At 38.7% G+C, this 144179-nt stretch overlaps 2 protein-coding genes, 1 long non-coding RNA gene and 1 other non-coding gene across 4 annotated transcripts in view; 2 read left to right on the forward strand and 2 right to left on the reverse strand.

Annotated features, from left to right (window-relative positions):
- The first annotated feature begins 10915 nt into the window (after nt 1-10915).
- LOC141624956 (small nucleolar RNA R71) lies at nt 10916-11022 on the forward strand. The gene has a single exon (XR_012534759.1). It is a non-coding gene; the product is annotated as a small nucleolar RNA R71 (small nucleolar RNA).
- Nucleotides 11023-27510: 16488 nt separating this feature from the next.
- On the reverse strand, nt 27511-54395 carry LOC141623739 (putative clathrin assembly protein At2g01600). The gene is made up of 15 exons (XM_074439885.1): nt 54029-54395; nt 53849-53918; nt 53657-53754; nt 46309-46447; nt 46070-46197; nt 43328-43420; nt 43125-43175; nt 42572-42637; nt 42407-42472; nt 40276-40356; nt 40110-40190; nt 39829-40002; nt 29906-29978; nt 29674-29792; nt 27511-28121 (listed from the first exon to the last, which is right to left on the reverse strand). Exons 1-15 carry the CDS (start codon nt 54113-54115, stop codon nt 27777-27779), a joined length of 1671 nt encoding a protein of 556 aa, XP_074295986.1. The 5' UTR covers nt 54116-54395; the 3' UTR covers nt 27511-27776.
- A 69609-nt stretch (nt 54396-124004) lies between these two features.
- On the reverse strand, nt 124005-137572 carry LOC141623740 (uncharacterized). The gene is made up of 3 exons (XR_012533572.1): nt 137277-137572; nt 136753-136819; nt 124005-124650 (listed from the first exon to the last, which is right to left on the reverse strand). It is a non-coding gene; the product is annotated as an uncharacterized LOC141623740 (long non-coding RNA).
- A 6556-nt stretch (nt 137573-144128) lies between these two features.
- The window catches only part of LOC141618881 (uncharacterized), an 837-nt gene continuing 786 nt past the window's right edge, over nt 144129-144179 (forward strand). Inside the window, exon 1 of the mRNA XM_074435944.1 lies at nt 144129-144179. This exon is cut by the window's right edge and continues 786 nt beyond it. Within this exon, the coding sequence (XP_074292045.1) occupies nt 144129-144179 (51 nt within the window).

Raw genomic sequence — 144179 nt, forward strand, 5'->3', positions numbered from 1 at the left:
ACATTCTGATAATCTGAATTGCAATGCATCTTTTCTCCATCTTGTAGAAACGTAATCATCTGAAATTGTCTTCTTGCCGTTAGCCGACAAAATCCATACTATATGTCGGCACAGAATTCCCATCCTTTCAAGCATCATACAGCTGCACCGTGTAGCCAGTGTCCCTGTAATCAAATTAAATTATGAAGTTGTTATCATCAAAATAACGTCTCCATCCATATAGTAGTCTTATACATATAATAATAAGAGTTAAACATTATCAAGGTAGAGTTATACATATGGCAACAAGAGTTATACATTCTGCAAGTAGAGATATACATATAATAACAAGAGTTATACATTCTGAAAGCTAAAGTTATTCAAAATGTAATCAGATTTATACTACAAATAACTGCAGTTCAGTGAACAAGTGTATAACTTCTAAAGTTATTCTGAAAGTAGAGTTATACATATGGAAACAAGAGTTATACATTCTGCAAGTAGAGTTATACCTATGGCAACAAGAGTTATACATTCTGCAAGTAGAGTTATTGATAGGCTTATCGCGTACCTATGCAAAAATAATTTCCCTAGACACAAGTTAATGTAGTAATAGGGGTCGAACACAAGGAAACGGGAATTACGTCGTGAATTGCTATGGGTGGATTTTTATTAAGGTCGATTACGTTTTGGGTTTGATTTGTTTGGTTTGATGATTAATGAAAATTGAAATGTAAATAATATGATAAAAGATAGTCTAAAGGGGTTGGGTCACTCATGCAAAGGTAAACATATGAACATGATAAACTTGGTACTAATAATCTTGTCAACTACTTAGGCTTAAAGATACCCACCTTACGGTATTAGTATCAACCATAGACCGGGTCCTAGAAAAACTCTCGTCCATGACTAGGTCGTCCTACCACACATGCTTAGTCTAATTCAATTCCGTGCCTCTCGACTTTAGGACGAATAAACAAGTTTTAATCTACGACTACGGTCGATAATCAAAGATTAAGCGTGACAAAGCAAACATGTGATGGAAGCAATTGATCAATATTATTATGAACTTTATTTAATCATATTATATGTTTGATTTTGCATGGCTCCCCTAGCCTTTAGACTAGAGAATTTAGCTACTCATACTAAGATGTAAAATGTAAACTAAATTGTAAGTAATGTTGAACATGGTTATATGAATTATGCTAATTAGGTGATATAACATACGAAAAGAATAAAGCTAAGTAAATATGAAATACTTGATTATAATAACTATGTGATAACTAAAGCAATGATGTAAATTGTAAACTTGTAATAGGAAATACCTTAATAAGGAAGACTTGTATGGAAGAACAAATAACTAAAACCAAAGGATTGAATAACAAATGCTTGAGAATCTCTTGAAATACAAATTGTTGAAAGATTAACTAAGGAATGCTTAAACAACTTAAACTTGAAATGAAAACTAATGAGAGAAAACTTATAATGCTTGAGGCTTAATGTAGTAAACTTGGACGTAAAAATGGGATGCCCAAAACCTAGGAATACCTCTCCTATTTATAGGAGAGGAGGAGAAAAACGTAAGCACCAATGGTCATGCAACCCCGATCGGGGTTAGGCGGCCCCGATCGGGGTCGTGTGATCCTCGGTCAATTGTCTTAATTCTCCTCTTAATTGCTAAGGGTATCCAATGTTGGTGATTAATTGTGCGATTAATCACCCGGTTAATGCTCTAAATTCCTAGCATCCTAAGCTCTCTTGGCATCCAATGCTTTCACCTTGATATGGACCTTTATTTTGGGCTTGACTTTGCATTTGGCTTCATTTGTAATTCCTTACTTCAATCCACTAATCTTCATGCAAAACCCAAGTAATCTTCACATACTTAGTCCAATATTTGGCCTTGTTTAGCTTAGTGGACTTGGTGTACAAAATCATAGGAAAAAGCCTCTAAATGCTTAGATTCCTACAAAACCGTAACAAACACAACAATACACCTAGAACACAAAATTAGCTCAAAAATATACTAATTAAAGTATGATAATCAATAGAAACCGAGCTAAAATGAGGGGTAAAAGTATATATAAAATGAACATATCAAACTCCCCCAAGCTAAACCCTTGCTTGTCCTCAAGCAAGAAACCAAATTCCATCAATTGCTATATCCTAAACAAGCTAAGCATAATGATTTAAAAACCTGAAACAACATGGGCAAGGGATAAAGCAAGACATGGATGAGATTTACACGACGGCGTAGCATAGAAAACTTTGAATGAACCTTTAAGCTCTTGCATGATCTTTCGACTTATGGACTCTCACGGGACACTCAAACTCTTTTATATGTGAAAGGACAATTTTTGTGGATGAACACTCAACTATCCTCAACTTATAACAATGTGCCCGCAATCTAATATGGTAAACATGTCAAAACTAGCAAGCAAAGACAATCAAATGTAAGCATGATAAAGAAGCCAAATGGGTAGGAAGAAGGTAAATAAACATGGGTAAAAAGGGGGAACAAAAGAGTTATGGTAATGTGGAGCTAAGTCAAGCTAGCAACTACCAAAATGCAAGGATGGTCAATCCCAATTCTAACCCAATTTTTTCAATTCAAACCATAAGAAATTCCTCCAAAATATAATGAATAATGCTTGAGAATTTCTCATATCTTTTCTTCTTCTCTTTTTTTCTTTTTTTTTTCTTTTTCAATGCATACTTCTTTTTTTTTCATGCTTTTTCTCATTCATTCATTTTTTTTCTTTCTTCATTTTCCAATTTTTCAATTTTTTTTCTCATTTCTCTTTTTTTTTTCTCTCTTTTTTTTTTGAGCATTAAGACCAAGCTCACATGACTTCAAACAACCAAATAAATCCCAATGAGCACCCTAACACTATCCAATAAAGCTACTAGCTCAACAAGGGTAGGCAATTTCAATGATGTAGCTAAGGATAAATTTTGTGAAGGGGTCAAAAAGGCTAAAATATCATGTGAATGGCTCCAAAATGCTAAAACAAATGAATGCATGCTTACCAAGAAATGACATGAAGACCATACTTGTGCGTTTTGATGTAACACACATTATAAGGAGACACCTACACTCACCTAAGTGAGACCAAATAAAGATGAAATGGCCTTAAAGGAGGTTCTACCTTACCATTTTGTAGCTTGCCACAAGTCAAGATCAAGCCTATTCGGTTCATTCTTCATCTCCTACCTACTATGTCAAGACATCCCCATGTAGCTAATATCCCATCATTAAAGAATAAATCATTAGCAACAAGCTATTAATAGGATAAGCAAAGAGGAAAGTAGGCAACAAGCAAGCACAAAGTAAAAATTTCTCTCAAAAATTTTCAAATTTTCTACACTACATGCAAACTACGCTATATGCAAATGCAATCCCCCCCCCCCCCCCCAAGCTAAACATCACATTATCCTCAATGTGCCAACTATCCAAATCACCCAATCAAACCATAAAAATGGCTCAAAGCACAAAGCAAGGACTAGAGGTTATGTCTAATGGGTTGCAAGATCTAAACTAATATGCAAAGCAATTAAAAACTTACTCAACTTGCTAGCCCCCCCCCCCCCCCAAGCTAGCATGAATTCGGGGGATTTCTTCAATGATCAACTAAGAAAAGGGCCAAAAATTGAACCCCTTCCTTCCTTTCTTCTTCTTCTTTCCACTACCACTAGATTCTCCTTGTTGGCCACTTCCACTTGAGTCATCCTCTTGAAGAGGAGTGACATACTCACCAATATCTTGGACACTACCAAGACCATCACCATAACTACTAATCCCACCATAGCCACCATATCCTCCATAGCCTCCATAGGCTCCTTGCAATGCCTCAACCTCATAATCCGAACCACAAAAGTCCGGGCCGGGCTCATAGTGAGCAAATGTACCTGCATCATGGTGAGGAGGGGAAGGGGGAATAGGAGATGGAGGAGGAAATCCACCCGGAGGATAAGTATAGAATGAAGGGTGTGGCCCCTCGGGTTGGATAACTCCTTGCCTAGCAAAATGATCATAAATAGGATGTAATGCAAGTCGTTGGTCATCACGAATTTGATTAACACCTAAGTTCATTTCTCGCATCATGTTCATCATTTCTATGCTAGATGGTGACTCAATGCTAGAGGTGGAATGACGTGCTTGGGAGGATTGACCTCCCACACGTCTCTCAACGGTGGTGGTGGACTCATCTCTAAGGGCTAAATGGTAGGTCGGTTTAACAAAGGGGTCACTTCCACGACGAGGCTTAGTATGAACCAAAGCCTTTATTTCTTTCTTTTCCTCGGGTAGACGAATGGAGTCTTGCCTACCTATCTTCCAAATCATGTTTGGATGGGCATCTTTAAACCAATTACAAGAAAGAAAGTACTCATAATCAAGACCAACTCCCCTAGACCTAGACTCAAGCAATGGTCTCAAACCGGTAGTTTCTTGATTAAACCTACACAAATGGTGAGAAATTTTAGTGACCAAACCACCTAGGACAATGCAACTATTCTTGGGATTAGTTTGCTTGGTCAAGTGGACCGCAAAGTGGTAGGGGATATTGATTCCCCACTTCTCATCACCATTAACATTCAAGAAAGCACCCAAGATTTCTAACTCAATCTTCCTCACCGAGTGAGGTTCATTTCTACCAAAAAAGGTCCATCCCATAAACCTTTGCCAAATCCTTATGTCGGGATAATGAATAAATTGATGTGGTGTATGATCAAAACCCGGAAAAGGCAAGTGAGAAATGGCATCCCAAGTCAAAATGGGGTTATAATCATTGGGTGATTCGGTCGGTAAGTCTTTGCTAGGCAAATCAAAGATAGCGGCGAAATCCGCTAAGTCCATCTTATGATCTTCATTAAATAAGCGAAAGGTAACAAAAAGAATGAAACCGGGTTTCCTAGACCTATGAAACTCGAAAGAGCTTAAGAACTCAAGTGTGAGTTCGGGGAAGGTCTTATAATTCATGATATAACAAGATTTCATGCCAAGATTTTTAAACAAAGCTTTAACATTTTTCTCTATTCCAATGTTGTTCAAAGATGCTTGGTTAATGAATTTTGTTGGTTCCATACCTTTGCTTTTCAGAATAAACCAATTGCTGTATTGAGCTAGTGAATTAAAGATCACATTTGGATATTCCGGGTCATGCCATTGTGGGACTTCCTCCATGTGGACATCATTTCTTTCGCATTTGAAGGCTCCGCCTCACCTCTCCTTCTCTTTGAAGCACCTTGTGAAGGAGCTTTTCTTGGTGCCATATTTCTGAAATTTTAAGACAAAATTCATCTTAAGGCAAACCAAAATTCATCCTAATAGGCATAATAGTATGAATTAGTGAATTAATTCACACTACAAACATGTAATAACCATTCTACAACCAATTGCTAGTACTAAAAAGCACAAAATCGAATTCCCCCAAATTGATTTAGGGTTTGCATAATCCAAGTAATTGATTGCAATAGATGAATTTAAAGAGAAAAGAGAAGAGATATTACCAATTTGATGTTAATGGTTGAACAAAGCTTGCAAATCAATGAAGAAAATGAAGTTTCCTTGTGATTTTAGGTAGGAAAATGAAGAAAAATGATGAAGATAGAGAAGAGGAGTGTCGTCGGGTTAGAAAAGAATGTTAGAAAAATTTATTTTTTTTTACTTACCCGTCAAATATCGCAAAAAGGCTACAGTACCACGACCCCGATCGGGGTTAGGCGGCCCCGATCGGGGTTGACCACGCATTCGCTTTTTGACTTCCTCGTATAAGGGGGTGTCTTGTTTTTCTTTTTTTTTTGAAAACCACGTCCCCGAACGGGGTTTTTGCATGGGGTTGCGTGTCGAGTGCACTCCATTTTCTCCTTTCTTCATTTTCACCTAAAAATCACAAAAGAAAAATCGTTAAGTTGAGTATTTTATTACTAATCTACGAAAAACAATTAAATTGCAGAAAATCAAAAACAAAAATAAATAAAAGCAATAAAAATCTTGGGTTGCCTCCCAAGAAGCGTTGGTTTAACGTCCCGCACGACGAAAAAGCTTGAGTCGGTTTAAGCTTTCTTTGGTAGAGGTTGAATGGTCATTTCCTCTATCACACCAACGATCACATTCTCATGGTAGAGCTTCAAACGATGACCGTTTGCTTTGAATTTTTCGCCCTTGGTGGTCACTACTTCAACGGAATCAAACTTGTTGACATTTGTGACGGTATATGGACCGGTCCACCGTGATCGTAACTTTCCCGGAAATAGCTTGTATCGGGAATTGAAAAGCAAGACCTTGTCACCAATTTGAAATTCCTTGTTCAAGATCTTCTTATCATGCCATCTCTTTGTTCTCTCCTTGTAGAGACGAGAGCTCTCATAAGCTTGTAAACGGAATTCATCGAGCTCATTGAGTTGCAACAACCGCTTCTCTCCACTCAATTTCGGGTCCATGTTAAGCTCCTTAATGGCCCAAAAAGCCTTTTGTTCCATCTCAACGGGGAGATGACACGCCTTTTCATAGACCAACCTATATGGTGAGGTACCAATAGGTGTCTTAAACGCGGTACGGTAGGCCCATAAGGTATCATCGAGCTTCATACTCCAATCCTTTCGTGATTTGGCAACAACTTTCTCAATTATGGACTTGATCTCACGGTTGGAAACCTCTACTTGGCCACTAGTTTGTGGATGATAAGCCAAGCCTCTTCTATGATAGACTCCATATTTTTCCAACAAAGCATCAAGTTGTTTCTCACCGAAGTGAGTACCACGATCACTAATGATTGCTCTTGGAACACCGAACCTCGGGAATATAATCTTCTTGAACAATTTAATCACGTTGCGAGCATCATTGGTAGGAGTAGCAATTGCCTCTACCCATTTAGAGACATAATCAACGGCAACCAAAATATACCGATTCCCTTTTGAGGAAGGAAACGGTCCTTGATAATCTATGCCCCAAACATCGAATACCTCCACTTCCAAAATTCCATTGAGAGGCATCTCGTGTCTTCTTGATATGGAACCCGTCCTTTGGCAAGCATCACAAGCCATCACGAAATTTTTGGCATCTTGGAACATGGTTGGCCAATAGAAGCCGGATTGAAACACCTTTGCAACGGTCTTGGATGGTCCATGATGACCACCATAAGGAGAAGAATGACATCCTTCTAGCACCCCCTTCACATCCCATTGTGGGACACATCTTCGGAATAGTCCATCGGAGCAATGTTTGAACAAATGTGGATCATCCCATAGGAAGAACTTGGCATCATGTAAGAACTTCTTCCTTTGTTGATATGAAAGGTTGGGTGGCAATTCTCTTCCAACTAGGTAGTTGTCTATGTCGGCATACCAAGGAGTATTGGCTTCCAACATCATTAGAACATCTTCGGCGAAGGAATCATCAATAGGTAATTCAATACCTCCATCTTTGAACTTCAAACGGGATAAGTGATCGGCAACAACATTTTCGGCCCCCTTCTTGTCTTTAATCTCAAGATCAAATTCTTGCAAAAGCAAGATACATCTTATCAACCTTGGCTTAGCTTCTTGTTTGGCTAGGAGATGCTTCAATGCGGCATGATCGGTATGAACAGTGACTTTGGAACCAATCAAGTAAGAGCGGAATTTGTCTAAGGCATAGACAATGGCAAGTAGCTCTTTCTCCGTCGTGGCATAATTGATTTGAGCCGCATCCAATGTTTTGCTAGCATAGTAGATAGCATGGAGAACCTTGTCCTTTCTTTGTCCTAGCACGGCACCTACCGCATAGTCACTTGCATCACACATGATCTCGAATGGCAAGTTCCAATCCGATGATTGGATGATAGGTGCGGAAATCAAAGCCTTCTTGATCCTATTAAAAGACTCAAGACAATCATTAGTAAACACAAAGGGAGCATCTTTTAAAAGAAGCTCCGTAAGGGGTTTGGCAATCTTAGAAAAATCTTTAATAAAACGGCGGTAGAAACCCGCATGGCCTAGGAAACTCCTTACACTCTTCACATTTACCGGTGGGGGTAGTTGCTCAATAACTTGGACCTTAGCACGGTCCACCTCAATTCCTCTTTCCGAAACAATATGACCAAGTACCACTCCTTCATTTACCATGAAGTGGCACTTTTCCCAATTCAACACCAAATCAACTTCTTCACAACGCTTCAAAACTTTGAACAAGTTAGTCAAACAAGCATCAAAAGAAGAACCATAGACACTAAAATCATCCATAAACACCTCCATGATAGACTCAATGTAGTCGGAAAAGATGCTTATCATGCAACGTTGGAAAGTGGCAGGGGCATTACAAAGACCAAAAGGCATTCTACGGTAGGCAAATGTACCATAGGGACATGTAAACGTGGTCTTCTCTTGGTCATCCGGGTGAATGGGTATTTGAAAGAACCCGGAATAGCCATCTAGGTAGCAAAAGTATTTGTGACATGCCAACCTTTCCAACATTTGGTCAATAAAAGGTAATGGGTAGTGGTCTTTCTTGGTGGCTAGATTTAGCTTCCTATAGTCAATGCACATTCTCCAACCCGTCACAATTCTAGTTGGAATTAACTCATTTTTATCATTTTTTACTACGGTGGTTCCTCCTTTCTTAGGAACCACTTGGACCGGACTCACCCATTTAGAATCGGAAATCGCATAGATAATTCCCGCATCTAACAATTTAAGCACTTCCTTTTTTACCACTTCTTGCATGTTAGGATTCAGTCGTCTTTGACCTTGGACACATGGTTTATGATCTTCCTCAAGATTGATTCGGTGCATGCAAAATTCGGGACTTATGCCTTTTAAATCGTCAAGTTTGTAACCAATGGCTTTCTTGTGAGACCTCAAGACATGAAGCAATTTAGCCAATTGACACTCATCTAATTTAGCACTAACGATTACCGGACACATCCCCTCATTATCAAGAAAAGCATACCTCAAATTGGAAGGAAGGGGCTTAAGCTCGGGTTTTTGTACCTCAACATCTTGCGGTGTAGCAACCAAGCCTATACAGTGTGAGCTCTCCTCCAATGATAGCTCCTCTCCATCCAATTCTTGCTCCAAAGCATCAATCTCCTCATTTCCAATCTCATCATCACCTGCAAATAATTCTAAAAGCAAGAGTGCCTCCAAGGGATCTTTAGACAAAGATCGAGGTGTAGAGTCTTCTATAACAATGTCAACAACATCCGAAATGTCAATAGAATAACAAGACTCTTCTATCATAGGACTCTTTATGGCACTATTCAAATTATATGTGACCTTATCGTCACCCACTTCCAATATAATTTTACCGTTCTTGACATCAATCAATGCACCCGCGGTGTATAAAAATGGTCTTCCCAAAATGATTGGGATTTTGGCATCTTCGGCCATGTCAAGAACAATAAAATCAACCGGAATGAAAAACTTACCAACCTTAACGGGAACATCCTCCAAAACTCCCAAAGGGCGTTTTACAGAATGGTCCGTCATTTGCAATGTGACACTAGTGCATTTTAAAACTCCCATATTAAGCTTAGCACAAATAGAGTAAGGTATGACACTCACACTAGCACCTAAATCGCATAAGGCTTTATCAATTTGGTAGGTACCAATTGTGCATGGAATAGAAAAGCTACCGGGATTTTTTAACTTAGGAGGGGACTTATTTTGCAAAAGAGCACTCACCTCGGCGGTGAGAGCTATTGTTTCAACCTCATCAAAAGTCCTCTTCTTAGTTAAAATGTCTTTCATGAACTTAGTGTAAGATGGAATTTGAGTGATTAATTCGGTAAAAGGAACGGTTACCTATAAATTCTTCACAACTTCCATGAATTTACCGAATTGGGAATTCTTTTGATGCTTTGCCAACCTATGAGGAAATGGCACCTTGACTTTTTCCGTAATCTTTGCTTCAACATCTTTCTTTGGAGGAGCATCCTCCACTTCCTTGTCTTTCTCAACAACAACAAGTGGGTCATCCACTTTCTTGGGAATTTCTTCAACTTCCTTATCATTTGGAGAGACCTCCAACTCAACAAGTACCTCCTCATCATCTTTGGGCATGGATGGCCCATCATATTTCGTACCACTTCTTAAGGAGATAGCATTAAGGGTAGCATGAGGTTGCTCACCTTGAGGGGGTAGTTGACCCGATTTCCTTGAAGAGCTAGATGAGGCCAATTGAGCCATTTGTTGCTCCAACATTTTGATTGCGGCATTTTGAGCTTGCTCATTCTTTTGGATTTGAGCCAACAATTCCTTTTGCATACGGATTATCAAACCCTCAAGCTTACCTCCCTCTTGGTTATTTTGTTGGGCATTTTGTTGTGGAGGTTGAGTTTGTTGGAAATTGTTTTGTGGGGGCCTTTGTTGATTTTGATACCCCGGTGGAGGGATATATTTTTGTTGTTGAGGGACATAGGCATTTTGTTGTGGTGGGGGTTGTGGTTGAGGATTTAGCACATTGTTGCTTCTATAAGACATATTCGGGTGAAACCTTGAATTTGGGTTATATGTGTTTGAGAATGTACCCGGTGGATAAGCATTTTGTGCATTTTGTCTTAAAGCTAAAAAGGCATTTACCTCTTCAATGGGAGCTTGGCAATGAGCGGCATAGTGGCCCGCACCTCCGCAACCTTCACACACAACGATTTGGCTCGTTGAAGACATGGCATTAACTTGTTGAATGGAATCTCTAGCATCCCTTTCCGCCAATTGTTGTTGGAGCAAAGCAATTTGAGCTAGCAAAACAGAGTTGTTAGAGGATTCTTCTTTACCTTTAGATGGCACAACTCGGGAATTGACATATTGGGCCTCATGGATCGCCATAGATTCGATCGTGGAATGAGCAAGATCGGTGTCAATTTGATCAAACCGCCCATTGTTGGCGGAATCAAGAATCCTTCGGGACTCGGCACAACATCCATTGTAGAATGTTATTGCTAGAAACCAATCATCTAGCCCATGGTGTGGGCATTTCCTTTGAAGCTCTTTGTACCTCTCCCAAGCCTCATATAAGCTCTCAAGAGCTTGTTGACGGAATCCGGTGATTTGGCTCCTCAAAGTTTGAGTTTTCTCCGGTGGAAAAAACTTTTGGTAAAAAGCAAGAGTCAATGTCTCCCAATTGGTAATTCCCATGGCGGTGCGGTCAAGGCTATTGATCCAAAGCTTGGCCTTGTCCTTCAAAGAGAAAGGGAAAAGTATTTCCCTTATTTGGACTTGGGTGACGCCCGTTTGACGGATCATGGAGCAATAGTCACAAAAGTTTTGCACATGCAAATTTGGATCTTCCAAAGGACTTCCTCCAAATTGCTTTCTCTCCACAAGGCTAATGAAAGCCGGTTTGATCTCGAAGTCCGGCGCGGTGATTTGAGTGGTTGTGATTCCGGCCGGAAGCATGGCCGCGGTGGGCTTTGAGTGATCGGAAAGTCTCACCATCTTTTTGGTAGTAGATGATGATGGTGGTGGAGTTGATGAACAAGAAACCTCCTCCTCTTCAAGAACCTCTAGATCGTCTAAATAAGACTTTCTAGCACTTTCAACTTGTACGGGAGAAGTGGCTTCTTTCACTTCCCTCCAAAAACGTCGTCTTCTCCTAAATGTTTTCTCGGGATCGGAATCCGGTGAAAGCAATTCTCCACTTCGAGAGGACCTGGGCATAAGACAACAATTTCTAGAGAAGTGATTAGTAACGGTCTCAAGGAACAAGTGTTCCCCAAGACAAAGGAAAATAAGATAAAAATCGACAATCCAAAAAGCAATAAAACCGTTTCCCCGGCAACGGCACCAAAATTTGATAAGCTTATCGCGTACCTATGCAAAAATAATTTCCCTAGACACAAGTTAATGTAGTAATAGGGGTCGAACACAAGGAAACGGGAATTACGTCGTGAATTGCTATGGGTGGATTTTTATCAAGGTCGATTACGTTTTGGGTTTGATTTGTTTGGTTTGATGATTAATGAAAATTGAAATGTAAATAATATGATAAAAGATAGTCTAAAGGGGTCGGGTCACTCATGCAAAGGTAAACATATGAACATGATAAACTTGGTACTAATAATCTTGTCAACTACTTAGGCTTAAAGATACCCACCTTACGGTATTAGTATCAACCATAGACCGGGTCCTAGAAAAACTCTCGTCCATGACTAGGTCGTCCTACCACACATGCTTAGTCTAATTCAATTCCGTGCCTCTCGACTTTAGAACGAATAAACAAGTTTTAATCTACGACTACGGCCGATAATCAAAGATTAAGCGTGACAAAGCAAACATGTGATGGAAGCAATTGATCAATATTATTATGAACTTTATTTAATCATATTATATGTTTGATTTTGCATGGCTCCCCTAGCCTTTAGACTAGAGAATTTAGCTACCCATACTAAGATGTAAAATGTAAACTAAATTGTAAGTAATGTTGAACATGGTTATATGAATTATGCTAATTAGGTGATATAACATACGAAAAGAATAAAGCTAAGTAAATATGAAATACTTGATTATAATAACTATGTGATAACTAAAGCAATGATGTAAATTATAAACTTGTAATAGGAAATACCTTAATAAGGAAGACTTGTACGGAAGAACAAATAACTAAAACCTAAGGATTGAATAACAAATGCTTGAGAATCTCTTGAAATACAAATTGTTGAAAGATTAACTAAGGAATGCTTAAGCAACTTAAACTTGAAATGAAAACTAATGAGAGAAAACTTATAATGCTTGAGGCTTAATGTAGTAAACTTGGACGTAAAAATGGGATGCCCAAAACCTAGGAATACCTCTCCTATTTATAGGAGAGGAGGAGAAAAACGTAAGCACCAATGGTCATGCAACCCCGATCGGAGTTAGGCGGCCCCGATCGGGGTCGTGTGATCCTCGGTCAATTGTCTTAATTCTCCTCTTAATTGCTAAGGGTATCCAATGTTGGTGATTAATTGTGCGATTAATCACTCGGTTAATGCTCTAAATTCCTAGCATCCTAAGCTTTCTTGGCATCCAATGCTTGCACCTTGATATGGACCTTTATTTTGGGCTTGACTTTGCATTTGGCTTCATTTGTAATTCCTTACTTCAATCCACTAATCTTCATGCAAAACCCAAGTAATCTTCACATACTTAATCCAATATTTGGCCTTGTTTAGCTTAGTGGACTTGGTGTACAAAATCATAGGATAAAGCCTCTAAATGCTTAGATTCCTACAAAACCGTAACAAACACAACAATACACCTAGAACACAAAATTAGCTCAAAAATATACTAATTAAAGTATGATAATCAATAGAAACCGAGCTAAAATGAGGGATAAAAGTATAGATAAAATGAACATATCAGTTATACATATAATAACAAGAGTTATACATTCTGAAAACTAAAGTTATTCAAAATGTAGTCATATTTATACAACAGATAACTGCAGTTCAGTGAACAATTGTATAACTTCTATGTTCAGACAATGTAACTTTGGCACGATATCTATCAACTTCAGTGAACTACCACATAGATAAAGATTATGCCAAAATGTTGTTACCTGGGTTGTACTCTACGTTGAAACTTTTCTCTCTGATTAAATCCTTAACGACAGTCACTTCAACTCCATCGACTTCAGCATAGCCCCCGGTCTTACATGTATCGATTGAGCAAATGACCTCTAGTTGGAATTACTTGAAAACCTCACGGGTATAAACATTTGACGCATATTCCTCTCACTACAAGAAAAACTAAAACAGGCGACCGAAATTTGGCGACTGATAATAGTAGTCGCCAATTTGGCGACTGATTAACAAATTATCGACTGAAATCAGTCGCTAATTTGGCGACTAACTTTTTTTAAAAAGGGTATCAAATTTGGCGACTGATTTTTCAGATTTGGCGACGGATTTCAGGTAGTCGCCAATTTGGCGACTGGATTTCAGTCGCCAAAATGAAATTCAGTCGCCAAATTTTTTTATAGAAACCAGATCCTCCTCTCTCCTACTTTACTCTTTCGAAACAAAAAAAAGGGAAGCAGCGACTTGCGACTTGCGACGAGCGACGACGACGACACAACCACACTTTCACCGCCACTTCCACCGCCATTTCCACCGCCACTTCCAATCTCTTTAATTAGGTTAGTTTTTTTTTGTTTAATTTCAGTTTAATTAGTTTAATTTGTTAGATTAATTTGTAGTTAGTTTGATTAATTTGTGGTTAGTTTGTTAGATTTATTTATAGTTAGTATGTTAGATTAATTTGTAGTTAGATTTAGTTTAATTTGTGTTTGAATTAAAAGGGAATGATTAAGGGGGTTTGTGTTTAGGTTTAGGGTTATGGATGGGGGGTTGGTCGGCCGTGGGTGGCGGTTGTCGGCCATGGGTGGGCAGTGGTGGGCCGTGGGTAGGATGGGTCGTGGGGTGGCCTTGGTTGGGTTGTGGGTGGTGTTTGGTGTTGGGTAGCTAAGTGAAACCGTCTCAATTAATATTAGTATTAAGCTAAGTGGAACCGTCTTAATTAATATTATTATTATTATTATTACTAAGTTAAGTGAAACCGTCTTATTATTATTAATATTAAGCTAAGTGAAACCGTCTTTTGCGTTAATGGAATTAGCTAAGTGGAACCGTCTTTTGGATTAAGCGAAATTAGCTATTAGCTAAGTGGAACCTTCTTTAGGACTTGATTTTGATAAATTTAGTTTGATAATTCATGTTATTGATGAATTGAGGTTAAATAACCCTGTTTTTTTTGTTTTTCTTTTCTCCTTTCAGGGTTTGTCATCTTCTTTGAGCACCACCGTCCGTCATGTAGTTGTTGCTTCTTGTTTTCTTTTCATTTTTGTTTTTACTTGATTAGGTAACCTCCTCTTACCAGTTACCTTTTAAATTTACTAATTTTAGTTCAAATTATGCTACGGACTCTAGGATAGAAACCTTTATTATGTTATTGAATTGTGCTATTGATTGACTTAATTAATTTAGTACCAAGTATTGTTGTTTATCTTAAACCTTAAATTAGTGTTAGTTTGATTTGATGTTGACTTAGTACCCGTTCAAGAATTACTCATTAGGAGTAATTCTTGAATAGTCCCCATTTTGGGACTGTCTTTGTACGTTTCAAGTCATTTAGGTAGTAAATACGTACTTGTGATTTATTAATGAGGAATGAGTTTGGTGGCAATCCCTTTAATGTTCTCCGAATACATGTATATGTGGAGTAATTAGTTATTCTACATTGATGTGTATTTGGAGAATCAAGGGAATTGTCTTTGCGAATTTTTTCCACATTAATAAATTACAAGTGTGTTTGCTAGTGACTTAAACGTACATTGACGGGTTTAGGTTGGAGTGATAAGGACCCCATTCGAAGATGGATTACTTATTGACAATATTTATATATTGTTCTCATATGTTTATTGTATAATGTGGAGTATAATGTTTAAATTTTGTATGTAATATTATTGTTATTTTTTAAAAATGTTTAAATTATTGAGGGGTCTTCTTTAGATTAAAATGAAGAGATTGGAACGTTCATGGATGTATGAAGGAAGATTAGACCATTCCAATAAGAAAAGACGTCCTACCGCTAGATTTATAAAGGGTGTTAGCGAGTTTATTGAACTTGCTAAACAACAAGATGAATATGACTTGATAGACAAAAAACTTAGGTGTCCTTGTGCCAAATGCAAAAACCTGAAATACCAGCTTGACATCGTAGTAGAAGAATATCTCATTATAAACAGGTTTAAGCCAAATTATTACAATTGGATTTCACATGGAGAAGCATATTCTCCAATTCATGAACAAGCTCACACCCAACAAATACAAATTGATGAGAACCCATATAGAGAGATAGTTGTTGATGCTATGGATTCCACTATTTTTAATAGTGATGACCATACAACCATTTCTAAAGAACAACCGCCACACCCACAAGCAAAAGCCTTTCTTGACATGTTAAAAACCTCAGAAAAACCCTTGTATGAAGGAAGCAGAATGACATTGTTACAAGCCGCTTCTAGACTAGTTACCTTGAAATGTGAGTTTAATATGTCATTTCTTGCTGTTGATGGCATTGCCTCGTTCCTTGAGGAATCTTTCCCCGATGATAATATCATGACCCGAAGTTTCTACAGTACCAAAAAAAGTAGTTAAAGGTCTTCAGTTACCGCATGAAAATATTGATGCATGTCCTGAAGGATGTATGCTATTTTGGAAAGATGATGCTTTGCTTGACAAATGCAAAGATTGTGGGGCGGATAGATATGAGACAAGTGAAAGAGATACAGTTTTGGTGTTGAAAAAAGGCAAGGGTAGTAAGAGGGCCAAAAAGAGTAAGAAACCAATAGCATGTAACCAATTATTATACTTTTTTCTCGCACCAATACTTCAAAGAATCTATGCCACCAAAAACATTGCCGAATAAATGAGATGGCACAAACAAAACCCACGTGCTCCGGGGAAGATGAGTCATCCTAGTGATGGGGAAGAATGGAATTGATTTGATCAGATGAATCCTGAATTTGCCAAGGAACCCCGCAATGTACGACTTGGCTTGTGTACAGATGGATTTGATCCTTTCGGTAATTTTGGGAGGAAGTATTCTTGTTGGCCCGTTATGGTCACACCATACAACTTACCACCTTGGTTATGTATGAAAATACCATTTATCTTCTTGTCACTTATTGTTCCCGGACCAAAAAGCCCGAAACGTAATTTGGATGTTTATTTACAACCATTGGTGGAGGAGTTGAAATATTTGTGGGAAGTTGGGGTGGAAACTTATGATGTGTCTAAAAAACAAAATTTTCAACTTAAAGCTTCCCTATTGTGGACAATAAATGATTTTCCCACATATGGTATGCTATCTGGGTGGTCTACACAAGGACAAAAAACATTTCCTTGTTGCATGGGGGAAAGTAAAGCATTTTGGCTTCCCAATAGCAAGAAAATAAGCTGGTTTGATTGCCATAGATGCTTCTTACGAGAGGGAAATCCACATAGGAGGAACAAGAAAGCTTTCAGAAAAGGTAAAGAGGTGCTTGATGCCCCTTCGAAACGAGTGCTTGGGGATGAGATATGGAATACGGTATGTGATTTACCATCCCTGTTGATGGTACCGAAGAAGAATTTAAAGAATTGAAAAAGCAGAAAAACGGTTGGTTTAAAAGAAGCATTCTTTGGGACCTTCCTTATTGGAAGACAATGTTGATAAGACATAATTTGGATGAAATGCACATAGAAAAGAATTTCTTTGAGCAACTAATTGACATGATCATGGATGTAGAAGGTGAAAAATGTGATAGCATTGCTTCTAGAAAAGATTTGCAGAAATTTTGTCATCGTCCCAAATTACACATTCGCGGCGACGGGTCTAAGCCAACATCCATTTTCACTCTCGACAAAGCTAAGATAAAGGTATTGTGTGAGTGGTTAAAAAATTTGAAGTTTCCTGATGGGTATGCATCAGATTTTAGTCGATGTATTGATCTTAAGAAGCTGAAGTTGTAAGGCTTGAAAAGTCATGATTGTCATGTATTCATGGAGCGATTATTACCCGTTGCTTTGAAACACCTCGTGCCGACAAACGTTTGGAATGCAGTTGTTGAGATTAGTCAATTCTTCCGAGATTTATGTGCCTCTTCAATATGTGTTGATGACATGATTAAATCTGGAAGAGCAAATACCACAGATATTGTGTAAGCTTGAAATGATCTTTCCTCCTGCATTTTTTAACTCCATGTAGCATCTACCGGTTCATTTGCCATATGAAGCCAAAGTTGGGGGACCCGTCCAATATAGGTGGATGTATCCATTTGAAAGGTAATTAAGATAATCTAGCTACTTTTAAATTAAAATTAATAATAATAACTAATCTATTTATTATATGTTAACTTTATTATTAATAAAACTTATCATTAACTTTTATAGGTTTCTTAATCATTTGAAGAAAAAAATTGGTAATAAAGCTAGGGTGGAAGGTTCTATATGCAATGCTTATTTAACGGAAGAGATTGCAAACTTTTGTTCTCTTTACTTTGAAAAACATATAGAAACCAAAGCAAAAAACTTGAATGTTGAGAAACCGGATGAAATAGACGGAAGTTTACCCGGATTTTTTCAAACTCAAGATGATGAAGGGTGTTCATCAAAGGGGCAAACAAGATATTTGGATGATAAGGAGTATAATCGTGCCCACCTTTACGTGCTATCTAATTGTGACCTCTTGGAGTCATACGAAACACAGTTTGTTAATGATTTCATTGAGAGGAATCCTAATATAAGTAAGGATGATATTTGGGACAAACATAAGGACCAATTTCCAATATGGTTTCAGAAACATGTAATTGAGTTGAATATTCAAGATGATTTGATAAGAAGTTTGGCTTTTGGTCCTTCAAAAATGGTAAGAACGTGGAATCGATACTCGGTTAATGGGTTTAATTTTCAAACATTCAATCACGGTAAAGGTAAGGCTAGGTGCAATTGGGGGTTACTATTTCTTCTCTTGATGACAACGAATATTATGGTATAATTGAAGATATCTTTGAAATTAGTTATAATGGACGTGACCGAGCTTATAAAACTGTCTGATTCAAGGTTGAGTGGAAGGATAATTCTGTGGCTGGAATGAGAGTACATGAACAATACAAGCTTGTAGAAGTGAATCGTACTAGAACATACTCTAAGTATGATCCATTTATACTTGCACATCAGGCTCATCAAGTGTATTTTGCTACTTATCCAAGCACAACAAATGATAGAAATCAAAATGCGTGGTGTGCAATCTTTAAGACAAAGGCACGGTCACAAGTTGGTACAACTTTTTTCCAAGAAGAAAACGTTTTAAATGAAACACTTTTGTCTCCACCCGATGAAATCAATTATGAGCATGAGAATAAAGATGGTGAAGACATGGAAGAGGAAGAATATTATGATGTGGAAGAAAGACTGCCGGGGGAGGAGGAGGAGGAGGAGGAGGAGGAGGAGGAGGAGGAGGAGGAGGAGGAGGAGGAGGAGGAGGAGGAGGAGGAGGAGGAGAGGAGGGAAGAAGAGGAGGAGAAGATGGGGGAAGAGGAGGTGAGGAGGATAAGGGAGGAGGAGAAAAGGAGGAGGAGGGACGAGGGGTTTGGAGATGAAGATGATTATGATGATGATGATGATGATGATGACGAGGATGAGGATGAGGATGAGGATGAGGATGAGGATGAGGACGAGGACGACGACGATGATGAGTATGATTAAATTAGTATAATTTTGTATTCCTCAAGAGTAAATAATTAAAAATTAGAAGTCCGTATAATTTTCATTTATCATTATTGTTAATTTTTATTTGTATTACTGCAGATGGCTGGAGCAGGTCGAGGTAGGAAGCGTGGAGGCGGCTCAGGTTCTGGACAGAGTACGCGTGAGGAGGAGGAGGAATTTGTGCGTGAGGATCTGATGCAGACAGACGGTGACGGTGACGGTGACGAGGATCAGGCTGACGCTACCGACGAGGCAGTACAGGTGCAGATACGGTACACTTCGGATCATCGGATGATACTTGAGCCGGCGGGATTATGGTAAGTCTTATTCTTTATTAGTCTACTATTATTATTATTATTATTATTATTATTATTGTAAAATAATAATTGTTTCTAATTTTACATGTTCAAAATAAATGCAGGTTTATGGACGATTGCGTCATACGAGGTGTAACGAAAAGCGGGAAGACTAATTTCGTGGGTCCAATTCCTACATCGTGGACATAAGCTTCTAATACACAAAAAGAGGCGTGGTTCAATAACTTTCGGGTATATATTTTTCGTAGTTATTTGTTTTAGAAACCAAATAATTAATTTTGATAAATTTTTTAAGAACCAAGTTAGACTTTTATTTTAAACTGATATGAAATTTTGTCGCCTTTTTTTTGTAGCAATCATTTGCTTGGGAACCGTCTCAAGAACATAATGTCCGTAACAGGTACAATGAAGTCGGTACTCGACGATATCGGGACGTGATCTAGAAGACGGTCAGGCGCCCGAAGGAGCCAGACAACATGAAAGGTATTTAATTAACTTGTTTTGTTATTTGTATTAATTAACATATACTCTCTTATATTATAAATAATATCAGTAACTTATTAGTTATGATTTCATATGTGTAATTGCAGGTGAGAAGTATGAAGGCTTAATAAAGCATACCAAAAGTGAAGCTTTTCAGAAGAAGTCTAAGCAAGCATCCCTCAACAAAAAAAGAGGAAAGGTAGATGCCGTGGTCGAGCCTACTCATTACGGAGGATCACGATCGTTCTAGGATCGTGTATTGGGTGTAAGTTTGTCTATTATTTTACACTTTTTTTGGTTTTCAACATGTTTATTTTATGTTAGATTTTTTGTTGATTTTCTAACATGTATGTTTTTTTTTCATTCAGAAAGGAAAGAAGAAGTCAAAGCCGGTTACGACGGTACCAGAACTGTTTCTGGACACACATTCCAGGGTTGACCACAAAGGGATTAGAAGTTGGACTAAGCCAAAAGATAAGGAATTATATGTAAGTTTTCCCTAACACTTAATGTTTGTTAATTTATTCTCTTTTAAAATGTCTTATATAAGCTGGTTACCATATTAACTTACTACCATTTGTTTAATATTGTAAGATGCATTTGAACATGAAAAAGCCTCCAATCCAGAAAAACCGGATAATGACATATGGTTTGAGTTGGTGAATGACTTCAAGAAAGGGCACGTGTATGGTACCGGAAGTTCAACACCGGCTTTCTATGAGAACACGCATAGGAGATCGACTTCAACAATTCCCAGCAACACGTATCAACCGGGAATTATTAGTCAACTTCAAGCTCAAGTAAGAGAGCGTGATGAACGTGAAAGAAAACGTGATGAAGAATTCCGCCAAATGAAGGGGAAAATGGCAATGTTTGAGACTTGGTGGCAAGGTTGTAACCCCGGACCTAGACCCGACTACGATCATTTTGATCCGCATGGTCCACAAGGGGGGAGTGGAGCCGGTGTTGGCTTCCAAGTAGTTAAGTAAGTTTATTTTAGCATGTAATAAGACTTGAACTTTAAAATATGTTAACTTGTAAAACTTTCATTTTCAATATATGAAATGAAGTTTGGGAAAATGTGTGGTGTTGGGTTGAAATTTGAAATGTATGGTGTTGTGTGTGTTGAAGTTTGGGATGTATGGCGTTGTGGAACTTCGGTTTGTATGCAGGTTGTAAATATTTGGCTAGCAATGAAAACGAAAAAAACCACCAAAACATTCAGTGGCTTTGGCGACTGAAAAGGGATTTGGCGACTGAAATTCAGTCGCCAAATTGGCAACTGATTAAAGGTAGTCGCCAATTTGGCGACTGAATCTCAGTCGCCAAATCCCTTTTCAGTCGCCAAATTTGACTCAGTGATATTGGCTTAGTCACCCAAATTTGGCGACTAAAAGTCAATTTAACGACTGAATTTCAGTCGCTAATTTGGCGACTACCTTGTTTCAGTCGCCAAATTAGCGACTACCATTTCAGTCGCTATTTTTATCATTTGGCGACTGATTTGTCAGTCACCAAATTTGGCGATCGACATTAGTCGCCAAAATTAGAAAAGGCGACTAATGTCTGCGACTGGCGTTTTTATGATCAAATCATCGCCAAATTGATTTTAGCGACTGATTGCAGTCGCCAAAATCGGTCGCCTGTTTTATTTCTTTTTGTAGTGTTTATGGGTAAATGCGTCCCCCTTGCTGGTGTTGAGTGTCGGTTTTCATGATCAAGTCTCTTCTGCGTATGCCGTTGATGGTCCATAGCGCTTTCAAAACGCATCCAAAACTCCACTAACGCACGACTTCTCGCTCAAACTTCTTAAAAAACTATTAATGCTCTCGATCTCCGGGTTGTCCTCATTACACCACCCATGTTCAAGTCCCTGCAATGCGCCATCACCCATTGGCTCCTTTTATCGTACGCTTCTGTAAACCACTCTTCGTTCACAAGACCATGCGCTTCCATTATTTCTGCCCACATAGCGTCAAAATCGTCTGCTTCAAGGTTGTCGTCCCATATAATGTTGTTCAATTTCTAAAGGAACTCCTTATAATCCTCCCTTGTCACCCCGAACTTCGATGGCACCTTGTTCATTATATGCCACATGCAAAATCGGTGGCATGCAGTCTTAAAGGCAAGGGGTACGGCCTTAATAATCCCCGCATCCTGATCTATGATAATGTACTTGGGCTCCTTTCCACCCATAGCATTCAAAACCCTGTTGAAAACCCACTGAAAGGATTCATGGTCTTCATGGGCAATCAATGCCCCACAGAATGTTACTGATCGCTTATGGTGATCTATGCCAGTGAATGGCGTGAAAATCATATCGTACTTGTTTGTTGAGTATGTTGGGTCGTACGACACCGCATCTCCAAAAAAGAGTAGTTCCTTCTAGCGGTTACGTCACCCCGATTGCCCTTCGAAGGCTATTATCCTTGTCAACTTCATAATCAAAATAAAACCCCTGCCTATTTTGTGCCATATTCTTGAACCGGTCTATGAACAATTGACCGTCCCGTTTATGGATGAAGCATTTCACATCTCGGTGGAAGTTCTTAAAATCAGTTAAGGATGCACCAATGTTCTCGAACCCGTTTACGAGTTCCTTACACATGTTGTACGTCCTAGTTGCTCCTATTCTCAACTGCAGTGGACAACAAATCATGATCAGTGCTGAGTAATAATCAAGAATTGCTCAACTATAACTCTTACACCCTTTCATATAACTTCATGAAACATATGCATAACTCAATTGATTGATTGTGCAACTTCTTATTATTTATAACTCTTACATCTGAAAGTATAACCTTCACTGCGATTATGTATAACTCTAACAACATTATGTATAACTCTAAGGCTGTTATAAATTATTCTAGAATTTTAAAAAATATTTAGAAGTTTCACAATCAATTACTCGAGGTTTACATAACTCTAAGACCTCGGTGTATAACTTTAGAAGTTTGTCATTCAATTAGTGGAGGTTTGATTAATAGTAAACTAACCCTTGAGTTGTACATTATCAAGTACTTGTGAAAATCTTCTATGTTCCGCGACATCTTTTGAAACTGATGATCCTCACTAGATACAAGCTCGTGATTATGCCCCATGTGGAATCGGTCAATTACTAATACTCCATTCTTCATAAATAGCCTGACATGTGCTTTACACCCTACCCTCTTGACTGTATATTTCCTCTGTTTCGCAGTTGTTAATCCCCATTGCATTTCTTCTTCCCTAATCCCGGTCTCATTTTTTTTAATTACTGTCTCGCCTTTTGGGACATATGTGAATCCCTTTCTATTGCAAACCAGCAACTTTGACTTGATTTCACCGTCGCACCATTTTTTCGTCGTATACTTTCGAACATCAAACCCGGACGCCAATGCATAAATTTTATATAATGTCATTGCCTCGTCGATTTCAAAAAATTGTTGTCCTATACAAGGTGTAAACTTCGCTACCAAATGCTTACAATACTCAGTTTCCGCTTCCTTACGACCATCTGAGTAGAATCAAACATCCATGAAATGATTAAGAAATATATAACTCCAAGCATAGAATGTATAACCCCTTAGCATTTACTTTGTAACTCTAAGCATAGAATGTATAACTCTAGGCAAAGACTGTATAACTCTAGGCATATACTGTATAACTCTAGACACAGACTGTATAACTCTATGCATATACTGTATAACTATATACATATAATGTATAACTTTAGACACAGACTGTATAACTCTATGCATATAATGTATAACTCTAAACATATAATGTGTAACTCTAGGCATATACTGTATAACTCTAAACACAGACTGTATAACTCTAGGCATATACGTATAACTCTAGACACAGACTGTATAACTCTAGGCATATACTGTATAACTCTAGGTATATAATGTATAACTCTAGACACAGTCTGTATAACTCTAGACACAGACTGTATAACTCTAGGCATATAATGTATAACTCTAGACACAGTCTGTATAACTCTGATACGCATCGTATAACTCTAGGCATATAATGTATAACTCTGTGTCTAGAGTTATACATTATATGTTTATATATTTTCATTATATGCTAAGAGTTATACATTATATGCCTAGAGTTATACATTGTAGACTGTATTACTTTAGTTTTCAGAATGTATAACTCTAGTCATACAATGTATAACTCTACAACATATAATGTACAACTCTAGACACAGACTGTATAACTCTAATCATATAATGTACAACTCTAAGCAGAGAATGTATAACCCTCCACATCCTATAACTTCACTTAATGAATGTATAACTTAAACTATAACATGAATAACTATATTAAAATTGGTTGTTTAGTAATATTTTTAATGCAAAATTTAGAGTTAGAATTACAGGAGTTATGTACTCTGTTACCTGAAGCTGCAGGAAATTATCAAAGAGTTATGCAAAAAACCACTGGAGTTATAACACGATGAATATAAGAACTGCATGAGTACACAAATTGTATTATTGAAGTTATACATATATATATATATATATATATATATATATATATATATATATATATATATATATATATATATATATATATATATAATTTTAAATTATAGAAAAAAATTCTATATATCATAACAATTTATTATTATAATCATTTATTTATAAAAATATTTTTATAATCCTATAATAACTTTCAATTATTATTTCATTCAACTATTTTTTACATTTATTATTATACTTATTATAATTTTTTATTTTATATTATTTATATTTTTATATTATTTAATATTTACTTTAAAAAAAAAATTCTTTTAATAAATTTTTAATCATCTATTATAATTTTATTATTATTTTTATTTTTATTTTTTTATTACTCATATATTCTTGTGAGTGGGGTCGGTGTGAGGCCGATGTGGCAGAGCGGCTCATCTTGAAGAATGATCTGCGTCGGGGGCATCCATCCCTTCGGCGACCCATCCTTCTCAGTCTCAAACAACTTCATTGCCCGCCGTTCGTCCGCATTAAGAGGGACCTTCAAGACATCCATTCACCAAGTCTATAAATACTCCACTTCTCTCATTGAGAAGGGGATCCACAATCTAACCTAAAACTCACTATTCATCTGGTATAAACTCCCTTATCTCTCTACAATATACTTTGTCAAGTAACATACAACTTAATCCCTTTAAGTTCACTGACTTGAGCGTCGGAGTGAGTACGCTTATTAGTTTAAATAAAACATATATTTAATAAATTATTTTTAAATCAAATTAACTATAAAAAAACTAAAATCTCATTATAAATATTATCTTAATAATTTATTTGACATATATATAATTTTATGATTATTAAACAGGAGGGAGGCGAGACATCGGATCTCCTGACTATCAAACAGGAGGGAGGCGAGTCTCTCCGAAGTTATGTGAAGAGGTTCGACGCCAAGGTTTGTTCCGGGTGTAATTCCAGAGCAGTATTGTTTTACCACGTAAGCTTGGTGAATGGATGTCTTTCCTTGCTTTGACTCTTCCTCTCGGTCTCTCCTGAAACGATGAACAAACTGAGGGCTCGGCTTTGCACCGAGCGTACTCACTCCGACGCTCAAGTCAGTGAACTTAAAGGGATTAAGTTGTGTGTTACTTGACAAAGTATATTGTAGAGAGATAAGGGAGTTTATACCAGATGAATAGTGAGTTTTAGGTTAGATTGTGGATCCCCTTCTCAATGAGAGAAGTGGAGTATTTATAGACTTTCACCTTTTGTCACGTAGTGGCCAAGTGGCCAAGTGGCTAGCAGGTGGAAAGACTGTTCTACCCTCGGCCGAGGGACCCATGGCAGGCCGGCTGACTCCATGCCGAGGGGTCTTGGATATGAGTATGCGGATATGTCTCCCGGCCGGCTGATGGCTCAGCCGGGACCCAAGTGACCGGCCGACAGGCTGCGTCGGTTAGGCGGTCTAACATGACTTGCTGTCTCTTGATCCTTGACCTTGCTCAATATGTTGACTCGGTCAGGGGGTGCAGAATATGCCCCATCAATTTGCCCCCAGCGTAGTCTATGCCGTCAAGTTATAATTCGTTCTTTATCAAACTTTTAAATTTCCATCATTTTTTGCCATGAACAACAAGCTACCAAAATGAAAGAACAAATCTGATGAACACTATGAAAGAACAATTATCCCAACTTTAATGAACACCATGAAAGAACAACACCATTAAGAATAATGAACACAAATGAAATAACAACAAGCTACAACAAGCTAGAATAATGAACATCAAGCTAAAATTACATATAACACTTTATTCTTGAACATCAAGCTACAGTTGTTAACCAAGACACAAATAAGAAAGCAAATAACTCACCATCGACGGCAACTTCAACCTGCATATGATCCATTTCACAAACACTGACTGTTATTTTGAGCGTCTTTCTCTGATGATCAATGACAATTTATTTATCTTCAACAAAGCGAATGAAATTTAACGGCAACATGAAGTAGTTATACAGTTGGAATGAAATTTCTCTCATTTTTTTGATGATTTATAATGCATTTTACAAGATTTAGGATGGTTTGAATGGTGATTTTTATGGGTTTTGCTTGTTGAGAGGTTTTGAATGGTGAATGAAGAGGGAAAGCATGCAAAATGAATTATTAGTGTTTGTTTATTCCTTTTGTCCGCGTGATTGTACTGCAAGAAGTACACAAACAGTGAAATGTGTACCCTCTCTCATACAACCAACATTTCTTTTTTTTTTTTTTTTTTTGCTCTAAAAAAGGCACCCTCTCTCCTTATCTCATCCATTGAATCCCTTCATCCAAGGGTTCTTATAAAGACTTAGGGCCTTATATGATATAATGGACTTATAAGAACCCTTCTCTCTCTCTCTCTCTCTCTCTCTATATATATATATATATATATATATACCGGACAAAAATATTTTCCGTCTGGACGAAAAAAAATTTCGTTTGGATCTACGTCTGGACGAAAATGTTTTTCATCCGGAAAAAAAAATTGATTTTTTTTTTTGAAAAAGTTTTTTAAAAAAAAATCCGGACAAAAATATTTTTCGTCTGGACCTAGGTCTGGACGAAAATATTTTCTGTCTAGACCTAGGTCTGGAGGAAAAAAAATTTCGTCTGGAAGAAAATGTTTTTCGTCCGGAATTTTATTTATTTATTTTTTATTTATTTTTTGAAAAAAAAAATTATTTTCTGACTTAGATTAATTTTTGGCACGATAATCGATATAATCCGTTATAACAATAACGATTCTATTCTAAACCACCTAAAACTACTAACTAATTACAATTTTTTAAAAATTTAAACCAGTTTAGATTACTTGTCGTCGATTCCTTGAATTTGGTGGCGGAATTGAAGCGGTGGTGACGGAAATGTCGTACTTGAAAAAAAGATGTTAAAATATGGAAGGTTTAGAGTGAGGGGTAGATTAGGAAAGTCATTAAAAAATGTCGATGATAATTAGTAAAATGTCTACGACGTTTAGTAGGTTGGTAATCGAAATAAGATATACACAATATGTGACACATGGTCCATATCCGAGATGTATATTTATACTTTATACAGAAGCCCAGATGATTACAAAATAACTCGCATCACCTTTTTTCCCCAAGTAGGAGAAAACATATTATTATATTGCAATCACAAGAACAATAAATTTCTTACCGAGTAGTTTACAAAAGCACTATATGCGGAAAATGATCTGCATCAAATTAACATCTCAAGCCTGAAACCCCAGAAGGACCTATCCACATCGCATGTGTACTCAACTCAAGTTTACCGAAAGCAATCAAGGCCGATATTACAGCAATCCTGTGTTTCCAAAAGGATTAGCATGTTGTGGATGAAGAGGAGCAGCAGGATATGGACCAAAACCATTGTCTGCGAAAGGGTTTGGCCCACTAAGGCCTGCATGAGGCTGTGCTTGAAAGGAAGGCTGATAGGAACCAAAAGGATTGTGAGATGATTGTTGAGCCATAGCACTCATCTGAACTCCAGGGGGAGGAGCAATGTTGTTAGACATTGCAAATGGATCTTGAACTTCAAAAGGATTCAGAGCTAGTGCTCCATATATTGGATGCTGGTTTGTTCTATAAGCTGCTTCGTCATACAAACTATTCAGTGTCAGTGAATCCAATCCTCCAGCCTGTCCATAAGGGCAAACAAAAAAAAAAAAAAAAAAAATATCATCAGAACAGGTGTGCCACAGGCATCAGCAGCTTTGCCCTTTCACCACCACAATTTAATCTGAAACAGAGAATTATAAGTCATTATATCCAAACCTCCTCCAAACGAAAATGACTGAAGATTCATCTATTGTCTCAATGGTTAAGAGAGAAATGAGACTGGAACCCACTGGAAAAAAATGACCAGTAGCACAAGGCATACTAGGAGTAAACCATGACAAAGAGAACCAAAGTCATAGACAAGCGGTCGCCTCAATAAAGCCAATAAACAGATTAGAGTGGCACCTTAAAATTCAATTTCAGCTGCAAAGTGTCAAAGTATAGCCAAAACATATTTCAGTAATTAGTTTAGTGAGGCACTAGGCACTAGCTATATCATGAAAATGAGTAAAATATTACTTTATGGTTGAATTTTAGAAATAGTGACGAATAACAATATCACCCTTTAACAGAAGACACAAGTGCAATATCATTGGGATGAAATGTTAGTGCTTACTTAACTAGGGGTGATATGTGATCTTCACTATTTTAGTTACTATATTTAGAGTACGACAATTAATTTGGGAAGGACCTAAAAAGAAAAATGGGACAATATATTTGGGATGGAGGGAATAGATGATGCCTAAAGGAGATGTTAAACAGTGATAATCCTCGGTGGATCAGGTTTCATCACAAAGCAGTCACAAATTCAAAACTAGAATTCCAACAGATCTTGAAAGTAATGTAACCAGCTTTGCACAGATGAGAGTTAACCAAGCAAAACAAAAACAGGAACAAAACAGGCAAGACACAACACCACTCAGCAAATATTCCACTGTAATTAGAGTTTTTTAATTGGATGTGGTCATCACTTTCAAAATTCAGAAAAAGCACTCCTACATGTGTCCAAGGTTCTTTCATTTAACCAATTCTAGCCCTATACTAAGTTATGTACGCCGACTTTAAAACATAAAAATGCCCTCAGATTGCCTGAATTTAAATACAGTTGAACCTAAGGCTAAGCTCAACGACTCCTAGAAACGTTTCACCCTCCCCCTCTCCAATGTCAGCTCTTTTTGAGGAGATTATTTTTCTTTTCTACCATTGGCAATGCCAATAAATGACATCTGAGCAGATACACAGGTAACATTAGCAACAAAATATAATGAACTTTACTTTCCTTGCCAAAAGTGAATGACTAGTGGGTCGACTAAGTATGCTAGGAAATAAAACATGTGGGCACATGGGCTTTCTATGTCCGATCAGACGTCGGGAGAGATATGTCTGCCTTCCATTTCTTTATGGTCCTTACCTGTTGATTTTTTTTGTTTTATTTTCGTTCTATGGGGCTAAGGCAAGCTAGGCCACTCGCCAAGAAGTTAAAGATGAAAATCAAGCATCTCGCTTGACTTTCAATATTTTAAAAACTACTACTAACTGAAGAACATCTAAAATTTAAGACGTAGATAGATCACAAATGATAATAAGGTTGAGATGTAGAGATCACAGAATAATATACAATAAACCACCTACCAGTTGCCTCTCGGTGTAAGAAGAAATGTCGGTGCTGGGGGTTGTAACCAATGCAAGTTCCCAACCAGTAGGATCAAATTCCTTACTAGTAGCAGTGCCAGAATTTGAGGTTGAGGAATCTACAAACCAATGTCAAATAAGGAAGTCATTTGTTTCCCAATAAACAGCAAAAGATGCACATCTCACAGAACAGAAGCCAGTTACCAGAGTCCAGATAAGTGTGTACATCTACCTGATTGCACTATAGCCAAAGCCAATGCATTACTTTCCTCAATGACTGATGCGCCAGTTGTCATATTCAAACCCTAAAGACAAGAGGCAAGATGATATAAAAAATTGCGATACTATTATGTAATGTGGTTAATAATACTTAATCGCTCCACATCCCCCCCTCTCATAAAGCTTACTTTACGTGATTGCCCTTGATTCCGCAGCAAAGGTAATAATTTATGTAATTTGACAATCATGCTTTGCCATAGGACTGAAAAAATCAGTTGAAGTCAATCAAAATCAGTTTTTTGCACTTATCTGCATCCCATGTTTGTTTCGTCGGAAACACTTAGACCTAAACCAATGCTGAGAATACATGTATTTAATTTGATTTTAAGAACTGTTTACTTGGTTAAAATCTAAACATTTCACAAATTTAAGCACGCAAGTATGTCCAACACCTATCCCCTTTTTAATTAGATAAATACTAGTTTGAAAGCCCGTACTTCGTACGGGTTAATGACCATTATTTTAAAACTAAGTTATAGAACATTATCGAATAGGTGTTTCGAAGTTCAAATCCGAGTGTCACATAATTCTAAAAAAAATGAAATATCCTAATCCCTTATGGTCTCTCGATACGTACTTGATTCTAAGCATTAAGTAGCCTCTAAAGCTTTGTTATCTCGAATTCTAGCAAAATTTATTACGTACTATTGTACTAATCATCACAAGTGTAAGGGAATCGGGGCGCTTTGATAGCCCTTATGATTAATATAAAGACAGGTGTAAAATCAATGAATAGTTTACATTTGCTGTATTTTGTGAGGGGGAATAAAACAAATGTAACCATATACCTACCCTTCAAATATGAACAATTTACTTACACATGTCATGCTTTTAAATTAGTCATTTCAATTTTTTTGTTCAATTAATAAGAGTTACATAATAATAATAATAATAATTAATCTTCTAATTACTGATATACAAAGTTCATTTTTATGTTCTTTCTTTCAGAAAGCACATCTAATGTATACTCCTATGATCATCTTATTGCTATCATTCCACCGTAAAGGCGTAAAAGATAAACCCATCTATGTTTTTGGCCACTATAAGCAAACATACAATTTAGTTACAACAAAATTATAGTTTGTTAAATTTTAATTTTAACCGTTAATAATAGAAACTCTTAAGAGCTCTCTTTCACAATAGTTAAGTAACTCAAAAGATTTTGGGTTGATTCCCAAGTTTCAAGGATGACTTCTATTTATAAAATATAATCATAAGATCAGCCTACTTTATGCTAATCTTTTAATGTGGGACAATTCTACTATTTATACGTAGTATATTCACAACACCTCCATTATTTTTTCAATGTGGACAAATAACATAGTAAGAAATACACCATCTTTTTCACACTTAGCTCGACATCCGGCTCGAATCCCGAAATGCGAACAATTGCTACTCATTATATCTAATACTCCCTCCTATTCTGGATATTAGTCCCATTATCCATTTTCGTCTAGTCAGTTAACTATCCCATTGTCTATTTTTGGACATGTTTTTCCTTACGTAATTACCATACTACCCTTGTTACTTTTCAATATTTACAAATCAACCTACCCATAACCCATCCTAACACTCACTAATCTAGCCCACTAATCTATTTAATCCGTAAACCAACCCAGCCCAATCCCATTAACCCTAATCTCTCGCGCCTTATATTCCCGTCCCCATCCCCTCAATACCCTAGCTCTCTCTCTTTCGCCTCTCACTTCCTCTCTTTCTCTCTCAACCGCCATTGTTTTCCCTTCTAAACATCATCAGATTTATCATGTCCTCTTCCATTCTTCATCAAAACTTCATCGCCTCTTTTAATCTTCATCAAACATTGATTATTATTCATAATATTCCTTCATCGCCTTTGATTACTCTGATTTTTTTTCAAATTTTCATCTGGGTGGTGCCTCTGTGATGGAAAAATCTGAATCTAGTCGGTCTTATATTGATCTTCGTGCTATGGAGAAGAAATATGAAGATTATTATTTGTGTGGTGAATCTGAGATGGATATGGAAGGGGACGGAGTTGATGATGGTAAGTCTGATGTTGTTGCATGTTGCTCAAATATTGCTCCTTTTACAATCGTGGATGAGGAGATGGATTTGAGGATGATGGTTAATTCAAAGAGAGGAGATTATGAGAGGGAGGCGAAGAGTTGGTTAGCAAGTCGTCAACTGGGTCGACAGATTAATGTTTATGGAAGATCTATGTAGATCATGGCCTGAATTTGGGATTTTTTTGGAGTATGAAAAGGAAGAGAGTGCAAGGGAGAAAAGAGATGATGTTGCATGTAACTCGATGTTGTCTCGTAATTCGATGGGGAATTAGATCCGGTGTCCATACGAAAAAATCCGGTTATTACAAAGTGGTTTCTGGGAGAGCTTTCTAAATATTGGCCTGGTTTTGGTCCTGCAGACGAAGACGAATCGTCAGGAGGTTGATTTCTTGTTCCTTAAATTTTTTACATTGAATTTTTTTTTTTTGGACTGGTGATGATTGCTGGTGGTTATATAATGTTTGTTTCTTCTAATTTGATCTACCCGATGATCTCTAATGTTGAGGGTAGTTGATTGCCTGATAAGTTGTTGTTCATATACAATGCCACCACCATTTGTAGTGATGAGGCTGTGTATGGACAACAGTGTTGTTTACTAAAGCTAATTGTACTCAATTGCTCATGTCTGAAGTTAATATCCTTAGTGGCAAAGACTGAATAGTACAAAAGAGTTCCAAAGTTCTTCAACAAAACCAAATACAGACTAAACAAAATGCTTCACTGTGGCCTTCTTGATTGTTTGCTGTCCTTGCTGCTTACTTTATCTGCGAAAAATGGTGACTTTGATAAGATATCCGGTCTTTGCTAAGTTGTAACTGTCCAAAATCATTCATACTGATGATGTTTATATAAGCTTCTTCATTCCCTTGCACATAAATCTAAGAACCAAGCAGTAATGCTACCAACAGGGGGATAAATCCCCAATGTTGGTTCATTACTACCTTCACTGCTTCCAAGTAATGTCGCCAACAAAGCTCGGTGTCCCATGTTGGTTCATTATCGGTGCCCACTGTACCATTGCAACTAGTTTTGTTTTGTGCATATGTGGCACAGGGTAATCTATGCCACCTTTTCTTTTCATTATTTCAAGCATACATGCCTGCAATGTTATCCACACATAATTAAGTTTAAGAACATCTTGTTCTTCATATGCCTGGATTGTGTTATGAATAAGCTCATCCAACTTGATTGCCTTTTTTTTTTGTTGGAGAGATTGGATTGACCTAAAAAACCCCAAATCCAAGACATTCTTTGGTGAATTGGGTGTTTGATAAGCCAACTCAATCGCCGACCATCCGATGTTCCGCCTTTCTAAAACGGATCATCATTGCTAAAATGTGGGCGAGCATTATCTTGTTGAATAATTATGCGCTTACTCAGATTAGAAGGCCATTTGGCCTTTATCATGCAAACACACGTTTAGAATCATATCTTTGGTTACTTGTTTGTTTAAAGACTCAATGCATTTTGTTTCTCTGTACCCATTGCTTTGTTTTTGGAATTTCTTTGTCTTTGGTACTTGTATAACAAAGGGCCAAATACCTATCTTTCCATCAAAAATAAGATCACCATTTGACCCATACTTTGGTCTTCCTACAGCAGACATAAACATTACTTTTTCTATGAAACTTTTGACCGCACACACCTATGAGGATCTGTTTCACCCTTAGCCAAGTAAAATCTTGTAGTGGGTTTAGTTTTAGAAAACCATTTCTCATCCATATGTATGATATTGCTTTGATCTTTGAAAACCACTCTTTTAGTTAGTTGATGATAATCTAAATGTTGTAGATCGAAAATTAATCTAGCAAGTTTGTTTTTATCATCAAACCTGGTTTGAGTGCATTTGTGTGTGACCCGATCTTCTTTGACATAACCCATCTTCAAACTGTTGGTCGACTCACCCCTAAATTTTCAAAGAAGTGAGTGTTGTGTTGTCCTTTTAGAAGATCAATTGACTTGACTTTTCTTCATCTAACACCACCCTCCCTACTTTCTTGCTTCCTTTCTTCTTCTTTGGTCACATTGACGGGTATGGATGCATTTCTTTGTAACTCACGATTTCCATAACCTTTGTATGGTTTTCGTCCCTTTGAAAACCTTGCCGCAACTATATTGATAATGCCGTACCTTGGTTTTCCATTAGTCTTTGTTTTCCAATAATGTTTCATTAATTTTTGATCTTTCTAAGTTTGTGAGATTCTTCATTGATTACTTTTTTTGTTTGAAAGATGTTTGTTTCAAAGTGGTTTTTTTTTGGTCAAGTAATTGAATGAACCCTAATAAATACACCTTCTATTTATAGAACAAAGAACTTTGCACTCTTTTGAGAATTTGGTTTTGGCGCCATAATAAAACCTCTTTGTATTTTTGGCAATTTGGTTTTTTTTTATCATCGAAACCTCTTTGTATTTTTGGCTCCAAATTTGATTTTTGGTGTCAAATTGCAATATTGGTGAGTTGGATATTTTAACACTTGGGTCGACAATTTGGGTTATCTTGGTTTATGGAACAAGCGATATGGGCTAATCAAGATCGGATGAAGAAAATCGAAAGTTAATCAAGTCCATCCATACATTTTGATCTTCTTTGTGCTTGTAATTTAATCAAGTTTTTGTGTAATTTAATGTTAATTTAGAGTTTAATGTAATTTTGTTTTAAGTTAATGTAATTTAATTATGTAATTTAATTACAATTTAGAATGTGTAATAATTTAAGTTCATGTAATTTAATTTCTACGCAAAACTGGGTGTATGTACGCAAAACCGTCATTGTATCAGCACTGTGTTTATGAATTTGGAGGGAAACAAATTTTGGTGTGTAAAAAAGGAGGGAGTAATTACCCTCTTAATTAATTCATTACTCATCATAATCATAATACCCTTCATCCAAACATCTTACCCCCAAGCATTACTTTTCATTATTATACTACCCTCCTTAATTCTTGTGCCATCCTCTAAATGGGACAATTATGTGGAATAGGAGGGAGTAGTAGTTATATTTAATAATATGAGCAAATACTATATGTTAATATTCGTACGTTCAACATCCAATCCGATTAATAATGAGCAAATATTAACAAACTAATCTTATCTAGAGTCTAAAGTTTTTCGCACGTATATAGGTAACATTTGTGCAATTTTATCTTATTGCTAACAAACTAATCTTATCTAAAGTCCAAAGTTTTTCTTACGTATAAAATTCATTTTTTTCTTATAAATATTAAGTAGTTTTTAAGGGTTGGGACTCTCTAGATGAAAAAAATGTTAAAACTTGAAAAATTAACATGAAAAATTAACATTATGTAACGTTACTTTTAAAGTCTCTTATATAATAAGTATACTACTGATGTAGTTATTTGAAAATTCAACTTAAAAGTAAAAAAATAAAAAACTTATTGCTAAACTACTAAATTTGAGTAGAAAAGGAGATGATATAACTATATATAATTACATAATTGTGAAATCACCAAAATCTAAAGTATAATAAAAATAAATTTCACTATTGTGGAGGTAATAATACAAACTCTTATAAGAGCTATTTAAGATAATACTTAAGAGACTCAAAAGATTTTGAGTTGATATTTAAGCTCCAGGATAAGGATGACTCATATTTATAATCATAGGATCCCCCCACATTATGTTAATCTTTCGATATGGGACAATTCTACTATTAATAATAATAGGATCGGCATACTTTTTGTTAATCTTTCGATGTGGAACAATTCTACTATTTATAATAGAATGACCCTACCTTTTCTACTATTTATACGTAGTATGTTCACCACATCTACATTATTTTTAAATGTGGGACATATAACATACTAAAAAGTACATCATCTTTTTCGCACCTAGTTCGACATCCAACTCGATTTAATAATGATTTGTTTTTGGAGTAAGGCCTCCCACTCCCCCTTAATTGATGTATGAACTCTGTTTGTAAGTCTTTTAATTTAAGTACCTATTTAAACAAAAAAAGATTGAAGACGGATAATTCCGTCTGAAATAAAAATTCGTGATAATAAAATACAAATAAATTTGGTATTAAGACTAGATAAGCCGTTATGGCCAATGAGTCTTTTAGGAAAATGTTTTTGTAGCATTTTATTATGAGTGTGGTTGTAGTTCCTAGAGCTAAGATGATAGCTGAACCATCAGCTCTTTGAAGAGCAAGAAGAGCTATACTTGGATTTCTTCAACTGTTGTCCCATTGTAATGAAATCATACCTAACTCATTTTTATATTCTCATTCTCATTAAATTGAATAATTAAAACATTATAACCCATTTTAATATAGGAAATATTATTATAATAATTAAAACATTCTCCACATTATTTTTTATATCATATTGTGAAGATAATGATACAAACTCTTAAAAACTCTCTAAGATAATACTTGAGAGACTCAAAAGATTTTGGGTTGATAAATAAATTCCAAGGATGTCTTCTATTTATAATCATAGGATCACCCCACACCTTATGCTAATCTTTCGATGTGGGACAATTTTATTATTTATATATGTTCAATGTGGAACATATAAAATACTAAGAAGTATATATCTTTAATCTGTGCAAATAATATGAAATATATACTCTAATGATAGCATTTTTTTACCACGAATCTAATTATACTATTTTCATAATTTTTTTAACGACACTTTTTTCTTCAAATGAAATGTAAAAAGTTTTTATATAAAAATTAGAAAAATCACTTGAATATAATTTAGGAAATATATATTATAATAATAAGGCTGATTTGCATATTACTACCCATTATAGTTAAGATTTTTCAAAATACTATATATTATAATGTTTTCTTCAAAATACTACCTATATAGTTACAACTCTTCCCAAATTGATACCTAATAACCTAGATAAGGTCTTAATTAACAATTATAAGATGATTTTCATTAATTTCTCATCTATTAATTCAATTCTATATAATCTACCCGATTATACCCTTATTAATAATCATACCCCTTATTCCCATCTTTCTTTTTTCATAATATTCATGGTGGGACTTTTGTGATGGTGGTGATTTTAAGTTGGTAAAGATGGGCAAAATGGATAATATACTACATTAATTTCAGATTTTTCGATGATTTAGGCTTAACTATGGCCTAATTTAGCTTATTTGGTAGCGATTTGAGAAGAGTTGTAGCTATATAAGTAGTATTGTGAAAAATTAAGTATATTATGTAGTATTTTGAAAATTAATAACTATAATAGGTAGTAGTTTGCCATTTTTCCTAATAATTAAAAGATTTTTTACTTTATTTTTTATATCAAAAAATATTATTTATGATACTTTCCTAAATTGATTTTTGATGATGTGGACAGCTTCGAATCGCTCGAAAAAAGCCTCTTTTAAAAATATACTAGATTTAATGCCCGTGCGATGCACGGGCCTACTTGTAATATCTTGTGATATATGATCCAATAATATTCTACTACCAATAAACTTAACTATTTTTAGAAAATTAGTTATTTTTTTATATGACCTTGGCAAGTTTCGGCATTAGTAAAATAACTAATTAACTCAATTCGGTAAATTTTATGAATTGCCGATAATTATTTAGATTCATCATTACATTTAAATTCATTCTATATTAATCAACCTGAGTTCGCAAGCGCAATGCCAAATCCTGATTGTAAGAAACGAATGATATAAGCTAACCTAACATTTTGAGTTCAAATTTAAAAGACAGTAAGACGGTTAAAGTTTTAAATGTAGAGCTCTCTCACACTCTTACTCATAGAGTCGTAGTGCAACCTGACTCAAATACATAGCTATAGCCGATCGATCTGTAACTTATAAGTCTAGGAGTTATCATTCAAATACCTAGTACAGTCTCTTAACAAGTTGAGCTAAATATAATTTTTTGTGATTTTGTTCAGGTGGGTGACTTTGTTACATTCTACGTCTACAAAGATACTTTGTACGTGATATCGGTCTATTAAGGATTAATTTGTCATTATCAATTTTTTTCTTTTGGGAATCGTTGCCAATTAAGTAGTTCAAAAGTGTTGCTATGAGACGTAAATAATAAGAGGCTATTTTTATACCATCCGATTAGGATCTTTCATTGCTAATCTTAGCAATTCACGTAAATAAGTTTGTTTTTATAACAAATTGCGGCTCTCCGGGAGTCTGCCTTCTCTCGAACATAGTGTCGTTGCGCTCCAAGGGCCTCAACATGGGTATCCTTTGATTACGATTAGTAAAATGACAGAACAGCAATTAGTTTGAGTAATCCTATATATTTGAATGCAGTCTTTCATATTGGATTTGTCATATAACTTCGCTTTTTAATATTACTTGAATCCCAATTTTGGTAGCAATATTGAAGGAAAACCTTAAAATTTTCGTTCAGGATAATGGTGGGTGTTTTTTGTTAGTAATTTTGTGCCGACCTCTAATAAAAATCGTTTCAAATATTTGGTTTTCTCATAAAAATTGGACTCTTATTCAAGTATTTGTTTTTCCATCTTGATCACGAGTTAGACAATCTGATTGACGGTTGCTTCCGCTAAAGGTATGTACCCTATACAATGATCCTTGTAAGTTATCTTACATGTGGTATTAGAACAGGATTGTATTAGGGTATTTTCATCTTTGTTTGTTTTTTGTTCGATCGACTATTGAGTAGCATTCTGCTTTTGTCTTGTCTACCTACTTGAGTATTACTTGATCCGTCTTCGGCTTGTAATGAATATGTGCGTCTTCAATGAGAATTTGTGTAATATGTCCGATTATCTCTGCTATGATGTTGCGAATAAAGATTGGAACAATAGTCAAACCTTGCTTGCACAAGTAAAACTATCACGCTGTGTGCCGGTGTTGATCAAATTTATTATTGTAAATAGAACGCATGATCTATGTTTGGCCGCCATATTATCAGTTTATATTAGTACTGTATCAGTTTATGTTTAAAGCTAGACCATGTGCGATTTCGTCTTTATTACATAATCAATTCTGCTTTCATGCTTTGGGTAGAGTTTTACGTAAGGCTGTACATGTATGGGTGGCAATTTTTATTTTTATTTTCTTGAGGGAAAAGCTTTATCGATTTCAGCCAACGGATCAGCAACAAGAATCCGATCGATTCGAGCACCACATGAGACATCTCCAGCCAGAGTCGTAGACAAACCTAACTCCGCTGCCCTAGCTTCCGCTATACACATCGTTCACCACTGTTCCTTTGTTTGAACCACACCCGAGCGTTAACCTGTCAGTCATGGCCTCTAATAACGACCCTCAATCTGCTTCCCGCTTCACTCAACACGGCAGCATCCACATTAACTTTATAAAACCCCATTCATATCCCTAGCACACCAGAAATTCCATGGTTTATCCAGCATTCCCTACGGGTCACAAGCAGCCCCGCCATGAACCACCGTATTAGGAGAATTCCAATAGCCTAAGCCATCATAATTAAGCAGTTTGCTCTGTTTATTTCCTTCGTAATATAGGAGAACCCATTGAAGCCAGTCCGCAACGAACTTAATAGTCCCCCAAGCCTCCTCGACACCCCATGAATGGCAAATTATAGAAGGCATGTTTATATTTATATATAAATAGTGATTGACATGGCTAAGACTTCAACGACAATTAATTTTGCTATGCAACTTGGATTGTGAATGGTTTATTTGGCCTAGAGTTGTACATGATTTATATTTTTAACTCCTCTGCATTATTTTATTCTTATTGATTGAAAGTGTTTAACATAAGTTGGAGTCTCTAAAATCGCTCGAAAAAAGCTTCCTTTAATAATATAGATAGATATAGATAGATAGATATAGATATAGATAGGAGCAAAAGAACATACCAACAAATCTCCGGAGTCAATAATCTCAGCGGGTTGCGAAGCTGGAGCAGTTTCCGCAGTGGAAGATAAATCATCAGAAGTCATAGGTTGTGGCTCATCAATGAATACATTACCATCTTCCTCGGAGTAATCCTCTTCAGGTTTGTATGTCAGTTGAAGTCTCTCTGGAAATTCCTGGTTGAAAACAGTGGAGCTAAATTGACATAACTGACATGAGCCAAAAAAATTGCAAACTGAATTACCATGTGATATTCTATTGTGACTAAGAAAAGTGAACTAACCAGCTGTTGGCTTGGCACCAATACAACACTAGGTGCCTCTCTAATGTACTCTTCCATAGTGGCGAGAAAAGACTGTGGTGGCTGTAGAAGATAGACCAGCATAATAGCTCTTCATCAGTGATAATATATAGGTCAAGTAAGAAATTCATCCATGTGTAATAAATACCTCTCTCAACAAAGGGAACTGAAAATTCCGTGCAAGTTCCAATCCTTTGCAAACTTCATAAAAGCTAGACAGACTCCCAGCCTGAATCAACATTTTAAATCAACTTCCACAGCATTTAAAAGCCTCTTCACAATTACATTTCCTAATGTGAACTTTTCCATTCCATCATAGGTAAGACATTCCACACAACCTTCATGTACAAATTTGAGCCTCACACAGTACTCACATCTTCATAAACAAACAGTAGCTCGCTCTCATGCTTATGAAAATTGTCCTCATTAGGTTGTCGCATTGTTTACAAACAACGAGAGAATATTATTAGATAGTAGTCCAACCGTTTCCATTTATATTATCCTACATTGACAAATTTATATAGTATTTGGAGAAATGCCAACAACAACATTCACAATGTTGCATATTAGTTCACATTCTTTAGTTAAACTATCTATTATTCAATATAAGTTCAATGTTAAAATTTATATATTTAGATAATGTGAATCATGTTCAAATCTTCGTTACTTTGACATTTCATATAGCCATCATGTCTTGTGTCTAGCGCTGACAAACAATGACACGACGAACACACGACACGAGCCTGGCCACAAAACTATTAACGGGTGTGGGTTGAGGCTTAATGACCCATTTAAGTAAGTGGGTCCACACACACATGACACGAGATTTAATTGGGTCGGGTTTTAGGTTGAGCTCTCTAAACACAAACCCGACACGCATGACCTATTTACTAAATTGAACCTACTTTTTCTTTATCCTTCATCACATAAATATATTTACACTTTCTAAATATTGACATGCCACAAAAACATGACACAAACCCAACACGAAATTAACGCGTTAGGGTTGAGGCTTGATGACCCATTTATGTTACATGTAACACGAACGGACATGACACGATCTGTTTGCCATGTCTAATCGTGTCCAACATGATTCGAGACCGAAGTGATACTGGACAGTAGATACATGTCGAACACGCAAAAATTAGAATCATACGCAACACTCACAAACAATTAACTAAGTGAAGTAAAGGAGTCAGTTTAAAAAAGAGGAGAAACAAATTTCCTCTTTTTTAAAGCATGGACTGGTTTTGAGGTAGGAACTCCGGAACACGGCCGTTTTAGATAGGATTTAAAAACACCATAATCACGTTTACAACATTTTAAAGCAATATCAGGCGCATTTAGAGAGATTAAGCTGCAACCGTCGTTATAAACTGAAACAGATATTAGAGTAGTCTAAATATGTAAGAGAAGCATTATTAGACTTCTGGAAAATTGATAACTACTACCTACTATAAACCCACTTTTGAAAACTAGTACCTTTCTAAAAACACTACGACCTCATTTACTTGCTCAGGTCAAAAATTCGTTTTTACTCACTTTCCCGACTTACAGTTGATTAGATCATCTCAATTAGAAGGGAAGAGAGGATTATTTCGTGTTGAAGATAAGAGTAGCATAGGGGTTTATGTGAAATCCAGGGAATAAGAGGGTAAAATATAACGGAAGGGTAAAAACTCTCTTGCTCATCAAGTTACCTGATAATTGGGCGTGGGTAGCATTTTTATACCTGAATACGTAAGAACAGTTTCTAAGGTTTTTTTTTTTTAAACCATAGTACTTTTCAAAAGTGTCTAAAGAAGGTAGTAGTTATCAATTTTCCTTGTGCTATAGAAATATTCGTAAATATAAGCCGGGGGATAATATTAGTTTTAAAAGACAAGTTGTGCCAATGTCTTCATAATTGGTCAAGACGCTTGTTTGCCAGTATCCACTATCCAGGTCCAGGCATCAATTGAGTGGTGTCATAAACTGGACACCGTTTGTCTGAGAGACTGGGTACCATAGGATCCAATCACCAACTCCATGAAAATGTGATAGCCTAACAGCTTCATCAGGAAAGATATTCTTTAAGCCAAGAAAGGGCAATGCATACAGTTTGTTTAAGAAGGGAGAAATTGGTGATGTAATAAAGATCTAATGCAGCAAGAAGCCTAAATAACAAGAAAACGTAAGGAGTTTTTGCACTTTTCAGCTTTAGCATGGCTACCAAAACCATTATACAGCTCTGCCAAAATTCTACAGCAAAATATTGTGAAGATATACATTAGCATCACCTGTTGGCCAGCTCGTTTATATATCTCCAGGGCCTTTATGGCTTCATGTCTTGGCATTTCAAAGAACTGCCACAAGAAAAAAATGAATTAATAAGAGTAAATACGCTAAAATGTGATGGCCTCTAAAAGATGGCTAATGATAGCCGGATCATTTATCATAGTTACCTTATCAATTAGATTAATTATTCCATCATTAATTGCACAGTATATTTTAAAACTCTCCTTCAGAACCTGCAAGCAAAATAAGATCCAATAGCTCTCAATAAGATAATAAACACCTTTATATTGTTGAGGTTAGTAAACATCGCTAACATTATCACAAATTAGTACATGCTACTACTTCGTTATAAGACAAACAGGTAGTAAGGACTATGAAGCATCAAAAGAGTAAGAAAGGGGATGCTTAGCTTTTATCTGCAAGGTTAAGGAATGTTCCCTGGACAAAACCTCTGGTTACTAAACTGGTGTGGTGTAACTATTGTAATTGTGCAGCGTATTCCTATGAATTGTTCCCAATAACCACTTTTCATACAAAAGTATTCATTATTGATAGTTTTCACTTTAACACTGACAGTATTAAATGTCTTCTACTAACCTTTATACATTCAAATGATGATGAACAAATATGTTAAAAGAATCTTAATTTTTGTACACTGTATTGACTAAGCATTTATAGAACGGTCAAATAAAATACAACACGTATCAGGAATGGACATACCAGTGCAACTGCATACTGTATGACGTAATTACCAAGTGCTGCTCCTTCTGGCTGTCGGCAGCAAAGAGAGCGTCTTAAATTCAAACCTTAAGGATAGTTCATGAGATCATATGCAATGATAATGACAACAATAAAGACAAAGACAATGATGACAACACAACAACAATAAAGCGGCTGGCACGCTAGTATGCAATATATAGTACCCGGCATCCAATTAGACGATACAGTAACTGCTGCAAGGCCGGCAGGTGCTCTAGTAGATCCTCAGAATCCAAATCCCTAGTTCTGCTATAACCCTGTCCAAGACAGTAAAATAAAGAGTTATTCTGTGCCACAAATGGCATGGCATTAATACTGCAAGCATCCTATCACACTCAAGACATCAAATACTGCCACATCTGATTGGTGGATAACACCACATCTGATTTGCAACCATAACATAGAGAGTTTTCTCGCTATCAAGAGTCCACCACACTATGAAAGTAGCTTTTGTTCCAGTTCAAAAGCGTAAATGAGCAAGATGCAACATAACACACAAATTATCACCAGAAGATATTAAAAAACTACATTAGTTGCCTATCCATGGACACGATAATATTAACCAGCATTATTAGAATACAAAAGAGGGATTATTTAAGTGTCTATCACACAATATATTACTGACCTTAGTGATGCAGTCAGATATATACAGGACTAAACTACAATTAATCTTCGAGAATTGTCATTGAAAATAAGAGCATTCATAGAACAGATAAAATAGCAAAATCAAATAAAGATGGTGTAAAAGATTGAAACCAAAATACATGGAACAAAGGAAAGTCAGTATGGCCACATCTACACCTAGGTCAGACACTACAAGGCAGCACTCAAAATATTTCATTCACTACCATCGTATCACAAACTGAATAGCCAGGCATGGACTTGCAAGGTCTACACTGAGTAACTAAAACCTGTATTAGAGTATTAACCTCCTGATCAAACATGAGTGCATGACTACCGAACAAAATTAACTAGAATATGATGTTCGCAAGGAATTTAAACAACCAGTATTATTTGGCTTTCAGATATGATGGACGACGCCAAAAATGGCTCACTAAACTTGTTTAGCTTTTAGGTTATTTTTTTTGTTTGACGCAATCAGCGACACAGATTTCATTTTCCTTCATTCGCAAACAACCTCTTTATGAGTTGAGCACATAGTTGAGACCTATGTTACCCAGACACGGCGAAGAAGTGTCATTGGACACGTAATTTTGAGATTAAAATGATACGGAGATATGGTCAAATAAGTGTCTTGACCACTTAGACACGGACAGGACACGTCTCATGTAGAAATCATCTACTCAAGAAACAATTATGTTAAAAGAATATTATTATTTTTTGCTTTTGTTTTCCGACTTTTAATCCCACAGACAAATTAGAGTACATCATCCATTAATTGGGGATGACCTTCAGGGGAATAAAAATAACTCTACTTTGTAAATATAAAAAGGTCTAATAGTCATGAATTGACAAATGGAAAAACAAAAGGCTAATTAGTACTCCTTCCTTGTTGACAGATGTTACTCTACTCTACATCTGCACATGCCCTCATTTAATAATTCGCACACGTTAGACATGGGAGAACAAAAATAAACCCTTTCCATAGGGGATAATTTTCCAGATCTAAGTTATTTGATTAATCAGTAGACATTTTTTGGAATCTCGATTTTGAATGAATATGTGATATAAGTTTGCCATTTATTATGATGATATTGATATGCAAAATTTGGTGGAGAAAGATTTGAAGAGACCAGCATGTTATCGCCAAAAAATCGAAGGGAGGGAGGAGAATCCTAGTCTGTCGCCTCTCGGCACTCATTTTTTTCCCTTGTTTTCTCTCTCTCCTTTACAAACTTTCTTACCGTGGATTCTCCTCCCTCCCTTCAATTTTTTTCAGGTAAGTAGCGTCGCTGATGAATACCACACACATCGGAGTCGTGTCCCATTCCAGCGTATTAAAGGCGTGTCAGGTGCCATGTCGACAAGCCGAAGATATACCATGTCGGAGTAACTATAGTTGAGACTACATACATTTAAGCCACTTAACCCTACCATAGTCAAGCCTTTAAGGTACTTGGTATTGTCATTGCTTGCAGTCCATTGTTCAGCAAGTTATGGGGAAGTCGACCGACAGCCCATTAAATCCAAAAGCAAGAACTCGTGTCCTGATTGTATATAATAATTTCAACTATTTGTTTGGAGACAAAAAGAGGAGGGAAGGGGAGGACAGGAAGGTGGGGAAGAGGCGGAAAGAAGGGAAAGGAAATAGATCTACCACTATTTTTCTGCACATAATACTCCCTATACTACACGGACTTTAATTTGACTTGGAGAAAGGAAAGTGGACCATCCATTATCGTCCAACCCAAGTTACTAACCAAGGTATACCAAACAAAGCCTAGAGTCTAAAGCTAAAGTCTAGTCCTCCATTCCTTTCTTCACACTTCACAGGCCCCTCCTCCAGACCTCCACTAAATACACCCCACTCCCAACCAAAAAATAAAATTGTTTGGGAGGCAGGAGGGCAAACAACAATTGTTTAGCTTGAAAAAATTGGGCATAAAACATTATTTATTCTCTGTAACGTAGATTTAGCGAATTAGCGTGGGCTTAACATCAGAATCTTTCACAAGATAGCTCCTTTGAGCTGGATGACGGTGGGTCATTTCTGAAAACACATGTGAATAAAAAACATAGAAAAATCTGGCCACCCACAGGCCGCAACAAGAGACCCTCATTTCAACCTAAACTTCTTCAGCAAAACACAACACATGACAAGTCACATAAGTCTTGAAACAACAACTAGAAACAATGATGTTGCTCGAAAGTAGTAATCAGCCAGAAAAAAAAAAAAAGAATACATTTTCTCAAACAACAATTGTGTAGAAAGATCAGACACAAACCTTCTCCTGCCCTTGGGCAGGCTTCGGTAAACGCTCAGCTTCAATGTCATATCTCAAAGCCTTGAAACATTCAAGTCTTTCCTCCAAGAAAAGTGCGTAAGTACGAACCCATGCAGAACAGTCCCAAGCTGCAAATATATTGATTTGCATGTATTATACCCAAATAAAGTGCAAGGAAAGAAGAGCATCGCACACGGGAGAGAGCGTATCAATCAAAGAGGAAAGGTTGGAATACCAACCAATTGGGCTAGAATCGTCCTTGAAATTGGACATCTGAAGTACACGGACACGTTGAGAAATATTGAGAAGTTCATCCCGGAGAGTAGGATCACCTTCCCTCAATAACCTATGAACAACTATGAGTGTCTTAAGTGCTACCTGTTTAATAAAAAGATACGAGTATCATGTCAAGCCAACACTAATATACCACATTTGCAAAATTATATAAACACCATGGGAAAATGGCTTATTTCATCAATTAGAGAGCAGATAAAGAAGGAAGATGTCCTTAAAGAGTGCACTCATCAACACTAACTAGCATGCTCGAATCAATATAGTATTATACCTGAAGTGAAATTGACAAGTACCATGAGCTCCATTTTTCACGGTTTTGGGTCACCTCCAAAAATGAGGTCCAATTCCAATTCCGTCTAAGAATACATGCCATTTTCCGGCCTAAGACTCTTCTATGATGAGTTTAGAGCCTTTTTGCCTAGGATATTAAGTCTTGAAGAGGATTAAATCGGGTGCAAAAGAGAACAAACAGCCGGGTGGTCCAATGGGCACGGTTTTGGAGAGAAGTACAACCATCGCTTTCAAGCTTTCTTCTTTTGTCTAGGCAAACTTTAAGGGACCTTTTGCTGCAAGTTTGGGTCTTATACTCCTTATGGACGAGCCCCACCAGCTGCCCAAGAAGTCCTTATAAGATAAATACGTAAAGCATGCCAAAGGAAGCTTGTACAATCACCAACAATCCTCTTTATTTCATTTGCCTTGTAGCCTTTTATTTTCTGATTTGTGTAAGGCTTTGAGCCGTTTTTCTTGGAGCATTAGGAGACTCTTTTGAGCCCTTAGATGCTACTTTAGATGAATGGCTAGGATTGCAACAAAGACTCTATTTAAGGAGCTCTTTTCTCTTTGTAAAAATCAGATTTGAGCGAATTAAAGAATGAGTTTGAAACTGAAGTTTTCAACCAATTTTCTTCTTGCTTAGTGCGGAAAACCTCTCATTACTTGGTGTTTGAGGCGGAATTAGCTCTTGCTTCGTGATCTTGAGTTTAATTCCAAGGCTTAAACCTGCTTCGTGATCTAGTTTAAGTCATATCCTTGTGTTTTGGTTACTTTGAGTCGATTTTTCAGCCATTTTCAACCGTCCATTTGAGTGTTCAAATCAAGTCCTTAGAGTTTTTGTCCAAAGCTTTGTTATTTGTGTTCGTTTTAATCTCCTCTTAAGCACACGAAACAGTCCACTAAACTGTTAAAAACCGAGTCTTATTCATCCAAAAATCAAGTCCTAAGAGTTTTACTTCAAAATGGTAATCAGAGCAAGGTTATAACACAATTCCATCTTGTGTTAGTCTTGGGCTTTGAGTTCATTATATACCTTAACAGCCTTCAAAAATATAAAAAACAACCATGAGTGAAGAGAGGTTTACCGGAATTGAAACACAAGTAACTAACTTTCTGAAAAATGTGACTTGATGTTGGATTCCTTTAATGCCATCATGGCTAACATCCCAACACCACCAAGAGGAAGAGGACCACCACCACGGGGCAAAGGTAGAGGCCGTGCTTACATGGGTGGAAGAGAAGGCCGGGGTATCTAAGAAGAGGAGCCATTTTCAGATTCGGAAGACTTCATGGCCGAGGCTTTTCAACAAGAGCACAACAAGGATGTAAAGGTAGAAATCCCTGATTTTTATGGTAGTCTAAACCCCGAGGATTTGTTAGATTGGCTTAGAACCGTTGAAAGAGTTTTTGAGTTTAAAGATTATTCGGATAGCAAATCTTTCAAAGTTGCAATCTTGAAACTCAAAGGCTATGCTTCTCTTTGGTATGAAAATTTAAAAAATCAGAGAAGAGATGGTAAAGAGGCTATTAAGTCATGGTCTAAGTTGAAAAAGAAGCTTAAGGATAAGTTTGTACCTAGAGACTACACTCAAGACATGTTTATTAGGCTTAACTTAAACAAGACCAACAACCCATTGAGTCTTACCTTAGAGACTTTGAGCAATTAACCTTGCAATGTGAATTAAATGAGAAACCCGAACAAAAGATTGCTAGGTTTATTGAGGGTTTGGATTTTAAGATTGCTAGTCAAGTGTTGTCATTTGAGGAGGCCGTGAATTTATCATTGAGGGTTGAGAAATTCGGGAAGGGGAAGACTACTACCACAAAACAACCATCCAAAACAGCCCCTCACCAAGATCAAACTGAGACCAAGGTTGATGAACCAACCCCTCAAAACAAAACACCCACTCTTGACAAAGGCAAAGCACCCATGAGCTCACACAAAAACACCACATCTTTGAAGAAATGTTATCAATGTTAAGGCTTTGGTCACTTTGCTAACCAATGTCCAAACAAGAGAGCACTTAGTAGCTTTGAGGTAGTGCATTGGGGTGAGGATGAAATACTTGTTTGTGATGATGGTGAGGAGCCTAAGAAGCAAGAGGAGGCTGCCATGGTTGTAGAACCGGATGAGGGAGTGAGTTTGGTCATTTGGAGAGCATTGAGTACCCAACCTATGGAAGTAAACCAAAGACAACAACTCTTTAGGTCTAGATGCACAATTGGGGGAAGAGTTTGCAACCTTATCATTGATGGTGGGAGTTGTACCAATGTGGCTTCTAATACTCTCATTGAAAAGCTCTCTTTGCCTACACAAGATCATCCTAATCCTTACAAATTGAGGTGGCTCAACAAAGGGGCTGAAATTAAGGTGGATAAGCAATGCCTAGTGTCCTTCTCCATTGGCAAGAGCTATATTGATGAGGTTCTTTGTGATGTTCTACCTATGGATGCTTGCCATCTTCTACTTGGTAGGCCATGGGAGTTTGATAAAGATTCAATGCACAATGGTTAAGACAACACCTATACTTTCAAGCTTGGTTCAAAGAAAGTTGTGCTAGCACCCCTACCACCCGAGTCCATGTTTGAACCACCCGAGAAAGTATTATTGATCAATGAAGACAAGGTGAGTCAAGGGGAGGACGGCGTGGGGACTGTCCATGTTGTCCATGCCAAAGATGAGACTAAGGAGCCAAGGGTCCAAGCATTACTCAAATGGAAAGATCAAACCGAGGGTTTCTTTGAAGGCTTGCAATGTGAGCCTACTACATTCTCTATTCCAAGTTTAACTAGCTCATTTGAATTCGAGTGCAAGGCTAGTGGCAATGGCCACGGCAATGAGGCTGCCCAAATGCAAAATTTCGAGCCAATTGTTGAGGAATGGAAAGGAGTCAAGAAACGAGTTGAAGGAAAACCTCCCATCCATGCTAAGGCCATGAAATGCAAGGAAATGTCTATGGTTCCTAAGCAAGCTCGCATATTCAGGCCCGGGGATTTTGTGTGGGTTCAAATCAGCAAGCAAAGGGTCCTCAAGAAAGGGAAAAACAAGTCCATGGCAAGTGAGAAACAGGGCCGTCTTGGAGATTAAGAGGCCCCTGTGCGAAATTTAAAAATGGGGCCCTTGTAACGGTTCAAAAGCGAATTTTTCAAACTTTTGTGTAAATCTAAATTTAAATTACCAATCGAAAATAAAGCTTGAAATTTAAACATATTATGAAATAAAACCTAAGTTTTATTATAAAGTCATTTTAGGATGCTAAATGAAATACTTCCTCCGTTTTTATATGATGTACCCATTTGTTGAATATATGAGTGAATTATTTTAATAAAATGGGTACATCATACGAGAATGAAGGAAGTAATAAATTAAATCCACGTACAAATATAAATTTATTAGTTATTTAAATTTCATGAGCGAACTTGAACGTCATCTCCCGCCATTCTTGGGTCTTTTTTAAGTGAAATCTTACTTATAACAGACAACTAACAACAACATTAGAGCCTTAATCCCAAAAAAAAAGAGGTCTCGGAGAGAGGCTCCGCCACTAATTTAGTGGGAGACATAATAAGGAAAAAAGAAATTCAATGGTCCCTCACCCCATCATGTGAGAGGTTTCTCAATAACGTTATTAAGAGACCGTCTCTCTGAAAATTTTGTGATCCCAAAATAATTTGGGTCTGTTAAAACATAAAGTTAATCTAGAAAAATCTAGAATTTAGACTAAGGAAATCTTCTATGAATTACTAACATGTAACTAGATTGTTCCATGTAACAAAAGTGGTCTCTTGTTGTACAGATTTCTAGAGTGTTCAAGCATGACATTGTAGCCTATAAATAGGCCGCTATATGCACCATTTTATGAGTGTAGTCCATGAGCTCTAAGTCTCTAACAAAGGAGCTTATAGGTCTCACCAACATCGTCTCCCCCAAATATTATGTAATATCACACATTCAACATATAAATTTAATCTTCCATGTTGAGAATATCGGGTTCACAATACTTCCGCTGCCAAAATTCCAACAGGGTCAACTACAATTTGGTTGAATAGAGATTATTTTAAATTTGGTTGAACTCTTGAAAGGTGAAAAATATTGTGCTGAGTGGTGGGCCTCAATTCTCAATACCGTTTTATACTCTCATTTGCTAAAATAGGAATATGGAAATAAAACCAATTATGTGAGGCCCACTATTAAAAGCAAGCAAGAAAAAAACTGAACATTACTAAGAATTGAACACGGGATCTGAGGATGGAAGGCAAAAGGCAGACCACTGGGACACATTGCTGTAAATATTTCTTTCATGCGCTAGATTTAATTATAGTCTTATTAATTGGGTTTTTGGGCTGAAATTTTGGGGGCCCTGTGCAGCCGTACGCGGCTGCACGGGCTCAAAGACGGGCCTGGTGAGAAAGGTCCTTTCAAAGTCATCAAGCAAATTGGATTCAACAAGTACAAGGTTGATCTTTGGGGCATCCATGGCACGTTTGATGTTAGGGGACTTGAGTCCAAGTTAATAAGTTATGAGGAAATTGAGGATGATGATTTCAAGGACTTGAGGGCAAGTCCTTTTGAAGAGGGAGGGATTGAAGTGAAATTGACAAGTACCATGAGCTCCATTTTTCACGGTTTTGGGTCACCTCCAAAAATGAGGTCCAATTCCAATTCCGTCTAAGAACACATGCCATTTTCCGGCCTAAGACTCTTCTATGATGAGTTTAGAGCCTTTTTGCCTAGGATATTAAGTCTTGAAGAGGATTAAATCTGGTGCAAAAGAGAACAAACAGCCGGGTGGTCCAATGGGCACGGTTTTGGAGAGAAGTACAACCATCGCTTTCAAGCTTTCTTCTTTTGTCTAGGCAAGCTTTAAGGGACCTTTTGCTGCAAGTTTGGGTCTTATACTCCTTATGGACGAGCCCCACCAGCTGCCCAAGAAGTCCTTATAAGATAAATAAGTAAAGCATGCCAAAGGAAGCTTGTACAATCACCAACAATCCTCTTTATTTCACTTGTCTTGTAGCCTTTTATTTTCTGATTTGTGTAAGGCTTTGAGCCGTTTTTCTTGGAGCATTAGGAGACTCTTTTGAGCCCTTAGATGCTACTTTAGATGAATGGCTAGGATTGCAACAAAGACTCTATTTAAGGAGCTTTTTTCTCTTCGTGAAAATCAGATTGGAGTGAATTAAAGAATGAGTTTGAAACTCAACCAATTTTCTTCTTGCTTAGTGCGGAAAACCCCCTCATTACTTAGTGTTTGAGGCGGAATTAGCTCTTGCTTCGTGATCTTGAGTTTAATTCCAAGGCTTAAACCTGCTTCGTGATTTAGTTTAAGTCATATCCTTGTGTTTTGGTTACTTTGAGTCGATTTTTCAGCCATTTTCAACAGTCCATTTGAGTGTTCAAATCAAGTCCTTAAAGTTTCTGTCCAAAGCTTTGTTATTTGTGTTCGTTTTAATCTCCTCTTAAGCACACGAAACAGTCCACTAAACTGTTAAAAAACGAGTCTTATTCGTCCAAAAATCGAGTCCTAAAAGTTTTACTTCAATACCCCTTTGCCTCAAAATAAGCAATTGCATGTTTCCATTTTGGAGTTCCCTAAGAAATATTAGTCAATTTTTACACTTTCTGAGATAAAATGGTTCAATTCTCAAAAACAAATTTAAAATTTTAAAAAACGTACTTTGCATTAAAGGAAACAATCTGAAATAGTCAAACAGAAAAAATAAATTTACGTTTGATAATAGAGGGTCTTTAAGATTAAGGTATTGGTCCAATAAATGAGACCTGATTGAAAGTGGTTTACCTTTTCGTACTAAGGTAGTGTGTCAAGTCTGTATTTCGACACTACATTCACAATTACAAACAAAATTGAAAATCTGTGTGTTAACTTTTGAGGGACAATAGCTGCCAAGATAAATATGGCAGCCGATTAGTTGTCGCAACAATCAGTATGAGATAATGTTAAGTCTAACACCAACACTACGTAAAAAGAACAACGCAATGTTCTCGGGACCCCAAGAGTTGTGAGATTAGGAACCATGTAAATGAGGATGAGGAGTTGAGTATTGAGGACGACGGGTAAAGCTCAAGGCATGGGTCAACAATCGACAAAAATGATAGCCATTACGTTCCACAATATAATCCTCCTGCTTTACTTGCAAAAACAAGGATAAAGAAGAGACATACAGGGAATCCAAACAACATTTATGTACAACATCATTACAAACAGAAAATGTGCTGAAGATTGCATCATAGGCTCAGTGCTTCTTCATAATATAAGAAGTGTGGGCGATTAAGTGAGAATTTTTTTTTATTTCATGATATTTCAAAGCCAATGGATTAGTGAGTCTTTGACTCTGTGAAAATGTAAAAACCATAAAACATTGATGTAAAAACAAAACCATATTTCATCCTTCTACTTGGCCATATTAGATGCTTTTATTTTCTTGTTGAAAATACAATGACTACTTTTCATGTCAATATTTACCATTGTTTAAAAACTAAAAAAACATTATTTTTCGAACGTCATTAATGTTTATTTTTGAACTTGAACTCTGGATATCCTAGATCCGGCATTGACATACAAGAAAGTGCTACATTGTCATTTCCACGACTTGACAATGTCTCACATTTACTGCAAATCATTATTATCAATGCGGTCATAATCTGGCATTTACAATTCTGGTTCGCGAGCTTCAATATTACACAAGTCACCATTGTTGCTGAGTGATGTAAAAAAGTTAAAATGAGTACCGTCAACAAGTTACTTTGTACAAGGTTAACATGCAAAGTATGCTTAAAAATTCACAGGTCTAACCAGGCAAAGCTGGCAAATCAAGAACACCAATATTTTAGTACCAAGAAGTCAACAAACCCCAACCCCCTCCAATTATTTGACAGAGTCAACAGATATTGTACAAGTCACTGAAGCGGAAAATGTCATTAAGAAAACCGGTAATAAATAAATAAACAATAAGTAATAATCAGAAATGAAAGATACTGAAAAATGAAAAGCATACCGTCCAATTACGAGTTTTTGCTAAACGACGAGCAAGAGCATGGATACAATAAGCAACATCAGCCCGAGGCCTGATTGCAGATGTAGCAAGCAGTAATTCTACAAGATGAGAATGAAAGCATGAATATAGAACAACCTAAAAATGACCACTCGTTTATTAAGAAATTAAAAAAAAAATGAAGCAAATACTGACTCCTCAAATGGCGCTCTTTTGGTGGAACCTCGACGTGATTAGTTGCCTTAACAATCGCCACATCCAAATCCTTAAAATAGACAACATAATAATTATAGTTTAATTAAATAAATAAATAAAATAAACATAAAAAAAAAAAAAAAAGGGAATGTAAATTTAATAAAATAAAAAAAGGAGAACCTTGTAGTCACTGTTGATTTGGGCAAGGCCGACTTTGGTCTGGTCTTTAATGGCGCCGTAGGCCTTTCTCCACGTCAAAGTCGACATCACTTCACTCCTCACTGCTTCGCCGGGTAGATCGCGGATTTATTAATTGAGATATATTCGTGATTTAGGTAACCGAAACGAAGGGAGAGAGAGAGAGAGAGAGAGAGAGAGAGTGTGTTTGTTTGGTGAGAATTTAGGGGGGAAAAGTACGACGAATGAAGTGTTTCAAGTCCGACAGTTTGCGTAGGGCTGCTTTTGAGTTGGCGTCAAGCTCATCTCCGACCTCGCTGGATTTTTTGGCGGCTTTTTTTTTTTTTTTTTTTTTTTTTTTAAGAAAGCTAGGTTGATCCTCTAAGTAGGGCCAACATATCTTATTCATTCGAATGAGAGAGGTAACTTGAAGCCACCGGCTATCAAACCACCTCGAAAGAGTTGGACATAAATGTCCAATAGAAGCCATGATGTCGGCAACCTTGTTGGTTTCAAAAAGGTCTAATTTCACATCCTTGATAATACTAGAAATTTAAGGAATTTCACAAGACTTAATTGAGTTAATAACACATAAATTATCATCCACCACAATTAATTTTGAGATTCCTAAGTATTTAGCTCCTAAAATACATTCTTTTAAAGCAAGAGCTTCCGCAACAAGGATACTATTGGATCCGCACTTTTTTGCTCCCAACAAAACGACTTTACCATTATGATTTCTTATAGAATATTCTAAAGCATATTTATTACCTTCTATTCTCGATCCGTCAAAATTTAGCTTTAAGAAACCGTTTCTAGGTTTTTCCCACCAAATTTCTTTCTTACTAGAGTTGTTTCTAGCTGACTCTTCTATCTTGGGATTGTTGGGATCCTTAAATCTAGTCACATTCCAGGTCTTAGTGCTATTATTACATAAAGTAATAAGTTTGCTGATACTTAAATTAACATTATTAAAGATAATATTATTTCTATAAAACCATGCATTCCACCAAATAAAAATAATCTTAATGAAATCGTCTTTTGAAATTAAATCTTTGAGATGATTAAGTTTTGTTAGAAAACTTTGGCTTATAATATTATCCTAATTTGACAAAAACTCGTTGAAACTATTAATGTTCAGGTCTTGGATGACAGACCCAATCAAGGGATATTCGTAAAAGAAATGATCTTTGCTTTCAATAGGATTGTTGCACAAAACACAATGAGGTGGGACAACAATATGACTCTTGAGCAGTCTACTTTTCGTTGGAAGGCCGTCAACACAGGCTTTCCAAAGAAAAAAAATTCAATTTTGGAGGAATATTCAATTTCCAAATCCACTGAAATTCACATTTGTCAAGAGCTTGATCGAACAAACCTTGCGCTAACCAAGTTGCTGTTTTGGTAAAGAAATTTCCATCTACGGACAATCCCCAAAGGAGGGTATCCGGAATATCATTAAGAGGCAGTGGAATGTTAGTAATCTGATTAACAATATCGTTGTTTATTAAATTGGATAATTTACAAACATCCCATTGTTTATCAGAGGTTATGAAATCTTTAACCAAAAGATTAAGATCACGGTTACTATCATCATCAACCATACTGTTTGTAAGTGGGTGTGAAAAAACCCAATTATCAGACCAAAACTTAATGTTGCTACCATTACCTACCTGCCATCCCAGCCCTTTTCTAAATAGAGTCCGAAGACTCATAAGTTTACGTCATTGCCAAGAAGAGACTGAATTAGGCTTATGATCAAAGAGTGAGCAGTTTCTCAAGTATTTTTTTAGTTACCACTTTAACCCATATACTTTCCTTATCTATAAGAATTTTCCATAAAGTTTCATTTAAAGAGTTTTATTAGCTGCTTCGGAAGATTTAATTCCTAAACCACCAAAAGACTTTGGTAAACAAACTTTATGTCAACCAATCAAATTAGGAGAGCGTTGGGAAGGATTCTTATTCCAAAGAAAGTCTCTATTAATTTTATCTAGTCTATTATGGATCGATGAAGGAAGGAGAAAGCTTTGCATCTGAAAAGTTCCCTTCGCGGCTAAATTAGCATTGACAAGAACTAGTCTACCTGCTTGGGATAAAGAATTCGCTTTCCATTTTGATAACTGAGTGCAAGAAGATTGAATAATGCTCTCGAAAGTATTTTTAGTCACTCTGCTATCAATTATAGGACATCCTAAATATTTACCCAAATGAGCTTCTTCGTTCATATTAAGAATGCATCTAAAGGATTCACGAAGAGAACGCTCAATATTTCTAGTGCATTAAAAAGTGGATTTGTCAATGATGGGGCATATTCTGCACCCCCTGACCGAGTCAACATTGTGACACCCTCATTTATTGCGGAAAAGTAAACACGTAATTCTAGAATAAAACTGCATGGATATGTTTGTAATAGGTTCATTTGGGTAAAAACCTGTAAATTTTTTTTTAAACCTGAACCTGTTATAAAGATATCCAAATTGGAAGGTGTCAAACATACAAGGTCTAACTAGAAGTTTCATAACCTAACCATCGCTAAAGTCGCGAATAGCAAATTATACAACCAAATGTAAAGAGGGAGACATATGTCCCTAAAATGTATGTGACATAATAAGGGTTTAAGGGTCACAATAAAATAAAACCAGTCTAGGTCCCAAGGTTACTTTGCTCGCTAGCTCGTCCATGTACCCCATATATGCATCACCTACCTGTCATTCGCATTTTATACAAATACGAAAGCCACAGTCAGTGGGGAGTTGTGGGGTAATATCCGTATACTACCCTATAAAATTAGGATTATAACGCAAATTTTACATGTAATTCATAGTCATAAAACGAAAAACATAATGAAACGATAAAGATCAAGGAATAACCTTCGGTCCTAGTGCAATAAGGCAATGAGAGATCAAAGTAGACCTCCTCCTAAATGATGCACCCAAGATAGTCCGAGAAATGCCCTTGTGCTAGATCGAATCCTCTAATTGCCTTGCAATATTGAGAGGATTAATTTTGTGAGTTTTTGCTTAGATGAGAGATCTAGGTTTTTGGAGAGAAAATGATCTCCAAAACCCTAATTTAATTTTGCAAATGACAATTAGGTTAGACAAGAGGAGAAGCTCTCCTTTTGTCTATGAAGGGCTCGGCCAAACCGAGTGAGAGGAGAGCTCGTGGGCTTTTTAATTTCCTCTTCACTTAAACTCGTGGTACGACCCGAAATGCGCTAAATGTATATGACACGGTTTCATTATAAACTGTCATCGGTTATCGGATATTAAAGCATCAACTAATAATACGGATTAGTTGAATTATTAATACATGTCCGACAAAGACAATATTGTATAATTATATTCAATATACATTTAATTAAATATAAAACGTTTATATTCAATTTTACGAATTAATCGCTTAATTCGCCTTAGCCATTATTATTTAATCCGTATTAAATAAAATATCTCAACATCACATTTTGACTTATTATTAGTCAAATAACTCGGACTAACTGGTTAGTCAATTTTGGCATCTACATGATAGTATTTTCATACCGTCACATCTCTCGAACGTATCCTATAGGTGTGACTTTTAGGGACCGGTTGATCACCGCCATCTGTATGACAATAACGTCAAACTTATCTAGCAAGCCAACCGTTATTGATAAACGTGGATCAACCGATAATAATACCAAAAGTATGCCCTTTGATCCTTTTAGAGGTTTATAAGTCCTTGCACTAATTGTTAAGGACACCAACCCCAACAAGCTCCCACTTGTCCGTACAAGTGTATGTGCAATGACGTTATCCGCACTAACCGGAGGACACGGCTCAACAAACTCCCACTTGTCCGTACAAGTGTATGTGCGATAACCGATTCTCATATTCATTTAAAATTTCTCCCACTCAATGTAAAACAATTTGCAGATCTGGATCCACAAAGGTCGTATTTTACAATCGATCTGGATCAAGAGTGGTTTCCCCGACTAGAGAGTAACTTAACTGATAAAACGAATCCGTATCCGAGCATGGCCATGCATTTCGATTCTGACTCCTCGAGTGGCCCCGAGAAATATCTAGTACGATAAAGGTGAATATTTTCTTCAACTCGAACTCCTTCCGATCTAAGCACAACATGAAATGACCCAGAAAAAATCTACTTGGCCCCTTGTTACGGATGACCGTGAGAAAGAAACCAAAGTCACCCAAAATCGGCCTTAGTCTCAAGAGACGGTCGATAGTCAAAAGAATCGACTCTTAGGATCACCATGGAGGTCCTATCCACGACCGGGCACCGAATGTTGTAAAACATTTAGGACTCCACGTTGATGTCACAATTGTGTCCTACGAGATATCCGTATAAATCGCCTCTGTGATTGGTCAGTCAACCTGTTGACTTATGGCTCGTTGAACCCACCATCAACCAACGTCACAAAATAATTGCCAGTTATCAGCTCATGTGGGCAATTAAGGACTGAAAAATATAATGTTCGTTCAATTCACTTTGTGGTGTTCAAAATTTGTCGTACAAATCCACATGAAAAACAAAATATATAAATATCAAAACGATGATGTTGTATAGAGTACAAAAGCGAATGAATCTAATCCATAAAAGAGTACTACAACTTAGGAACACGTTTGATTCCCATGGAATTAACGTGCCCTTCATGCTTATCTTGTCGTAATGGTTTAGTGAGAGGATCGCTATGTTGTCATCTCGTAGCAATCTTTTCTATCACTACTTCCTTTTGCTCCACGTAATCCAGGATTAGATGAGCTTTCCGTTGTACATGTCTAGACTTGTTGCTAGACTTTGGCTCCTTAGCTTGGAAGATGGCACCACTATTGTCGAAATAGATGGTGATCGGGTCATTCGAACTAGGCACTACAGATAGCCCATGTAAGAATTGACGCATCCATATCGCTTCCTTTGTAGCCTCAGACGCGGCATAGTACTCGGACTCGATCGTAGAATCTCTTGTATGTGATTTGTTTCGAACTCTTCCGGTGGCAGCGCCATTAAGAGTAAAACGAATCCGATCGAGATTTCGAGTCATCTCGATCCGTTTGGAAGCTAGCATCTGCAGAATCGGTTGCAAGATAGCTTTTGTTCGCCTCCATAAGTCAATGCCCAATCTTTAGTCCTCCGTAGGTACTTAAGAATGTTCTTGATGACCAACCAATGTGGTTCACCCGGATCTTTGTTGGAATCGACTTGTCATACTCAATGCATATGCCACGTCCGGACGTGTGCATATCATGGCATACATGATAGATCCTATTGCCGAGGCATAAGGTATCCGTGCCATGCGCTCTTTCTCTTCCGGTGTCTCTGGTGCCCGAGACTTGCTCAAATGCACCCCGGGAGACATAGGAAGGAACCCCTTCTTGGAGTTAGTCATGTTGAATCTCTCTAGGACTTTGTCTATGTAAGACTCCGATCGAGAGATAGCATCCGTCGTGATCTATCTCGATAGATACGGATGCCTAGAATTCTTTGTGCCTCTCCCGGATCTTTCATCTGGAAATGGTTTTTCAACCATACTTTCACCGAAGTTAAGAGAGGTATGTCATTCCCAATCAGGAGTATGTCGTCAACATACAATATTAGGAAGACAATCTTGCTCCCACTCGACTTGATATATAGACATGGTTCCTCGACCGATCGAGTAAATCCATTTTCTTTTATCACTTGGTCGAAGCGATGATTCCAACTCCTTGATGCTTGCTTAAGTCCATAAATGGAACGCTTAAGCTTGCACACTTTCTTAGGATGTTTTGGATCGATGAAACCTTCGGGTTGTACCATGTACAACTCTTCCTCCAAAAAGCCGTTTAAGAAGGCGGTTTTCACGTCCATCTGCCAAATTTCATAGTCATGAAAAGCAATCGCTAAGATAATCCGAATGGAACGCAAAGATGACTACGGGTGCAAAAATTTCATCGTAGTGCAAACCTGGCACTTGGGTGAAACCTTTAGCAACTAGTCGTGCTTTGTAGATATCTTGTTGACCTTCCACTGAATGCTTTATCTTGTAAAGCCATTTGCATTGAAGGGGACGAACCTTAGCAGGTAAGTCAACAAGATCCCACACGTTGTTCTCATACATAGAGTCCATCTCGGATTGCATGGCCTCAAGCCATAGCTTTGAGTCGAAACTAGTCATGGCACCTTTATAGGTTGCGGGTTCACTACTCGTTAAGAGTAGAACGTCATCTATGTCATGTTCTTCGACCATACCAATGTATCTGTCCGGAGGAATAGAGACTCTTCCCGACCTCCTAGGTTCCTCGTAATGTTAACCGCAATAGGGATTGAAGGAATAGGTTCCTCCAATAGTTGCTCGGTATTTGGTTCTGGAATCTCCGACAGGTCGAAGGTTCTATCACTCTTTGCATTCTCGAGAAATTCCTTCTCTAAGAATGTCGCACTAGCCGCAACAAAAACACGTTGTTCGGTTGGCGAATAGAAGTAATGACCAAGTGTTCCTTTAGGATAACCTATAAAGTATGTCTTGACCGATCGTGGGCCGAGCTTATCCTCGTGTCTCCACTTGACATAAGCCTCGCAGCCCCAAACCCGTATAAAGGACAAGTTAGGGACCGTTCCCTTCCATAGTTCATATGGAGTCTTGTCAACAGCTTTAGACGGACTTCGGTTAAGTATTAGAGCGGTGATGGAAGAGCATAACCCCACAATGAGTCGTGCAACACGGTGTGACTCATCATGGATCGAACCATATCAAGTAGTGTTCGATTTCTCCGTTCGGACACACCATTCAATTGAGGTGTTCCGGTGGAGTTAAGCGTAAGGCAATCCCCACAGTCTTTGAGGTGTTGATCAAACTCGTGAGAGAGATACTCGCCACCACGATCTGAACGTAGTGTTTTTATCTTTCTACCAAGTAGGTTCTGTACCCTATTTTGGTATTCTTTGAATTTCTCAAAGGATTCACTTTTGTGCTTCATTAAGTAGACATAGCCATATCTACTTAAATCATCCGTGAAAGTGATGAAATACCTATAGCCTTCTCGTGCGGTGATTGACATAGGTCCACATACATCCGTGTGTATGAGTCCTAATAGGTCAGCAGCGCGCATTCCAACACCTTTGAAGGAAATCCGAGTCATCTTGCCGATGAGACATGATTCACACGTGCCAAATGATTGAAAATCAAAGGCCGAGATAGCTCCATTTTTGATGAGCTGTTTAACGCGTTTCTCATTAATGTGTCCCATACGGTAGTGCCATAGATACGTTTGATCTTTATCACCAACCTTTAACTTTTTATTCATTACGTGTAATATTTCGGTCGTCAGATCTAAAACATAAATTCCGTTCATGGAGACCGCCTTGCCATAAATCATATCGTGCAATGAGAAAATGCAAGTATTATTCTCTATTACAAATGAAAAACCAAGTTTGTCAAGTGCGTAAATGAAATAATGTTTTTGGAAAGACGGGTACATAATAGCGATCATATAATGACAACTCAAATCCGCTAGGAAGTCGGATCACATATGTCCCCTTTGAGACGGCAGCCACTCTTGCTCCATTCCCAACACGCAGGTCCACCTCACCCTTTACGAGGGGTTCGATGTTTCGGAGCCCCTGCACATGATTACACAGATGAGAATCACAACCAGTATCAAGTACCCAAGTTCCGTAACTTGCGTGGTTAATCTCAATCATATGAATAAAAGTAGAAGAGAGAGAAGACATACCAACAGGTTTAACACGACCTGCCTTTAAGTCCTCATGATAAACAGGACATGTACGCCTCCAATGGCCAGTCTTGTGGCAATGATGGCATTCCATGTTTTCATTCTTGCTCTTTGTCGCGCCTGATGAGGTGCTCGACTCACCAGGCCCACTCTTACCTGAACCCGACTTCTTGAACTTCGGTTTACCTACTGCTAGGTTTGCCTGAGCTTTGCCCTTACCTTTCCCCTTGTTTGATACAACGAGAACATCCTGTTTCAAGCTCCCACCGAACTTCATGTCCTTCTCGGTCTGTACGAGAAGGGAGTGCAGTTCATGTGGGGTTTTCTTCAAATCATTCATATAGTAATTCGCTCTAAATTGCGAAAAACCATCGTGGAGTGAATGAAGCATGCGGTCGATAACAATGTTCTCGTTGATGTTACAATCAAAGGTCTCCAGCTTCTCGACATTCTCAATCATGCTGAGAATGTGTGGGCTAACCGGTTGGCCCTTCTGGAGTCTCGCATCAAAGAAGCGAGTGGTATTCTCATAGGTCACGATTCTCGGTGCTTTCGAGAATTCCTTAGTGAGCGTGGTGAAAATCTTGTTTGCACCATGGGCTATGTAGCGTTTCTGCAAATTGGATTCCATTGCAAAAATGAGTACGTTTTTAATCGCACCCGCTTCCATACAGAAATCATTAAACTTGGTGATTTCAAACTTAGCCAGTGGGACCTGGGTTTGCCGGGAGGGGCTCTAATAGATATTTGAGCTTTCCGTCGCAGCAGCGGCAAAGCATTCCGTAATGCCGCCTCCCGTCTCCGAAGTTTGATCCATCATTCTTGATCGAGTAGACCGATTCATCGATTCATGAAGATCCGAAGCCAGGACTCACGGTCCAATGTGGCACTTGGCATTGGGTTATCGTAGAACCACCATTTGTTATTAGCAGTTTTAAAAGTTCGTGATCTACACTGAAAAAGAAAGAAAAACAAAAACGAAATAAGCAACTCATCGAGGTGATTTAAGTCTATTTAAAATTCATTTTAACGTGTAGACTCAATGCACTTGCATAATTGATCTCCCTCAAGAATGATACAAGTGATCCCAAGACTCAATTTCTGTAAATTGATAAGCCAACTGTTTAGCTAATTCTTCCGGAAGAACTCTTGGTCGATAGATTTCCGTAAATCCTATCTATAGTCCACCATAGTCACAGGATCGTACGAGTGACCATAGTGTTGAGATAAAATAGGTCAATCGGTTCCAACTTACCCGACGTAGAAGGGGTCATATTATGCCTACCGACGAAGAAGGGACTCATTGGAGTTTGACCTATAAAGACCGTTCTCAATTTTTGTTTATACGAGGAAGATCCCATCAACTTATAATTCATTTTAAGTGAACGAATAACTAGCGTCTGCGTGAATGAATCAATTTAGGTGATGGCTTAGCATGATCGTGTGACATGAGAATGTCAAAAGAAAACTAACTCGTGACCTCTATATGTGTCAGTTTTCATGCAATAATTAGGTGGTTTGGTTTTTAGGCGGAATATGATGCATATTATCGTTACGAAAAATAAATAAATGAATGCAATACGTAAATAAAAAATTCCTAGTGTGGCCTATCCTAATAAAAAGAACATAAAACAACTTTGGAATCCACCGTTGGACCCGAGAAGCTTGTCTTGATGTTCCATCTTGATCCATGTAGCGGGAGTGAGCATCCGGTCTCCATCTTTGGTCTTCTCAAAAATTACAATTTAAAATTTACAAATATAAACCTATTTACATTCTAAATAAAAACTGTAATTAAAAGAAATAAAATGGAGATACGAGATCTCAAAATACAACCAAGACCGTGTCCCATCATTACGGTAACACGTTCTACTAAGGCCACACTAAGTTACAACCGTTTGCAAAATTAAATAAATACGTAATAAAAAGCATTCAAAAAATATATAAAAACGATAAATAAAATGCATCAACTAAATTAAATTTATTCGTGACATAATTCCGTAATTATGTTAAATTTATCCAAATCACCAAAGATAATTAAAATTATGTGATAAAACCGCTTCATCAACTTAATTTTAATTCGTGATAATCCGTTACTTTAAATCGCTTTAAAGTAACTTTATTTTACGTGGGTGAACCGTTTCACTAACAAGCGAGAGCATAAAAACGTTTTATGCAATAAAGGCCGAAAAAAAACAAAATTTTTTTTTTTTCTCTCGATCAACAGACGTGAAGATTACCAAGATTACCAAATTTTTTTTTTTTTTTTTTTTTTTTAAATGCTGTAAAAACCGAGAGCATCAAAAAGGCAAAAAAAAATTGTACGGTTCAAACTCGTGAGCAACAAAAGATCAAAACAAAACGGTTTGATAAAACACAATTGCAATTTTAATCTAATCCGTATAGAAATGAAACTACAATTGACATGGTCTCAACATATTGTTATCATTATCGTTTATAATAACAATATGCAAAGAACAAAAAGAAAACGAAACAAGAGATCGTCTGATCTAGCAATAATCGTGAGGCACGCATTTCAAAGCAAAAAAAAACAAAGCCGTGTAAAAACAAAGAATGGTCGCACGGTTTTCAAGAAAATTTTCGAGACAAAATTTGTGCCACACGAAATTATATGCAATCATTTTGATGGATCTTACGCATATTGCAATGAATATCGATTACAAAACATTATGCAAAGATCTAAATGAAAACAAAAAAAACAACCAACGCCGTGTATACAAGACACGGTTCCCAATGAACCAAAAAACGCAGCAACAAAAAAATTTTTCGCGTGTAAAAAATTGTGGCCGAGACAATTTTTTTTTTTTGAACAAAAATCATCGATTCATATCGTTTAATGAAAATTACATAGAAAAATTTACGTGGCCTCGCTCTGATACCACTTGTGGGGTAATATCCGTATACTACCCTATAAAATTAGGATTATAACGCAAATTTTACATGTAATTTATAGTCATAAAACGAAAAACATAATGAAACGATAAAGATCAAGGAATAACCTTCGGTCCTAGTGCAATAAGGCAATGAGAGATCAAAGTAGACCTCCTCCTAAATGATGCACCCAAGATAGTCCGAGAAATGCCCTTGTGCTAGATCGAATCCTCTAATTGCCTTGCAATATTGAGAGGATTAATTTTGTGAGTTTTTGCTTAGATGAGAGATCTAGGTTTTTGGAGAGAAAATGATCTCCAAAACCCTAATTTAATTTTGCAAATGACAATTAGGTTAGACAAGAGGAGAAGCTCTCCTTTTGTCTATGAAGGGCTCGGCCAAACCGAGTGAGAGGAGAGCTCGTGGGCTTTTTAATTTCCTCTTCACTTAAACTCGTGGTACGACCTGAAATGCGCTAAATGTATATGACACGGTTTCATTATAAATCATCGGTTAGTTATCGGATATTAAAGCATCAACTAATAATACGGATTAGTTGAATTATTAATACATGTCCGACAAAGACAATATTGTATAATTATATTCAATATACATTTAATTAAATATAAAACGTTTATATTCAATTTACGAATTAACTGCTTAATTCGCCTTAGCCATTATTATTTAATCCGTATTAAATAAAATATCTCAACATCACATTTTGACTTATTATTAGTCAAATAACTCGGACTAACTGGTTAGTCAATTTTGGCATCTACATGACTGTATTTTCATACCGTCACATCTCTCAAACGTATCCTATAGGTGTGACTTTTAGGGACCAGTTGATCACCGCCATCTGTATGACAATAACGTCAAACTTATCTAGCAAGCCAACCGTTATTGATAAACGTGGATCAACTGATAATAATACCAAAAGTATGCCCTTTGATCCTTTTAGAGATTTATAAGTCCTTGCACTAACTGTTAAGGACACCAACCCCAACAGGAGTAACTCCGAGTTCTCCCAGCCACGAAATGTCATAATTAATATAACATGTAAACATAAGAATATGAATACGAATCACACAATGCCTTAGCATATAGATGCTAGACAATCGTGCTTATCATGTGAACAACAATATAACAACACATAGTCCTAGCATGTGAATACTAGACCGACTCATACTACACTATCATGTGAATCACATAACATCCAGGAATCCAAACTCTATCAACCATAGCCGGCTTGCATCTCACCTTCTATGATTCATAGAATCACCATACAAGAAAGGGCAATATATCAAAGACAGGCATAAGTTCTTAGTACCGTCAATAGTCACTCAGAACTCGAGTCTATACCACGAGGTAGGGAAGGTAATCGAACCGGTATCTTGGCTCGGCGGTTAATATTAATAAAACATGGCCAAGACACAACACAACCCTAGCCTAAAATCTGCTTGAGACCTAGACATGCGGATACACACCACCGCACCCAAGACCCACAATTTTTCTAAAACAAAGTGAGTACCCTAAGGAGTCCACCAAAGGGTTGGCTAGTACTTAAGCTGACCACTTACTATCAAAATAAGTAACGAGGTCATGCCCCAACTTGGATATAAATCCACTAGTCAGAAACACAAAGGCTATTAAGCAGTGAACATATACTCGTCGGAGACTATAAAGACCTATCTATGATGAAGGCCGAAATACTCACCTAGGACCTAGTCCCAACTAGTCCCAGCTTGAATACTTTAGCCCACACCACACAAGACAAATAGGACACCCACTTAACCATAAGAGGGCAAAGAGTCCAACTTACCAACATAAATGCTAACATTCTATCATGTGAAAGGCTATATAAATGTCTATTCAACAGACAATCCAACAATATCCTCAATATCAATAATAATCCAAACTCCAATAACCGTTAATCTCATAATTCATGAGAACAAGCTAAAATGGCAACAAGGCAAGAAGACTCAAGTATAAGGCACCCAAAGCATCCAACAACCAACATGTGAAATGATAATTACAAATATCAAGGCATAACATAAAACATCCAATCTCACCTCAAAGACAAACCCTCGACCCGAGTCCCGCGACGGGTCATCGGTCAAATCGAGGTCGATGGTTTAAACCTAGCTTGACCAAACTCGTTCGGTCAACTCCGCCCAGACTCGTAGTCTTGGCCTACTTTGGCCCAAATTACAAAATTTATCGCAATATTATTCTCATGCTATTTCTAATTTTTATCATGTGAAAAACGAAAGTAACACATTATCAATCACCTAAACACTTAACAAACAACAAGCACCACATTACTACTAATGTGACATTAATTCGTCGAGTAACTCGGAATAGTTACCTTAAGCTAGCAAAGAGACAAGCAATAAACTTGAGAAAGCTTCTAAAACCCAAAATTACTCTTCATCTTCAACCACATATGAGTCACCTAAAATAATTATGTGAAAGGACGATATTAACGAATTATCGTTATATAAAATATGAGACGGAAATTAATTATATTTTAATTTGACACAAATTATGATAATGAAACTCGTTTTGATAATGAAACAAAGTCAATTTCAAATGAAGCTAATTCACTCTTAAGATAACTAATATTGTACCCATAACTTGTGTTATCCTACTGTACGAATAGTTCACTTCAAATAGGAATCACCATCATGCTCATCCTCTAGCCATATACCATTATGACAATCCAACAAAATCAAGTTCTCTTCAATTGAATGTGCTCCTCTTAAACTACATCATGTGCTAAGACACTCTCCGATAACTAATCAGACAAACTCCTTTCTATTTCCATTATATAACACACTCTCTTATTTAAATAGTTAACCAAGTCTCATCTCATTACTCCGTCTCACTCATTACTCTATCTCATAATAGAATACTCCATAGTAACCAGATTTCCATCTCAAATTCAATATCGATATTGTCAAATATTCCATTAAAGGAATTGATGCATATATTTAGAGTATAATTCTAAGCTACTCACCCACTAGTCGATGCCGAAAGATACGACGATTAACAATACAAAGATTAATTTACAACCTTAGTCTCAAAATAAATAATGTCAGCCTCCCAATGACAAAAAAAAAAACCAAAGTTCAATTCCTTATTAAAAGAACATCTCCTGTGCACCGAATCATTGACCACTTCCGTACAATGACAAGATTTGATTAAGGTGCCTTGGTGCTTGATTACAATTCTACAATTCAACAGCAACATAAACTTACACGCTCAAACGACGCTACCGATGGCACTCTATTCCAAACTAACCCGATTCAGTACCGTTATATATCTCAACTCATTCAATTATCTAAGTTTAAACCCATCATAATTCAACCCATCTCACAATAATAAAATTAAGAGTAGAAAATATTAAATTACTAGTACGGATATCACCACTTAATTTTGAATACGATAAATAGTTAGCACAGATTTCATATAACCCCGAACAATAGTATTAATAATAGGATCGGTAGAATCGTGTTACCTTAAACGCCCCTTATTCTTCGAATAAATGGTCCACAAGGCACGAGCCTCACCCCGGGTCTTCGAATCCTTCATAAAAGGGCAAGAAAACGGAATAAAGAAGCTAAAAGACGACACTTTTATAAGACGGCGAAAGACGAAACCACTACAAAAAGGAGACTTTCTTACCTTAAAAGGAGGAGGAAGGAAAGGGGAAGAGAATGGTACAAAAATTACGAAATTTGGTCGAGAAATGGGCGTAGGGATCCGAGGTCTAAGCCCGCACGAAATGGCGATTAGGTTCTTGTTTGATTTTTGTTGTTTGTGTCTGATTTTTGTTTGTTGCAGTTGCAGGTGATTCCACGAAAGGAAAGGGGAAGGAAAGGTTGGTGGGGTTTAGTATAATAATAATAATAATAATGAAACACCAGCTAGCTTGCTAGCTACTAATTATACGTACGTTTCTTCATCGTTAAGTAATTTCGCTCGTTTTTAAAACCGCCTCGAGTTAATAAAATCGGTTTTTAGTAAAAGTTTCAGTAATAAAACGGAATTAATAATAAATAAATTTAATGAGTGAAAATAAAATAAACTCAGCTAGTTAACGGAAATAATACGATATCAGCTTGAATCAGAATTATTAGCGATTTTTACGAAACTAACGGATATTAATAAAAATTGCTATTTTAGTGAAATAAGCTCAAAATAGCTAATTGGACGGTTTTGTTCCCAAAATCCACCTCGGGTTCACTTAAAACAACTTTCATAAGGATTCGTAAAGAAACGGAAATTATTAAATAAATAAACTCGAACTAACTTTAAATAAACTTATTAATGATTATTAAAATTAACGTATCGAATTATGATGAAATTAATTAATTAGCTAAGTATATATATATAAATCGTTAAATGATGTAATTAAATTCAAAATAGCAATTAAAAGAATTTTATCCAACTTAATAAAATACGGGGTGTTACAAACATATTGAGCAAGGTCAAGGATCAAGAGACAGCAAGTCAACATGTTAGACCGCCTAACGCACGTGACTGTCGGCCGGTCACTGGGTCCCCGAGCCATCACCGGGTAGGGAGACATATCCGCATACTCATATCCAAGACCCCTCGGCATGGAGTCGGTAGGCTGCCATGGGTCCCTCGGCCGAGGGTAGAACAGTCTTTCCACCTGCTAGCCACTTGGCCACTTGGCCACTACGTGACAAAAGGTGAAAGTCTATAAATACTCCACTTCTCTCATTGAGAAGGGGATCCACAATCTAACCTAAAACTCACTATTCATCTGGTATAAACTCCCTTATCTCTCTACAATATACTTTGTCAAGTAACACACAACTTAATCCCTTTAAGTTCACTGACTTAAGCGTCGGAGTGAGTACGCTCGGTGCAAAGCCGAGCCCTCAGTTTGTTCATCGTTTCAGGAGAGACCGAGAGGAAGAGTCAAAGCAAGGAAAGACATCCATTCACCAAGCTTACGTGGTAAAACAATACTGCTCTGGAATTACACCCGGAACAGTCAAAATTAACAAATTGTCCGGAAATCGTGCAAAATTTATCTAAAATAGATTTAATAGTTCTACAACTCTGGTTAGAGGCTTTAGCGAAAACGATAGTGTCGTCCGCAAAAGTGAGAAAAGGAATTTTCTCAACCCCGGGTCCAATTCTAATACCAATATCACTAGAGCTAACATCACTATTTTTTTTGTAGAGATCTTGCTAAAATCTCGGCGCACATAATAAAAATATATGGCGAGAGTGGGTCTCCTTGTCGAATACCTCGAGTGGGTTTAAAAACGTCTCCTGGTGTTCTATTTACTAACACTGAGTAAGAAACAGTGTTTATACATGCCATAATCCATGAAATCCACTTAGCTTTAAAACCCATTTGCTTAAAAGTTTCCTCGATAAAATTCCATTCTAGTCTGTCGTATGTTTTCTCCATATCAAGTTTGATTGCAATCCAACCTCCTTTGTCTTTTTTACGTTTAAACGAGTTAAAAATCTTGTGTGCTAAAAGAATATTATCTTTAATGAAGCGATTAGGTGTAAAAGCACCTTGAAAAGGGTGTATAATCTTATGCAAGACACTTCGAAGACGATTAGCCAAGATTTTTGCAATAATTTTATAAATTGTTGAACAAAGACTAATCGGGCGAAAATGGTTTGCTGTTTGAGGATTTTGAATTTTAGGAATCAATGCTATGAAAGTATGATTCATTTCTTTTAGTAATTTCTCAGAATGGAAAAATGCTAAAACTGCTTTAGTGACAGAATTTTCTATAATATCCCAGTATTTTTAAAAAAACTCTGCAGGAAATCCATCGGGACCTGAGCATTTATCTGCGGCTAAACTAAACACAGTTTGTTTAACATCTTCCTTACTAATATTACCGGTAAGAAATCTGTTATCTTCATCTGTAATTAAGCCACTAATAGACTTAAAATCCTCATTCTTGTCGAAATTACAAAGTTGATTTTTTGTAAACCTAAGTTTAAACTCGTCAGAAATTTCTTGTTTAATAAGTTCTTGATCAGTAATACAGGCACCATTCTTATTAATAAACTGCTTAATACCATTTCTACTACGTCTAATCGTGGCATAACTTTGAAAAAACTTGGTATTGTTATCTCCAAAATTTGCTTTGGTTATACGAGATTTTTGTTACCAATAAACACGTTTATATTCAAGGAGGGCATCACGCTTTTTCAACCATCTTAATTGCGCTTCTTCTAAAACGGCAATATGAGATGATCCAAGTTGATTTTGAATATTTTCTAACTTTTTTTCAGCAATTGAAAGTTGTCTAAAAATATTGCCAAAAGTTGACTGATTCCATTTATTAGCATTTTGTTTTAGAAATTTGCATTTTTGAGAAAGACAGAATATATAAGATCCATGAAACTGATATTGCCAACAACTTTTCACCATTTTACTAAAATCATTCCGGAGAGTCCACATTAGTTCAAAACGGAACGGAGGGGCTTTCTTATGAACTTGATCATAAAACTTCACAGAGATAGGACAATGGTCTGAGCTAGTAAAAGCATGGTGCATAAATTGCATATTTGGATGAATACTTATCCAATTAGGGGATGCTTATGCTCTATCGAGAATTTCAAAGACATTTTCAAAATCAGTTTTCTTTTTTCTCCAAGTAAAAAAATTACCGGAAAAGGGAGATCTATACAATTTGTATTACTTAAAAACTTAGTTAATCTCACACAACGCGCCTTCGTTACCGTTGCACCCCCCTCTTTTTCACTAGGGCTCTCAATCTCGTTAAGATCTCCTAGTAATAAAAAAGGTTAAGTCAAGATTAAGGACAAAATTCTGCAATTCATTCCAAAATTCAGACTTTTCAGACGGTTGAGCCGGAGCATAAACAAAAATAAGGCAAAAAACAAGATTCTTCGTTAAGTCGCACACTTCACAAGTAATGAATCTTTTCGACTTAAAAATGACATTTATTGAAAAAGTCATGGAAATAGACTCTTTCCAAAATAACCAAATACCACCCGATAATCCAGCGCTAGGAATAAAATCGCAATTATTAAACCCAAAGTTAGCTATAAGAAAAGGTTCGGGCTTAGAACTCGATTTAGTGTCACATATTGCTAGGATTTTAATTCCATTTGACGAGCAACAGAAATTAAGTTTTTCGGCAAAATTCTTTCTTTTGGTACCCCTAACATTCCAAAAGGCAATATTCATGGAAAATACTTTAAGGCGAAATGACGCAAAAGTGGCTTAATGACATCGCAAAAAGCTAAATACAACCATGACCAGCATAGTTGATGCGCTATGTTGCATGTACAATGAATTGCAAGAACAGTCATACAAGATCCGAAATTATACTTGGTTCTAACAGAGACGACAAGGTCCCAATCAAGCTTAAGAAAGCCAGAGACTTGAAATTCAACTCTGCTCACTTTTTGAAGGCGGAAACTAAACCAACAAACAGTATATATCTGATGGTCAGATAATAACTCAAGAAACATGTTCAACGTTGCTAAAGAAAGCTTAGCAAAAAAACTGATGGAATGAAACCATAAGAAACGTTACTGGTAGAGTGTTAAAAGGCCAGGGGTAACACTTCGAGAAGCTAACCCGAAAAATCATACAACACATCAGAAATAAACCTGATACAGATTTTTTACACAGCAAAAACAAATCTGGATTACAATAAAATTCTATAATTAGTCTGGACAGGTATTGAAGATAAATACTCCAAAAAATAGCTGAAGAACTTGTGACTGAAAAATCGTCTTGATCGATACTTTCATTAAAGTAGACACAATGCTGGATAGAGCTCTCCCTGGCTAAATAGGAGAGCAACCAAGTGTCCACTAAGAACGAAAAGGAAAGATCAAAATAAAGGACTGAAAAAAAAAGATGAAATTAATCACACCCGAGAGTAAGATGGGAGAAAAATGATTTACCCCAATAGAGTAACCCGGAGGAAAGTAACCCCTAGTCTTCGTTTTGCTATACTGGATGAAGCTCCAGAAAGGTGCGAGATCAAAGCCATGGCAAAGCAGAGACCTTCAAGTAGATCTAGGAGCTAACCCATCCATGTTCAAAAACGAGATACATGAAGACATGTTTGTCTTATCGCAGCGATATCTCGCCAAGCCGCCATCTTTGCCAACCTTAGTACTCCAGGACCACAGCGAAAGAACCGAGTGAAGAAAATCGCCATCGACACATTAGACGGAAACACCAACAACCCACTATCCAACAAAAGGAAAGGCTTGTGACGACATCCCAGCGGCTGCAAAAAGAGAAAGACCACGCTAGAAAAAAGGAAGATCCGGCACATAGTACTTCCCCAAATCATCAAACTGAAAATCCCCAACAGTAAACTGTAAACCTAACAAAGGCTAACAGAAATATCCCATGGATATTGATAATAAGGAAATAATGTTTATAGAAGGTACAATAATTGCCCCACAAGACTGAAAAAGTGAGGTGGGAAACATAAAAATCCAACTCTTTAGAGTGTAGATCTGGGCAATGAAAAAGAAGGATGGGAGAAGACAGATGAAAGAAACTCTTTTCTTATTTCTTAGATTTGATTTTTCATTTGCTTCTTTCGATTGATTTCTCTCATTGGCGGCCCCCTTTTGGTCGCCTATACTCTCTTTTTATTTTTATAACCATACTAGTTTTGATACCCGTGCAACACGGGATGTCGGGATGTTTTCAATTTTTTTTGAGGGGATCCTCGTTTGATTGAGATAAAATTTACCTCTAATTGGTTTCAAAGATCGTTCACAAATAACTTCCACCCTTTGAAAGAACACGCTACGAACCATCAACGAACTATTCTTGACTATATTACTGATGAAACTAAACCCACGAATAAATGGAAAACCCCCGAAATAAGGGACGGAAAAACAGATCTCACTAAAAGGGAGACTATTATTGAATAGAAGATAGATCTGCATACTATTGAAAAATAAAGCAATTTTGGGGCTTACCATCAATTGATGATCGATGGGAGCCCCGTATAATTGATGGAGGCTAAGGATTTTAGAGAGAGTTTTTTTGAGGGAGAAGTAGGTTTTTAGTTTTGGATGTTTTCGATTTTATATGTAATACTACATTATTTCCTCAAAATTTACATTAAAGTCAAATTCATCTTCCTACTCGAAATTAGACACAAAATTAAGCTTCAATCTTAACAATAATAAAGTAAGGGTGGAAAATTTTTCATCAAATGATATGTCTAGTGTGACACCCTCGCATACCAAGGTGCCTTACCAGGACCACCCTAGCATGAGAGACCGTCACCATCTCGGTTGCCCGAGGTTAGTATATCAAAGTTGCCAATCCAAAACACAATTATTAAAGTATAACTGATTAATGTTTACATGTTTCAAAATCCAAAACCAAAATAAAGGTTACTAATGTTCAACAACTAAAACTGAATGATAAATCTCATGACAGCGGAAGTTACACTCGAGTGATGACTCCCCATCTCGTTCCCCATAGCTAGTAAACATCATCACCTGTCATAATCTGCTCACCATCCCCGAATGGATCACCACATATTTTATAAAACAATAACGGGGTCAGTTACTGTATAATCAACATAAGACAAGTACGAAAAGATAAACAACTGATCATCATCCACCTCCAACTCCCAATCACAACATGCAACTGACTACACACTAAAGTGTGTAGCCCTGCCAGTGGGGGACCGTAGCCGTACCCACCTAAGCCCCCGCTCATCAACGAGCGATAACCCTGTCCATTAATGTGCACATCCCCTCCTTTGGCGGGTTTCACAGAGGGCGAAACTAGGGTGTGAAGCCACTCCCGCAAGTGACTCCACTCAGCCGAGGACGCACCTCGCGAACATCACCATCAACCATCACAACTCCAACTCCAATCCAACAACAACAGATAATCACAATATCAATCGTACAACAATCACAATACAATCTTAAATCAATTAACAGTAAACCGAGTAGGGAAACTCTACCTTAGCACAACTGCAATGAGACAACACGCAAGCTACAAAGGCTCCTCTACGAATTCTCCACCTAACAACAATCACATAATTCCAATTACCATATGCAAAAATCCCTTTCCCCCAAATCACAAATTAGGGAAAAACCCTAAAAGATAAATCAATAGAACTTATGAAATCAAAAGCTTACCGACACAATCGACGCAACGAAAGATGAACTAGACTCACGAACGATACGCGCACTTGAGAGAGAGATTTGGAGAGGATTAGAGTTACGTTGTATTGCTTAGGTTTTGTAAAAATGATTAGAAACTGTAAATCGCGTTTTAAATAACTCTAATCCTTTCTAAATCAAACCGCGGAATTATTACCCGTCAGACAGGATACTTGGTCGAGTATAGAGTATAGTCGAGCGAGTATCCTCTACTCGGTCGAGTTTTCCCATACTCGGCCGAGTATTCCTTGGCAGTAAACTGTCCAGAAACACACGACACACTTACTCGGCCGAGTAAGCCATATTCGACCAAGTAACAGACTTAGAAAACCGTGGTATTACAGTCTTCCCTCCTTAAAAGGAACTTCGTCCTCGAAGTTCACACTATACACACAACACAAGACCAACAAGAGCCAAACAACTCCCACTACATAAAACAAAACACCCAACACAACTGACCAAATGACACAAACATAGCTAAACCAACTCAAAACATAACTAAACCAACTTAAACTAACTCAAAAACAAGCATGCGATCATCTCCTACCCTTTAAAAGACAACGGTTACGTCCCCGTAACCAAACATACCTGATCAAAAAGGTGGGGAAAGCGTTCTCTCATAGCCTCCTCAGATTCCCATGTGGCCTCTTCCACATTATGATTAGACCAAAGCACCTTAAGTAAGACGGCCTCATCATTCCTTGTCTTGCGTACTTTGCGGTCTAAGATCTCTTTAGGAACCTCCGCATAAGATAAAGACTCATCAAGCTCTATGTTCTCAACCTCAAGCACATGTGATGGATCACTCACATACTTCCGGAGCTGTGAAACATGAAACACGTTGTGGACTCGATCCAAAGCTGGTGGTAAAGCTAACTTGTAGGCCACCTCACCTACACTATCCAAGATCTCATATAGACCGATAAACTTCTGGCTTAACTTACCCTTTTTTCCAAACCTCATCACCCCTCACACCGGTGACACTTTCAAAAGGACTTTGTCACCCACTACGAACTCGATGTCCCTGCGGTGCAAATTTACATAAATGTTTTGGCGATCCTGAGCTGCTTTCATCTTTTGACTAATCAATCGAACTTGCTCAATCATATCCTGCACCATCTGTGGTCCTAAAACCACTGCCTCTGCGCTGTCATCCCAACAAACTAGACTTCGGCACTTCCTGTCATATAAAGCGTCGAACGGTGCCATTCCTATACTGGTGTGATAACTGTTGTTGTAAGAAAACTCAATCAAATCCAGCGTATCCACCCAACTCCCACCGAACTCCATGGCACAAGCCCTCAACATATCCTCCAAGGTCTTGATAGTCCTCTCAGTCTGACCATCTGTGGCAGGATGAAAAGCTGTACTCATCTTTAAGGTCGTACCCATCAGATCCTGCAACTCCTGCCAAAACTGTGATATAAATCTCGCATCTCGTGTAACACCCCCATACTCCAAGTGCCTTACCAGGACCACTCAGGTATAAGGATGCTACCATCTCGGTTACCCGAGGCAATGATAATCAAATAGACAATAACGAAACAACATTTTAATAGAAATACTTTAGCGAAAGGTTACAATCCAAAACCAAAACCAAAATATGAATACAAGTTCTCAAACCAACTGTCTAGCAACTAACTGAAATGTTTATTAAACTACTAAGCTACAGCGGAAGACTTCTAGCATCAGACGGTGGCACATCCCAGCTATCCCAGTAACTCGACTCATACTTGTTCAATAACTGCTCACCATCCCCGAATGAATCATCACAGTTTTTAAAACATTAAACGGGGTCAGTACTAATCACACAATTTATATAAACCAACAACACAGTAAAACAAACAGCTCAATCATCACAGATATTCTCCAAACTCCAAACCCAACTCCATAATCCCGACTACACACTAAAGTGTGTAGCCTCGCTGCAGTGCTCATCGCAACAGTCACTCCTCGCCGCCAGTGGGGGACCGTAGCCGTTCCCACCTAAGCCCCGCTCATCTCCATCGAGCGATAAACCCAAATCCATTAATGTGCACATCCCTTCTGTGGCGGGTTCCACAGAAGGCGAATCATGGGTGTGGACAAGGCCCTCGGGAACTGCGTCCGCGGGATCCACACTAGGCATAATCGACTCGAGGTTCTTTCGAATCGAATTAAGACATATTAGAGTCGCCACCAAGTTTTTTGGGAACTTGGAACCGTTCAAGTCAACTTTACACCTTTCATCGAAAAGCATAAAGCCAATCGACTACGAGTGATTAAAGATAAAGACTTGTACCCTATATCACTCGATTTGAATGACTCTCGTAATCCAATGGTATTTAGACGGATCCACAAACCATAGATCTTGAGTAAGGGGTGAGGGTACGTGTTGGGAAGCCCATAAGGACACCCAACCCCGCCCGTCAATAACGGCCTCTACTAAGTCAAGTGTCGGAGTTCAAACAAGGTCATAGCTACTACGATATATGAAATGCAAACATTGTTTTCAAAACCCTAACATGTGAAGTTCTATGTCGATTTAGATGCAACTAAACTAACTTTGTCAAAGTTGTAATTTAGCATGTGGGTTGATTGATCTAAGCAACATATAAACGAAAGCAAACAAGGCTTAGGGAGGAATGGGGGAGCCGTGGGATCTACCTATTACAAACCAGGCATTTCATGCCGACACAACGATAAATTAAAGATACAACTCGATCTAAATACAATTGCTACATACGATACCATACACGACACATGGCCAATTCGGCCTAGAAAAAATGTGCACAAAGGGGGTGGCCCACGGCTTACATGACTCACGGCCTTGGGTCACTCCTCGTGGTATGTGCTTTCACTTAATCTTGTCGGATTAGACATTGGGTCACGCACCAAAGCATGCATTAGCATAAATCGGGCCATGTTGCTTTAAACAACATGCGATTTACTACGCTCTTACTTGCATTGGGGCACAACCATCTAACCAAACAAGACTAAGGTTTTTGAAAGAGGTTTTGACTCGATAAAAGAAAACTAACTTGAAAATTACAACTCGATGAACAAACGATAAATTACAAGCGACAAAACAAATAAAGAACGAATGATGCAAAAACAAACGAAACCAGAAAGGCCAAAGGCCACGGCCAAACCTAGGTCCTAGGTCAGGTGCATTAGGTTAGATAGATTGATTGCGAAACAAGTTCGAAAACGGGCTAAAAAACAAGTTAGAAACGACGTTGATCGATTGAAAGGATGTCGCGCAAAGGTGTATTCTACACGGCCTAAAAGGGGTCAAATTAGGTCAAGTTGCTAATTAATTTAACTCATCGAGTGTTAATAAGAAGGTGCTAATCACGCACTCTTATACTAACGAGAAATTATGTGAAAGAGAGATGCATTCGATTGAATTACAGAATTGTTAGTTGATTTTAAAGCTTATGTCGAAGCCACCTATCGTGTCTAATTAGGTTATTAAATTGATCTAATGTCATCTAAATAGGTTATATGTTAACAATCAGAAGTCATACTAACCTGCAACGGGTCCTAAGGGGGGTCGAATTGGCCGAGACAACAAAGGGTCAAAAGCGAGGAACGGAAGTTAGTAATTCGTTTTATTTATGCCCTACCTTGAACACGAGGATATGTAAATGAGACGGGGGTGTACGACCGACGATGTAGCGGTTTCTTTTCCCATCTCAAGTCAACGCGGGTGTTCATGGTGGTACTTTAACTCATACTCGGACTAAACTAGTTTCATAGTTAATTTAAATGATAAATAAAAGCGATAAACAAACAAAAACAAACTATAAGAAAAACAAACATAAAAACGAAATAAAAAAGGAGAAAGAGGAGGATTTGATGCACCCTCAACCTACATGTATCATTGACACCGTCTTGGGTCGTAATCGATGGTAGATTTTATCTCGAGAGGCCGTCGTCGACGAAGAAACAAAGCAAACACGCGTTTTGGCAAATCGGACAAAGAACTTTCAAACAATGATTTCTCCCTCGTTTCACGATGAAAATTCGATTTAAAAGATGTTTTGAAAACTAGAAAGAGAGGAGAACAGAGATCTTAAAGCAAACCCTGCTCGTTTTGAATTATTGGGCACGAAAAACGAGCACAAACAGAATGGGACAGACAGAACAAATCGCGAAAACAGAGTGTATAACACTGCTTTTTCGAGGGATTTCGTGTACTCTCAAGGGCAATTTGGCTCGTAAATATTTGTCTAATGTGTAGATGGATGTTATATGGTTAATTAGGAACAAGAAACTCGAGTTTTGATGGAGGTTTGAAGGAGGAACGAATTGTTTTTCGAAGAGGACACACAAACTGTTTCAGTTTGTATGTCGGTTTTGTGAAGGGTTTTTGAGAGGCAATTAGGGTTTGTTTCTGAGGTTTAAAGCTTGTAAGTGAAGGTAGGATGTATGGAGAACTTAGAGGAATGAATGTATGGTGAAGGGGTGGTATTTATAAGGAGTTAAAATAGGTTAAAAGAGAGGGAGGGGCAATCGGGCTTCATCCCGTATGGCTGCTGTCCAGCCGTTTTTGTGAGGGTTTGAGGGGGGTTTTCTTGGTGATTAAGCTAGGATAATATGGGTAGGATACTAGGGTATGGGTTAGGGTTAATGGGTACGGGTCTTGGTAGTGTTTGGAGCGGGTTTGGGCTCGGGAATGAGCTGCCAAAACAGGGGTCGCTTTGCTCGGTTTAGTCTTTGTTTGGGGCTGTTTTGGACGAGAATTTGGGCCGTGGTTAGGGGGTTTGAACAAGGGTGGATGGGTATAAGCTTGGGTTGGTTAATTTACTCGAGATTCGTGCCAACTCGCAAAGAAAACGGGATCAAAAACCGAGCTAAAAACGAGCTCAAAAAAACATGTTTAAAAACGAGTTCTTTTTGATTTTCAAATCGATTTTTCAAATCAATTAACACATTAAAATAAATGATTTTTCAAACCAAATATACTCATAAAATGATTTTTCAAATCAAATATTTATTTTATTTCCAATAAAATAAACTTGGGAAAATAAATTCAAAATAAAATAAAATAAATTAAATTTACCTAAAAAACCATAATTCAAATATCATTTAAATTAATGAAATGAACTCACTTAAAAAACATTAATTTAAATATCATTTAAATTAATAAAATACTTCATCGACGACGCCCATTCTACATCGTAAAACGAGCTCCAAATAATGACAATGACAACTAAAGAATACATGTGTCCTATCATCATCGGGTGTTTGTCGGGTTCTCTATAAATTCCAATATCGACGGATACGGGTATCTACAGAGCCCCCACTTTGACTGAGGCTTGGACAAGGCGAAAGTCAAAGTATACCCCAGGTCCCTCTCGACCTGAGGATTCTTCGGGTCGTTTATAGTCCATTAGACTTGCGTATATAAGCTCGCCAGCCATAAGAAGAGATCATACCTGAAACTTTGTTGGGGATTAACTCTTGCTTCATGTTGCGTCGAATTATCATCGTTGGTCGTCGACCCATAAAATTGCATATATGGTGAGTTGAGCCTTATCCTTAGGCGCCTACGTATCCGTTTCTGACGGAATCAAATCCGCGTCGTAGTTAAGAATCACGACACTTGCCCAAAGTTTATCATCTGCTGGCATTTGTCCGAAATTCATCATCTGCTGACATTTGCCCAAAGTTTATCATCTGCTGGCACTTGTCCGAATGGGACGGAACTTTCCAAGGAGGTTGCCGCTGCTTTCATCATTTGCTTTCAGCTACGGAATTCTTCCATCTCTTACTCTTGTATTGAATTTGAATTCTTGGTGGATGTCATCCTTTACATCTTGATAATGGTCTCTGAAGCCTACGGCTTCAGAGCCCCAAGTTTGCAATGGCTCTAAAGTCGAAGACTTTAGAGCCCCCAGTTGAAGCATATCCTGCTATATTTGAAACACAAAAACGTACTAGCAATAATCATCACATAAGCACATTTGGATCATCGATCTTAAAATTGGATCATTTGAAAGATTGAGTCATCGACCCGAAAATTGAATTTGAAAATTTTGAATAATTGGGTCATCGACCCGAATTTTGAATTTGACATCACTTGGAATGTTGGGTCATCGACCCGAAATTTGAGTTTGAAAGAATGGGTCATCGACCCGAAATTTGAACATGTTGAAAATTTTGAATAATTGGGCTATCGACCCAAATTTTGAATTTGAAATGAATCACTTGGATGTTGGGTCGTCGACCCAAAATTTGATTTTGAACTTTGAGTTTTTGAAATTTCGGAATTCTGAAATCTTTGGCATTTTGAAATCGAATCTTGACGGGTGAGCAGGAAATACGACTCAGACACTCTGTATGACCCGTAAACAACGTGGGCGTAGCCCGCTACCGTAAAACAAAAAAGGAAAATAAAACCCTAAGTGTGCACGGGTTTTAATTTAATTATTGACTTATTGGGGGTAGAAATGTAAATTGGCCATTCTGGTGCCAAAAGATGGCAAATGGGAACCACAAGGTCGTCGGACTTGGGACGGAGATATCGTATGACATGGGCGTGCTCCCGAGGGCACATGGGAATCAAGATCACTTGGCATTGACAAGGTGGATTAAAATCACAGAGCAACAACGTTGGCTTCGCCCAGACACTAAACACAGACTGATTTTATGAGAACACTTAGACATCACACATCACTTTTGTTGGGAACATTCTGTCACTCTTCTCCTCGCCTCCTTTCTTTTCAGCGAGTTTTCATCATTTCTTGCCACCGCCTTCTTTCTTTTCAGCGGGCTTTTACTATTTTTCTTCCACGCCTTCTTTCTTTTCAGCGGGTTTTTCATATTTTCTTTTCCCAACACAAACCCACATTTATGTGACTCAGCATCTCTGCCTAAACCGTTAGATAAAGCTCATTCTGAGACTTGATACTATTCATCCGAATCTATATCCTTATCCTAGCCTACATCGAGTGCTAAGACCGACTCAAACAAAGGTGGCTTAATTTGGACTTGGTTAAGACCCGTAAGAAACCGACAAGATAACAACTTGGTTGATGAGTGGATTGAATCCCTTATTCTGAAGGACTGCCTACGTATTCGCGTGGAGCGAAATCAAATCCGACGTAGTTCGATCATGGTGCATAAACATGGCATTTTGATTGTGTGTACACACTCGAAGGTTTCACCTAAGGTATCATGTCATATCCCATTCTAGCCTGTAAAGTACCGTTAAATCCCGTGTCTAGGGTTGGTACAAAAGGTTGTGGTTCTTTGGGATGTGGAGCTTGGTAAAAATAGGTTCGCCAGGTAAACCATCATTCTGAAGGTTCGTTTTGTGGTGCTAAGGCCAATGGCTATGGCTTATAACGTGGTTGGAAATGGTGTCTCAGATTTGATGAAACCCGAGTACAAATGGGTTGGAAATCGATGTGGGTTCAAATTTCCATGTCTGGATCCTAAAGGCTTGGGTGTACCAGCACAAGCGGAATGATTCTCAAAATTCCTGACTATCCCCTTGTAACTGTCTCAGGAAGGACTTAGAGAGTAAAGAGGTCACTACTTATGCTTTTGGGCTTCGCCCATTGAACCTCAACTATGGGTACTTGACTTGAATTCTGGCTTCCGTAACTTCGACATTCAACCAAAAAGCATTCCGCAATAACTTCAACATCTTTTTTCCTTTTTTCTTTTTCTTTCATCTTTTTTCATTTTTCTTTTTTTTTTCATTTTTTTCATTTTTCCAATTTTTGAAAATGATCTTCTATTCATTCTCTTAGTCACAAATGGATACACCTTGAAAACATGGCTTCGCCAACTAATTTGGGTAAGAACTAACAATTCCTTGTTAGAACGGGTTGATATCTTCTCTCTTCGAGATGGGATGATTTTGTTGGGGAAAAGGCTTGCCTTCCATCATCGATAGGGAAACCAGGAGCTAGTCCGGGTTCATCATAGAATCATCTAAAGGCTTGTGATAAGCACTGGTTCTGATGAAGGTTTTCTACCGCCAGACATGGAATAGGTAAAGGAATCAAACACGGGATCCTAGTGTACCTTACATTTTGAAACAGGACATATTTCTACCCCAGGGATGCCTTTGAGTGTGTTGTGCATTTTATCATGCTTTCGGAATGATGAGGATTGAAAACAAGACATATTTAGAAACGAAACTGCAACTTTTTATTGGAACGTCAAATGCTTAACAGACTCGAAGGAACGATTCCTAGGACACACCCTAGGTCATCGCGGAACAAACGACTCAACTTCAAGAAAAGAAAGTCCTAGACTCGACTCGACTAAGATAAGAAAACAGATCCCGACTCATAATTTTCAAATCTGGTCTTGAGCTTTCTCTTGTTCAAATTTGTCGCCTTAGATGCCCGGCCGGTCCTTGATCCCTTTGATGGTCGGCCTCCATCCCGAGGTAGTCCTCTGAGGATCTACGCCAGTGATGAAAGTTGGTGAAACGAATTGTCTTTTATTAACTTCGTTAACAAGAGGAGTACATTATAGAGCAAGACTCCCGACTTGAATTTCATTCTTCGGGTTTAGCAAGGATTCAAAGTAATCCACAAATATGTTCCCGATAAACACCCCTTTCCAGTGACATGGGCGGATAAGATGGGAATAATCGACATTGTCTTCGATAGAAACAAAGTTGGCGTGATCGCCAAATGGACTGGTGATGTTATTGGGTTTAACAGTTGGGATTGGGAGTGTTCCGTTCTCAATCATATCTTGAATTTCGTGCTTTAGTCTAAAGCACCTTTCAGTATCGTGTCCCTTCCCTTGATGAAAGGCACAGTAAGCATTTGGTTTGTACCATTTGCCTTGTTGTTCAGCAGGTGGATCCGGAGTTGGGCCAATGGGCTTCAACTTTCCTTGGGCCATGAGCCTTTGGGGAGCGTAGGCGTAAGTGCACCCGATATCGGTGAATACCCTCGGAGCTTGGCGCGGAGGCCTTTTCGACTGTCCATCTAAGAGATTGTGGTTTTTAACAAAGTGGGGCCTTTGGTGCTTTTGCTTTAGATGACGAAGCCCCTTGGTATCCCTTTGGCTTCTCAGCTTCGGCAATTCGGACATCGTCCTCTACCTTTATCCCGATCCTTATCAATTCTTTGAAAGAACCAAAATTTTGGTATTTCAGAGCATTACGGTAAACAGGTCGTAAATTCTTCACGAACTTATCTATCATTTCGACTTCATCAGGCTTCTTAGCTAGTTTTACGCTTTCAGCGCGCCATCTTGCGAGGAATTCAGTAAACCCCTCTTTTTCCTTCTGTGTCATCACTTCCAAAGTCCTTATGTTGGTTTGAATCTCAACATTGTCAAGCATAGTGCTTGAGAACTCCACCGTAATATCTTGAAAGTGGGGAAGTTCTTGAGGTCAAGATTATAGAACCACGCCTTTGGGTGTTCACCCAGAGATTGGGCGAAAATTTCAGAGAGCATATCGGCGGGTACTCCCTTGGTGCTAAGTACCCTTTATAGGCCTTAACATGGTGGATCTGGATCTTCGGTGCCCTTGAACTTTGGGATGTCGGTGAGTACCATGTTCGTGGGCAACTTATCTGAATCTGGAGCATAGGCCCTAGCATTCTCATAGTGGATGATCTTCCCCTGGGAGAGTTTCAAACGGTCTTCGATGAACTTGAACCGTTTCTCTAGATCATCGAGGTGGAGGGAATCTTCACCCAGCTTAGATTCGATTGCATCCATTCGGGTCATCATGAGGTTCACGGCCTCGGTGAGCTTGTTAACAGCATCTTCCATTGCTTGACGTCGGGTTTTTGGCGGCCTTTCTACAAGAAAACCCATCGTGCGAGTCAATATTTAAAGTAAGAGCCCCGCACACTTAAGGACACGACCCCAACTTGACTCAAACAAAGACTCGACTTGAGATTGACTAAACAAGGGTTCGACTCACGGTTTGATTTAGACCTTGGTTCATTTTAGACTCGGCAAAACAACATGACTCAAACTGTCATGGCACGATTTTAAACTGGACTCGGTGTGACTAAACCCGTGATTGGACTAACATAGCCCATAGGTTCGGGTGAAACGCCCTAAATGGCCTAGCTTAGGCGTTTTTGTGGACTATCCTAGACCAAATGGTCGACCAACATGACTCAAGGCCCAAGAGGTGAGCTTGGGTGACCCAACAAGGTCGTGTTCTAGACTCTTAGAACGAAACACACCCGGCCTAACACGGCCATGACTCGGACACGACTTGACGCATTTCATGCTTGGTTGAGGTTCGAGAGGCATTTTGGATTGGTTTTGAAAAAAAAAACGAAAGATTGATTCGAAAATGAGATTTGAAATGGGCAGCATGCCGGCTATAAAAGCTCATTTTGGGCCGAAAATTCTAGTCCTATTTGGGCAAAAGCATTCGCGTTTTTAAAACCATGCTATTTTGAAAGTAAGTTGTTCAAAAGTTCGGTTTTGAAAAGGACATGGGAAATTTCGAAAAAGACTCGGGAAAACAAATTGCACATTGTCATTCTCATGTTGTAAGGATGTATGCTCCTAGACATCTCTAAGTCTCGGCAAGTCTTCTATAAGAAGGTCTATGCCCTCCATCCTTTTGCGGTCTTATAGAGCAAGGTGTCTTAAGGTAGAGTACCTAGAAGATCGTCCCCACCATCAAGAACCACGCGAGGTGAAGTGGAAGCGAGCAATGTGCAGCTTCCTAGCGTAGTGGGACGTCGCCCCCCACGCATCACGAAGAAACGCTGGGACGGCCCGGGCAAGTCCTTAAGGGTTTATGCATGAATCGTAGCACTATGAGTAATGTTTTACTTTCCAACACTTTCTTTTCAAGTTTCACCTCGGAGGAAAAGACCCTAGAAACAAAGTGTAACTAGTCCTCTTTTCCCCAGTGAGTCGCCAAAGCGTGGACAAGGCCCTCGGAAGGCTGCGTCCCGCGGGATCCACACTAGGCATAATCGACTCGAGGTTCTTTAGAATCGAATTAAGACATATTAGAGTCGCCACCAAGTTTTTTGGGAACTTGGAACCGTTCAAGTCAACTTTACACCTTTCATCGAAAAGCATAAAGCCAATCGACTACGAGTGATTAAAGATAAAGACTTGTACCCTATATCACTCGATTTGAATGACTCTCGTAATCCAATGGTATTTAGACGGATCCACAAACCATAGATCTTGAGTAAGGGGTGAGGGTACGTGTTGGGAAGCCCATAAGGACACCCAACCCCGCCCGTCAATAACGGCCTCTACTAAGTCAAGTGTCGGAGTTCAAACAAGGTCATAGCTACTACGATATATGAAATGCAAACATTGTTTTCAAAACCCTAACATGTGAAGTTCTATGTCGATTTAGATGCAACTAAACTAACTTTGTCAAAGTTGTAATTTAGCATGTGGGTTGATTGATCTAAGCAACATATAAACGAAAGCAAACAAGGCTTAGGGAGGAATGGGGGAGCCGTGGGATCTACCTATTACAAACCAGGCATTTCATGCCGACACAACGATAAATTAAAGATACAACTCGATCTAAATACAATTGCTACATACGATACCATACACGACACATGGCCAATTCGGCCTAGAAAAAATGTGCACAAAGGGGGTGGCCCACGGCTTACATGACTCACGGCCTTGGGTCACTCCTCGTGGTATGTGCTTTCACTTAATCTTGTCGGATTAGACATTGGGTCACGCACCAAAGCATGCATTAGCATAAATCGGGCCATGTTGCTTTAAACAACATGCGATTTACTACGCTCTTACTTGCATTGGGGCACAACCATCTAACCAAACAAGACTAAGGTTTTTGAAAGAGGTTTTGACTCGATAAAAGAAAACTAACTTGAAAATTACAACTCGATGAACAAACGATAAATTACAAGCGACAAAACAAATAAAGAACGAATGATGCAAAAACAAACGAAACCAGAAAGGCCAAAGGCCACGGCCAAACCTAGGTCCTAGGTCAGGTGCATTAGGTTAGATAGATTGATTGCGAAACAAGTTCGAAAACGGGCTAAAAAACAAGTTAGAAACGACGTTGATCGATTGAAAGGATGTCGCGCAAAGGTGTATTCTACACGGCCTAAAAGGGGTCAAATTAGGTCAAGTTGCTAATTAATTTAACTCATCGAGTGTTAATAAGAAGGTGCTAATCACGCACTCTTATACTAACGAGAAATTATGTGAAAGAGAGATGCATTCGATTGAATTACAGAATTGTTAGTTGATTTTAAAGCTTATGTCGAAGCCACCTATCGTGTCTAATTAGGTTATTAAATTGATCTAATGTCATCTAAATAGGTTATATGTTAACAATCAGAAGTCATACTAACCTGCAACGGGTCCTAAGGGGGGTCGAATTGGCCGAGACAACAAAGGGTCAAAAGCGAGGAACGGAAGTTAGTAATTCGTTTTATTTATGCCCTACCTTGAACACGAGGATATGTAAATGAGACGGGGGTGTACGACCGACTGATGTAGCGGTTTCTTTTCCCATCTCAAGTCAACGCGGGTGTTCATGGTGGTACTTTAACTCATACTCGGACTAAACTAGTTTCATAGTTAATTTAAATGATAAATAAAAGCGATAAACAAACAAAAACAAACTATAAGAAAAACAAACATAAAAACGAAATAAAAAAGGAGAAAGAGGAGGATTTGATGCACCCTCAACCTACATGTATCATTGACACCGTCTTGGGTCGTAATCGATGGTAGATTTTATCTCGAGAGGCCGTCGTCGACGAAGAAACAAAGCAAACACGCGTTTTTGGCAAATCTGGACAGCAACTTTCAAACAATGATTTCTCCCTCGTTTCACGATGAAAATTCGATTTAAAAGATGTTTTGAAAACTAGAAAGAGAGGAGAACAGAGATCTTAAAGCAAACCCTGCTCGTTTTGAATTATTGGGCACGAAAAACGAGCACAAACAGAACTGGACAGACAGAACAAATCGCAAAAAAGAGTGTATAACACTCTGTTTTTCGAGGGATTTCGTGTACTCTCAAGGGCAATTTGGCTCGTAAATATTTGTCTAATGTGTAGATGGATGTTATATGGTTAATTAGGAACAAGAAACTCGAGTTTTGATGGAGGTTTGAAGGAGGAACGAATTGTTTTTCGAAGAGGACACACAAACTGTTTCAGTTTGTATGTCGGTTTTGTGAAGGGTTTTTGAGAGGCAATTAGGGTTTGTTTCTGAGGTTTAAAGCTTGTAAGTGAAGGTAGGATGTATGGAGAACTTAGAGGAATGAATGTATGGTGAAGGGGTGGTATTTATAAGGAGTTAAAATAGGTTAAAAGAGAGGGAGGGGCAATCGGGCTTCATCCCGTATGGCTGCTGTCCAGCCGTTTTTGTGAGGGTTTGAGGGGGGTTTTCTTGGTGATTAAGCTAGGATAATATGGGTAGGATACTAGGGTATGGGTTAGGGTTAATGGGTACGGGTCTTGGTAGTGTTTGGAGCGGGTTTGGGCTCGGGAATGAGCTGCCAAAACAGGGGGCTGCTCGGTTTAGTGCGGGCTGTTTGGGGCCTGTTTTGGACGAGAATTTGGGCCGTGGTTAGGGGGTTTGAACAAGGGTGGATGGGTATAAGCTTGGGTTGGTTAATTTACTCGAGATTCGTGCCAACTCGCAAAGAAAACGGGCTCAAAAACCGAGCTAAAAACGAGCTCAAAAAAACATGTTTAAAAACGAGTTCTTTTTGATTTTCAAATCGATTTTTCAAATCAATTAACACATTAAAATAAATGATTTTTCAAACCAAATATACTCATAAAATGATTTTTCAAATCAAATATTTATTTTATTTCCAATAAAATAAACTTGGGAAAATAAATTCAAAATAAAATAAAATAAATTAAATTTACCTAAAAAACCATAATTCAAATATCATTTAAATTAATGAAATGAACTCACTTAAAAAACATTAATTTAAATATCATTTAAATTAATAAAATACTTCATCGACGACGCCCATTCTACATCGTAAAACGAGCTCCAAATAATGACAATGACAACTAAAGAATACATGTGTCCTATCATCATCGGGTGTTTGTCGGGTTCTCTATAAATTCCAATATCGACGGATACGGGTATCTACAATGGGCGTGAAGCCACTCCCGCAAGTGACTCCACTCAGCCAGGGACGCACCCCGAAGAACACAGACAGATACAATAAATCACAGCTTCAACCAACAATCAAAGCCAACAACCGTCACAATACGAGTATGATAATATTCAACAATCACAAACACCAATCAACACATCATGGGACTATTACTGAGTAGGGAAATCCTACCTGGAAAGCACAACACAATCAGACGATCTCACAGCTGATATCAAAACGCTTCCTCTACAAATCCTCCTCCTAACATACAAACATATAATCACTACCAATCACAAAATACAACAAAACCCCCAAATCCCAATATTAGGGTTTAACCAACTTTAACGAAATACTATAAAACCGGTACATAGATCTTACCCTCGACGCAAGGATTACAACGGTATAAAGAAAGGTAAAATCCGACCTTCCAAGCTCCGGGATTTGCCAACAATGCGATTGATGCGAAGAACGTAGTTTGATTTCTGTCTTTGAAAGTAATTAGGTTTTAAAAGTGTTTAAAGAAAAGTGACGGAAGTTATTATATACTTAATCGCATTATTAACAAAACCCGACAAATCATCCCCGGTAAACCGGCTACTCGATCGAGTAGCTGAGGTACTCAATCGAGTGCCCCCTTACTCGATCGAGTATCAACGTTACTCGATCGAGTACCCAACAGGTCAGAAACTATTTTAAACCGCAACTCACCCTTACTCGACAGAGTAAGGCCTACTCGATAGAGTACCCAGAGACTCATAAATCCGTAGTATTACAGTCTTCCCTCCTTAAAAAGAACTTCGTCTCCGAAGTTCAAACCAAAACAAAACAAAGACTCACACTACAACACTCCCGACTCAACAACCAAAACAAACTCAACATAAAACATGTTACTAACCCAACCTCAACCCGACTCAACGACAACAACCATACCGACACAACATAAAAAAAGTATAAAAACTCTTAAAAACTCTTTGCGATCATCTCCTACCCCCCTAAAAGAAACAAGGTTACGTCCCAGTAACCATACATACCTGATAAAAAAGGAAAGGATAACGCTCTCTCATGGCCTCCTCTGCCTCCCATGTAGCTTCCTCAGTCTCGTGGTTAGACCAAAGGATCTTAAGCAAAACTGTCTCACCACTCCTAGTCTTCCTAACCTTCCGGTCAAGAATCTGCTTAGGTACCTCAAGATATGATAAGGACTCATCTAGCTCTAAGCTCTCTGCCTCTAACACATGTGATGGCTCACTCACATACTTCCGCAGCTGCGATACATGAAACACATTATGCACCCTCTCTAACGCAGCTGGTAAAGCCAGACGATATGCAACCTCTCCAACCCGCTCTAAGATCTCATAAGGTCCGATGAACTTCTGACTCAGCTTGCCCTTCTTCCCAAATCTCATAACCCCACGCATAGGAGACACTTTCAGAAGAACCTTATCCCCAACCTGAAACTCTATATCCCGGCGATGTAGATCGCATAACTCTTTTGCCTATCCCGAGTTTGCTCTCATCCGTTCCCGATCATCTTAATCTGTTCAACCATCTCATGTACCATCTCTGGTCCTAGAACTATCGCCTCAAAGACACGGTCGTCCCAACAAATCGGACTCCTGCATCTCCTCCCATATAAAGCCTCAAACGGTGCCATGCCAATACTAGTGTGGTAGCTGTTGTTGTAAGAAAACTCTATCAAATCCAACCTCTGTTCCCAGCTACCACCAAAGTCCATCACACAAGCTCGTAACATATCCTCAAGAGTTTTGATTGTTCTCTCAGTCTGACCGTCTGTCGTAGGATGAAATGCTGTACTCATCTTCAAAGTTGTTCCCAAAGATTCCTGCAACTCTTTCCAGAACCTTGAGATAAATCTCGCATCTCTGTCAGATACTATGTCCTTAGGGACTCCATGTAACTTGAGCACATTCTTTCGATAAGCCATAACTAATTGTGCTTTAGTCCATGTATCTTTCATTGGCACAAAGTGAGCTGACTTGGTCAGTCGATCCACTATTACCCATATCATGTTGTTACCCTGTTGACTCTTTGGCAAACCCACGATAAAATCCATAGAAATGGATTCCCACTTCCACTCAGGTACCTCTAAAGACTGAATCTTACCTTGTGGTCGTCGCTGTTCCCCTTTAACTCTCTGGCATGTCGAACAACGGGCCACAAACTCAGCTGTTTCTTTCTTCATCCCAGGCCACCAAAATGTGTTCTTCAAGTCCTTGTACAGTTTGTCACCACCTGGATGTACTGAATATGGTGTACAATGTGCCTCTGTCATGATAGTCTTTTTCAGCTCCTCATCATTAGGGATACACCACCTACCATCGAACCTCAAACTACCATCTGTATGAATAGAGAATCGAGACACTGTCCCTTTCTCTACTCCAGCTCTCCACTCAACCATCTTAGGATCTAAAGCCTGTTTACCTCGAATATCATCATAAAGATCAGGTACATCTTGATCACAAATCTCCCACAAAGATCCCCTCTCTGCATCATATGTATCCTAAACTTCCCCACCTCATCTCTCAACCTCATCAAAGATAGAGCTGTACACAGGGAATGTACACTCTTCCTACTCAAAGCATCTGCAACAACATTGGCTTTCCCTTCATGGTAGATAATATCCATGTCATAATCGCCAATCAGCTCCATCCACCTCCTCTGTCTCATGTTCAACTCCTTTTGAGTGAAGATGTACTTGAGACTCTTGTGATCCGAAAATACCTTAAAGGTCGCCCCATAAAGGTAATGTCTCCAAATCTTGAGAGAAAACACCACTGCACCCAACTCTAGATCATGTGTAGGGTAGTTCTCCTCATACGGCTTCAATTGCCTAGAAGCATAGGCAATCACCTTACCGTTATGCATCAACACACATCCCAACCCATTCTTTGAGGCATCTGTATAAACCTCAAAGTTCTCGATCCCTTCAGGCAATGCTAAGATAGGAGCTGTGGTCAAACGCTCCTTTAATGTTTGGAACGCCTTTTCACAACTCTCATCCCAACGAAACATGTTCTCTTTCCTCATCAAAGCTGTCATAGGTCTAGCTATCTTGGAGAAATCTTTCACGAACCGTCTGTAGTATCCGGCTAAACCCAAGAAACTCCCGATCTCAAGAACATTCTTTGGTGCTTCCCACTTTGTCACCGCCTCAATCTTTGCTTAGGATCCACAACTACTCCCTCCTTAGAGATCACATGCCCCAGAAAAGCAACTTTCTCTAGCCAGAACTCACACTTGGACAACTTAGCATATAACTCATGCTCCCTCAAAGTCTGCAACACAATCCTCAGATGCTCCTCATGCTCCTCTTTAGTCTTAGAGTAGACTAAGATGTCATCGATAAACACCACCACAAACTTATCTAAAAAGCGTCCAAGATTCTGTTCATCAAATCCATAAACACAGCCGGTGCATTAGATAACCCAAACGGCATCACCACATACTCATAATGGCCATACCTCGACGTTAAAGTCCGTCTTTGGTATGTCCACCTCTCTAATCTTCACCGATGGTACCCCGACCTCAAATCAATCTTAGAAAAGAGGCGATGCACCACTCAACCGATCAAACAGGTCATCTATCCTTGGCAAAGGATACTTGTTCTTCACCGTCACTCGGTTCGGCTCCCTGTAGTCTATGCACAACCTCAAACTCCCATCTTTCTTCTTCACAAAAAGAATCGGTGCTCCCCACGGCGATACACTAGGTCTAATGTATCCCTTCTCTATCAGATCATCTAACTGTTTCCTGAGCTCCTCCATCTCTTTAGGACCCATCCGGTACGGTGCCTTAGAGATTGGCCCCGTCTCCGGTTTCAATTCAACTGTGAAATCTATCTCCCTCTTCGGTGGCAACCCCGGAATCTCCTCTCGGAAAAACATCTCGCAAACTCTCCCACCACCGGTATCCGATCAACCGTCGGACTCTCTATCCGGTCATCTCTCACATGGCACAAGATCAAAGGGCATCCCTTCCTCAGATAAGACTTCAAGGTGACAGCTGCAATCAACTTAACTTTGGGTTTGACTAGAAACCCACGATAAGACACACTAACACCCTTAGGCCTTCTCAAAGACACTTTCTTTTGATGACAGTCTATCTTAGCTTTATACTTTCCCAACCAATCCATCCCGACTATCATCTCAAAACCGTCAAAAGGAAACTCTAGCAAGTCTACAGGTAGATCAACTTGCCCAACTATCATAGACACATCTCTATACAACCTCCCACATGATACAGACTCACCCGAAGGTATAAAAACTTTCTCACGTACAGACTCATATACCCTCAAACCCAACCGTTTAACATGACTCGAAGATACAAACGACTGAGACGCCCCCGAATCAAACAAAACAAAGGTATGAATACCGTTAACAAGAAAAGTACCAGTGATAACATGTGCATCATCCTCAGCTGCTTTCTTGTCCATCATGAATGACTTTCCACCGGTCTTTGTCCACCTCCTGGACAAGATCTTGGCTGATGTGGTCGGCTTAGCACCCGGCCCCTGGTTGTTGTTGTTGTTCGTCAGTGGTTTCTGATAAGAATTACCGCCATTGCGGTTACCTCCACCCTGATAGCTCTGACTTCCCCGGTTAGACCATGACCCGGACGGTCTATTGCTCGCATAACTCTGTGTAGGTCCTTGAGAATAGCTCCCCCGAGCCGATCCCTGAAAAGCTCCCGGTGCACTCGTGCACTCATGTCTCTTGTGGCCTACACCGCCACAGCTAAAGCAAGTCATTCCCCAACTACCACTACTACTCACACGGCCACGCCCAAAGGAAACCCCAGCACTGAACCCTGACCCAGCAGAAAACCCTCTAGCTTGATTGTGGTTGCCTTTCTTGTGACTAGATTGGCCACCACCCTCACTCTCAGCCTTTCTTTTCTCAACACCCACTCTCTCCTGAGCCATCTCCACCAACCTCTCAACTCTCCCAGCCCTCTCATAAGCTTCCTTAAGATCAGTAAGGACTCCCACAGGTAGCTTACCCATGATCTTAGGGGTCAACCCCCTCTCAAACCTCAGCGCCAGGTTCTGCTCACTCAAACCCATGTCCTCAGAATACCTAGACTTCTCATTAAACTGCTTGTAGTACTCAGCAACTGACATATCAGATGTCATCTTAAACCCATCAAACTCCTCTCTCAGCTTACTCCTCACATGTTCCGGTATAAACTCTTTCCTCATAGCCCTCCGAAACTCTTCCCAAGGTATAACAGGTAAGTCCTGGTTCGCATACATCTCCCTAGCACTCACCTTCACCTTATCCCACCACTCGCCAGCTGCTTCCCTCAGGTAGAACGCAGCTTGTTCTACTCTCATCTCATCCGGATAGTGAACCAGGTCTAGTATATTCTCCATCTCACGATGCCAGTTGTCAAGAAGGTTAGGTTCCCCAGTACCGTTGTACTCTTTTGGGTTAAACCTCGCTATATAGAGGCTGATCTTAGAGTGATCAACCTCATTATCCTTATCCTTTCCTACTTTCTTTAAGGCCTCCATAAGAGCATCCTGATGCTCCAATATCTTAAAGATATCATCTATGTTCATGGTCTCAGCTCTCGCATACAAAGAGTTTCTCTTGGGCGACATCTTGAAACTATATAAGAAAGGGTAGACATAAACATACGCACTAAAACCTCAAAACACGAAAGCGGACTACCCATAACACACTCGATCGAGTGCCTAAACATACTCGATCGAGTAGCGGCTACTCGATCGAGTGCCCACCATACTCGATCGAGTGCCCCGAGATCAGACCCCAAACAGACCTTCTGTTGAGTTTATGGATTCAAGTACCTAAGAGGGGGATGGGGTGAATTAGGTACTATTTAAAAATTTATAACTCCAACTTTATTGAATTAAAGTGAGTTACGAGAACAAAAGAGATGAGAAGATACTTTGAATAATATTGAAAGATTGAACAAGTATCACGATGAATGTTTGCTGAAGTATGAAAGTAACAATCGTTCGGACTGTATCTATTTGTCTCAGTTTGTGGTATATGACTGCAGACCAAATGTGACAGTATGATGAACTGTTACTTCTAAGGTTAAGCAAAGCAAAACAAACAAACAAAGTAAATTGCAACGGAAACAAAGTAAAACAAATGAACACGAGATTTTTGAATTGGTTCGGCAAATACTCAAGTGCCTACGTCCAATCTACCTTTTTATTGCTTTCTTTTAGTGATCTACTCCGATAACTAAAAGACCCTTACAATAAAAGACACCAACCTACTCCGGTTGTAAAGCTAGTACAAGAACTACTTCGTTCTTATGACAAGCTAACTCGCAACCTACTCCGGTTGCCAAGAGTTAAAGACTACTCCGTCCTAAACTCTACTAACACACTTAGAATGTTATAGGATCAAGTTTCCACTAACATATTCTTAGCAAAGAATAGAGATGGACAACTTTTACAAGATCAACAATTCTTAAGCAAGAGAGTTTAGTATAAAAAACAAAGAGCTAGCCACGATCAGTAACAACTTGAAGACTCTTTGAAGGTTTTGCAAATGACACGGTTTTAAAACTTTGAAAAACAAATTTGCAAACTTGAAAATAAATTCAGAAAGAAGTCTTGAGATTTTATGAAGGAGAGGCACGGTTTATATAGAGGAGGTGAGTGAAGGGGTTGCTAGGGTTTTGAAGGGTCAAAGACCACACATGTGAAGGGCATTTGCAACCACCCAAAACTTGCACCAAAAAGGGCTCTTTTGCAAAGGTAAGAATAGAGAAAGAGTGTTTGAAAGAAATCCTTAAAAGCTCTTGCAAATTCAGAAAACAAAGAGAGAAAAGACAAGTCACATGATGACAAGTTAACACTAAAATGGCAAAAAGCATTCTTTGTTTTCTTAAAGAACCAAAGGGTTGAATTTGCATAAAGAGGAAACATTTTTGAAAATAATAATAATTCAAACCACTTCTTTATTGAAGACCAACTCCTTAATAAAAATCTGATTTTTATCTTTGAAAAAATAAGAGTCACGTGAAAGCATTTTGAAAGATAAAAGGAACTTCAAGTTTTACGAGTTGTGGCAACAATCCAAGCAGCTGTTTACTAATGAAAGCAACAGTCGTCTGGACTGTTTCTATTACTCTAATATACTCTACTTTCTCACTTGTACATTAGATGACACTAAGACTCAATATAAAGGGATGATTAACAACTTCAACACTTCTTAATCCATGCTTGATTACATCATTAATCCTGAAAAGGTAAACTAAGATAGCACAAATCAAATGGGCATGTTATCATCAACATAAGGAACCCAACAAATTCCCCCTTTGATGATGACAAGCCCCAAACGAATGTATAAGCAATGTAAACACCTTGATTCAAGATTTTAAGCAAGCAAGATCAAATGAGAGAAGGGACAATATTACCTTACCTAAGGCAAAAGCTAGAATCAAACTACCATGACAATTTTACATTGCCCTAAAACAAGATTCAAAACTAAGAAGGTTAGACAAGGCATTAGTTAATCAATATGCAAAGAGATTAAGAGCATGAGTTTACCTTTTCCCCCTCTTGACATCATCAAACGGATAGGGATGTCAAAAGCATTAGAGTGCAGATAATTCACAAGAAAACACAAAAAGACACATGTAATCGTGACAAGGTAACAAGGTCAACATAAACAAGGATTAAACATATGTTAATCAAAGTTCACCATGGCTAAATAAAGTTTAAAATACACCACCAAATGTCAAAATAACAAGCAAAGAAAATATTGTCTTAGAAGGGCACAAACAAGGGGAGGCAAAATGAAAAGGCACGGGTAAAAGATTAGGGAGGCCGAGAGATAAAAGGGATAGGCTAAGGGGAGGAAGCTTGTTCACCATCCGAGCCACTACCCAAAGGATCATCATCAACATGAGCATCATCACCAATTTCTTTTGTTGACACGAGGGTGGAAATGATATCCACCTCACCACGGATGAGGTCCACTGTAGAAGCAAGGGCCGAGATTGCCAAATCCTTTTGACGAGCATCTTCCTTAAGCCACGCACCCAACTCAGCCACGGCATTAAGAACTTCCCGCATACTACCCGTATTCACTTGACTAGATGACCCAACCTCCGGGTCCTTCTTAATTTTCACCGAAATTAATTCATCATTTTCAATTTTGATAAGCATTTTCCCCATTTGACCATCACTCATAACATCACACATATCCAAAGAACCCAAGCTAGTACTCACTAAAACCCCTTGTGCCTTGAGCACAACCGACAACCACATTCCATAGGGTAAGTGAATCATGCTAGAAGAGGGTCTACGAAGTTTGGTCGAAATAAGATGAAAACGCTTAAACATTAACCCGACTAGGTTCACCTTCTTATGAGTTGCAATGTGGTAAATAAGGTATTGTTGGGCTATGGTGAGTTTTCCCCGATCACCCGAGGGATAAATTGACCGACAAAGCATGTTAAAAATGATGCGAAGAGGAGGGGGTATTTGGGTGTTGCTCACGGGACCAGAAGAGACAGTTTTGGGACACACTACTTGGGCGACATTAAGTGGTGAGGCATAAGGTAAAGCGACCCATGTTTCGGAGGGGAGTTTGTCATAACCTCCGACTGGAATATCAAGGGCGGTAGCAAAATCAGATTGAGACAGTTTAAGAGGCTTACCATTCACCTTAGCCGTAAGAGATTCACCCGATTTATCAACACATACAGTTGCAAAGAACTGAATTACCTCGCTCACAAAGACCGGTTCACGCATTTCCAACAATTTTTCCCAACCTTGAGCCAATAACATGTCACGGACTGAGTGAAAAGCAGGCGGCTCGAACCAGGTTTGGTTGTAAACCCGAGGAGAGTGGATTGCTTTGGTATTCATCAACCTCTCACAATTTTTGTAAATGGAGGTAGGGAGGTCTATGCTTTCAAGGTGATCCCAAACAATCGCCAAATCCCATTTCGAGGTTAGGGAAACCGGATCTGAGGGAGAAAGGTACACAAGTTTCTTCTTCAAGGGTTTCAATTTTTTCTGGGGAGGTTCACTGGGAGTTTCAGTTGGAGTATCAACAATGGGGTTTTCGATGTTACTCTGTTCGACATTTTCTGAAATTGGGGGTAATTGGGATGAAGAGGCTTTTTCTTTTCTTTTGTTGTTTTTCTTCGCCGGAGTCGGGTCAGACTCGGCGGACTTGGTTAGATTCTCATTTAAATCGAACTCGGTTTCTTCAACATCTTCAACATTCACCAATACCGGTTCAGAGGAAGAGCTTGGAATAACAGAGCTTTTCTTCCGACCTCCTCGTGTGCGCCGTTCTACCATGGTGGAGATGGGAATGTCGTCGGATGATGGTGGATCAGTGGGGGTCGGTGATGGTTGAGGATTTGGTGAATCTGGGTTAGATGAAGGAATCGGGTTTGAGGCCTGTGGAGGAAAGGCGTAGGAGATTTTGGGTGAAGTCATTGTTTGAGTTGTTGATGTCGGTGGGTTTGATGTGACAGGTGGTGAGGTAATTTTTGTGGGTTTGATGAGTATGGTTGTGTTAAAGGATGTTTTTACCATGGTGGGTTAGGGTAGGTTAGTGGGTAGGTGATTTGGTAAGATTAGGGAGATGAAGAGATGGTGGGTTAGACGGTTTGGGCGGATAAGAATAGGTGGTGGGTTGATGGAATTAATGGCCCAATAAATGAGGGAGGTGAGGTGGTTGGCCCAACTTAAACACATTTAATTACTCGAAATAAAAACGCAAGGTAGCATATAATAAACGTAAATTTAGATATGAGGTTGAGTGATTACCGACTCACAAATGCGGTGTCAATTTTTGGTCTAAACATGATGTCAATGCACTTAGAACACTTAATAACATATATCCAATTTTAATTTAATCAATTAAGGAAATTTGTAGAACTCACACTAAAAATCACAAGCAATTGATTAACCCAATTTCTAATCTAAATTTCTCAAAATGTTCTCTTGCAAGTGGCTTAGTGAAAATATCGGCAATTTGATTTTCGGTTTTACAAAAGATAAGTTTAATATGTCCTTTTTCCACCTGATCACGAATAAAGTGGTGACGAATATCAATATGTTTGGTTTTAGAGTGTTGAATAGGATTTTTGGAAATATTTATTGCACTCGTATTATCACACATTAAGGGAATGGAGTCAAAAATAATACCAAAATCCAAGAGTTGTTGTTTTACCCAAAGGAGTTGAGAACAACAATGTGACGCACTAACGTACTCACTTTCGGCCGTAGAAAGAGCTACCGTGTTTTATTTCTTTGAGGCCCAAGAAGTCAAGCAAGGACCCAAGAACGTTGCAATTCCGGAGGTACTCTTTCTATCCACCGTGCACCCCGCATAGTCCGCATCCGAAAAGCCTATAAGATCAAAAGGACAATGTAAAGGGTACCATAAGTAAAGATTTTGTGTTCCAATCAAATACCGAAGAATTCGTTTAACGGCTTTGAAATGTGATTCTTTCGGATTTGCTTGGAACCTAGCACATAAACAAACACTAAAGAGAATGTCGGGACGACTTGCGGTCAAATAGAGAAGTGAGCCTATCATACCTCTATACACCTTATCACTAACATTCTTACCGAGTTCATCTTTGTCCAATTTGGACCCGGCTACCATAGGTGTATCATGAGGCTTACCATTAGTCATCCCAAATTTCTTAAGCATTTCCTTAATATACTTTTGTTGATGGATCATGATTCCATCCTTTGATTGCTTAATTTGGAGCCCAAGGAAGAATCCTAGCTCACCCATCATGCTCATTTCAAACTCCGATTTCATTAGTTTCGAAAAATATAAGTAAAGGAGTTCATTTGTTGCACCAAATATAATGTCATCAACATATACTTGTACAACCAACAGTTCACTGGACTGTTGCTTCAAGAACAATGTTTTGTCAACGGAGCCTCTTTTAAAACCATTTTCAATAAGAAATTTAGACAATCTATCATACCAACACCTTGGTGCTTGTTTTAAACCATAAAGAGCTTTGTCTAATTTGAAAACATGGTTAGGCAAATCATTGTTCTCAAAACCCGGTGGTTGCTCTACAAAGACATCTTCTTCCAAATATCCATTTAAGAAAGCGGTTTTGACATCCATTTGGAAGAGTTTAATGCCTTTTTGAGCCGCAAAAGCTATAAGCAATCGTATGGCCTCAAGTCTAGCTACCGGTGCATAGGTTTCATCGTAATCAATACCCTCTTGTTGGTTATAACCTTGCACCACTAGTCTAGCCTTGTTCCTTACAATTTCTCCCGAGTCATCAAGCTTGTTGCGAAAGACCCACCTAGTACCAATGACGGTACGATTAGGCGGTCTAGGGACTAAGTGCCATACCTCGTTTCTTTTGAATTGATTGAGCTCTTCTTGCATAGCAAGCAACCAGTCTGCATCAGTCAAGGCGACTGTTACATTTGAAGGTTCAATTTGAGAAAGGAAGGCATTATGGGCACAATACTCATTGAGATGAGCGAGATTGTTGAGGGATGATCTTGTTCGAATTCCCGAGTTGAGATCACTTGTAAGATTAGTGAGTGGATGAGAGCTTTGATGTTTCCACTTCTTTGGAACAATGGTTTCTTGTTCCCCCTCAACATCATCAGTCACAGTGACTGTTTCTATTGGCCTGGAAGGATCTTCATCCTCACTGTTTTGGATTGCTTCAGTTCTGGAGGTGGAGGCAACGATCGTTGGTGGAGTGTTGCTTCCAGAGAAGAATCGATAGCAGAGGTGCTACGTGTTCCCCCCGAGTTCTGATCTCCTTTGAAGGTGACAGTCTCTGTGTCTGTTGCAATTCAGTGCTGGGAGCTTCTTCATCCGCGAATACGAAGTCCTTTCGAACAAGACCAATCTCAAACTCCTCATCCTCATCCTCATCATCATCATCCATGTTTTGTACCTGTCCAAGCACACTAGATTCATCAAAAATGACATGGATGCTTTCTTCAATTAACAAGGTTCGTTTATTGTAAACTTTATAGGCCTTGCTATGATCGGAGTACCCAATAAATACTCCTTCATCACTACGTGGATCGAACTTACCCAAATTGTTTTTACCATTGTTATGAACAAAGCATTTGCTTCCAAAACATCTAAAATATGAAATGTTGGGTTTTCTTCCACGTAGCGATTCATAGGGAGTTTTATTCAATATACTCCTTATCATGACACGATTATGAATGTAGCAAGCGGTATTTACCGCTTCGGCCCAAAAGTTCTTAGGCAACTTACTAGATAATAACATTGTTCTAGCCATTCCTTCAAGGGTTCTATTCATCCTTTCAACCACACCATTTTGTTGTGGTGTTCTAGGAGCCGAGAAGTTATGGTCTACACCATTGTCATCACAATAAGCACCAAATGATGAGTTTTCGAATTCGGTTCTGTGATCGGTTCTCATTGAAACAAGTTTTAAACCAAGTTTATTTTGAATCTTTCTTAACCAAATTAGAAACTCATCAAATGTCTCATCCTTAGAGCTTAGGAAGAGTGCCCAAACGAACCTAGAGTAATCATCAACAATGACACACACATAACGACTACCACCTCTACTTCTAGTTCTCATTGGTCCACACAAGTCGATATGTAAAAGTTGCAAGGGTTGAGATGTACTCATAATTCTTTTGGATTTAAAGGAACTTTTAACATGTTTGCCTCTAGCACATTCATCACACACTTTATCAAAATCAAACTTTATGTTGGGAATACCTTCAACTAAGTCAAGTCTTTTAAGAGTGTTAAGAGTTTTTGTACTAACATGACCAAACCTTTTATGCCATAACCAAGGATCATTGTTCATTACACTCATGCAAGACATGGTGTGACCGGATAGAGTGTTCAAATTAGTTAAGTAAACGTCTTTGACACGTCTTCCTTCGAGTATTAGTTCATTAGTAGTGGCATCAAATATTCGACACAAATTAGCACTAAATTCTACAAAGTTACCCTTATCACAAAGTTGAGAGATACTAAGGAGATTATGCTTCAAACCTTTGACAAGCCGCACATTGTCGACACAAAGTAAGGATGACTTACCAACTTTTCCAATGCCAATTACTTCACCTTTCTTGTTGTCACCAAACCTTACCGTGCCACCATCATATGCTTTAAGTGAGAGGAATTGGCTTCTATCACCCGTCATGTGACGAGAGCATCCACTATCCAAGTACCAATTGCGGCCGCCTCTCACCAAGCCCTACACAAGATTAGTTTTTGAGTTTAGGAACCCAAATGAATTTGGGTCCCTTTTTGTGATCAACATAACTTGTGGTGTCTTTCTTAATGCTCATTTGCTTTAAAGTTTTGGTATTCTTATCAATGTCATCAAACCATTTTGTACATCCATTAAAAACATGACCATTGTCACCACAATAATTGCAAATGATGTATTCGGGAAGACCTACATACTTCCTTCCTCTAAAATCGTTTTTAGGCTTCTGGATGCAACAGTCAGTCTGACTGTTCCATTTGAAGCCCAAACCAGCAACTTTATCACATTTCTCGGTTTGATTCGTGAGGAAATTTAACACGGTTTGACTTCCTTCCCATTTTTCAGTGATGTTCTTAGCATTAACAAGTTCATTGGTCAAGTCATTGACACGTGAGAGGAGATGCAAATTCTTTTCTTTTTCTCTTTTGAGTTCATCATTGTTAACACTTTCTATGGACAATCTTTTCTCAACAATGAGTCATGGGTGTGGTTGTTGAGTTTAGACACGAGATATATGATTCTTTCTTTGGACTCTTCATATTTAGATGTCATCTCGTCAAGTCTTTTGTTTAGATCAACGACTTCATCGGATCTATGGTGAGGAGAAGACCTAGAAGTGCTACATTCGGGCATACCTTTTTGAAAGAAAGCAAGCCTATCATGGAGACCTTCTATTTCATTCTTGAGACAAACAACCTCACTTTTAAGACACTCGTTTTCATTTTCCAACCATTCACTCTTTTCTTTAGACTTGTTTAAATCCTTGTCAGAAGCAACAGTCTTAGACACTGTTTCTCTCAAGTCTACAACTTCAACTACAAGGTCATAGATCTCATTTTCAAGAGCCTCTTTGTCCTTCAAAATATCATCACGTTCCTTGGTTAGAGAGGAAACTTGCATCACCAAGGTAGTGTTGACATTTTCAAGGTCAGAGACGTCTGTGGGTGTCAACCTAAGACGCTCTAGTTCTTTAGTCAAATGTTTGTTTAACTTGTTGACTCTTTTAACTTCATTATAAGCCTCAGAGGTGACAGTGACGCTGTCTGTTGCTTTCAGTTCATTTTTCAGATTAAAGTTCTCTTGAGCAATTTCCTCAATCTCATTTTGCATTACCTCGAGTTTATCATTTTGAAACCGACACTTATCAAAAAGTTGGTCAAGAAGCTTACATACTTTCTCTTTGGAGTAAGTTCTAGCCTTGGCCTTTAGATGATTTACCTCGTTGTCGGAATCGGAGTCGGAATCGTCGGGGTTAGCCATGAGGCATCTTAAGTGTTCAAATTTTGAGGTTTTTGAGACTTTTTCTTTACCATGATTTGCAAGACACATTTTAGCCTCAAGTTCCTCCTCGATGAGTTCCTCATCTTCCTCGGAGTCGGACATTCCCCAAATAGCACTCATGACTCTATGTTTATAGTCCTTTTTAACCTTTTCTCTTCTTTCCTTTGATTTGATTTCTTCCCACTTGGGACATTCTTTAATTTGGTGAGTTTTATCACCACATTTAAAGCATCCCACGGTGGAGTTAGGTCGTTTCTTAGGAAAGCGTTTTTTCGAGTAATTATTAGTGAATCTTTTGTTTCCTTGACCATTGACCAACCCAGCTAGATTCCTTGTGAACATAGCAAACTCGTCTTCCTCCTCATCTTCTCCATCACTTGGAGAGGATGTGAGGGCGAGACTCTTTCCCTTTGATGACTCACTAGAATGCTTATCGAGGTTAAACTCGTGAGCCATTAGTGATCCCATTAGTTCATGAAGAGATAGGGTTGACAAGTCTTTAGCTTTCTCTATGGCGGTGACTTTAGGTTGCCATTTAGGGGTTAGACTACGAAGGATTTTTCGAATGATGTCCTCGGACTCGAAATTCCTTCCTAGACTTTTAAGCTCATTAATAATACAAGAAAAACGTGAAGAGAAACTATTTAAGGACTCGTCTTTTGACATTCTAAACATTTCATATTGTTGCATGAGAAGGTCAATACGGTGTTTTCTTACTTGGGACGTCCCTTCATAGGCAAGTACAAGGGAATCCCAAATAGATTTTGCCGTAGGACACCCGGAGATTCGACTAACTTCCCCCTCACCAACACAACGTTGAAGAATCAACATTGCTTTGGAATTCTTTTCGGCAAGCTTGAAGTCGTTCTCATTGTAATTTCTTTCCTCTTTTGTCTTGGTGAAACCGTTTAGAATATCGGTTTCCTCAATGGCAAGAGGTCCATTTTGGATGATGTTCCAACATTGATAATCGATACTTTTGATGTAATGTTCCATTTTGAGTTTCCACCATCCAAAATTCAACCAGAGTAAAGACCAGGGATCTTGGAGTGTTTCTCGGAATCCATTACCCTTACGAATCAAACTCTAAGGCGATTAGCCTTGATCAAGAGCACGAGGCTCTGATACCAATTGTTGAGTTTATGGATTCAAGTACCTAAGAGGGGGAGGGGTGAATTAGGTACTATTTAAAAATTTATAACTCCAACTTTATTGAATTAAAGTGAGTTACGAGAACAAAAGAGATGAGAAGATACTTTGAATAATATTGAAAGATTGAACAAGTATCACGATGAATGTTTGCTGAAGTATGAAAGTAACAATCGTTCGGACTGTATCTATTTGTCTCGATTTTGTGGAATATGACTGCAGACCAAATGTGACATGACATGATGAATCATTACTTCTAAGGTTAAGCAAAGCAAAACAAACAAACAAAGTAAATTGCAGCGGAAATAAAGTAAAACAAATGAACACGAGATTTTTGAATTGGTTCGGCAAATACTCAAGTGCCTACGTCCAATCTACCTTTTTATTGCTTTCTTTTAGTGATCTACTCCGACAACTAAAAGACCCTTACAATAAAAGACACCAACCTACTCCGGTTGTAAAGCTAGTACAAGAACTACTCCGTTCTTATGACAAGCTAACTCGCAACCTACTCCGGTTGCCAAGAGTTAAAGACTACTCCGTCCTAAACTCTACTAACACACTTAGAATGTTATAGGATCAAGTTTCCACTAACATATTCTTAGCAAAGAATAGAGATGGACAACTTTTACAAGATCAACAATTCTTAAGCAAGAGAGTTTAGTATAAAAGTAACAGTAGCCACGACTGTAACAACTTGAAGACTCTTTGAAGGTTTTGCAAATGACACGGTTTTAAAACTTTGAAAAACAAATTTGCAAACTTGAAAATAAATTCAGAAAGAAGTCTTGAGATTTTATGAAGAAGAGGCACGGTTTATATAGAGGAGGTGAGTGAAGGGGTTGCTAGGGTTTTGAAGGGTCAAAGACCAGACATGTGAAGGGCATTTGCAACCACCCAAAACTTGCACCAAAAAGGGCTCTTTTGCAAAGGTAAGAATAGAGAAAGAGTGTTTGAAAGAAATCCTTAAAAGCTCTTGCAAATTCAGAAAACAAAGAGAGAAAAGACAAGTCACATGATGACAAGTTAACACTAAAATGGCAAAAAGCATTCTTTGTTTTCTTAAAGAACCAAAGGGTTGAATTTGCATAAAGAGGAAACATTTTTGAAAATAATAATAATTCAAACCACTTCTTTATTGAAGACCAACTCCTTAATAAAAATCTGATTTTTATCTTTGAAAAAATAAGTCACGTGAAAGCATTTTGAAAGATAAAAGGAACTTCAAGTTTTTCGAGTTGTGGCAACAATCCAAGCAGCTGTTTACTAATAAAAGCAACAGTCGTCTGGATTGTTTCTATTACTCTAATATACTCTACTTTCTCACTTGTACATTAGATGACACTAAGACTCAATACAAAGGGATGATTAACAACTTCAACACTTCTTAATCCATGCTTGATTACATCATTAATCCTGAAAAGGTAAACTAAGATAGCACAAATCAAATGGGCATGTTATCATCAACATAAGGAACCCAACACCTTCTGATCTCTAACATACTCGACCGAGTAGCCAGGCCACTCGATCGAGTGACCCCCTACTCGATCGAGTGCCCTGTGTACTCGATCGAGTACCCAAAAACCACGATTCTGGTTATAAAAATGTCAAATACCCACTCGATCGAGTCAGACCCACTCGATCGAGTATCTCACCTACTTGATCGAGTACCCCCTTACTCGATCGAGTCATGCTGACTCGTATATACTACCCGCATGTTATCTCACATATCCCAACATATTCTATGCAACTTTATAACTCGACATATAAAATAGTTAAGTATGCATTTCTACCAAGCTTTTCATATGATCTTCAAAACAACTCTATCATATTATCAAACGCCACATAGTAAACAACCAACATGCTTCTTGTTCAAACAACAATTCTATATATTTCACCAACCTTTTCATGCACCAACTCAACCTTCTACTCCAAACATCCAACAATTACAGCATACATCACCACATTCACATACAAACTAACAAACATCACATACGACCTTGACATATACCCCCCATGTGACCGGTTCAAAGTTGTAGGGCGAGTTCGTGACTTTAGGACGTCTCCCAAGCCTTTGCATTAGCTCCTACAACCTTTACCCCGGGTTCATTTTAATTGACTCCCTATGTTCATTAGATTCATTGGTTACAGGTTTCAGGATCGTCGCTCTGATACCATTTTGTAACACCCTCATACTCCAAGTGCCTTACCAGGACCACTCAGGTATAAGGATGCTACCATCTCGGTTACCCGAGCCAATGATAATCAAATAGACAATAACGAAACAACATTTACATAGAAATACTTTAGCGAAAGGTTACAATCCAAAACCAAAACCAAAATACGAATACAAGTTCTCAAACCAACTGTCTAGCAACTAACTGAAATGTTTATTAAACTACTAAGCTACAGCGGAAGACTTCTATCATCAAACGGTGGCACATCCAGCTATCCCAAAGAACTCGACTCATACTGCTCAATATGCTCTCACCATCCCGAATGGATCACCATATTTTTAAAACATTAAACGGGTCAATACTTATCACACAATTTATATAAACCAACAACACAAAAAAACAAACAACTCAATCATCACGGATATTCTTGAACTCCAAACTCAACTCCACAATCCCGACTACACACTAAAGTGTGTAGCCCCGCCAGTGCCCATCGCAACAGTCACTCCCTCGCCAGTGGGGGACCGTAGCCATTCCCACCTAAGCCCCGCTCATCTCCATCGAACGATAAACCCAAATCCATTAATGTGCACATCCCTTCTGTGGCGGGTTCCACAGAAGGCGAATCATAGGCGTGAAGCCACTCCCGCAAGTGACTCCACTCAGCCAGGGACGCACCCCGAAGAACACAGACAGATACAATCAATCACAGCTTCAACCAATAATCAAAGCCAACAACCATCACAATATGAGTATGATAATATTCAACAATCACAAACACCAATCAACACATCATGGGACTAATACTGAGTAGGGAAACCCTACCTGGAAAGCACAACACAATCAGACGATCTCACAGCTGATATCAAAATGCTTTCTCTACGAATCCTCCTCCTAACATACAAACATATAATCACTACCAATCACAAAATACAACAAAACCCCCAAATCCCAATATTAGGGTTTAACCAACTTTAACGAAATACTATAAAAACGGTACATAGATCTTACCCTCGACGCAAGGATTACAACGGTATAAAGAAAGGTAAAATCCGACCTTCCAAGCTCCGGGATTTGCCAACAATGCGATTGATGCGAAGAACGTAGTTTGATTTCTCTCTTTGAAAGTAATTAGGTTTTAAAAATGTTTAAAGAAAAGTGACGGAAGTTATTATATACTTAATCGCATCATTAACAAAACCCGACAAATCATCCCCCGTAAACCGGCTACTCGATCGAGTAGCTGAGGTACTCGATCGAGTATCAACGTTACTCGATCGAGTACCCAACAGGTCAAAAACTATTTTAAACCGCAACTCACCCTTACTCGACAGAGTAAGGCCTACTCGATAGAGTACCCAAAGACTCATAAATCCGTAGTATTACATCTCGATCCGACACTATATCCTTAGGCACACCATGTAACCGAACCACATGCTTTCTGTAACCCAAAGTTAACTGTATCTTAGTCCAAGTATCCTTCATCGGAATGAAGTGAGTTGACTTTGTTAACCGATTGATGATCACCCAAATCATAATTGTTACCTTGCTGTGTCCTTGGTAACCCCACGATAAAGTCCATAGAGATCGACTCCCACTTCCACTCAGGTACCTCAAGTGACTGAATCTTACCTTGTGGTCTTCGCTGCTCACCCTTTACCCTCTGGCATGGCAGACACTTAGCCACGAACTCGACCACATCCCTCTTCATGTTAGGCCACCAAAAATTTTTCTTGAGGCCCTTATAAAGCTTGTCACCTCGTAGGTGAACTGAATAAGGAGTGCAATGAGCCTCTGTCATGATTACTCTCCTCAAATCTGCATCATCAGGAACACACCATCTCCCATCAAAGCGAACACTCCCATCTGTATGGATAGAAAACCTGGAAACCGTGCACTCTCCACTCTTGACTTCCATTCTTGGATCTTTGGATCAAGCTCTTGTTTTCTCTTGATATCCTCATAAAAATATGGCTCGATCGTTAAATCCCCGACGGTATCCTCATCTTGGACATCTCATCCCTCAGCTTCAGGAAAGACATGGCTGTACACAACGAATGAACACTCTTCCTACTCAAAACATCAGCAACAACATTAGCCTTACCCTCGTGATAGATGATCTCCATGTCGTAGTCCCCAATCAACTCCATCCATCGCCTCTGTCGCATGTTAAGCTCTTTCTGAGTGTAGATATATCTCAGACTCTTATGATCTGAAAACGCCTTAAAGGTTGCCCCATAAAGATAATGCCTCTAAATCTTAAGAGCAAAAATAATTGCACCCAGTTCCAAATCATGAGTAGGATAGTTCTCCTCATACGGCTTCAGCTGCCTCAACACATAAGTTATAACCTTCCAATTCTGCATCAAAACACATCCCAACCCATTATTTGAAACATCGGTGTATACTTCAAAGTTCTCACTTCCCTCAGGTAAAGCTAGGATATGAGCTGTGGTCAAACGCTCTTTTAAGGTCTGGAACGCCGTCTCACAACTCTCATCCCACCGAAATCTGGTCTCTTTCCTCATCAAAGCTGTCATAGGCCGCGCTATCGTAGAAAAGTCTTTCACGAACCTCCTGTAGTAACCAGCTAGACCCAAGAAACTCCGAATCTCAGCAACATTCTTCGGTGATTCCCACTTGGTCACTGCCTCAATCTTGTAGGATCCATTGACACACCCTCTTTAGATATCACATGGCCCAGAAAAGCCACTTCCTCTAGCCAAAACTTGCACTTGGATAGCTTGGCATATAGCTGATTATCTCACAAAGTCTACAAAACTAACCTCAGATGCTCCTCATGCTCCTTCTTAGTCTTAGAGTAGACTAAGATGTCATCAATGAAGACGACCACAAACTTGTCCAAGAGCGGACTAAAAACCCGGTTCATAAGATCCATGAAAGCTGCTGGTGCATTCGTCAAACCAAAAGGCATCACTACATACTCATAGTGACCACAACGAGACCGGAAGGCTGTCTTAGGAATATCCTCAACTGCTGATAACCCGACCTCAAATCGATCTTAGAGAACACCCCTGCGCCACTCAGCTGGTCAAAAAGATCATCAATCCTTGGCAAAGGATACCTGTTCTTCACCGTGACACGATTCAGCTCTCTGTAGTCGATGCATAGCCTCATGCTCCCATTTTTCTTTTTCACAAACAACACTGGTGCTCCCCAAGGTGACACACTAGGCCGGATATACCCCTTGTCTAACAGATCATGTAGTTGTTTCTTCAACTCTTCTAGTTCTTTAGGTGTCATACGGTACGGTGCTTTAGATATAGGACCTGTCCCCGGTTTAAGCTCCACATTGAAGTCAATATCTCTCTTAGGTGGTAACCCCGAAATCTCATCTGAAAAGACATCACTAAACTCTCCAACCACATGTATATCAGATGCTGTCAGCTGCTCTACGCGTCGATCTCTCACTTGGCAAAGAATCAAGGGCCACTTCATCCTCAAACACGACTTTAAGGTCATTACAGCGATGAACTTACACTTTGGCCTCACAACAAACCCCTTATAAGACACTCTGACACCTTTAGGACCCTTTAAAGACACTTTCTTTTGTCGGCAATCTATCTTAGCATCATACTTACCCAACCAATCCATCCCGACGATGACCTCAAGCCCATCCATAGGAAACTCTAACAAGTTGACCGGTAAGTCTACCCCTCCTACCAACATGGACACATCTTTATACAACTTAACACAAGACACCGACTCTCACGAAGCTATAAACACATCATCTTTTACAAGCTCATACTCCCCCAAACCCATAAAACAAGGCATGACCTCTAGACACAAAAGAGTGGGTCGCCCCCGAGTCAAACAAAACGAAAGACGGTGTATTATGAACAAGAAAGGTACTGGTAACTACATGAGCATCGTTCTCAACTTCCTGTTTGCCCATCATAAAGAGCTTCCCGCTGCTTTTCTGGCCTCCACCCTGGACCGAGGCGTTTGAAGTAGTCGACTTAGCTGCCGAGTTCTGAGTCACACTGTTGTTCGCCGCTGATAGGATCCCCCACTGTTACGGTTGAAGCCGCCATTATTGTTGTTCTGTCCTCCACGGTTACCCCAAGACCCAGACGACCTGTTGCTAGCAAAACTCTGGCTCGGAGCCTAAGAGAAACTCCTCTGATATGCTCCTGAAAACCCTCCAACTCTGGCACTGGTACAGTCTTGCCTCTTGTGACCCACTCCCCCATAGTTGAAGCAAGTAAGGTTGGAGTTGTCACTAACACTCCGACCACCACCTCTTCCCCATGCTCGAGATCCCCCTGAAAACCCAGATCCTCCAGAAAAAGCCCTAGACTGCCCATAGTTGCTCTTCTTGTGGCCCGACTGATTGCCACTTTAATTGTCTGCTTTCCTCTTTTCTGTAGTTCATTCGTTAGCCTCTTTCGCCAAGTTTACTAACCTCTCAGTGTGTCCAGCCCGTGCATAGACCTCCTTTAGATCGCTAAGAACTCCAACTGGTAACCTGTTCATGATCTTAGGAGCCAACCCTTTCTCGAACTGAAGAGCCAAACCTCGCTGACCCAACTGCATATCTTCCGCATATCGAGACAACTCAAGGAACCGGTGATAGTACTCTGTGATAGTCATATCGTTAGACATGGTGAAGGAATCAAACTCAGCTCTCAACTTGTGGCGGATGTGCTCCGGCACAAACTATTCCCTCATAGCAATTTTCAGACCTGCCCATGGTATAGCATCATGCCCCTCATCCTTGTAGTATGCCCTTGAATCTTCCTTCACATTCTGCCACCAAACTGCAGCCCCACCTCTCAGGTAGTACACCACCTGCTCAATAGCCAACTCCGCCGGACACTTCACAATCTCAAGAAGACTCTCCATCTCTCGGTGCCAGTTATCAAGCAGCTTATGTTCTCTGGTGCCCTCGTAAGTCGATGGGTTAAAGCGGGCAATGATGGTGCTCAGGTGGGTTGCGACCACCGGTTTCTCAGCCCCCTTACCCACATTCTTAAGAGCCTCAAGGAGTGCATCCTGCTGCTCAATCATACGGGCTTCCTCATCTGTGGTCATCTCAGATGCTTGGATATACGCTGCTGACCTCTTTGGCGGCATTTTGAGCTGATAAAAGCAAGGAAACGTAAGCACATAGCCTACGGCTCAAAATAAACATGACCCTCCGCCAAAGAAGTACTCGGCCGAGTATGGTGAGATACTCGATCGAGTATGGACTACTCGGTCGAGTACTACTAATACTCGGTCGAGTGCTCTACTCCAGTAGCCAACGTCAAAAACAAAGAAAACATACTCGGTCGAGTATGGATGATGCTCGGTCGAGTATGCCTCACTCGGTCGAGTATGCTCTATTACTCGATCGAGTGATCACAACCAGTAGGCTTCTGCTACATATACCCCAAACAACACTCGGTCGAGTGCCTGGTTACTCGCTCGAGTATCCTCTACTCGATCGAGTACCCGCCCTGCTCGGCCGAGTCATGCCAAAAACGAGCTGCAAACTATCGCTATCATACGTAAACATGCTTTTATATCAAGAGATATACATATGCACAACTACCCTTTTAAAAGCCATGTATTAAACATATAACATGCTCAACATACTTCATGCTTAAGATCTATCATATACAATTTCGCAATTCACCTTTCATATACTACCATGTTCCAATTCTTTCATCATTTCATGCAACAACTTCATAAGATTCAAGTTACAAGTACTACACACATGACTCGAAGTACACACAGTTCCCACGACTTCCCCATGTGACCAGCTCGAGATCGTAAGGGCCTTAGTGCGACTTCGGGATGTCTCCCAAGTCTTTGCAGTAGCTCCAAACAACTCTCCCCGGGTTCATTTTATTTAGACTCCCTATGTTCATTGGGTTCATTAGTTTTAGGTGCCAGAATCGTCTCTCTGATACCACTTTGTGACACCCCCGCATACCAAGGTGCCTTACCAGGACCACCCTAGCATGAGAGATCGTCACCATCTCGGTTGCCCGAGGTTAGTATATCAAAGTTGCTAATCCAAAACACAATTATTAAAGTATAACTGATTAATGTTTACATGATCCAAAATCCAAAACCAAAATAAAGGTTACTAATGTTCAAAAACTAAAATTGAATGATAAATCTCATGACAGCGGAAGCTAGACTCGAGTGATGACTCCCCCTCTCGTCCCCATAGCTAGTAAACATTATCACCTGTCACAATCTGCTCACCGTGGTATTACATCTAGTCTTAGCTTTAACATTGAGATTTTTTGGATTATCTTGTTTTGCCAACAAACCTCTCATGAATTACCCAATAATTAGATAGATTTATCACCTCTTGCATAAAGTTCACTCCAAAAGAATTATCATTATCTGAGATATTGTAACAAGGTAAATATGATTATCTTCCAACCGCAAAATAATCGTAACGAAACTGATGTAAAAAAGAGCTGGGTATAAATAGCAAGTGTATTCTTTATCTCAATCTTTTTCTTGCATAACATAATTTTAATGAACAAAATAGCAGAACGATTCGGTTGGACACCAAGATGAGCCAAATTCACGTCTTAAATCAAAGAAATGCAAAAAGGAATAGGAAGAGGGAAACCATGAATTTACTAATACTCTTATTTAACCTCCAAAAAATGTTAAATGGCTTGGTCACTCAAGACCTCAAGATCACCAACGTGATAGGCATTGACAAAAGTTAAGCTCTTAAGAACTTGTTTGAGATAGGAAAAGAGCAAGGCACAGTTATATCTAGTCACCACCGTCTTCAGAAACCTAACCACAATTGTAGAGGTAATTTCGGCAATATCGCTAACAGACTAATTTTACACTTGCTCACTTGCACATAAAAAGCAATTGACATCAAAGTTTGAAGGTTCTGTTCTGTTATGCGTGGAACGATGTCCATCCTACCGGTCAATAAAGGAGTGTAGAATAACAGATTATTCGCTTCAAGACCTTGTATTAAGTCCCATAGTTCTTTACCATTCAAAACTTGGCCTTTGAATGTCGGATACCCTGCATGGATCTCAGCCTAAGCAAAATTAGAGGTGCTCCTCAGTTGGCAAATTTTGAATGGTTTGGATTTAAATCAAGCAAGCAACTTGCCCGTGTGATTTGCAAACTGCACGGAATTAACTGGGACAACATCAAAACCAAGCAACTAAAGTGGAAACACTGTAGATCTATTGCCAACATAACCCTGTGAAAAAAAAGCATTAGTAAAGCACCAATTCAAATATGAAACTATCTACTGTATGCATAACTGACATCAGGTCAGTCAATTCCAATAGATCCGTTTGAGCCTAAAATTTTAACTCGCTCCACTAATGTTTCTTACTTATTAAAAATCATACCGTCTTAGTATATAGCTCATACCAGTAGCTTACCAACTCATTCAGACTAACTCATTCAGAGTAATTTATTATATTCCATAAGGAACTTGAGAACAAACTTAAAGCAACACAATTTTCTTTTATCAAATCGTCTCCTTTGAAAGAAGCACAATGATCGTTTAATTCATGTATACCTAACGAAAAACCGCGCATTCAGTTCGTAACAAAATCAACGACAATATCAAGAAGAATACATTCATATCTGATGCGTGCATTTTATATAAGGTTTTCACCCTATATTTACGCATTTCTGTGTTATTTATGTAGCATCTAGCAACAAATGCCCCCGAAGAGTCTACTTTGGTTTGTCTTGTATTATTTGCAGGTATGAACCGGAGAGGAGCTAAATCAAGCCTAAACCTGTCCCGTTTGCATGTATTTTGGAGATATAAGAATCGAAGCCCGGAATCTGTCACCTAGGGATGCGTGAAGTGGCTTCGGAAGGTGTTTTGAGTTCACCCACGCTGTGATTCAGTGCTAGCTAACTCGATCGACTAAGTTGGCTGCTAATACTGGTCGAACGAACACACTTTTGTGCTGAGAACACTCGATCGAGAGGATGTCTGTCCTCGATCAAGAAGGGTGTTTGACGAGTTCCTCGATCGAGTACTTGCTTTGCTCGATCGAGAGGTGATAGGTTTATCGCGTACCTATGCAAAGATAATTTTCCTAGACACAAATTAATGTAGTAATAGGGGTCGAACACAAGGAAACGGGAATTACGTCGTGAATTGCTATGGGTAGATTTTTATCAAGTTCGATTACGATTTGGGTTTGGTTTGTTTGGTTGATGATTAATAAAAATGCAATGTAAATAATATGATAAAAGATAGTCTAAAGGGTTCGGGTCATTCATGCAAAGCTAAACATATGAACATGCTAAACTCGATACTAATAATTTTGTCAATTGTTTAGGCTTAAAGATACCCACCTTACGGCATTAGTATCAACCATAGACCGGGTCCTAGACAAACTCTCGTCCATGACTAGGTCGTCCTACCACACATGTTTAGTCTAATTCAATTCCGTGCCTCTCGACTTTAGAACGAATGAACAAATTTAATCTACGACTACGACCGATAATCAAAGATTAAGCGTAACAAAGCAAACATGTGATGTGATGCGTGTCTAAAATACGATGTTTCACACTCTTTTCTACACGCATTTCAGAGCTCAAATGTGCAATATATGCCTATATTTCCCTATTTTCCTCTACTTCCGTGTTTTTGTACTTTATTGCAGAAATGTGAAGAATTGAGCGGAAATCGAGCCAAATCCGTCCCCGAGTAATCTGCATTGCAAATGACGTAAAGGAATTGCTTAAGGAACGAGCTTGGTGCGCAATCCAAGGCCCAAAAGACAAGTCCACGAGTTAAAAGAAGTCAAGTAGCAGCTTAGCCGGTCGATCGACCAACCTAGTCAGTCGATCGACCAAGGCTCGGGTTCGAAGCTCATCATTCTTGAGGAGCGATCGATCGACCAAAGCATCTTGATCGATCGACGATTTCGATTCAGGACGAGATTTAGAAAGCCCGTGAGGTTTAGGTTTTAGAAATAAGTTGTTGCGTTGATTGCTATATAACGTAACACCAGCGTCTAGTTTCATCATCGAATAATATATCAAGCTTTCATTCAGAATTTTACATCAAATTTTAGGGTTAAGTTTTCATTCAAGTTCTATATCGAATAGTTAGGGTTTGGGATTATTGTGAGCATTGGAGTTTCGGATCTTATAATCAATCTTTCCCGCAATTCGGGTATTCTTCTGTTTATTTTCAGTATATTTATTTTGCTAATAGGTTAGAATTGCTATTAGATTCGGCCGTCTTCATTATTGCATGTTAATTGTTTCCTTCCCTGTTTTAAGCATGAATTCAGTAGCTATTTTTATCGTTTATGTTATTGTTTCTACCCTTAGCATGAGTAGCTAAATCTTTAGTGCTAGGATGTAGGGGAGTTGTAGCATAGGCGGCATTAGATTAACACGGATGAACAGCGTGTCGGTCGATCGATCGACATTATTGGTCGATCGATCGACCTTGTAAGGTTACCCTTCGTTTTAATTGTTCTTAATCTTGTATTTAGCCAATCGAATGCATGCGACCAGTTAAATACCTATTTTGTGACCAACCCATTAGATCGAAAGATAGGGAAGGTTAGTTGACCGTCAATTAAATCGACTAAACTGTGCTAAGATCGAAAGATAGGTATAGTTTAGACCATTAGTCGCTTTTCAGGACGAAAGTTAGTATTAGTGACATTAGGGACCTTTAGCGAGATCGAGAGATGCTGATTGTTAAGAGTGGACCGAGAGGACCTCTTATTTCCCGCCTTACTTGTGTTTAATTCAGACCGACTTAGTTTTTGTCGTGGAAGCTATAATGACCCGATCATCCTAGTACCCTTCTTTTATCTGTTTAAATCGTATTTTTAGTTTATTGTCTCTGTTCACTTTTAGCTATAGACCAATTCAAACCAACCCCCATAATTGTTACCTTTGACTGATCATAAATCAACTAAAGTTTACAACTGCCTCCTTGTGGTTCGACCCTATTACCACTAGCCTAGGTTAGTCTTAATAGGAGATTATAAATTTTATCTTTGATACTCACAACGACGGGTATCAAATTTTGGCGCCGTTGCCGGGGAGGCAATAGTCCTAATTTTAGTTGTTTTTATTTTCAGTCTTTCTCAGTTTAAGGGACTTTTGTTCCTTAAACTTTTCTTATATTCTTGTTGTAGTTTCATCTTATGCGCAGGTCACAGGGTGGAGAATTAGTACCATTGAACCCTGAACTTGAGAGATCCTTGCGCGAGTTAAGGCGAACACAGAGAGTATTACCGACAGAGGAAGAGCTGAGTACTCTGTCTAGCTATCACGAGAACGATCTGTTGAAGAAGACCCCTGATCTTCACCGTTTCCACTTCTTCAGCCGAGACGTTACTTCTCCGGAAATTCCAGTCATGGCCGAGGAAGCAAGTATAGCTAGTTTTTCCGAGCCGACAGTGACAACTTATATAAGGGGTTCGATTCACGGAGATGCCGGGAAATTCGAACCAAAGCCCGCTTACATTACCATGGTCGAGAGAAATCGGTTTGGTGGAGCGCAAATGAAGATGCAAAGCAAGACATATGGAGACTTTTATCGACTCATCGCCGCTCCATTCCCCACCACCGGGGCGTGACCCCAGGATCAAATCAAAGAGACCATGTTCATCTTCTCCTTCGTGATGCCGCAAGGGAATGGTATAGAGATTTGGACCGGACCGCTCCGGAGATCAGCGATTGGAATACATTGGCATTGGCGTTCTACAAGAAGTACTTCTCTGCTTCAAGGACGATCGCTATTAGAGCTCAAATCACGGGCTTTAAACAAGGGCCAGATGAGAATTTCCACGAGGCATGGGTCCGATTCAAGAAGTTGGTGCGAACCATACCCCACCATGGGTTCGAAAAGTGGAGTTTGTGCAATCATTTCTACAATGGGTTGTACGACGATCAGAGGGCCATTTTGGATCTTTGCGACCCAATGGGAGATTTTGAAAATTTGGGAGCAACCAAGGGGTGGAAGATCATTGACGATCTAGCTACCCACAAGGCCGAGTATGGGAATTCAAGGGGAAACCAGAGAAGAGCTGCTGAGTCCTCTTCTTCACAGCTTTGCACTTGAGGCTCTCACCGCGAGATTTGACAAATATGAGCTAGGAGGAGCCTCTAAGGGTGGGATATACCAAGTCAATCTTTGTGTCGACGGTCCCTTCCTTTGTGAAAGGTGTGGAGTTGAGGGCCATGTCTCGAAAAATTGCCCTAGCCCTTTTGAATCTTGTCGCCTTTCAACACTATAGGCAGACGAACACCTATTACGAGCCACCGCACCCGAACTTGAGTTGGAGAAGCCAAAATGTCCAAAATCCAACCCAACCTCCACCGTAGCAACAACCCTATATACCCCCTCATCAAAAGCAACAGCAGTATCAAAAACCTCCTTATGTGCCGCAACAACAACAATCACTGCAGTTCGAGTTCTCCGAGCTTAAGAATCTGTTGCTAAAGGAGTCCCAAGCAAGAGAGGCCGGGATGAAGTTACTTGAGAGCCAAATTGCTCAACTGGCTAGTAAAAGCAACACTCGAGCTCCCGGACACTTACCCACTCAACCCGAACAAAAAGAGACCCTAAATGCCATCACCTTGAGGAGCGGGTCCACCCTTGATGGTCCTGCCATGGTTGAGGATCTTTGTTGGGAAAGGTGAGCCGAGAAATAAGTCAAGAGAAAGCTTCAACGAACAAATCAAAGAAAAAGACGTCTGCCAGGAATTTCAGTCGATCGACTGATATACCTAGTCGATCGACTGAGTTACGGGTTACAGGAGCTTCTGGAACTGTGCAAACCAGTCGATCGACTGAGGAGGGTAGTCGATCGACCCATATCATCGCTGGCGATGTTGAAGAATCTCGTCCTTTAATGCCAAATAATCTACGAGACCATTTGTTTCGGGTACTACGATCCGAAGATTTTAGGGGCGGACCGAGTCTTGATGGGTCGATCCCGGCTCAAGTTCGATCCAATGACGGTCAATGGTTCTCATTTGAGACGGTCCGAGGAGGGGTCTAGCTTCAACAAAGAGAAGGTGACGGACTTTCAGCCTAAGTCCAAGGATCCAGACACGCGACTTAGAAGAGAGGGCTAAGGTGCTCCTTACAGCCCCATATCCGGAGAGACTCGTGCCGACCAAAGAACAGGTATCTTTCAATAAGTTTGAGAAAGTTATCCGTAATCTGAATGTGCAAGTCCCCTTCCTTGAGTTAGTTAACCAAGTACCCGCTTACACCAAATTTATGAAATAACTGTTGTCAAAAAAGCGGTCACTTGAAACAGTGCACACTGTCGCACTCACCAAGGAGTCTTGTTCTTATCTGTCTCACACTGCGCCCCTTAAGTTAGAAGACCCGGGCAGTTTTTCCGTTCCTTGTAGCATAGGTACCTTTTCTATCGAAAAGGCTTTATGTGACTTAGGAGCGAGCATAAGTGTCATGCCCTTAAGTCTAGCTAGAAAGCTCAAGTTGACCCGGTTTGCTATCACGGAAATGACAGTTCAGATGGCTGACCGATCTGCGGTCGAGCCCATAGGAGTCCTAGAGGACATACCCGTCCAGATAGGGAAGTTTTTCTTCCCTGTTGACTTTGTTGTCCTTGATATGCCTGAGGATGACCATATTCCCATCATTTTGGGAAGGCCGTTTCTGCACACTGCTGGTGCAGTTATTGACGTCGGTTTAGGAACCTTGACCTTCAAGGTTGGGAAACATTCTATTATTTTTGCCCAACCTGCTAAAAAGAAAGACGCCATGTGGCCTGTTACTTGTAATACGGTCTCTGAAAAGAGATCGTACTTTGTGCTTCCTGAATCGACTTTCCCTATTACTACTGCTGTATTAACCCCTCCGCCCCAGATTGGGAGCAAGAAGGAGGAAGAATCGTTATTTTAGATAATGCGGGAGCTGGTTTGGGGAAGGAAGAGCCGTTGGATACTCCAATTTGCGACAAAGCCTATCATTCAAAGAAGCGGTCTTGGTTGCCTAAGCTATGGGACCGATGAGGAAGTGGAAGATGGGCCAGTTAAGTCCGACGATTCCGAGGGAGTCCTTGATTGGGGGGATGAAGAAGTTGATCAATCGAGCTCTCCAACCGTCGAAGCTAAGAAAGGTGCAACTGATAATATGAGCACCATTGAGGCTACCTCTAGTAGCCAGAAGCCGACGAAGTGGGCCATACCGTGGTCCTTTTTGATCAACTATTAGTTGATCAAGTTCGTTATAAACTTCATTTTATTGCTTTCAAACTATTTTCTATTGCTTTTGTGTGCGCGAAAACTTCGCATTTATTTTGTTTTGTTAGGATTTTTAAGTACTTTAGACTTCGTTCTGGGTTTTGCGCAATTTTGGGCGCGTACTATTGTGTATTTGCAGGTATTTAGAGCTTATTAGCTCAAATCATTGAGCAATTACGAAGAAATAAGACATTGCAAAGCGGTGTTTTGATCAATCGACCGGCACACTTGGTCGATCGATCGAACGCAGTTTACGAAGCCACCTTTGTTTCGCCACAGTCGATCGATCGCCTCTTTAGGTCGATCGACCACTCCTGCTGCTATATGCGTTCACGACCTCTCCCCTGCTGTGTTTGGTCGATATGCAGACCTAAGGGAGTTTTCTACTCCACTTTATTTTCCGTCGAATTATCTATTTCTTCTTTTGCCTCATTTATGCACATTTTCTACGCTTCAAAATTGCTTTCTTCGGTCTTATGAGTGGTACTTTCTGTCTTTCAGGTACTTTTAGTAGCATCACTGCCGCTCGAAACCTCCTAGCTCATTTGGTTTGGGAGGTTTCCTTGTCGCGCTTTAAAGTCTTGTGAGTTCCCAAGTCTTTACTTTATGTCATTGTGTTTTTACTTCCCTTTTCTCGCAAATTCCCGTTTCTCTTTGCTTTCATTATATAATTTTGCACAATGGGGACATTGTGCGATTTGGTTTGGGGAAGGGTTTTGCGTCGCACTTCATTCATTTGTTTGCATTCACGTTTAAATTTCAGTTTGCATTGTTTATTTCATTTTCATTATATACAGAAACTCCAAAAAAATTGAAAAATTTCAAAAATTTCCATAAAATGCACGTTTATTTTAGCATATAGGTCGAGTCGGGACGGTAGTATTTCTATGATGATTTTGCTATTGCACCTATTTTGCCTGAGCCTTGCTTGATTAACATGTTATTAGTAGAATCGTAAATGCATATCTGCGAGTTTTCGTTAAATTTGTTTGCTGAACTTGAGACTTGACTTTAATAATTGGCAACCTACATCATATTTCCGAGATTTAGAGCCCATAACTGGTGACATTCATGACCAGTTCATCTAGGAATGTGAGTAGTACTCCTTATGAGACATGTTTCCTTAATTTGCATAAATATGAATTTGATCTACTTAATACCTGTATGCATTCGGTTTGTGGTTTGTTGACACATGTGGTAGAGGTTTCCTTTTTCTCATTTTGCCCATAAGCTCCACACTGCCAAAAATATCCTTTTTGTCCCATTTGCTACATCCTACATATAGCCTACCTCTGTCAAGCTAGTAATCTGGTTTCGGGGATTGTTACTCGTTTTTGGTAGCCATTGCTCTTTTGAGATGAAGTTGGGAGAATGAAAAGAAGGAAAGAAAGAAAAAAAAAAAGAAAAGAAAAATGAAAAAGATGAAAAAATGATTCGAAAAAAAAAAAAGAAGAGAGTTCTGTACTGTTCAAAGCAGTCGATCGACTGCTCATTTTGGTCGATCGACTGGAGTTCGAAGGAATGAAAAAGAAAGAATCAATTCGCATAATTTAATCCTTATCTTTTGGCGATTTTTGCTCCCATGTTTCATTTATATCCTATGGGGAGTTTTATTGATTTGATAGTTTGGAGGTTGTGAGATTTGTGCTTGCTATAGCACCGTTTCGTTTGTTTATGAGGAAGAAGTTGGATGTTGTCCTTTGGTTCCGTTTTGGTGCTAGCTTGATCACCTGTACCTCCACTTTACCATAAAATGTTTTGCCACTTCTTACCCATACCTCACATATCCTATATATACCTCGGCATGTGTCATTGGTCATCTGTTTGGTTGGAATGCGTATGTACGGTCGTAGAGATCACTTTCATATTTTATTGCTGGCATGTTTTCATAGGTCGTAGTTAGGTGAGAGTCTTTACAAAGTAATTCTTTCTATCTTACATTTATATCACCTGTGCTCATTTGAGTGATTTGAGCGACCCGCGAGAGTCCATTTTGAGAAGTCTCTATAGTCAACGGTTCAGCAATATTTTAACGACTTTATAATTCGTTTGCATGATTCACATCACTGATTGATTGTTAGTTATGCATTAATTTGGCTTAGGCTTTACTTGTGCATCTCGCTCTGAGATTGAACTCGTTCCATTAGGTCATTAGATCGAGTCTAGTTCTTGCTTGGGGACAAGCAAGGTTTGGTTTGGGGAGATTTGATGCGTGTCTAAAATACGATGTTTCACACTCTTTTCTACACGCATTTCAGAGCTCAAATGTGCAATATATGCCTATATTTCCCTATTTTCCTCTACTTCCGTGTTTTTGTACTTTATTGCAGAAATGTGAAGAATTGAGCGGAAATCGAGCCAAATCCGTCCCCGAGTAATCTGCATTGCAAATGACGTAAAGGAATTGCTTAAGGAACGAGCTTGGTGCGCAATCCAAGGCCCAAAAGACAAGTCCACGAGTTAAAAGAAGTCAAGTAGCAGCTTAGCCGGTCGATCGACCAACCTAGTCAGTCGATCGACCAAGGCTCGGGTTCCGAAGCTATCGTTCTTCGAGGGAGCGATCGATCGACCAAAGCATCTTGATCGATCGACGATTTCGATTCGCACGAGATTTAGAAAGCCCGTGAGGTTTAGGTTTTAGAAATAAGTTGTTGCGTTGATTGCTATATAACGTAACACCAGCGTCTAGTTTCATCATCGAATAATATATCAAGCTTTCATTTAATTTTACATCAAATTTTAGGGTTAAGTTTTCATTCAAGTTCTATATCGAATAGTTAGGGTTTGGGATTATTGTGAGCATTGGAGTTTCGGATCTTATAATCAATCTTTCCCCTGCAATTCGGTATTCTTCCTGTTTATTTTCAGTATATTTATTTTGCTAATAGGTTAGAATTGCTATTAGATTCCCGAAGCCGTCTTCATTATTGCATGTTAATTGTTTCCTTCCCTGTTTTAAGCATGAATTCAGTAGCTATTTTTATCGTTTATGTTATTGTTTCTACCCTTAGCATGAGTAGCTAAATCTTTAGTGCTAGGATGTAGGGGAGTTGTAGCATAGGCGGCATTAGATTAACACGGACTGAACCCGCGTGTCAGTCGATCGACTGACATTGTTGGTCGATCGACTGACCTTGTAAGGTTACCCTTCGTTTTAATTGTTCTTAATCTTGTATTTAGCCAATCGAATGCATGCGACCAGTTAAATACCTATTTTGTGACCAACCCATTAGATCGAAAGATAGGGAAGGTTAGTTGACCGTCAATTAAATCGACTAAACTGTGCTAAGATCGAAAGATAGGTATAGTTTAGACCATTAGTCGCCAGACGAAAGTTAGTATTAGTGACATTAGGGACCTTTAGCGAGATCGAGAGATGCTGATTGTTAAGAGTGGACCGAGAGGACCTCTTATTTCCCGCCTTACTTGTGTTTAATTCAGACCGACTTAGTTTGCTGCCGCCGAAGCTATAATGACCCGATCATCCTAGTACCCTTCTTTTATCTGTTTAAATCGTATTTTTAGTTTATTGTCTCTGTTCACTTTTAGCTATAGACCAATTCAAACCAACCCCCATAATTGTTACCTTTGACTGATCATAAATCAACTAAAGTTTACAACTGCCTCCTTGTGGTTCGACCCTGTAACCACTAGCCTAGGTTAGTCTTAATAGGAGATTATAAATTTTATCTTTGATACTCACAACGACGGGTATCATGATGAAAACAATTGAACAATATTATTATGAACTTTATTTAATCATATTATATGTTTGATTTTGCATGGCTCCCCTAGCCTTTAGACTAGAAAATTTAGCTACTCATACTAAGATGTAAAATGTAAACTAAATTATGAGAAATGTTAAACATGATTGTTTGATTTATGTAAGTTAGATGATATAACATGTGAAGAGATTAATGCTAATGTAGAATGAAATGATTGATTAAAATAACTATGTCGTAACTAAAATAATGATGTAAATTACAAACTTGCAATAAGAAATACGTTATAAGGGAGGATTTGTATGGAAGAACAAATAACAAATAACCAAAAGCTTGAATATCAAATGCTTGAGAATATCTTGAAGTACAAAATGTTGAAAGATTAACTAAGGAATGCTTAACAACTTATAAATTGAAATGAAAACTAATGAGAGAAAACTTATAATGTTTGAGGCTTATTGTAGTAAACTTAGACGTAAAACCTAGGAATACCTCTCCTATTTATAGGAGAGGAGGGTGAAACGTAAATCACCAAGGGACATGTAACCCCGATCGGGGCCACCCCACCCCGATCGGGGTCGTGTGTTTCCGGGTGATTTCTCTTAATTCCTCTCTTAATTGTTTGTAGAATCCAAAGCTTATACTTTAATGCACCTTAATCACCCGGGTAAATGCCTCATCTATCATCTTTAGAGCCTCCAAAAAGTATCCCATGCATGTTGGAATCCTAAGCTTTCCATCTTCACTTGGACTTGATCATTGGGCTTTGACTTGATTGTTGGCATCATTTGCATTACACATATTGATCCATAAATTTCTCCATTCAAAACTCAAGCAATCTTCACATACTTAGTCCAATATTTGGCCTTATTTAGCTTAGTGAACTTGGCGTATAAAATGATAGGAAAAAGCCTTCAAATGCTTAGATTCCTACAAAAATATAACAAACACAACCATGCACCTAGAACACGAGATTAACTCAAAAATACACTAATTAAAGTATAATAATCAATAGAAACCGAGATAAAATGAGGGGTAAAAGTGTATATAAAATGAACATATCAAGAGGTTTGACCTTTATTATGCTCGATCGAGTAGTTTGTTTTCACTCGATCGAGTAGTTTTGACGTTTAGAATATTTTTACGCAATCTTTTAGATTTACCTTTTGGATATTTTAGTTCTATCTTAGAATAAATAAGGGGAGGCAGAGAGAACGACGGATCTCTCATCTCGCTCTCACATTCTCTCATGCTACTTTACTCCTTAGACCTAAAAACTCGACTTTCTCGAATTGATTGTATTGGTATTTTTCCATCTTTAATTTCTATTTATTATTGATTGCAATTGTTCTTGTTCCTTTATTCTCTTTACTCTATTGCTTTAATTCTTGTTTTCTTTAGTAATCTATTTCTAGTATTAATGTTCATAATTCATCATCTTATTATCATGCTCAAGTTAATTATTTCATTTGTTATTATTAATTTCTCAACTCTCATTATGCATAGCTAATCTCCTTATGCTAGGACATAGGGGATCCATGGTAATTAGGGAGGTTAAGATTAGGTGATTAGGCTTGGCTAGAATTAGGTTTGTGTTGTTAATCACCGCATTTAATAGCAATTAGCTGCTTGAGTCGAAGCATTTAGCTAGTTGATCCGTTACACCTTGACCTAGATCGAAAGATTGGAAGGGGTAAGACTTGCAGTGAACATTAGGACATTCTAATGAGGGCGGAAGCTAAGTTAGTAATGTTTTAGGGCGAATAGCGGACCGGAAGAACCTTTTCACTGCCCTGCAGACCAAGTTCAAGCCGACCTTTGACTTTAGATTGGATCCCTAGAAAACCATGGTGAACCGACTGTCCTAGCTGTTTTTCTCTCTTGGGTATTTCATTAGAATTTATTGCTTACTTCTTTATTGTTTCTTTTCTCTATATCTCCGTAGTTTAGAATCAAACAATCAACCCCCTAAAGAAACGGTTACTTAGGCAGACTTAGTTTAACATACATTATTCCCATCTCCCTGTGGATTCGATACCAGACTACCTTTACTTCATTTTATAGTGCCCGGTTGCTTTTATTTTTGATAGGGTTGCGACAGCCGTGTCAAATTTTGGCGCCGTTGCCGGGGAGACGGTGTTATTTTGTTTTCTTTATATTAAGTTTGTCTCTAGTCTCAAGGAATTTATTCCGACAGTTCTCATATTTTTCTCTAGTGCTATAGTTGTTTCGCAGGTGATCCGTCCTAGAAGAGGGCACTGAAATATCTGTTGTTCTTACAACTTCGTTTGCTAAAATGCCTAACATCGCTAGTCACTCAGAACCTACTGTAGATTCCTTATCCAAAGGTTTCCTACTTCCTACTACGGATGCTGGCACCTTTGGAATTCATCCATCCTACATTCAGTTGGTTGAGAGGAATCTTTTCAAGGGAGTAGCTGGTGACGATCCGGGCAAGCATATGGAGTTGTTCACTGATTACTGCTCCGCCATTCCTTTAGTTGCTGGGGTGACACAAGATAAGGTCAAAGAAATTCTTTTCCCTTTTTCCTTGACTGATGACGCCCGGGAGTGGTTGAGAGATTTGGATAAGGAAGTTGCTGGTGTGGCCGACTGGAATTCCCTAGCATTAGCCTTCTACAGAAGGTACTTTCCTCCACAGCGCACCAACGCATTAAGAGGCCAAATCACTAATTTCACACAGTTGGCCACAAAAGATTTGAATGAAGCTTGGACTAGGTTCAAGAAGCTAGTTCGCTCCGTACTTCATCATGGCTTCCAACAATGGTTCCTTTGCAACCAATTTTACAATGGGTTGTATGACGATCAAAGAGCCATATTGGATGTTGCAGCCAAAGGAAGATTCCAGAAAAATATTGAAGACAATATGGGATGGCATCTTATTGAAGACATGGCCATTCATGTAGCTGCGTATTGGAATCCCAGAGGAGGTAGACGAGTGAGCGAAAGAGATGGTGAATCCCTTGTAGCTGAGGTAAAAGACCTTAATGCTAGGTGTGACAAGCCAGAAAGTCCGCCAATTTTGGGTAATCAAGAACAGGTCCAAGCTATGATTGAACAAGAGGTGGTTTGTGGTAGATGTGGCGCGGAAGGACATGATCCTATTACTTGTATGGCAGAAGTGGAGCGAGTCCATGCTTACCAACAATATAAGCAAGGAATTTCGTTCTCTAAATTGTATGAAGATATAGCCATATCAAGTACGCCTAGTCCTATCAGTTCAATGCCGCAGCAAGAGAATTCTTCTTCTACAAGTACAAAGATAGCGGAGTTGAAATCCTTGGTGCTATCTTTGGCACTCAACTCCAGAAAAATGCGGAAGACAATGAGAATTCCATAGAGAAGTTGAAAGATCAATTCACACAATTTGCATCCGAGCAAATGAATCAAGCAACTCGATCACCTTCTTGCGACCTGATTAATGCAATTAACCTCCGAAGCGGTCTTACTAATGACGGACCAATAATGCCGGAAAATGCCTGTTGATGAACATCCGGAAACTGTTCTGGAAGAGCAATTTAACGTTGACGCTGTTGAACCTCGTCAAAGTGCTCGATCGAGTGATATGGGTACTCGATCGAGCTGTTCTCCCTCTGAAAGTCCTCGATCGAGTGGTAATTTTGCTCGATCGAACACCCCTGAAATTGGCGAGCTCGATCGAGAAAGCTGTTCTCCTCGATCGACCAGTTCCCAGAAGAAAAGTGCTCGATCGAGTGGTAAAAGTACTCGATCGAACACATACAATAGCGAAGACGCTGTTTCGAAGTCTAAACACGCTGATGGATCATCTTCCCCTGCTGCGGAGATGCCAAGTTTAGACAAAGGTAAAGAGAAAGTCGCAGACCCGCTTACTGTTACCCGGATTCTCTATTCGGTACGTCTGAAAGATGCTAGCTAAGGTTGAGCGACAGTTTGGTAAGTTCATGGATGTGGTCAAGAACCTTGAGGTGACCTTTCCCTTTACCGAGTTAATTACCCAGGTACCTTCTTATGCGAAATTTATGAAAGATATTTTGACGCGTAAGAGAGAGCTTAGTGAGTTTGAGACTGTTGTCTTCATGGAAGAGTCTAGTAACTTAATTCTTAATAAATCTCCACCTAAATTGAAAGGCTCGGGTAGCTTTTCTATTACCTGTAGAATAGGAAATGAAGTGATAGAAAAGGCTTGATTTATACACTAGTAGAAAAACCACCTATTGCGTCAGTCAATTTACGTCGGTTCTAAAAAAACTGACGCAAAAAGTACTTAGTTTTGGCGGGAATGCAATTTAGCCCTATAGGTAAGCTTAATGCGTCGGTTTTTGGAAAAAAACTGACGTATATAATGCGTCGGTTCTTAAGAAAACCGAAGTATTTGATCAAATACATAAGTTATATTACTAAACCGACTTATTTGATATTACGTTTTTTACATCATTTGTTCCTATAACCGATGCAAATACACACCCTATTCACATATTAACTCATCAACACACTCCCTTTCCCATTCCTTCCTTTGACAAAGCATTAACACTCTATTTCCAACATTCCCTCATTAAATCGACAACACACCCCACCGCCAACCCACTGCCAACCCACCGCCTACCCACTGACGACTCCCTGTTGACTCGCCGCCGACCCCAGTGCCGCTGACTCGCCGCCGACCCCAGTGCCGCCATCTCACTCTCTTCTACTCATCTAATTCCTAATTTGATATTGGTATGATTTTTACTTGATTTTTTTTGTTGTAAGTTCTTTTATTAGGGTTTATTATTGTTGTTTACAAACAATTTTGTGTAGTAATTGATTTGTTAATGTGAATTGAATGTAAATCGAGAATTGTTTTAGGGTTAGGGTTAGGTGAAATTGGGGGTTTTCTATTTTGATTAGTTGGTTAGGGTGGGTTAATTTCTGCTACATTAATGTTGTTTAAGGTTTGTCAAGTTCATATGTGTTTTCTGCTGACTAAGCCCAAGTACAAATTTCAAGGTAGAGGAGTACAGAGGAAAAGTGTACGGATTCCCAGAACTAAGTTGAACCCATACAACTGCTGCTAGACCTACCCATGGTGGTCTAGTCCATGCTTTAATGGTGGGTGTCATCTCAACCAAAAACGTAAGCTAGGGACTAAGTTCCACAAGTAGTTTTGATATATCTGCCAATCATATTCAACACCTGATTATCTTCGAAATTTATTAAGACAATCTTCTATTTTAAGATTGATTGGTAGTGTTTTACTGGTTTTCATGGTTTGTACTCATCTCAAATAAATGAGAATATTTGATCTTATTTAGGATGAGTATAAATGGTGTGATACATCCTTAAACCAAAAAAATCTCAACTATAGGTCGAACACGAACTTTATCTGAATTAAAATATATTAATTTCGAAGGTTTGTTAAATGAACTCCCCTTAATTTACACCCTCCTACTCTAAAGGACCAACTTTATATTATTTCCTTTTTAACACAAATTAATTACATTGTCGGATTATAACTTGATTGATAGAACTATAGAAGTGCTGAAACCAAACATAGTTTCCCCCTACTTTTAACCATATTAATTCATGCTCAAATATTCATAATTGACGCATGGATTTGCAAAATAGGGGCTCAAAAAATTAACCCATACTGGCCATATGTATCCCAGTACTATCTTATATATATATAGATATATATATATAAAACTGGGTTGAAGCGCTGTGAATGTGCCACGTGTCAACCCATCTTTAAATACAAGTATTAATGACAGCTGAACATTAAATGTAAACACAATAAATGTTGTATAAATCTCAGCAAAATATTAATTATAGTTTATAAATTTTATTATAAAATTACATTAAATAAGTTTTTTTTTTTGGTGAAATGTGAGAAATATTATAAATCATAAAAAGAATTTACAAGATAAACCAAGAGTTCCAACTATGCATACAACTCTATCTCAGCTGCTAATTACCATCCTGCAATCTATTACTAGACATACAGAACTACAAAACTATTGCAAGTATGACTTGGGTCGTACTACTACCACCACCACTACCACCACCACCTACTACTACTAACAACGTTGTTGTCGTTGTTGTCGTCGTTGTTGTTGTTGTTGTTGTTGTTGTTGTTGTCTAATTGAGTCGACGCAATTAGTTAATAAATCACGGTACACCTTGACCTAGATCGGAAGATTGGAAAGGGTAAGACCTGTAGCGAACATTAGAGCACTTTAGTGAGGGCGGAAGCTAAGCTATTAGTGTTTTAGGGCAAACTGACACCGGAAGGAGATATTCATTGCTCTGTAGATTAAAAACTTGCATTGACCTGAGACCTTAGATTACGTTACTTGAGAATCATGCTTAACCGATTGTCTTAGCTGCTTTCTTTCTATTTGTTTACTTTCTACTCTTTTACTCTCTTTCTCTCTTTTGACCTTGTTAATTTAGAACAAACAATTAAAAACCCCCAAGAACTGGTTACCTTGACGGACTTAGTTAAGCCGACATTTTCCCATCTCCTTGTGGAGATCGACCCTACTTGCCACTGACTTCTGTTGCTAGTAATAGGTATTTATTTTTGGTACCTGACGACGGTATCAAATTTTGGCGCCGTTGCCGGGGAGGTGGCGTAATTTTGTTGCTTATATTAAGTTTGTCTCTCATCTCATATTTTTCCAAGTGCCTAATTAGTTTTGCAGGAAATTTGTTCTAGGAGAGAACATTGTCATACTTTCTTTGCTGTAGACTCTATTTGCTAAGATGCCGAATATCGCCAGTCATTCAGAACCTACGGTGGATTCCCTTCCTAAAGGTTTCTTATTACCCACTACAGATTCGGGGACCTTTGGGATACACCCGTCTTATATACAACTGGTTGAGAGAAATCTCTTCAGGGGGTACCTGGCGAAGATCCTTGCAAGCACATAGAGCTCTTTACAGAATACTGCCCCACCATTCCTTTAGCTGATGGGGTGACGCATGATAGGGTTAAGGGAGTTCTTTTCCCTTTTTCTTTGACTGATGATGCCCGGGAGTGGTTGATAGATTTGGATAGGGAAGCTGCCAGTGTAACTGACTGGAATTCCTTGCTCTAGCCTTTTACAGACGATATTTCCCACCATTCCTCAAGGTGTTTTTGCTTATCGTAGAATGCCTTTTGGTTTGTGTAATGCCCCAGCTACCTTTCAAAGGTGCATGATGGGGATATTTTCTGAGTATATAGAGTCTATTATGGAGGTCTTTATGGACGATTTCAGTGTCTATAGGGAGTGATTTTAATAACTATTTGTCAAACCTTGATAAAGTGTTGCAGCGCTGCATTAAGGTTAATCTTGTGCTTAACTGGGAAAAGTGTCACTTTATGGTCAACGAGGGAGTTGTCTTGGGGCACTTAGTTTCTGATAGGGGCATCGAGGTCGATAAAGCAAAAGTGCAAGTGATTAAGCAATTACCTCCTCCTGTTAATGTTAAAGGAGTGAGGAGTTTCCTTGGACATGATGGCTTTCATCGCCGGTTCATCAAGGACTTTTTAAAAATTGCTAAACCACTTACATAGTTGTTACTAAAAGATGCCCCATTTGTTTTTACTGATGAGTGTCTTTTTGCTTTTAACAAGTTGAAATAGGCCTTGATCTCACCACCGATTATCCAACCTCCCAACTGGAAGCTTTCGTTTGAGATTATGTGCGATGCTAGTGATTATGCACTAGGAGCGATGTTGGGCCAGCGGAAAGACAAAGCTTTGAGTGCGATCTACTATGCGAGCCGAACTGTGGATGAGGCTCAAGTGAAGTATACTACCACTGAGAAGGAGTTGTTAGCTATGGTTTATGCGCTGGAAAAAATTTGATCTTATTTGATAGGTTCACAGGTTACTGTTTTTACTCCTCCTCCAGGAATTTGATCTGCAAATCAAAGACAAGACGGGTGCCGAGAATGTAGTAGCTGATCACCTGTCGCGATTACCGCATCAGGAGGGAGAGGATCCCTTACATATTGATGATTCTTTTCCTGATGATTCTTTATTTGCGGTTGCCACTAACACATGTGTTGATCCGTGGTATGCAGATTTTGCTAACTACGTTGTAGGTGGTGAGCTGCCACCTAATCTGTCTTATCAGCAGAAGAAGCGATTTCTTCATGATGTGAGGTGATACTTCTGGGATGATCCTTATTTATTTAAGGAGTGTGCTGACGGTCTTTACAGACGGTGTATTCCGCAGTGGGAGACCAGGGCAGTCCTAGAGGGATGTCATTCTTCCTCTTACGGCGGTCACCACGGTCCGTCGCGAACCGCGGCCAAGGTACTTTAGTCTGGTTTTTCTGGCCTACTTTATTTGCGGATGCTAAAGTGTTTGTTTCAGCTTGTGATGCTTGTCAGCGCTCGGGAAATATTTCTAGGAGACATGAGATGCCCAAAAATGGCATTCTAGAGGTCTAGGTTTTCGATGTTTGGGACATTGATTTCGAAGGACCCTTTCCGTCTAGTAAAGATAACAGATATATTTTAGTAGGTGTAGATTTTGTGTCTAAATGGGTAGAGGCTGTTGCTTCACCTAACTGTGATGCCAAAACCGTGATTAAATTGTTTAAGAAGATTATTTTCCCCCGATTTGGTGTCCCTAGGGTCGTCATTAGTGATGGGGGTATGCATTTTAAAGAAAAGAAACTTACAACTTTATTGTCTAAAGTCGGTGTCCAACATCGTAGAGGTTTGGGGTATCATCCCCAAAACAGTGGGCAGGTTGAGGTCTCTAATAGGGAACTAAAGGATATTTTGGCTAAAGTTGTTTCTAAATCACGGAAGGATTGAAGTTTAAAATTGGATGACACATTATAGGCATATCGGGCTGCCTTTAAAACACCGATTGGTGCATCACCATATCGGTTGGTTTATGGGAAGTCTTGTCATTTACCTGTTGAACTAGAATGTAAGGCTTGGTGGGCTATACGTGAATTGAATTATGGTTCTAAGTTGTGTGGTGAGAACCGTTTATTGCAGCTAGATGAGCTAGAAGCATTTAGGCTAAATGCCTACGACAGCGCGCACATCTATAAGGAGAAGACGAAGAGATGACACGACTAAAGAATCATACCGCGAGAATTCCATGTCGGGCAGAAGGTGTTGCTGTTTAATACCCGACTGCGCTTGTTTCCTGGTAAGCTGAAGTCCAGGTGAAGTGGCCCTTATACAGTGACTGCTGTCACCAAGGTTGGGTCCGTTGAGTTAGAGAATTCCGAGGGCAGAAGATTTAAAGTGAATGGCCATCATGTGAAGCATTACTATGGAGCTGATGATTTTGTTGGCAACGTCGAAGTATTCTACTTCGACCATCTAGATGAGCAAGAAAACTGAAGCCAAAAGGTCGTGCGGGACCTCATAAACCTGCGCTATCCGAGAGGCAACCTGGCTTGTAACTTATTGTACTTTGCTTAAAACTTTTAGTTAGTTTCGTGTGCTTTAGTTGGTAACTTTACGGGGGATAGACTGGAACGTTTGAACCGGTTTCGTTAGTTCTTTGGGTCGTTTGTTGCGTGTTTGCAGGTGCTTCAAATGACGCCTAAGAGTTCAGGCATAGGGAGCTCGATCGAATACTTTCCTCACTCGATCGAGTACTTCACCTCCTCGATCGAGCACCCTAAGAAGATGACTTCTCGAACGTGTACTTTACTCTCTCGATCGAGTACTTTCCTCACTCGATCGAGTACTTCACCTCCTCGATCGAGCACCCTTAGAAGATGACTCCTCGATCGTGTGCCTTCATCCCTCGATCGAGTACTTTCCGCAGTCCCATTCCACTCGATCGAGAGCCACACGCTTCGATCGAGTTCATTTGCCTTAGTCGCATTTGTGATGTTGTTATGGGGATATTTACGACCTCCCTTGTTGTTGGCTGGTTTGGGGAGGTCATTACTTCGCGTGATCTTGTAAGTTTTTCGAGGCTACATTCTTCTTTTCATTTTGCATTTCCTTTCCCTATTTTTGAGTACAATGAGGGCATTGTACGGTTTGGTTTGGGGAGGGTATATGCATCCATATCTGTGTCTGCATATTATTTTTATTGTATTTCAGTTTGCACGTTTAATTTTTGCGTGCATTGTTTTTTTGTAATTTCAAAAAATACAAAAAAAATCTCATAAACATTAAAAAATTTAGAAATATCAAAACAATTCCACGTTTATTTTTGCATATAGGTTGAGTCGGAACGTTGAGACTTTTATGCTATATTGAGTCCTTTTACCTTTGCCTTGCACATTTTTAACATTTTTAGTGGCATAGTTATTTGCATAATTTACGAGTTTTTTTTTAAACCCAGCTGAACGAATAGACTTGACTCTAATATTGGCAAACTACATATACATTCTAAGATTTTTTTTGCTTGATAAACTCGTGACATTTACGACCGGTTTCATTTAGGATGTGAGTAGTACTCCTTGTAAGACATGTAACATCAAATTGCACAGACGTGACACTCTTTTCTTAGTACCTGTATGCATTCGGGTTCGTGGCGGTGACACATGTGGAGAGGTAACTTATGACCCCTTCTTTCATTTTTACCAATGAGCCTCACATAGCCAAATTGATATGTTTTGACCAATTATTTAATTACGATCCTAAAATTAGCCTACCCTAGTCAAGCTAGTTTAGCAGTTATTTTGGTTATGGTGTGATTATCAATTTGGTATTCCGTCTTGAATCAAGAATATGAGGAGAATGAAAAGGAAAAAAGTGAAATGGAAAAGATGAAAAAAAATGATGAAAGAAAGTTGAAAGAAGAAAAAAAAAGAAAAAAAATTTGAATCATATGAAAGAGGCTGTTGAACATGACTCTCATGCTTATCATTATTTTTCATGGGAAGTCTTTTGATGGTGTGAGTGATGATTTGCCACAATGGCACGTACTTTACGTTCTGTATATTGAGTAGTGAAGCGGAATGAGTTTATTATTTGGTTACGGTTGTACTAGCTTGGCTTTACCTCCACTTATCCAAATTATTTTGCCCCTTCTTACCCAATTACTTCACCTCACTTATATGTAAGTCCTCGGCATGTGTCTTGGTCCTGATTGGTTGGAATGCGTATGTACGGTCGGTAGAAATCGGTTTCATGCTAAGTTGCATGCATGTTCTTATAGGTCGAAGTTTAGGTGAGCGGCTTTATTTCTTTCCTTCTCACAAAATTATACTCACCTTGTGCTTGATCTTGATCTGTGGGATGAGCGACCCGTGAGAGTCCGATATATATGAGTCTTGCAAGATCGACGGTTCAGTAGTTTCAAAACATTGATCTAACTCGTTTGCACTTGACCCACTGCTACTTTGTTAATTTGTTGCATTAAATTGGTTTGGGTGGACAACTTGTAGCTGGTAAGTTGGTCCCGTTCCACTAGTTATTTTTAGTTGATTTATAGTTTGCCTGGGGACAAGCAAATGTTTGATTTGGGGAGATTTGATGCGTGCATTTTATATAAGGTTTTCACCCTATATTTACACGCATTTCTGTGTTATTTATGTAGCATCTAGCTACAAATGCCCCCGAATAGTCTACTTTGGTTTGTCTTGTATTATTTGCAGGTATGAACCGGAGAGGAGCTAAATCAAGCTTGAACCTGTCCCGTTTGCATGTATTTTGGAGATAGAAGAATCAGAGCCCGGAATCTGTCACCTAGGGATGCGTGAAGTGGCTTCAGAAGATGTTTTGAGTTCACCCACGCTGATTCAGTGCTAGCTAACTCGATCGACTAAGTTGGCTGCTAATAATGGCCGATCGAACACACTTTTGTGCTGAGAACACTCGATCGAGAGGATGTATGTCCTCGATCGAGTACTTGCTTGCTCGATCGAGAGGTTTGACCTTTATTATGCTCGATCGAGTAGTTTGTTTTCACTCGATCGAGTAGTTTTGACGTTTAGAATATTTTTACGCAATCTTTTAGATTTACCTTTTGGATATTTTAGTTCTATCTTAGAATAAATAAGGGGAGGCAGAGAGAACGACGGATCGCTCATCTCGCTCTCACATTCTCTCTTGCTACTTTACTCCTTAGACCTAAAAACTCGATTTCTCGAATTGATTGTATTGGTATTTTTCCATCTTTAATTTCTATTATTATTGATTGCAATTGTTCTTGTTCCTTTATTCTCTTTAATCTATTGCTTTAATTCTTGTTTTCTTTAGTAATCTATTTCTAGTATTAATGTTCATAATTCATCATCTTATTATCATGCTCAAGTTAATTATTTTATTTGTTATTATTAATTTCTCAACTCTTATTATGCATTTATGCATAGCTAATCTCCTTATGCTAGGGCATAGGGGAGCCATGGTAATTAGGGAGGTTAAGATTAGGTGATTAGGCTTGGCTAGAATTAGGTTTGTGTTGTTAATCACCGCATTTAATAGCAATTAGTTGCTTGAGTCGAAGCATTTAGCTAGTTGATCCGTTACACCTTGACCTAGATCGAAAGATTAGAAGGGGTAAGACCTGTAGTGAACATTAGGACATTCTAATAAGGGCGGAAGCTAAGTTAGTAATGTTTTAGGGCGAATAGCGGACCGGAAGGACCTTTGCACTGCCCTGCAGATCGAGTTCAAACCGACCTTTGACTTTAGATTGGATCCCTAGAAAACCATGGTGAACCGACTGTCCTAACTGTTTTTCTCTCTTGGGTATTTCATTAGAATTTATTGCTTACTTCTTTATTGTTTCTTTCTCTATATCTCCGTAGTTTAGAATCAAACAATCAACCCCCCAAAGAAACGGTTACTTAGGCAGACTTAGTTTAACATATATTATTCCCATCTCCCTGTGGATTCGATACCTAGCTGCCTCTACTACATTTTATAGAGACCGGTTGGTTTTATTTTTGATAGGGTTGCGACAGCCGTGTCAATATCTATACAATTTATAACTTTAAAGTAGTTTCATTGCTAAAATAATCACCAAATGATCAAAATTTCAAGCAATGTTCATTAGAACTATAAATCAAGTAATTCAACAATTTTATACAATTTGATGCGCTAGAACAAAATCAAAAGATAATCAAATTATAAATAAGATGATGATGAAATTAGTACCTGAACAGTATGAGATTGAATGCTAACAATACGACCAGTATCTGACGGCAACGCAGTCGATGAATATCTACCAGCCAACAAACCCATCATAAGTTCTATGGAATAATGAAAGCAGATAATAATTAAACAAAACGCAAAGTAGGGGGAGGAACTCATTGAGCTCTACACAACATTTGAGGAACAACAACAATGTCCAATTTACGATGACAATGTTAGAAATCATGTTGAAGTAAGATTATTTTTTTTGGTCTAAACCATCCGGTAATCCGAACCACATTGGGCCGACTAATCCGGATTTCAGGGCGTGTCCAAGGATTACGGTATTTAAACCCCTCCCAATCACAGTTGTGGGGGATCGATCCGCAAACCTCCCTACCAAGCGCAGCCTCATGCTACCACTGCGTCAACCAACGATTGGTATGTTGAAGTAAGATTATAGAATGAACTACAATTAGTTTATAATCAAATTGTAAAAAATCCGGCAAACCGATATTAAATAATCGGCAAACTGAAATAATGCTCACCTTATCAATAGGACGGTAATGGTGTCCGATCATTCATAGACGGCAGCAACGCGCTCAAATTAAAAGGTGAGGTGGTATGTGATCTTTGCACAATGGAATGGATGCTACATTGCTACCATTATTAAAGGGTTTGATTGCTAACCTTTATTAATGTAAAACGTTTTTCTGATTTATTAGGAAGAAGATGAGAAGGGGAATAATTAAAGAGGAATTAAAGAGACGGAGATGTTGATAAGGGAAGTAGAAGAGACAACGAAAGCCACTAGATTCAAGATGGAGGAGAATTGGAAAAGGTACTTGAGTAATGGTTGCTTAATTTTTTTAATTTTTTGTTTTCTTCTTAATTTGGTTGTTGATTGACTAAGGCCCTGTTCTTTTGGACTTAAAGTTACTTAATATAAGTTCATTTCAGATCCTATAAGTTCGATTCGATTCGATTCGAGATCCTATAAGTTCGATTCGATTCTATAAGTTCGATTCGATTCGGATCCTATAAGTTCGATTCGATTCGAGATCTTATAAGTTCAGTTCAGATCCTATAAGTTCAGTTCACTTTAGTTTAGATCCTATAAGTTCAGTTCAGATCCTATACCTCACTTAATTTAAGTTCAGTTCAGATCCTATAAGTTCAGTTCAGATCCTATAAGTTCAGTTCAGATCCTATAAGTTCAGTTCAGTTCAGATCCAATAAGTTCAGTTCAGATCCTATAAGTTAAGTTAAGTTCAGTTCAGATCCTATAAGTTCAGTTCAGTTCAGATCAGATAAGTTTCAGTCCAAAAGAACAGGGCCTAATGAGCGGGAAATAAGGAGAGGGTTTATTTAACATATAGATTAGTGTTATACACCGCCACGTGGACTCGGTTGTCATGCCTTTTAGTTATATTTATTTATAGATAATAATAATATTATTAAATAAAAAAAATCAACGGAAAATATACCTGGTATCCTTACACTTTGCCATTTTGCATGTAATATTCAACTTTTTAAGTTTGTGCACATGCATGATATGCTTGAGATTTGATTTCTAAGTACGACGTGCCCTTTTATCGTTCTTAAAATCATCAATTCAGCATAAATTATAGACCACAATTCGGAATCGACCAATTTTTTTTTTTTCAAATTGATTACCTCTTCGAGATCTATAATTTCATAAAATGAAAAATGGTCATTTCGGAAATTTAAGATCAAAATTATGGTCAATTTGAGTTTATTGTAAAAAAAACATAAACTATGTAAGTCGATAATTTTTTTTCTCAAAACGTAGATTATGACAAAATAATCATTTTACGGAAAATAAATAAATTGACCGATTTCGAATTCGGGTGTAGGAGTCATGCTCAATTGAAATTTTTTACGGAATTTTTTATAACGACAAAAATGGCATAGTGTACATGAAAATGAAATGTGGAGGATATCATGTACACAAACATAAAATATGGGGTACCGTGTGCAAAGTGGCGAAGTTCAAGGTACCAGGTGAATTTTTGGAAAAATCAAAGAGTGTCCATACACACAATATTCCAATGCTTATTAAAAATATACTCCTAAGAATCCGTTTGACCCGTCGATTAGCATGCGGGTCGGGTCGACTCGACCTGCCCCATCAATTTTCCCCCAGACATGATGACGTTTGAGCTATAGGCGCCTAAGTGTATTTACCCTTTGATGGTGGGTTAACACGGCCTTGCTGCGTAGGTAATTTCGTGGGAGTCTCATCGTTGCGAATGAAGTGGCGGCTTGGAGGCGGTCCACCTACTCCTTGTGCAATCCCTTTATAAGTGCCTTTGGTAAGCGAGTTCACGGGTATCTTTGAGTTTTTTCTACCGCGTTTCGCCTGTTAGGGTTACAAGGAATTTGGGGCGTGGAGTTCTCCTAATGTTGTCGTCGAGGAGGAGTACTGTGCCTGGGAGTAGGCAGGGAGTAGGCGGCCAGCCGGATCGTAGGAGTCGGTCACCTCTCTAGTGTATGCTCTGGTGGCGGAACCGGAGGAAGGTGGGGCGACGTCGGAGCCCGTGAATTGTAACACCGCATGAGGTTATGTAACACCCCACGGTAATTGAAGAGGTTCAGTGATAGGCTTAAATGACTAGTGCTTAAAGGGATTGGAAGTAATACTCATATCAACAAAGTGCACTTTCTTTTATGGTTATCCATGCGAAAGAACTCCAAAGTTAAGCGTGCTTGACTCTGAGTAGTGTAATACTCCGTATTTTAATAATAATTTATAAGAATAATTTATGTAATTTAATGAGTGATTAAATGACATTTCTAATAATAAATACAAGTAAGACGTTAATTAAATAATAAATTAATAATTCAAGTCGGGAATTGGGTTTGGCTAATATTTGTGCTTTGGGCCGTGTGCTATTATTATATGGGCCGAATTTATTAAATTAGTACTAGTGTAATCGGGATTTATATCGGAAATTCATAATAATATAATAAGGAAATAATAATATATAAAGGTAATTATAATTATAATAATAATAATAAAATTATGGCCCTCTCCTATGCCTAAGTCAGTTAGGTAAGCTTATATATTATCCGAGACCTTTGGCATGAGGCTCGGTCTCCCTCTCTCTCTCTTAGTTGTTTAAGGTAGTCTTTTTTTCTAGAGAGAGAAAGTAGTTGTTTTCTTGTGGTTGTTGGTGGAATGATTCTTGTCTTTCCTTACAAGGAACTTAGTCCCTAAGTAAGTGTCTAGCCTTGGAAGGAATCCAAGGAAGATATTTTATGTGGGAGGATGTGTACCTTACTTTTTGACTTGACTACCATCGAATCCGTTTGACCCGTCGATTGGCATGCGGGTCGGGTCGACTCGACCTGCCCCATCAATTTTCCCCCAGACATGATGACGTTTGAGCTATAGGCGCCTAAGTGTATTTACCCTTTGATGGTGGGTTAACACGGCCTTGCTGCGTAGGCAATTTCGTGGGAGTCTCATCGTTGCGAATGATGTTGCGCTAAGTGGCGGCTTGGAGGCGGTCCACCTACTCCTTTTGCAATCCCTTTATAAGTGCTTTTGGTAAGCGAGTTCACGGGTATCTTTGAGTTTTTTTCTACCGCGTTTCGCCTGTTAGGGTTACAAGGAATTTGCGGCGTGGAGTTCTCCTAATGTCGTCGTCGAGGAGGAGTACTGTGCCTGGGAGTAGGCAGGGAGTAGGCGGCCAGCCGGATCGTAGGAGTTGGTCATCTCTCTAGTGTATGCTCTGGTGGCGGAACCGGAGGAAGGTGAGGCGACGTCGGAGCCCGTGAATTGTAACACCGCATGAGGTTATGTGACTCCCCACGGTAATTGAAGAGGTCCAGTGATAGGCTTAAATGACTAGTGCTTAAAGGGATTGGAAGTACTATTCATATCAACAAAGTGCACTTTCTTTTATGGTTATCCATGCGAAAGAACTCCAAAGTTAAGCGTGCTTGACTGGGAGTAGTGTAATACTCCGTATTTTAATAATAATTTATAAGAATAATTTATGTAATTTAATGAGTGATTAAATGACATTTCTAATAATAAATACAAGTAAGACGTTACTTAAATAATAAATTAATAATTCAAGTCGGGAATTGGAGTTGGCTAATATTTATGCTTTGGGCCGTGTGCTATTATTATATGGGCCGAATTTATTAAATTAGTACGAGTGTAATCGGGATTTATATCGGAAATTCATAATAATAAAATAAGGAAATAATAATATATAAAGGTAATTATAATTATAATAATAATAATAAAATTATGGCAATAATAAATTAGTAAGTATTATATGAGGAAATCATAGTTATGTTAAGATTAATAATATGTGATAATAATGATAATATAATTATAATGACAATTCCTATACTAATTAGAATAAGGTAAGTTATATCGTTTCCTAATTGACCTCGTATTCTCTAAATCTTACACTATAAATACCACCTTAAATCTGAGAAATAATTCATAAATTAAAAGAAGAAGCTTTAGGAGACGGTAGAAGAAGGAGTTAACATAAATCAATTAATCAACTCGAGGTAATTATTCATCTTAAATCGGTTTATATTCTTTTCATGCAAGCATCTTTAGATCGATAGTATGACTTCTATAGACCACCATAGGACTCGGGAATTGGACCTATAGCGACATTGGACTGCAAAGTTTCTGACCTGACCATTGTTGACCGTCTTTGACCGTGGTAGGGTGGTGTTTGGGGCGGCTAAAGGTGGCTGGTCAGGAGGGTTATGCGGGTTGGTGGTGGGGGATTGGAAGGGGTAATTGAACCCTTAATTGACCTCGTCTTGACCTGGTTATGGAGGGGTTGTGACGGGGGAAGGTGGTCGGTCCTTTTGGTGGTGGTGGTATGGTGGCAGGTGGCGGTTTGTGGCGGTGGTGGCGAAAACAGGGGAGGAGGACGTGTTTAGGCAGGCTGTTTTCGAGAGTGTTTTTAGTGGTTGTAGGAGGTCTGGGTTGGGGTGGTTTTGGGTGGCTTTTGTCGAGGGTGGATTGGTGAGTTGATTAGTGGTTGTAGGTGGCGGTGAAGGTGGTGTTAGGTGGTGGTTATGGGCGGGTTTTATGGGGGTGTCAGGTGAGTGTTGTTGGTGTCGGGTGGATTAGGGCGTGTTTTTGAGGGTGGCTGGTGGCGGTTAAGTTGGTGGTTGGGGGATGGTTGGATGGTCCATGGTGTAGGGAGGAGGTAGGTAGGTTGGGTGGTGGTCGTGGTGGCTTGTGGTGTCGGGTTTGGTGGGTTTTAGAGGGGTGTTGGTCACGGTTTATAAACCGTGTATAGGGTGGGGTGTGTTTGTTTTTGTGACGGGTTTTAATTGTTTAATTAGTTCGGGTGAGTCGGGTTCGTAATTGAATCGGGTTTTTAGTTATCATAAACCTTTAATAATTATAATAAATAATTAATTTGAATAATTAAATAAAAGGAATAAATAAATGAATAAATAAGTAAAGTTAGTAATTATAATTGTTGTAATTGTTATTATTATATAGGTGACGGAAATTGTGAAGAATTTATAATCGAATTTGTGAGCTTTAATTATTGGATTGCGTAATTGGAGTGCTTGCTTGCCAGGTAGGGATAAATCCTACTCAACTTTTACTCAATAATGTTTCTTGGATGAATTATCAGATGTGAAGTATATGTCATTGGTTTATATTGTGGTTATTGGTTATTATCGCATGTCGTAATTATTGGATACCTCAAGACTCGTTCTGAAATGATTACTATTATTGTTGATCATGGCATTTGTGTTGGATACCTCAGTTTTATACTGGGATGATGAATACCTCAACTTCGGTTGGGATGGTGAATACCTCAACTTCGGTTGGGATGATGGATGCCTCAACTTCGGTTAGGATGGTGGATACTTCAACTTCAGTCGGAATGATGTAAAGTGGGCACGTTGTTAAGGGAGGTGTGCTAAGAAAAAAGATGGGCACGTTGTTAGGGGGTTGTGCAATATAAAAAGAGAAATTGGATTGTTATCGTACGTTTTTGTTGTTAGTATTTATTCCTACTCAACCTCGCGGTTGACTGTGTATTCGTGAACACCTGCGGTGAACCGTTTTATGGGGAGCAGATTTGACAGGTACCAAAGATTAGCTGACTTGGGAGCATTGGGATGAGAGCCAAACTTGGAACCGTAGATGAAGCTAGATTACATATATAGTTATATCACTTATTTATTTTCCGCTGCGAGTTGTATTTATTTTTATATTAAGTTTTAGTAGATTAAAATTGTAAAACTTATGTAATCATTAAAGTTTTTATTTAAAGTACTTTGGTGAGTTGGACTTTGTTATCTACTACCTCGGGAAACCGAGATGGTAACAGTCCTATTTATTTGGGAATGTCTAGCTAAAGGCTCCCGAATAAATGGGGGTGTTACAAAGTGGTATTAGAGCAAAACGATCCTCAGGCCTAACTAATGAACAATAAATGAACATAGGATGTGTCTAATAAAATGAACCCGGGTTGAAACTGTTAGGAGCCCACTTAAGGCTTGGGATGAGTAGGGCCCCTCACACCAAACTTCCGGCCCTTCCAGTTTTGAACCGGTAACCTTGAGAGAATACTTGAGAGTGTGGGGTAATTTAAAATGAATATAGTATGTTTCTCTTATGAATTTTGTTTGTCTTGGTTGCATATTGTTGTCATTAATGGTTGCGGTTTCGGGGGCGTAACCTTATTTTACGGAGGAGGGGTGTGACATGATTTATATAAGCGTTGTTATAAGCATGATGATATGGGGAAAATATATTGGCATGTATGTGGAAGGGGTTAATATGATTAAACATGTGAAGTATTAATTGTTGTGATTTTGGTTGGTTTCTCGAAATTTTATCGCTTGATTGTTTTGGCTGCCATTTCCTGTCGGTTTAAAATTCTTATGCGAGATTTTTATGTTTGATACCCTTGTGAGTTAGCTTTCATATGCCACTGGTCTCGTGTTCATATAATATACGGTTTAGGAGAAATAAATATTTTAGTGGACAGTAGTCGAAGTATTCGTGTACAGTAATGTTTTCGCGCCATGTTTTTGTAAAAATTATCATTTAAAAACTACGTAATTATTTGTTATAATTCTAACTCCACTATTTAATAGACTCATGTATGTTTCTAAATTGGTAAGCCACGTTTTAAGAAAATATTTTAATAGAATATAATATTATTCCATAGAATAATCTTGTAATCATGCGTATATATCATGTATATAGTTAGCTTATTTGTTGGGATATCAATCCCTTAACTTAGATAAATTATGATTAGTCTTCCTATTATTTTGGGTTTACTAGAGCTAACTTAGGAATCCATGTATCCTATATAATGTACTCTTTGTAATTGCATTAGTCAGGGAAAATCGTTTCTTATATGGTATCAGCTACCAATCCCGATCCTCTACTCATCTTCCGCTATTCTCTT

Source organism: Silene latifolia, chromosome X (assembly GCF_048544455.1).
Source record: "Silene latifolia isolate original U9 population chromosome X, ASM4854445v1, whole genome shotgun sequence".
Classification (NCBI taxonomy): Eukaryota; Viridiplantae; Streptophyta; class Magnoliopsida; order Caryophyllales; family Caryophyllaceae; genus Silene; species Silene latifolia.

Bases quoted from the DNA above. Each gene is read 5' to 3' on its own strand.
- LOC141623739 (XM_074439885.1), bottom strand. From the start codon at position 54,115: ATGTCGACTTTGACGTGGAGAAAGGCCTACGGCGCCATTAAAGACCAG. The intron at 53,919-54,028 runs GTTCTCCTTTTT...GTCTATTTTAAG, and splicing joins AAATCAACAGTGACTACAAG to GATTTGGATGTGGCGATTGT. The intron at 40,357-42,406 runs GTGATGCTAATG...ATGTTGATTCAG, and splicing joins ATAAACGAGCTGGCCAACAG to GCTGGGAGTCTGTCTAGCTT.